Consider the following 142,730-nt stretch of genomic DNA (forward strand, 5'->3'; position numbering starts at 1 on the left):
ATTGTTGTTTTTATGATAAAGGGAAAAAGCTAAGGTGAAAATCTTGGAGAGAAGATTATGAGATGATGATGAATTTACAGAATACATGTATGAAGAAGCTTTATTGAAAATTTGATTAAAACATTGGATTTAAAATTCTGGATTTTATTGATGAATGTATGAAGAAGATCAAGAAGATTGAGAAGTAGGAGATGAAGAAATGATTTTTTTTTTTTGTCATTTTGGTCCCTGGCCATATCATCAGGCCACTTGTCCAACTAAGGTCTACTCAGCGTGCCACGTGTCCTCGAAAAAATGCCACATCAATTTTTTTGTAAAGTTAATGGTCATTTTTAACACCAGGAACCAAAGTGACTAACGGATTGTAGAGTCAGGGACTATTTTGTAGTTTTTCTTCAGTCAGGGACCAGAATGACAGCGGATTGCACATTCAGGGACTAAAATGACTATTTCCCCTTAAAATTATGTGTAATAATTGATAAGCACCATCGATTTTCATAGGAAAGATTTCATACAAAAATTAAACACCATCAAATTACATTGCACAGTTTAAACAATTAAAAACCGATAATTAGAAATCTAGCAAATCATCAAATCATATGTTTTCTTAGTGTTTTATTTTTCGAAAAAAAATTACATTTTTTTTATCCTAATTCAATATTTTTTACTAATTAACTAAACATGTAAACCATTTTCTTAATGTTTTTTTTTTACGGAAAGAAAAAAATCATTGGACTTAAAAGTTTTTTTTTTTAACTAAACATGCTAAGAAAAATATATTATTTTTTATGTCTTTCTGAACTTAAAAGTTTGTTCATGTTGATGAGTATGGTTGATCGTATTACTGCAAATATATATCAAGGTGATATTTATGCAAACAGTAGTTGACTCCAGGTATATATCAACGTGACTATATTATTAATTTCCAAAAAAAATCACTGATTCACATTTGTTTCTTTTGCTAAAAATGTATCATAACCTTTCCGAATCAAAGAAGATTGTTTTCTGAATGGGTTTTGGGTGTTGGCGATGGAAAAATTGAAGATGACAACGACGATGATTTAGAACTTGACATTCCATCAGATTTATTGATTCCAAATTCAGGTGATCCTCTTGCTTCTATCGTTGAAAGCACATATCTCCAACTTTTACAAAACATGAACGATATAACGTGTTTCCAAAATAGAGATATATTAGCTCCTAAACATTCAATGACACAATAAATGATTATATGTTGGATTTAATTCCTGGTGAAGAAAAAACATATTTGAGTTATCATACTCCACTTGCACATAATGTAGATGGTCAAACAGTGGATGATGTTCATACTCCCGAATTTTCGAACACGATTTTTACGTCGGGACTCCCAAATCACAAGTTGAGACTTAAAGTTGGAGTTCCTATTATGCTATTAAGGAATTTGAATAAAAAATTAGGATTATGCAATGGAACAAGACTTATTATTACAAGATTGAAAAAACGTGCTCTTAAAGGAAAAATTATTTCATGAAATAATATTGGTGATCATGTTTTCATACCTAGATTTTCTCTGACACCATCTGACGTAAGAATTCCTTTTAAATTTCAACGGAGACAATTTCCTTTGATGATTTCTTTTGCGATGACTATTAATAAGAATCCGGGAAAATCTTTAAAGCATATTGGGATATATCTTCCGTCGCCAGTGTTTTCACATGATCAGTTGTATGTTGCGATTTCAAGAGTTACTTCTAGAGAATGATTAAAAGTATTGATCATCGATGATGACGGCGAAGATACGACTAAGACTTCAAATGTGGTCTATAAGGAAGTCTTCCGTAATATACCTTCCTTTGTATGAATATTTATCTAAAATTATTGTTGAACGATCGTTAAATGCTACTAAATTTTTTTCATATACCTTATATTATTGCAATTATCATATCGTAATTTATAATTACATATCTTACGGCTAATTAGACCCGTGCACCGCATGAGTCGATGTTCTAGTATAGTGAAACATTTTACCAACATAAGTAAATGGGGACATATATCTTTGCTACACGTACTCATTTCATTTTAGATAAAGTTCAACCTATAAAATGTATTTCCTTCAACAACAAAAAAAAAACTATAAAATGTACAAACATGACTAATTAAATTAATTTTTTTATAGAGACTAATTAAATTAATTTTTTTATAGAGACTAATTAAATTAACATTGTTTTTATGCAAAAAAAAAAAACAATGTTGTGTAATAAAACAAAATTTTGTATGAATTTCACATTTGATAAACTACTCATAAATATTTGTAAAGCAAGTAATATTTATTATTTCATTTAAACTAGACACTTACTCGTGCGATGCACGGGTCTTATGCGCTATTTTATACTATAACGTCAAAAAAATATTTGTATAAGTAGTAAATTTAAAATTAAAACAATAGGAGCAAAGATATTAATTGGAAACTTATTGCAGTCTTCATTATCCCTTATCAAAAAATTACTGCATTATCGAATTTGACATTTATATTAATTTGAAACTTATTGGAACAAAGATAAACCAACTTAACTCATACTCAAATATCGAATATGATAAAAATCATACAGGGCATAACAACCATTAGTAAATTTTATTTTATCTAATTTTTTTTACTAACATTAAAAAAGTAGTCCTGACAATCGACCAACTCTTTATATTTACAAAGATTGGACAAAAGATTGTTAACAAAAACATTAACTATTTTGAAAAAAAAAACAATAAAATACACAAAATAATAAAATGAACACAAAAAATTAAAATGAATAATAACCCAAAACAATAATAATAATAATAATAATAATAATAATAATAATAATAATAATAATAATTACAATTAGTACCCTACATTAAATTAATATAAGTGGATGATGTGGCTAAATGAAAGGTTTTCATTGGTTTGTGGATTAGGGTTTAGATAGGCAATTCCATAACTATCTAGGATTTATATATACAGATACAACTCAATTGATAGCTAGAATTACAAAGATGTTAATATGCAGAGTCTAGCTTTAAACATAATTTTTTTTCGCATTTAAGATATACGAGTTTAATTTTTAAACTATCTGAGAAAAGAAAACTACCTGAAAAAAGACATATTTATTTATTTATTTATATTTGCTAAGTTAAGATAATAGCGAATATATCAATGAATTTTTAGAAGTGTGGGCACTTCCAAAGATCCTCATTGTCTACCATAATCTCATAATAATAATATATAATAAAAGGAAAAAAAAATTACAAAGAGATATAATTGCGGGACATAGAACCTGACCCAATAAAACCTCACAAAAGTACAAGGTGACACAAACAGGTGATATAAATATAAAATCAGCACAAATAAAGTCCACCCGATTAATCCTAACAAACTATCATGGTCTTCAAGCACCAACCCAAGTCTGAAAAATAGTGAATGAAATGACCGTCAACACGGACCACATCACATACCGACAATCCCTTGCGATAAATCGCAACATGCATTCAAGACTCTTTTGAGCCAAACAGCCCCAGGTCAAATCGAGAATGTGACGGGGATATTAATAAGCATTACTTGGATCATCAACTCCCTTCAACAAATGCGCCAGGAAGCAATATCTAACTTTTTCAAGCCAATTAGTTTGAAAGCACTCCCAAGACTGAATAATAACGGCGAATCTAGTCCCTTCAATCTTGAGACAAATCCAAATTTTGAAACAAAAAACAACGTAACCAGATTTTGAGAATGGCGAATGGACTCGTCCGCCAACACGGAACAGTTCCACGAACTGACAACTCACTACGCAACTGACAACAAGCAACTACGCCCATTTCTAGCCAAACAAACCGAAGTCAACCATAATCCATCAGCGAAGTGACGAAACCGACAACCGAAACTGCAAAAAAGAAAAACGAACCGGCACACCGACGGATTAAAGAACGACACTCAATCAATCAACCTACTAGTGACCGTCAACGCCCATTTTCGGCGAACCATATCTGAAAACGCACGAACATGCAAGTCACAACCAAGCCACAAGCACCCAAATCTAAAAATAACAACCTCCATCATACACCGGAGATAGATGAGGCGGAGCAAACCCAAACAAAGTGAAACCAAACCAACTGACCGATATGCTGGAAGAACCAAAAATGGGTTTAGAAGAACCAACTCCCTTTATGAAATTCGACCTAGCCGTGAAAAACAAATCACGGATAAAGAAGGTAGAGAACCACCATGACGACGCGTCGTCAGACGTCAGTTACCCTGAAGGGTTTACGATCCCTGAAGGGGTTGAAAGATGAAACGCAGGGTGAAGATAAGCAAATTCTACGAGACTCACATTGATAGCAAATTCTCCCAAAAATTTAACATTGTTGCATTTGCAAATGTTGGTTCAAATCTAAAATTTGAGTTTTTTTTTTTTTAAGCAAAGTTCAAATCTAAAATTTGAGTTAACCTACAAGAGATTTATTATCTCATCTAAACTATTAAATTAAACTGTTGAGAAATTTAAATATTTAATTATTTATTAGGTACTAATAGGATGATAAGATTACTAATCTAGTTATAAGCTGCAAATATTAAATTAAATCTTAAGAAAATTATGAGAGTAGAAGGGTTAGATGTATTCATATCATTCATGAAAGGTGCATTTTACATTGAACACAAAGTGACTTTTTATACTAGTAAAGCCATGAATAAAAACAAATTAAATTTACTATTCTAAGTTGACAAAGATAGATAATAATCTATATTACTATTTTAAGTTGACATTATTCATGAATATTTCAACATTAATAGTGAAACATCTCTTTCACCTTAATTTGATGATTTATTTAATTACTTATAACACTCCCCCTTTGAAATATTCATCATAGTGCTCCATTTAATTTTGTTGAGAAGAATGTGATGGGAACATACGTTGCCTCGTTAAAAACCTTATTAGGAAAAACCCATTGGGATAAAAACCTCAATAAGGGAAAAAGAGTACAACATTATGCTCCCCCTTAACCAAGCCTAGGTAATTCTTCTTCAAATGTCTCGAAGGTGACGCATTCCAATACTTCGTACGTGTTTCTTGAAGACTGATGTGGAAAGTGCCTTTGTAAAGAGATCGGCCACATTTTCACTCGAACGAATGTATTGAATATCAACCTCTTTGTTTCTTTCTAGCTCTTGTGTGAATGAGAAGAATTTTGGAGGGATGTGTTTGGTTCTATCACTTTTGACGTAACCTTCTTTCATCTGAGTAACACATGCAGCATTGTCTTCATACAAAATTGTTGGATTCTTATCAGTTGGTAAACCAGACGTTCCTTGGATATGTTGAGTTACTGATCTCAACCATCTACATTCTTTGCTAGCTTCATGGAGGGCAATTACTTCAGCATGATTTGAAGAAGTTGCTACAAGTGTTTGCTTTTGAGATCTCCATGATATTGCGGTGTCACCATATGTAAACACATATCCAGTCTGTGATTTAGCATTATGTGGATCTGACAAATATCCTGCATCTGCATAACCAAGTAAAACTGGTTTTGTATTGTTAGAATAAAACAAACCAAAATCAGAAGTACCTCGGAGATATCGAAAAATATGTTTTATTCCTTTCCAATGTCTCTTTGTAGGACATGAACTGAATCTTGCTAGTAAATTCACTGCAAAGGCTATATCAGGCCTTGTACAGTTGGCAAGGTACATGAGTGCCCCAATGGCACTGAGGTATGGTACTTCAGAGCCAAGATCTGTTTCATTTTCTTCCTTAGGTCTAAACGGATCCTTTTCAACATTTAATGTTCTGCCCATCATTGGGGTACTCAAAGGGTTGGCTTTGTCCATGTTGAATCTTTTCAATACCCTTTCTGTATAGTTTGATTGATGTACCAATATACCATTTTTAGTATATTCAATTTGCAAACCAAGGCAGAATTTGGTTTTCCCCAAATCTTTCATTTCAAATTCTTTCTTTAAGTAATCTCTTGCTTCTTTAATTTCTTTATTGGTACCAATGATATTTAAATCATCAACATAGACAGCGATTATTACAAAACCAGATATTGTTTTTCTTATAAAGACACAAGGGCAAATAGGATTATTTACATAGCCTTCTTTAAATAAATATTCACTCAGTCTGTTATACCACATGCGTCCTGACTGCTTTAACCCGTATAATGACCTCTGCAACTTTATTGCATACGTCTCTCTGGGTTTTGAGTTTTCAGGCATCTTAAATCCTTCCGGGATTTTCATATATATGTTACTATCAAGTGATCCATACAAGTAAGCAGTAACAACATCCATGAGATACATGTCCAATTTGTTAAACACTGATAAACCAATTAAATAACGAAAAGTAATGGCATCCATAACAGGAGAATATGTTACCTCATAATCAATTCCTGGCCTTTGGGAAAAACCTTGTGCAACAAGACGAGCCTTGTATCTTACAATCTCATTTTTCTCATTTCGTTTTCTTACAAAGACCCACTTATACCCAACAGGTTTCACACCTTCAGGTATATCCACAATGGGTCCAAATACTTTTCGATTTTTAAGAGAGTTTAACTCAGTATTTATCGCATCTTTCCAATTTTTCCAATCATGTCTATTTTGACATTCATTCACAGTTTTGGGTTCAGGATCATCATTTTCGTTTATGATTTCACATGCAATTGAGAACGAAAATATTTCATCAATGTTCATACCTTTTCGGCTCCACAGATTTCCTGTATTAACATAATTTATTGAAATCTCGAGATCATTCTTGTTATCAGCTTCATTATTAATGATCTCATTGTCATCATTTTGTGCTTCTTCGAGAGCACAATTTTCAATCATGGATTTGTTGTTATCTAGTGTCTTTTCAGGATCACTTTCAATCATATTCACCTTTTCTGTTTCTTTTCTTTTTCGGGGATTTTTGTCTTTGGATCCCATAGGTCGGCCACGCTTCAAGCGTGCCTTGGATGTACTTGCTACATCATTTGTTTTTGAAATATCAATTCTAGCTGGGACATTTATAGCTGGTACATGTGACTTTGTCACTCTTTTCAAATCAGTGAATGAATCTGGCAGTTGGTTTGCTAAATCTTGTAAGTGTACTATTTTCTTTACATTTTCTTCCCATGATTTATTATATGGGTCCAAATGTAATAAAGATGGTACATACCATGTTATTTCATTTTCTATGTGTTTATTTTCTCCCCCTAGTGTTGGAAATTTTGTTTCATCAAAATGACAATCAGCAAATCTTGCCTGAAAAACATCACCTGTTAAAGGTTCAAGATATCTAATAATAGACGGTGATTCATACCCTACATATATTCCCAATCTCCTTTGAGGTCCCATTTTTGTTCTTTGTGGTGGAGCTATTGGGACATATACTGCACAACCAAAAATTTTTAAATGGGAAATATTTGGTTCCTTACCAATTGCAAGCTGATAAGGGGTGTGTTTATGATCAGCACTCGGCCTTAGACGGATGAGTGCTGCAGCATGTAAAATTGCATGACCCCAAACAGTAACTGGTAGCTTAGTTCTCATTATTAATGGTCTAGCTATATATTGAAGACGTTTTATTAATGACTCAGCTAAGCCATTTTGTGTATGCACATGAGGAACAGGGTGTTCAACAGTGATTCCTACTGACATGCAATAATTATTGAATGATTCTGATGTAAATTCACCAGCATTGTCAAGTCTAATTTTCTTTATAGTATAATCAGGAAATTGTGCTCTTAATTTAATTATTTGTGCAAGAAATTTTGCAAATGCCATATCACGACTTGACAATAAACAAACATACGACCATCTACTAGATGCATCAATTAATACCATAAAATATCTGAATGGTCCAGACGGTGGATGGATAGGTCCACATATATCACCTTGAATCCTTTCAAGAAATGCAGGTGATTCTGTATGAATTTTGCCTGGTGAATGTTTTGTTATTAGTTTTCCAAGAGAACAGGCTTCACATGGTTTATCCTCTTTTGTAAACTTTAAACCTTTCAAAGGATGACCATGAGTACTTTCAATTATTTTTCGCATCATTGTTGAGCCAGGGTGACCTAAACGGTCATGCCATAAAATCATAGTTTTGGGGTCTTCTTTTACTACCAAATTACATTCAATTTTATGTATATATGTATAATGTAATCCCGAAGGCAATTTTGGTAGCTTTTCTAAGGTTTTCTTCTTTCCAGAAACATTAGTAGTAATATTAATATATTTCATATTGCCTTCAGTTACAGTTTCAGTGTCAAACCCTTGACGATATATGTCATTAAAACTCAACAAATTTCTCTTTGATTTAGGAGAATATAAAGCATCATTAATGACAAATTTTGTTCCATTTGGTAACATGAACATAGCATTACCTGTCCCTTCTATTAAATCAGCAGGTCCTGAGATAGTATTTATCACACCTTTAGTAGAATTTAAATCATTGAAATATTTCTTACTTTTGAGGATCGTGTGGGTAGTTCCACTGTCCGGGATGCAAATGTCTTTGACATGTTCCATGTCTGACCTTCTTAAAATAAAATCAAGATTAAAGATAGGAAAACAATAAATCAATATAATACATTCAACATTATTATTCAATAACCAAATATTACACAATGCCCACCACATAAGTCATACATATTATTAAGTAATTCAAGCACACCACACAAGTCACACATATTATTAAGTAATAAAAGCACACCACACAAGTCACACATATTATTAAGTAATACAAGCACACCACACATTATTCAAATACTTAATTAATTAGTTACTTAATTCATATTCATTTCATTTTCTTCTTCAACAAAATCAGCAGCCTCAAGGTAGGTAGTATCATTATTGGGTTCAACTTCATTAAAATTTACTTCCTTTCCCTTTTCTTCAACAGATGCCCTGTATTTTTTACACAGGTGTTCTGGTGTCCTACACGTCTTAGACCAATGTCCATTCTTTCCGCATCTAAAACAGATATCATCACGGTTCCTTGAGGGACCTTCTTGGATATATTTACCTTTACCTTGATGATTCTTATTATTTTGGTCATATTTAGGAGGCCTATAATTATTCACATATCCTCGTCCACGACCTCTACCACGAAAGTGGTTTCGACCGTGATTTCTGCCTCGACCATCAAAATGAGCTTTACCCCCTCGTCCTTTATGACGATTATGGCCACCACGCCCACGATTAAATGTTGTTGCATTTATTTCGGGGTATGCTATTGTTCCTGTGGGACGTGTCTGGTGGTTTTTTATCAAGAGCTCATTGTTTTGTTCTGCCACCAAAAGAGCTGCGACCAAATCAGAGTACTCAGTAAATCCCCTCATTCTATATTGTTGTTGCAACAATACTTGGGATGCATGGAAAGTTGAAAATGTTTTTTCCAATTTCTGTTCTTCAGTTATAGCCACACCGCAAAATTCTAATTGTGCAATAATTTGGTGCATGGCAGAGTTATATGCAACAACACTTTTATAATCTTGGAACCTTAATTTGTTCCACTGATCCATTAATGAAGGTAACAGGACTTTCCTCTGATGTCCAAATCTTGCCTTAAGTTTGTCCCATAGTATTTTGGGATCCTTGGCATTTGAATATTCTGTTTGTAATCCATCATCAAGGTGGTGTTTAATTATCCGATTTACTTTCGATTTTTTCATTGCTAATTCCTGTGAGTCAGCTGTTTGCACCTCTGCATTATCTCCTTCTAGAATTTTATCGAGCCCCTCACATGCAAGGTACTCAGTTAAGTTGTTGTTCCATGTTATGTAATTATCTCCGGTTATGTTTAGAATTTTGAAATGATGCTTAACGTTTGACATGTTTATATCTAAAATACAAAAGAACAGAATCAATTTTTAATGTATAAACTATGACAAAAAATAAATTATTTTATTCAATAGCTATGATTACAAAAACCATGATTCTATCAGCTAATAAACCAGGCTAATACTAGTAATGGTAAAACAACAAATATTGTTACTATTATAAAAGGTTCTCCTAATTCTTCATATTTGGTGATCCAGAAGATGAAAAACATAAAGACAAGTAGAGTGATAAGCATAAGAAAAAATTTAAACATTTTGGAAATATGAGTAAAAGTTTGAGAATGGTATGAAAACTTATGAGTGAAGGTGAAGTATTTATAGGTGAATTTTATGAAGTGTCCGTTACGTTACCGTTGGGTTTGTGGCCGTTGGGAGATAGTGGAAAAAATGTAAGCTTTTACTGTTCATGGCCGTTATGTGGCCGTTAGGGGATATGAGAAAAGTGTTAAATTTTATTGTTTGTTACCGTTGGGAATGAGTAAAAATATTCTAAGTGTGTTAAAAATCATCTAGCTCTTAAGATGCACAAATGGAGAGAACAACATGTAAAGTTATATGATAATAACTTTAAATAATATCAAATTTCAAAATCTTAATTATGAGTCTCTCGTGAAATAATATTATTGACTGAGATTTTAGTCTTCCATTAAGAATTAAAGTTAGCAATATTATAGATGTGGATTTTAGTCTTCCATTTAATATGAAGATTAGTATTATAGATGGGGTTTTTGGACACCTCCATTAAGTATAAAAGTTAGTCATACATATGGGGTTTTAATCCTCCATTAAGTATGAAAGTTAGTAATATAGATGGGGTTTTGAATACCTCCATTAAGTATAAAGGTTAGTCATAGGTATGGGGTTTTAATCCTCCATTAAGTATGAAAGTTAGTAATATAGATGGGGTTTTGAATACCTCCATTTAGTATAAAAGTTAGTCATAAATATGGGGTTTTAATCCTCCATTAAGTATGAAAGTTAGTAATATAGATGGGGTTTTGAACACCTCCATGGAAATTAGTATTATTAATCAAAAATTATCTTTTGTGATATTATGGGGATTTTAGACCTCCACACAAAACTTAAATAATATTCACACTTATTATAAAGTTCTTGACAAGTTGTGAGTTTTCTATAATAAGTGGGTAAAGTAGTAGTAATAAAAATAATAATAATAATAATAATAATAATAATAATAATAATAATAATAATAATAGCCACTCTAGTTATAAATCACTTGACAAATTGCCAGTTCTCTATAACGGGGCGAATAATAATTATAATTATCATAAGATTAAAGTAATAAGGATAGATGATATATACCTAGTGGTGGTAAATCACTTCCGATAGAAACGATCGTGCTGATAACGTGTTGAGAAATTTAAATATTTAATTATTTATTAGGTACTAATAGGATGATAAGATTACTAATCTAGTTATAAGCTGCAAATATTAAATTAAATCTTAAGAAAATTATGAGAGTAGAAGGGTTAGATGTATTCATATCATTCATGAAAGGTGCATTTTACATTGAACACAAAGTGGCTTTTTATACTAGTAAAGCAATGAATAAAAACAAATTAAATTTACTATTCTAAGTTGACAAAGATAGATAATAATCTATATTACTATTTTAAGTTGACATTATCCATAAATATTTCAACATTAATAGTGAAACATCTCTTTCACCTTAATTTGATGATTTATTTAATTACTTATAACATAAACAATATTCTAAAGTCATTTGTTAGAATTTTTCTTAGATAAAGAATATCACCAATCACAGAATTTGTTGGAATTTTACTAATTAAGTATATTTCTTTTGACAAACTAGATCCGAACATAAAATTCTTAGAGTGGTTGTTTGTTTCTTTCTGTGGGAGCATATGCTAGTGTCGTAGCTAGCTAGCTAGCTAGCAATAGCATAATGATATATGGTACCAAAATTTTCTTCCTTTTTTTGTTAGTGCACAATGAAATCAATGACATTTAAACTTAAAAATTCGAAAATACTTTTAAATCTTTCAGTACTAAACCTATCTCAATGACTTGTAAATTTTTCTTCCTTTACTTACAAGTAATTATTCAAGTTATGAATTTTCTACATTTTGAGAAGGTTTTAGTTTGGTCTCCTTTCTCTCTCTCTCTTTTTTTTTTTTTTTATCTATTTTATCTTTAATACATTTTTGGAGCCAGCACTTTAGTTGCTACTCTCTTTGGCTAAAAAAAAAATTAGTCAAATTCAAATTTAAGTATAGCACAATAAAATATCAATTAATTTAATCTTCAAATATATCAAGCTTATATATATATATATATATATATATTTGGACGTATATTCTTATAGTTATTAAATGTGTTTTCTGTTAATTAGTTTTATTCTTGAAATATATTTTGTGTTAATTAATTTAATTCACAAAATTACTAATAAATATACACATGTAGAAATGTGTTTGTAATTTTAATATATTAAAAAATTATAGTATTAGACTATCTCACAAATTTAAGAATAAAAATAACTATATAGTCATTAATTTAATTGGCCCATAATTTCTCAAACATATGGGCTTTTGTTTAATAGCAAATGTTAACATGTAAAGCACATGATAAATAATTTAATATAAAAACATTTTTTTAAAAATTTGTATATTTAATTTTAAAAAATCAAATTATTGTATTTTTTAATAAAATAACTCTAAGTTTTACTACATCCATATCACAATATATGTTAATTTAGCCAAATTACAAAAATTAAGAAATATAATTAATGTTGCGTGGAAAAGGAAAATTATGAGTTAGTTTACAAAATTGTCCTTCGTTAATGGTATAGAAAACATAAATTGAATGATTGAAAGAAGAGAAAGTACTAAATAGTTAATGATATAATAGAAAAAATAACATTAAATATTTTATCGATAATGTAAAATAATTTATAATTTGATATTCCATTTTTTTCTTAAAATAACATATAAATTGATACGGAGAGGATATTTATTTTACGTTTATCCTTATGACACACATGACACATTAATAAGATATGTATTTAATCAATGTCAATCTCTTTCAGTATCTCAATCTCTAAGAAGAGAGAGATAGAATAATTAGAAGATGAGTGAGCAATCACTAGTATGAGTTTAGTTATAGATTTGGGTTAGTGCAAGATTAGTCAAATCCAACATAATAGTGGTGGCATTGGAGGATATAGATTCAGAAGCAAGAATGAAGTGAAAAGATTAATGTTAAGTTATGGATAATCAATAATCAAAGTTGTAATAATCCACTTGATTACACAAACCCACTTTGCAACAAAGGCAGAGGCTATGTTATCAAAAAGTCAACGACTGGGCCCTTGCTTTCACTTCCATGTCAGTGAGTTGCCAATCGAACGGTGTTCCCGTTGTGCACGATAGCAACAATGCGTATGGTAAGAGTAGTCAAGTGAGTGAAACACTATCTTGGGATGCGCGTCGTTACTTTTACACCTGCCTGCTTATGTCTTGTTGATGTAAATGAATTAGTTTAGCTTGAGTACGAATACACCATTTGATTTAAAACGAATTAGAGTGTATTTGGTTTAAGAGAAATAAATAGGGAAGAAAGAAAAATACGGATATTAATGAATGAATTTGGACTAGAGTTGGTCTAAATTCATTCATTGATATCGGTGTTTTTCTCTCTTTCCTATTTCTTTCTCTCATACCAAACACGCGTTGAGTACGAATCGACGATTTGATTTAAAACAAGTAAAATGTCGAATACTCTCTAAAATTTATTAAATATCCATGAAATTTATAAATAGGTAAATACTATCTGAAATTGTAAAACGTCAATTAAATTGTCTCAGTTTTGTTTATTCCGTCTATTTTGATGACATGTTTATTAACTGCATATGCGGCACCTGTCAACGTGGTGTCACGTCACAAGAGTAATTGATTAGAATACACGTCACAAGGGTAATTGACTAAAATTTGCAAAATCAGGTGGTTAATTGCTCTAATTTTAGTCAAGTATCCCCCTGATTTTGCAACTTTTAGTCAATTACCCTCTTATTACGTGTATCATGATCAATTACCCCCCTCATGTGACGTGACACATATGCACTTAACAGTCACGTCATCAAAATAGATGAGTAAACGGAACAAGGGACAATTTTATTGGCGCTTTACAATTTCAGGTGGGTATTTGCCTATTTGCAATTTTATGGGGTATTTGACGAATTTTGAAATTTCAGGAGGGTATTTGGCATTTCACTCGATTTAAAACTGAGATATCAAATAACACATAGAAGGACCTGGATTCCACGAATTCATCTTTTTTGTGCAATCGTACGGTCGGTCGTTTATAGTCATCCGATCAAGATCGGATGATCATGATTTAAAATTGTAATTTTTTTACTGCATTTGTTTAAACCGTTCGATTGTGATCGGATGACTATAAAACAACTGCACGGAAAAATCAATTTCACCTAATCAATTTCCCATATAGAAGAATTCAGTTGGGTGTTGGTCGGGTCAATGGTTGTGAAAAAATGATTATGAAAGTCTACAACTTATCAGTCATCTTTTGTTTTATCTTATTTTCTCTTTTTACATGCGATTTTTCAATCTTCTTCTTCAAGGTATGCGATTTTTTAAATTAAAAGTGTTGTAAATGTCATTGCCAAATTGGAATTAAAAATACTCATAGGAATTTATGTAAGCATAATTATTAGGGAGTTTACATCTTGAAATGCTTTTATGAATTGTTTTGTATGAATATTTAGATATTAAATAAAAAAAACTAAATATTTTTGGGAATTCAAATTTTCTAGAATACTTAATAGTTATGGCTCAAATTGTGGATTCACCCTTAGGCCACCAAAATCTCATAAACGACACTGCATATGCACGAGGGTCCCTAAAAATTTATATATGGATAATCAAAATTGACTGAACAATAATTAAGATGCAAATTTTTTTTTTATCTTCTATGTTGAGTGCCTCTCTCTCTCTCTCTCTCTCTCTCTCTCTCTCTCTCTCTCACTATTCGCTTTTTTGTTTTTATCCATCTTTGATGTATGAGATAAATGTTATATTTTACAACTTTATACATATGTATATATATATATATATATATATATATATATATATATATATATATATATATATATATATATATATATATATATATATATATATATATATATATATATATATATATATATATATATATATTGAAGAAGGAGATGTAAAATATACTCTAATATTCTAGTTCTATTTTAATTTTTATTTTCCATCTAGTTGATTTAATACTTACTTTGGATTTACATATTTAAAACAAAGTAATTGCATCTCACCCTCTTTGTTGTTCAGTTAGTTTTTCTATATTTTGTTGTTGAATGCAGTATGGCAAGTGGATCAGTCTATCGTCGAATAATAATTCACACTTCAAAGTGGAATGAGTTCGTATCCACAGGAATCGTGTCAAAGCTAATAGTTTCGGTTAGGAATTTAAACAGTAAAAGTAAATAAAAGTAAAAGACTTTGCATTCGCTTTGGGTTTTGAAAGGGTTTTTGATAATTAAAAGTAAATAGCAAATTAGAGTAAAAAAGGCGAGTTTTAGATGAGAATGAGTGGTTAAGTACTTTCGAATCTCTCCTCTATTCCTGCTTGGTAACTGACGTTATACCGCTTACTATTCCTTTATTATTTGGCGGATTAATTCCTAAGCGATAAGTTCAGATTTCGTATTCCTTATCATATTGCAATTGAAGACGCTATTGTCAACCGCTGGTAAGGTAACCCTTGTTTGTCACATTTTCTACATTTAACAAGCTATCACATTAACCTACCTTGATTGAATAACCGTAAACATGCAGAATCTAACTAAGTCAAATTCTTAATCCTAATAACCCCTAACCTCAGGTACAGAATTTAATGGTCCCAAATCTTGGTTAGTTATATTATCTTTTAATTTTCGGGTCTCAGTGATGTTAAGAGATCTACTTCAACCCTAAGAGTTCATTCACGAATATGGCTGGTATTATGAATAAAGCAGTAAAATAAGATAATAATAGATAATAACTGAATATTAATTTAATATAAACTTGGAAACAACCAAATTACATGATCTCAAGCATTCATAGGGAAATTCATCTACTCGACCTAACCTAAAGGTATTTAGCTACTATTTAGCATATAAGAACAAAAAGTAAAAATATGCATAAAGAATAATCTTATGCCTTGAGAGTTCCTTAGCCCTCCTTGCCTCCTCCTTAGAGTTGTCCTAACTCTTGGTATTGTTAAGTTTCTCTAAATATGAATAATTGTGAAGATGAAGGCTCTATTTATAGTTTTCTTATCAGGCTTGGACTTTTCATCGCGCCTCATCGTATCCATCGTGGGCACGATGGATCTCATCGTGGCATGATAGCTGAATTTGTTTTATAAAAATATCAGATTTCTTTGAAAATAAAAACAAACCCATCGTGCTGCGTTGGATTCTCATCGTGGGCACGATGTGATGCGAAATTCTTCCTTTTTTGCCATTTTTAGTGCATTTTTTACTTTTCTTTCTTCTTGGTCAAGTAATTTCATATATTTAGGTTTTTGCTTGCATTTGGTCTTCAATAACTATTAAAACTATTAACAATAACCCAAAATAATACTAAAAACATCATATAAATTCATGTCATCAGTTGTCTTGTTTACGAGCTGTTAAATTATTTGAATAATAGAAAATTATGGATCAATGAAATTTTAGATGTAGCAACAAAATTTTAATTTAACCCGTTAAAATCGACCCATTATACCTGTCACCCATATGACCAGACACAGGAATAAACCAAAGATGTAAACGACCAAACACACCGATGCACAATCCTAGATTCCCTCACGCAAATGCAGAAGTTGATTGTTCGACCAAAATCAATGAATTAGATTTTTTTAAATGTTGAAATTAATTGTATAATCGGAATCATCCAATCACAAAATTAAAATGTAAGAGTTATTAATGTGTGTAACTGTAATTGCATCACTTATTGATTGTATGGTAAGTAACATTGGATGAGAAACAAATGAGAAACTCGCATTTTACTTTATTTTCAATTAATTCAATATTTTCTCCGGACACAAATATAACAAAAAATATCCGTTTACACAGTGTTTAAGAAATCTAGTTAAATGTAGTTAATTTTCTTGATTTAATGCAAAACATGGGTTAAGTTTACTATATTACCCTTTGAAAAATGATTTATGCCTTGGAAATCACGTAAACTTTTAAAAAGTGAAATGATTAAATAAGGGTATATGAGGAATAGTATGATTAATTGGTTTAAAAGTAGTTGATTTTTACTTATATTTGTGTTCAAAATTTGAATTGTTTTTTTTCTTATATTTGTGTTCGGAGGGAGTAATATTTAACATTATTAGCACAATCACTCTATCATTATTAACATTATTTTCCTTTATCAAATTAATAACACAATTTTTAAGAAGAAAATTAATAACACTATTTAAAAAACAAATAATAAAAAAAAGAACAACCACTAATTACCTATGAAGCACAGACACCTCTATGATCAGGTGTATCGTGGTGTCCGACATGTGTCGGTGTTCGACACTCGTATGACATTCGTACGATACATGTTGGATATCTCAGACTGGTGTCCAAAATAAAACTCAATTTTTCATTTACTCAGACACTCTCCTTTCATCAGTGTCTGACACCTGTAAGACAGTCGTACGACACGTGTCGGACAAATGTCCCAAAAAAACTATTTTTTATTTGCTTATATTTTCCTTAAGCACATATCAAATATATCTACAAAATTTAGATTGTCGAAACATTAATATTGATCAATGAGAGCTTTTTCGATAATAGATGGATAAATAAAAGTAAAATACTATCGTATCTTAATTTTAAAACCTTTTTCAAGAAATAACTTAGATATTCATCCATGTTTGATTCTCAATTTATATCTTTCACACAAACGATGAAATAAAAAAAAATCAACTAGTAAAAAGTTTGAGAGTGTAAACATATGTGTTTGGTTTGATGCAAAGCAAAAGTATATAAAAATACATGAGTTGCATTGTAGTCAGGTAAAAACAACTCTACATATGTGTTTCACTAAAAAAAATTGGAGTAATATGGCGTAAAATTAAAGTTGCCAGAATTTTTGATCAACAATTAGTGCATTGCAGCAGAATGGCAACAGACATTTGCTGCAGCTGAGGACTCGGGTCGTGTTAAAATCATTGACACAAATATTGTAAGAAAAATGATATTGTAACACAATGTCATACAACAAATATCTACATTGTATATATTGTTCATCATAGCCCACCAAAAATAATAATATTCTCCATATTTATATGTTGAACAATATTTTTTATTTTATTTTTACAAAAAAAAAAAAAAAATTAATATAGAATAGAACTTTTATAACACAAAAGTTGAGTTGTGTCATTAACTAATTTAACTACTTCATTAATGATAAAAATGTATGTTGTTAACTACTTTTTTAATATGTATTTTATCGTTCACGGATGTAAGCACGAGGTTAATACAAAAGATGAGCTACCCTTTAGAGTTTTAGAACACTCTAGAAAATGACAACTATAATACACACTATTTTTACCCTAGAATGGATTTCCCATTTTTCTCCTAAGTGTCTCTTTTTGTAGTCCACTATTCTTTGACCTAATGGACTTTCCTCATATTTGGGTGTCAAGCCCAATAAAATATGGCTCTGATTCCATATGCAGATCGTCCATACAAGATACATGGAGCTGACACGCGTACCTCACATGCGGATCACGCGAAGCTAAAGCATGTGTAGCTCACATCATTTGTTCATGCAGATCACGTGAAGTTGAGGCACACGTAACTTACGTCACTAACGGGTTTATTATAAAATTCACACTTTAACGGGTTTAGTTCAATCTTACAAATTTCAAAATTTACATTTATTATATGGTGATATATGTGACGGGTTTGAAGCACGTGGGTTCAACGTCACAAATTTTTAATCTCATTCTCTCACCGAAAACTATGTAACGATTTAAAAAAGGAAACTCATAATAAGATCACTTAATAAATTATACCCTTAGTTGTAATTCTACGACCTTAGTTGTACTCATATAAGATCAAACTCTATCAACCTGTTTATGAATATATTTCAAAGAATTTAAGTGGGCAATTAATTCAATGCACAAAATATGAAATTTACACTCATTATATGGTGGTGTATGTAAGAGGATTGTCTCCCGCGAGAAAATTAATGGAGGGTCTCTCTAGTGTCGATACCCACCTTTAAAATATATTTTTTGAGTGGCCATGATTACAAATAAGAGAAAATTAACGGGAGACAATCTTCTCTTGGTGGTGTATGCAACACACTTATCAGGTTTAGTTCAACGTACTTCACAAATTTCAAAACTCACATTTATTATATGGTGACGTATGTAACGGGTTTTAAGCGTAACATCACAAATTTTTAATCTCATTCATCTCACCGAAAACTATGTAACGATTTAAAAAATGAAACTCATCAAATAATCGAACAAAAATTACTTAATAAATTATACCCTCAGTTATAATCTTACAACCTTAGCTTTAATCCAATAAGATCAAACCCTATCAACCGGTGTAAGAATAAATTTCAAAGAATTTAAGTGGACAATTAATTCAATGCACAAAATTTTGAATTTACGCTCATTATATGGTGGTGTATGGAAGAGGATTGTCTTCCATGAGAAAATTAATGGAACGTCTCTAGTGTCAATATATCCACCTTTAATTATTATTATTTTTTGAGTGACCATGATTATTTTTTTTTATAAAAAGAGGAGTAATCTCACACTTATCAGGTTTAGTTCAGAGAAAATTAACGGAAGATAATCTCCTCCCGGTGGTATGTGTAACACACTTATCATGTTCAATTCAACGTCACAAATTTTGAAACTCACATTTTTGTTGACATATGTAACAGGTTTTAAGCGCAACGTCTCAATTTTTTTTATCTAATCTCACTAAAAACTATGTAACAATTTAAAAAGGATAATCATCTTTTGATTCAAAAAAAGAAAAGGAAACTCATCAAATAACTAAACAAAAATACTTAATAAATTACACCCTTAGTTGTAATCCTACAACCTTAGCTGTAATCCTATAACATCAGACACTATCAACCTATTTATGAATAAATTTCAAAGAGTTTAAGTGGACAATGAATTCAATGTCACAATTTTTTTAAATTTTAACTGTGTATATGATGGTGTATGTTTGATTTTATGATGGTGTATGTAAAACACTTTAAGCAGGTTTAGTTCAACGACATAAATTTCGAAACTCACATTTATTATACAATGATGTATGTAACGCGTTTTGAGCGCATGGATTCAACGTCACAAAATTTTGATCCCATTATCTCACTGAAAACTATGTAACAGTTCTAAATGTTTCTACAAACGTATAATACATGGAAAATAATTAAATATTTAGTTCTTAAAATATTACAATAGAAAAGTTTATATAACGATTCATACTCTCTTCTAATGTAAAATGTATTTGTTATAACAATCGAACCAAATACATTTGACGTCTTGTTTATATTTAAAATTGATGAGTAAAGTAGGGTATTGTTAATAAGTGCTTACATAACATTTTTTAAATATTTATTTAAGAAACTAAACGTTTCAATTTGCAATGCATTGACTCCACACATTTTTATAAAAATTTACTACTATTTAAAATTCGTAAAGAGTGTAATTAGGACACTCATTAGAATTTTTCTTTAATATAAAGGGAAATTTAAGATCCGTAAAGAGTGTCCTTAGAGTCTTACGCGATAAGTTAAGAGAAGTGTGTGATTTTTTAAAAAAACAGTGAAAAACAAGAGAAATAAAATAAACACAAACTAAAATAAATTATACTTACCGATCGTTAGTTGATTCAGTGTTGATTGACGTTGAACTTGGTAGGGAGAACCTGCGGTTCGATCTCCGCAACTACGATCGGGAGGGGGCTGAAATCACTTTATATCAGAACTGACCCCCGAACCAGATTAAACTGGTGGTGAAAAATAAAAAAAAAATAAAAAATTATACTTAAACACACTCATAATTGTTTTTTTTAAAAAAAAGCTTAAAATAATAATTAAATTACGTGGCCATTTTATCCTTGTACTTATGTAATAACTTCTCAAATAGTAAAATTATACTTATAAGTTATACTTATGAACAAGGAAAGAAAGCATGATAAGGTAAATCCATAACTTTTGATCGAAGAAAAAAAAGGTAAATCCATAACTTAAAATCAAAAATAAAAATCAGAAACACACAGTAATAAATTGAATGAATAAATAAAAGTAGTAAAAAAGTGAAGCTGAAATTGGTAGGTCTAAGAAAATATTAATTAAAGCTGAAATAAGGCAAGAAAAAGAATAACAAAGGTCTTGATGTGGGTCCCTCCTTCAAATCTGTGACAGAGACAGCAGTTTCATTTCTCACAACAAGCTCTTACTCATGCCTCTCTCTTCTCTTGTGTATTTTTCTTATTTAAACTCTAACTCATCTTTTTTTTCTTCTCTCTCTCTCTAGAGTAGCTACAAATATAAAATGTTTTTTTTTTTCCTTGTTGCTTAGGACTTTAATTTATAAATTTTTAGTCTAAAGTTGGAACCTTTGTATTCTTGTGTCTGTGTGTGTGTGAGAGATGGTTGTGTGAATTCTCAAGGAAACACCAAAGTCCTCTCTTTCACACCTTCAATCTCAAACTCATGGAAACATCAACAACAACAAGAATCTAGGGTTTGACAACATCAACTTCATCAAGGTTTGTACTTTGATGTTTTTTTGTTTTTTTTTTTTTTTTTTGTCACATGAAAATTGGGTCTATTTTTCTATTTTAATATCTTTGGTCTTTTTTATGTAATGTTGAAAGACACTATTAGTTGATTCTGATTCATGGGTCTTTTTTGTTTCCAAAAATTAAACCTTTATTTACTCATGAACTAAAATTTTGAAACTTTAGCTTAAAGATAAAAATCCTATTTTTGCGGTTCATTGTCTATAGTGAAAAATGGGATTTTTATCATCTGGGTATTTTTATATGTTACATAAGAATCAATGTCTGATATATTTGTGGATAAATGAGATGCTTTCTTTGTGTTCTGGTTTGTGCTTTTTTTGATTTAGAGACTTATTTTTGTTTTTTCATTTTTTATTTATTTTCTGAATTTTTTGATAGATAGAGTGAGAGAGGTTGAAAATGGAAGAGGTTGAACAAGCTAACAAAACAGCTGTTGAAAGCTGTCATAGAGTTCTGAGTATGTTGTGTCAACCAAGGGATCAAGTTCATCATAGGAATCTAATGGTGGAAACTGGTGAAGCTGTGAATAGGTTCAAGAAAGTTGTGTCTTTGCTTCATAAAAGTTTGGGTCATGCCAGAGTTAGGAAGAGTAAAACTCATCAACAAGTCCCTTTTCCTCAAAATGTTTTCTTAGATAATCCAAATTGCCAAAAAACCATTAACCATCAAACCAAAAATCTTCACTTTACTCAAACTAGCCACCCTGAAAATTCAGTTCAGGAACTTGGTTTAACCATAAGAAATCCACTCTCTCTTGGAAACCCTTCTTTGGAATTGAGCTCGAACGGGAAAAGTCCTCTTCATCTTGCTCAACCGGCTGCTGCGTCATCTCACTATCACTTCATTCAGCAGCAACAACAGCAGCAGCAACAAAGGTTTTTGCTGCATCAGCATCAACAGCAGCAACAGCAGCAGCAGCAACAAATGAAGCATCAAGCTGAAATGATGTTCCGAAGGAACACTAGCGGCATAAACCTTAATTTTGACAACACCACTAGCGGCACACCAACAATGTCGTCTACTAGATCTTTCATTTCGTCGTTGAGCATAGACGGAAGTGTAGCTAACATGGACGGAAGTTCATTTCATTTGATAGGAGCTCCAATCTCTTCGGATCAGAACTCACAACAGCACAAGAGAAAATGTTCTGCTAGAGGCGATGAGGGAAGTCTGAAATGTGGTAGCAGTTCTAAATGCCATTGCTCAAAGAAGAGGTAATTTCAATGGTTGCTACATTAATCGTTAATTTCTGTTACTTTGAAGGTTTTAGAAGCCGTTCTAATATGAAATTAATAATTTTGTTACAGGAAACATAGAGTGAAGAGATCGATTAAGGTGCCTGCAATCAGCAACAAGCTTGCAGATATCCCTCCTGATGATTACTCATGGAGGAAGTATGGGCAGAAGCCGATCAAGGGCTCTCCTCACCCTAGGTATGTTCAACCGTTCCTTTTAGAGATTTGATTTGATTGATTCAAGGAGCAAATAAATATATGATTGTGCTGTGATAAACTAATAGGTTTATTTTACTTCTGAACTATTTGTTATGTATGACTATTAAGCTATTCGGTGCGCATTTTATGATTTTATCTTCTGCTTTGGTCCATTAAAGTATGTTGAAATGACCATCATGTACTACCGTTTGGATTTTAATCATTTTTTGGTGTGTGGATATGCAATGTGTTGATGGGAATTGCTTTCTGTTCATGTTTGTAACTTTTTCTTAGTTGGTATTCTGGTTGATGAGAACATTGTATAGAGTTTGAGTCATTGAGATGGTCCTGAAGTTTTCTTACGCTGTCAACTAATATCTCCTCATTTTCTGTACAAATCTTTTATCGAAATTTATATCTGGTTCAATAGCCCTTATGTAACTTGAAAACATGTTTGAGAAATTAATTTGGCATTTTGAATAGTCTTAGTGTGTAAACTCAGTCTTAACCTTAGTAGCCGTAAAATACATGCTCTATGTTTTGCACATTATTGCCAATCAGATTAAGGGTGAAGGTGAAATGTGAACCGCAAGTTTTATGTATGATGAAACTAATTGTAATGTCTTTATTCAGGGGATATTACAAGTGCAGCAGCATGAGAGGCTGCCCTGCTAGGAAGCATGTTGAGAGGTGCTTGGAAGAGCCTACTATGCTGATTGTTACCTATGAAGGTGATCATAACCACCCCAAGGTACCGACACAATCTGCAAATGCATGAACTGTATGGAGAGGCCCGTCATTTAATTTGTCAAGACCGCTATGTGATTGATTGGCTTGAGATGTTTCTGTACATATTTCAAGTGATGCAAGCAGGGCTGCAGATTTTGGCTTTTGGCTTTTGGATAGCTTGGTTGATGAGTCGTTTATTTAGAGGTGGTGTTAATCAAAGTTGCTGGTTAAGTGCAGGAATATGTAAAATTGGTAGTTTCAATTCGTAAGAACTATTTTATTTTTCTTAAGTATGTTATAAACATTTCTGGGTTCTTAAAATTATTGGAAATTGTCTTTGGAAAATGATTTAGCTATTTCAATTTCATTTTTTGAATTGAGGGTCTAGTAAATTGATTGTTGTGGTATACCATATATCATATGAATTGATTATATTGACTATTGTTAGTATAATCTAATTGTCATATACATGCATGGTTAGCTTTGGATGCTATAACAACTTAACCTAATTTTAGGGTTTGGAAAACACTTTCCGTAGTGTTGCTGCACTTTCGAAGTGAAGCTTCATTTTGTGGAGGTGTGTGTAACCGCACATTCGAAACTTTGACTATGCAGTCTTTGGAAATTAGTGAAGTGTGACTATGCGTGTGAAGGTTTGTAACCGCACATTTGACTATGCGTGTGTTTGGAATATCTTTTTTTTTTTTTTGCGGTGGCAACATGCCTCTAGTGTGAAACTACACTTGGTAATGGAACTTACCAAGCGATATACACGGTGGCAATGTATCTCTAGTGCGAAGCTACGCTTGGTAACGGTAACTTACCGTGTGATATACGAGATGTTGTCGTGATACCAAACGCGCTACGACAATATCAACCCCTCTGGCGCCAGTAGTGATTATGGAGTGCCAACGAGTATGATAACTCCAATTATTCCTTGGTGTGAATCTAAAATTCTTTGTATACCAAGATAATAATAAAGAATCTTAAAATAATTGTAAGTTATTTTAATTTTATTTCAAGTTTTTAGTTTGACTGTGTAACATACACTGCATTTAATTGTAACCAAAGAAATACACTGCATTTAATTATATTCTTCAAAGAGCAAACACTGCATTTATACAATTATTTCAATTTGACAAACTAGCATCTTCTGAATCAAAGACAAAAAGAAATAACTTAATGTAGGACCTTTTTTGATTTGCCTTAGCTACATTGCAAAGCTTCCCTCTGCAATTGTAAGGTACTAATAGAAGTGTTCTATTGGCTTATGAACAGAACATGTGAGTTGTAAGGGGACCAATATGGGCATTCATGCTTGATTATATAGTTTTATTGGGTCCAATATCAATATTGTTGGAGAATAAATTCTATCTTTTGACCCCCCAAATGCTTGTAAATTATTGAAGTTTTGTAGTCACTTGCTTCATTCAACAATTTTTTAGAATAAAATTCTAGTGATGGGAAATATTATACTTGGACTATTGACTATGCTATTTAAGATAGCGATTTTTTTTTCTAAAACAAATAAAAAATTATACGTTGGACGATTTTGTTAACATGCGCAAGATTATTGCACACACGAAGTCTCATTTACAAATAAAAAATTAGTCAGACTTTTCTTATTTCAAGGAAGAGTTCTATATTACGGGTTACCTTCCATAAGAATCAAACTGTTAATGTCCAAAAAAAAAAATCATAATTAATGAGGTTCATTGCATATAAGAAAAATCGTTAAGATTATGATGACAATCAAATAGTAAACTCTTAAATAATGAATAATGATTGCAAGTATTACATTCTAGACTATAATGCCAAAATATTTAAGATATTTATTTTGATATAAAAGACTTAGTCGACATTATCCACGTGTCTTCAACTAGCACACGCGTTAGTGCAATTTTGGATATGCTGACCTGCCAAATTTTGGATATGTTTAATAAAATATCAAGGCTACATTCATAATCCATAATGGTTTAATTCTAATATAGAATCATTGAGGGAAGACTTTTTGTTTCAACATATTGATAATGATGATTTTGGCAAAGTTTATAACCTTAGATGGAACAAATACTACGTATGGCTCCACTATCATTATTAGTGGTAAACTAAACGAGAATAATAAATTGGTCAAATTAGGAACCAACACTCAAACACGCACTAAGGACATTCATTACATATATAATATATTGATGCAAGGTACAACCAATTAGTGATTGTTTCTTGGCCACTTGGCTTTCTAAATCTTTTAGTGAGCAATGATTCTATTTATACTTTAAATGGTGCTTTTTCTCTTGCAATTCGACCAAACTCCATGGAGGATTCTAAGCAATACAGGGGGGGGGGGGGGTAAAGAAGAGCAATTACCTGAAAAATTATCAAAAGGAAATATAAAATTGTTCCTCATTTTTAACTGTACAAATTGTACCCACATAATTAGCCAATATTGCAACCAAGTTATTCCGTCAATATAAGAGGCATTAGCTATAAGAAGTGGAATCGAGAAAAGCAAAAGGAAAACACTACGCACAATACAGCCACTCCACCTTAAAAACAATATGTTATGATCTTTGAACACCACTTGCACCCATCTTTAAACACCATTTAAACACATATGTTGCTAAAATCACAACCAACCATACTCAAAGGTATGTGAGATATGCTCAGAGACTCAAAATGTATGTGTTATATGATCAAGAATACAGTTGAAAGGATGAAAACAATGAGGTAGGTTTTCAATGTTGTGGTGCAATAGGAAATTAGGATTGGCAATACAGTTGAAAGGATGAAAACAACGAGGTAGGTTTTCAATGTTGTGGTGGAACAGGAAATTAGGATTGGCCACTAGGAGCTGAAATTAATATAGCATGGAGGCAAGGATGGCTACTTACTACTACTAGAGTGGTTAATGATAAATATAACAGCGGCAAAAGATATATCTAACCTTAATAGTACAAGGGCACTATATTAATGAGATTTTATGTGATGAGGTTACCTTTAAATGGAGAAAGTCTCCAGAAAATAGTACAGTTGATAAAAGCATAAGAAAATATAACATTCTTTTAGACAGCTTAGCTGCTTCTCATGCCCATTATTGTAAAACAGTTGTTCAAAAAGCAAGCAGTTGGTTGTGACTATAGGCACAAGTATGAGAATCAACTACCATTCAGTATCAGTATCCAACGGGTCTACTGAACTCGCCCATAGTGTATTAAAAAAGTTACCTGGTCCTTTATAATTTTTCCATGCTTTTTTAGTTAATATCCCACAATCTTTAAGCCATATATAATCCATATGAAAAAACTTCAAAAAGCTCATTTAGACATAATATAAATCCAAAACTTCAGTTCACTGATATCCTAAATGTCAAAACAATATCATGCAGAAATCAAATATTTAAATAGTTGCAGTAAAACATGGAAAAGTTTCCATCGAGGGGCTCTGATGATGATCTTCACTTGAGAGGAATAAACCTTGAGGAGTGAGTAGCACCAATACCAGGTCTACCATGCTTAACAGGCTTGTAAGAGATTGAGAATTCAGCCAAATAGTGACCAATCATTTCAGGCTTAATTTCAACCTGATTGAAGGTCTTTCCGTTGTAGACACCAATGATGCTACCAATCATCTTAGGCACGATGATCATGTTACGGAGGTGAGTCCTCACAGGTTCCGGCTTCTCACCAGCTGGTGCCTCACGTTTCTGTGACAATATATAGAATGTGATTAAAATGAAACAGAACATTGCCTTGCAAACAAGTTTAATTTAATACCAGTGAAAGAATGCATAAGTTTAATGAGATATTTATGATCAAATATCTGTTAAGTTCTAGTGTTCACCCTCAAGTTTAAAATATTTAATTATCAACAATTAATTAAAAAAATGATTTAGAGGAAGAAAAAGGGTGCTCAGAAAGTAATGAATGGATATGAAAATTATCCTCATATTAAATCAGATTAACGAGATTATTTCACTTAATCATCACAGCACCAAGAAGTTGTAAAGGCAACAACAGACTAAAAAACATTTATAACAAAGCTTTGATCACTGTGAATCAACCACACTTCAAACATTACTCTTCCTTCTAAATATCCTACATGAATTAACAAATTAACAGAATAGATACGCAAGTAAATAGAAAACTCACTGCCTTGCGGAGCTTCTTGATGAGTGCCATAGGCTTACGGGTCAAACCACGTTGAAACCTGAAATAAAGAGATTGTTAGATGTAAATGTGAAAATGATGCCCATAACACAATGAACATTGAGTACTAATTTCAAATGATGCCCTTAATATAATAGTAGCAAAACAAAATACATAACAAAACAAATCTTCATGTTCATTTTATTCAGATTTATTCAAATATAAATATAAATAGATCTAATGCCAATTTGTCAATTGATTCCAGAGATAAAAAAAATAAAAAACCTAAAACCAAGCAACCTAAAATTATCAATATTTTGATCTGCAAAGTAACCTAAAACATGTTATGAAGAATGGTGCTCAGAAAATAAGAATGGATATGAAAATTATCCTCATAATAAATCAGATTAACGAGATTATTTCAACTAATCATCACAGCACCATCTTCCTCCATAACAATTCGAATCAAAACACAACGAAAAAACAAACAGAAATAAAATAAGATTGAGTACAATACCTTCTGCGGGCACGAGCAGAGAAAAGCTTGACGAGTTCATCAGTCTTCATATCCAAGAGAGAATCGAGATCAACTCCACGGAAACTGAACTTCTTGAATGTACGCTTCTTTGGCACTCCTTGTGCTGCTACCTCAGGTTCAACATCGGCCTGAAAAATCAAACAAATTAACCATTAAACAATACAAATTCATAAAAAGTAGAGAAGAAGAATAGAGAAGAGATAGGGTTTTCACCATGATTGCGATAACACTGGCTTGGATCTTCTTCCTTGCTAGGGTTCACTTCTCACGGATGGGATGGGTATCGCTGCTAGGGTTTCTCTCCATTTCACTCTGACGGCTTCGTGTTTATACCATTAGCGCCAGTTGGGTGATTGGGTTTGGACTTACGGCCCAATAGACTGTCATACCTCCACAACCCATCTCATAAAATTGGCTTTTTAGGCCGACTAGTTGCTCTTAAACCCCCCAAAATACCAAAATGCCCCTAATTTTTTTATACTAATTTAGTTTGGTTCCTACAATACGAAACTCCATATTTTTTGTATTCTAGCTTCCGAACACGCTATGTTTTGTTTCATAAGTACCGAAGTTGTGTTTTAAGCAAAGAACACCTTTTCGAATTCGGCAAAAACAAAGAAATATTGTCGTTTCATAACTCACATTTCGAATACGCGTTGTTTCGTAAGTTTCGGTCCAAAAACACTAGGATTCGTAGAATACGTACCGAACTGGTATATTATAGCCCATAAACCCATAAACATAATCAATTGGACGAACTAGCTTTCCATCGAGGGGCTCTGATGATGATCTTCACTTGAGAGGAATAAACCTTGAGGAGTGAGTAGCACCAATACCAGGTCTACCATGCTTAACAGGCTTGTAAGAGATTGAGAATTCAGCCAAATAGTGACCAATCATTTCAGGCTTAATTTCAACCTGATTGAAGGTCTTTCCGTTGTAGACACCAATGATGCTACCAATCATCTTAGGCACGATGATCATGTTACGGAGGTGAGTCCTCACAGGTTCCGGCTTCTCACCAGCTGGTGCCTCACGTTTCTGTGACAATATATAGAATGTGATTAAAATGAAACAGAACATTGCCTTGCAAACAAGTTTAATTTAATACCAGTGAAAGAATGCATAAGTTTAATGAGATATTTATGATCAAATATCTGTTAAGTTCTAGTGTTCACCCTCAAGTTTAAAATATTTAATTATCAACAATTAATTAAAAAAATGATTTAGAGGAAGAAAAAGGGTGCTCAGAAAGTAATGAATGGATATGAAAATTATCCTCATATTAAATCAGATTAACGAGATTATTTCACTTAATCATCACAGCACCAAGAAGTTGTAAAGGCAACAACAGACTAAAAAACATTTATAACAAAGCTTTGATCACTGTGAATCAACCACACTTCAAACATTACTCTTCCTTCTAAATATCCTACATGAATTAACAAATTAACAGAATAGATACGCAAGTAAATAGAAAACTCACTGCCTTGCGGAGCTTCTTGATGAGTGCCATAGGCTTACGGGTCAAACCACGTTGAAACCTGAAATAAAGAGATTGTTAGATGTAAATGTGAAAATGATGCCCATAACACAATGAACATTGAGTACTAATTTCAAATGATGCCCTTAATATAATAGTAGCAAAACAAAATACATAACAAAACAAATCTTCATGTTCATTTTATTCAGATTTATTCAAATATAAATATAAATAGATCTAATGCCAATTTGTCAATTGATTCCAGAGATAAAAAAAATAAAAAACCTAAAACCAAGCAACCTAAAATTATCAATATTTTGATCTGCAAAGTAACCTAAAACATGTTATGAAGAATGGTGCTCAGAAAATAAGAATGGATATGAAAATTATCCTCATAATAAATCAGATTAACGAGATTATTTCAACTAATCATCACAGCACCATCTTCCTCCATAACGATTCGAATCAAAACACAACGAAAAAACAAACAGAAATAAAATAAGATTGAGTACAATACCTTCTGCGGGCACGAGCAGAGAAAAGCTTGACGAGTTCATCAGTCTTCATATCCAAGAGAGAATCGAGATCAACTCCACGGAAACTGAACTTCTTGAATGTACGCTTCTTTGGCACTCCTTGTGCTGCTACCTCAGGTTCAACATCGGCCTGAAAAATCAAACAAATTAACCATTAAACAATACAAATTCATAAAAAGTAGAGAAGAAGAATAGAGAAGAGATAGGGTTTTCACCATGATTGCGATAACACTGGCTTGGATCTTCTTCCTTGCTAGGGTTCACTTCTCACGGATGGGATGGGTATCGCTGCTAGGGTTTCTCTCCATTTCACTCTGACGGCTTCGTGTTTATACCATTAGCGCCAGTTGGGTGATTGGGTTTGGACTTACGGCCCAATAGACTGTCATACCTCCACAACCCATCTCATAAAATTGGCTTTTTAGGCCGACTAGTTGCTCTTAAACCCCCCAAAATACCAAAATGCCCCTAATTTTTTTATACTAATTTAGTTTGGTTCCTACAATACGAAACTCCATATTTTTTGTATTCTAGCTTCCGAACACGCTATGTTTTGTTTCATAAGTACCAAAGTTGTGTTTTAAGCAAAGAACACCTTTTCGAATTCGGCAAAAACAAAGAAATATTGTCGTTTCATAACTCACATTTCGAATACGCGTTGTTTCGTAAGTTTCGGTCCAAAAACACTAGGATTCGTAGAATACGTACCGAACTGGTATATTATAGCCCATAAACCCATAAACATAATCAATTGGACGAACTAGCTTTCCATCGAGGGGCTCTGATGATGATCTTCACTTGAGAGGAATAAACCTTGAGGAGTGAGTAGCACCAATACCAGGTCTACCATGCTTAACAGGCTTGTAAGAGATTGAGAATTCAGCCAAATAGTGACCAATCATTTCAGGCTTAATTTCAACCTGATTGAAGGTCTTTCCGTTGTAGACACCAATGATGCTACCAATCATCTCAGGCACGATGATCATGTTACGGAGGTGAGTCCTCACAGGTTCCGGCTTCTCACCAGCTGGTGCCTCACGTTTCTGTGACAATATATAGAATGTGATTAAAATGAAACAGAACATTGCCTTGCAAACAAGTTTAATTTAATACCAGTGAAAGAATGCATAAGTTTAATGAGATATTTATGATCAAATATCTGTTAAGTTCTAGTGTTCACCCTCAAGTTTAAAATATTTAATTATCAACAATTAATTAAAAAAATGATTTAGAGGAAGAAAAAGGGTGCTCAGAAAGTAATGAATGGATATGAAAATTATCCTCATATTAAATCAGATTAACGAGATTATTTCACTTAATCATCACAGCACCAAGAAGTTGTAAAGGCAACAACAGACTAAAAAACATTTATAACAAAGCTTTGATCACTGTGAATCAACCACACTTCAAACATTACTCTTCCTTCTAAATATCCTACATGAATTAACAAATTAACAGAATAGATACGCAAGTAAATAGAAAACTCACTGCCTTGCGGAGCTTCTTGACGAGTGCCATAGGCTTACGGGTCAAACCACGTTGAAACCTGAAATAAAGAGATTGTTAGATGTAAATGTGAAAATGATGCCCATAACACAATGAACATTGAGTACTAATTTCAAATGATGCCCTTAATATAATAGTAGCAAAACAAAATACATAACAAAACAAATCTTCATGTTCATTTTATTCAGATTTATTCAAATATAAATATAAATAGATCTAATGCCAATTTGTCAATTGATTCCAGAGATAAAAAAAATAAAAAACCTAAAACCAAGCAACCTAAAATTATCAATATTTTGATCTGCAAAGTAACCTAAAACATGTTATGAAGAATGGTGCTCAGAAAATAAGAATGGATATGAAAATTATCCTCATAATAAATCAGATTAACGAGATTATTTCAACTAATCATCACAGCACCATCTTCCTCCATAACGATTCGAATCAAAACACAACGAAAAAACAAACAGAAATAAAATAAGATTGAGTACAATACCTTCTGCGGGCACGAGCAGAGAAAAGCTTGACGAGTTCATCAGTCTTCATATCCAAGAGAGAATCGAGATCAACTCCACGGAAACTGAACTTCTTGAATGTACGCTTCTTTGGCACTCCTTGTGCTGCTACCTCAGGTTCAACATCGGCCTGAAAAATCAAACAAATTAACCATTAAACAATACAAATTCATAAAAAGTAGAGAAGAAGAATAGAGAAGAGATAGGGTTTTCACCATGATTGCGATAACACTGGCTTGGATCTTCTTCCTTGCTAGGGTTCACTTCTCACGGATGGGATGGGTATCGCTGCTAGGGTTTCTCTCCATTTCACTCTGACGGCTTCGTGTTTATACCATTAGCGCCAGTTGGGTGATTGGGTTTGGACTTACGGCCCAATAGACTGTCATACCTCCACAACCCATCTCATAAAATTGGCTTTTTAGGCCGACTAGTTGCTCTTAAACCCCCCAAAATACCAAAATGCCCCTAATTTTTTTATACTAATTTAGTTTGGTTCCTACAATACGAAACTCCATATTTTTTGTATTCTAGCTTCCGAACACGCTATGTTTTGTTTCATAAGTACCAAAGTTGTGTTTTAAGCAAAGAACACCTTTTCGAATTCGGCAAAAACAAAGAAATATTGTCGTTTCATAACTCACATTTCGAATACGCGTTGTTTCGTAAGTTTCGGTCCAAAAACACTAGGATTCGTAGAATACGTACCGAACTGGTATATTATAGCCCATAAACCCATAAACATAATCAATTGGACGAACTAGCTTTCCATCGAGGGGCTCTGATGATGATCTTCACTTGAGAGGAATAAACCTTGAGGAGTGAGTAGCACCAATACCAGGTCTACCATGCTTAACAGGCTTGTAAGAGATTGAGAATTCAGCCAAATAGTGACCAATCATTTCAGGCTTAATTTCAACCTGATTGAAGGTCTTTCCGTTGTAGACACCAATGATGCTACCAATCATCTCAGGCACGATGATCATGTTACGGAGGTGAGTCCTCACAGGTTCCGGCTTCTCACCAGCTGGTGCCTCACGTTTCTGTGACAATATATAGAATGTGATTAAAATGAAACAGAACATTGCCTTGCAAACAAGTTTAATTTAATACCAGTGAAAGAATGCATAAGTTTAATGAGATATTTATGATCAAATATCTGTTAAGTTCTAGTGTTCACCCTCAAGTTTAAAATATTTAATTATCAACAATTAATTAAAAAAATGATTTAGAGGAAGAAAAAGGGTGCTCAGAAAGTAATGAATGGATATGAAAATTATCCTCATATTAAATCAGATTAACGAGATTATTTCACTTAATCATCACAGCACCAAGAAGTTGTAAAGGCAACAACAGACTAAAAAACATTTATAACAAAGCTTTGATCACTGTGAATCAACCACACTTCAAACATTACTCTTCCTTCTAAATATCCTACATGAATTAACAAATTAACAGAATAGATACGCAAGTAAATAGAAAACTCACTGCCTTGCGGAGCTTCTTGACGAGTGCCATAGGCTTACGGGTCAAACCACGTTGAAACCTGAAATAAAGAGATTGTTAGATGTAAATGTGAAAATGATGCCCATAACACAATGAACATTGAGTACTAATTTCAAATGATGCCCTTAATATAATAGTAGCAAAACAAAATACATAACAAAACAAATCTTCATGTTCATTTTATTCAGATTTATTCAAATATAAATATAAATAGATCTAATGCCAATTTGTCAATTGATTCCAGAGATAAAAAAAATAAAAAACCTAAAACCAAGCAACCTAAAATTATCAATATTTTGATCTGCAAAGTAACCTAAAACATGTTATGAAGAATGGTGCTCAGAAAATAAGAATGGATATGAAAATTATCCTCATAATAAATCAGATTAACGAGATTATTTCAACTAATCATCACAGCACCATCTTCCTCCATAACGATTCGAATCAAAACACAACGAAAAAACAAACAGAAATAAAATAAGATTGAGTACAATACCTTCTGCGGGCACGAGCAGAGAAAAGCTTGACGAGTTCATCAGTCTTCATATCCAAGAGAGAATCGAGATCAACTCCACGGAAACTGAACTTCTTGAATGTACGCTTCTTTGGCACTCCTTGTGCTGCTACCTCAGGTTCAACATCGGCCTGAAAAATCAAACAAATTAACCATTAAACAATACAAATTCATAAAAAGTAGAGAAGAAGAATAGAGAAGAGATAGGGTTTTCACCATGATTGCGATAACACTGGCTTGGATCTTCTTCCTTGCTAGGGTTCACTTCTCACGGATGGGATGGGTATCGCTGCTAGGGTTTCTCTCCATTTCACTCTGACGGCTTCGTGTTTATACCATTAGCGCCAGTTGGGTGATTGGGTTTGGACTTACGGCCCAATAGACTGTCATACCTCCACAACCCATCTCATAAAATTGGCTTTTTAGGCCGACTAGTTGCTCTTAAACCCCCCAAAATACCAAAATGCCCCTAATTTTTTTATACTAATTTAGTTTGGTTCCTACAATACGAAACTCCATATTTTTTGTATTCTAGCTTCCGAACACGCTATGTTTTGTTTCATAAGTACCAAAGTTGTGTTTTAAGCAAAGAACACCTTTTCGAATTCGGCAAAAACAAAGAAATATTGTCGTTTCATAACTCACATTTCGAATACGCGTTGTTTCGTAAGTTTCGGTCCAAAAACACTAGGATTCGTAGAATACGTACCGAACTGGTATATTATAGCCCATAAACCCATAAACATAATCAATTGGACGAACTAGCTTTCCATCGAGGGGCTCTGATGATGATCTTCACTTGAGAGGAATAAACCTTGAGGAGTGAGTAGCACCAATACCAGGTCTACCATGCTTAACAGGCTTGTAAGAGATTGAGAATTCAGCCAAATAGTGACCAATCATTTCAGGCTTAATTTCAACCTGATTGAAGGTCTTTCCGTTGTAGACACCAATGATGCTACCAATCATCTCAGGCACGATGATCATGTTACGGAGGTGAGTCCTCACAGGTTCCGGCTTCTCACCAGCTGGTGCCTCACGTTTCTGTGACAATATATAGAATGTGATTAAAATGAAACAGAACATTGCCTTGCAAACAAGTTTAATTTAATACCAGTGAAAGAATGCATAAGTTTAATGAGATATTTATGATCAAATATCTGTTAAGTTCTAGTGTTCACCCTCAAGTTTAAAATATTTAATTATCAACAATTAATTAAAAAAATGATTTAGAGGAAGAAAAAGGGTGCTCAGAAAGTAATGAATGGATATGAAAATTATCCTCATATTAAATCAGATTAACGAGATTATTTCACTTAATCATCACAGCACCAAGAAGTTGTAAAGGCAACAACAGACTAAAAAACATTTATAACAAAGCTTTGATCACTGTGAATCAACCACACTTCAAACATTACTCTTCCTTCTAAATATCCTACATGAATTAACAAATTAACAGAATAGATACGCAAGTAAATAGAAAACTCACTGCCTTGCGGAGCTTCTTGACGAGTGCCATAGGCTTACGGGTCAAACCACGTTGAAACCTGAAATAAAGAGATTGTTAGATGTAAATGTGAAAATGATGCCCATAACACAATGAACATTGAGTACTAATTTCAAATGATGCCCTTAATATAATAGTAGCAAAACAAAATACATAACAAAACAAATCTTCATGTTCATTTTATTCAGATTTATTCAAATATAAATATAAATAGATCTAATGCCAATTTGTCAATTGATTCCAGAGATAAAAAAAATAAAAAACCTAAAACCAAGCAACCTAAAATTATCAATATTTTGATCTGCAAAGTAACCTAAAACATGTTATGAAGAATGGTGCTCAGAAAATAAGAATGGATATGAAAATTATCCTCATAATAAATCAGATTAACGAGATTATTTCAACTAATCATCACAGCACCATCTTCCTCCATAACGATTCGAATCAAAACACAACGAAAAAACAAACAGAAATAAAATAAGATTGAGTACAATACCTTCTGCGGGCACGAGCAGAGAAAAGCTTGACGAGTTCATCAGTCTTCATATCCAAGAGAGAATCGAGATCAACTCCACGGAAACTGAACTTCTTGAATGTACGCTTCTTTGGCACTCCTTGTGCTGCTACCTCAGGTTCAACATCGGCCTGAAAAATCAAACAAATTAACCATTAAACAATACAAATTCATAAAAAGTAGAGAAGAAGAATAGAGAAGAGATAGGGTTTTCACCATGATTGCGATAACACTGGCTTGGATCTTCTTCCTTGCTAGGGTTCACTTCTCACGGATGGGATGGGTATCGCTGCTAGGGTTTCTCTCCATTTCACTCTGACGGCTTCGTGTTTATACCATTAGCGCCAGTTGGGTGATTGGGTTTGGACTTACGGCCCAATAGACTGTCATACCTCCACAACCCATCTCATAAAATTGGCTTTTTAGGCCGACTAGTTGCTCTTAAACCCCCCAAAATACCAAAATGCCCCTAATTTTTTTATACTAATTTAGTTTGGTTCCTACAATACGAAACTCCATATTTTTTGTATTCTAGCTTCCGAACACGCTATGTTTTGTTTCATAAGTACCAAAGTTGTGTTTTAAGCAAAGAACACCTTTTCGAATTCGGCAAAAACAAAGAAATATTGTCGTTTCATAACTCACATTTCGAATACGCGTTGTTTCGTAAGTTTCGGTCCAAAAACACTAGGATTCGTAGAATACGTACCGAACTGGTATATTATAGCCCATAAACCCATAAACATAATCAATTGGACGAACTAGCTTTCCATCGAGGGGCTCTGATGATGATCTTCACTTGAGAGGAATAAACCTTGAGGAGTGAGTAGCACCAATACCAGGTCTACCATGCTTAACAGGCTTGTAAGAGATTGAGAATTCAGCCAAATAGTGACCAATCATTTCAGGCTTAATTTCAACCTGATTGAAGGTCTTTCCGTTGTAGACACCAATGATGCTACCAATCATCTCAGGCACGATGATCATGTTACGGAGGTGAGTCCTCACAGGTTCCGGCTTCTCACCAGCTGGTGCCTCACGTTTCTGTGACAATATATAGAATGTGATTAAAATGAAACAGAACATTGCCTTGCAAACAAGTTTAATTTAATACCAGTGAAAGAATGCATAAGTTTAATGAGATATTTATGATCAAATATCTGTTAAGTTCTAGTGTTCACCCTCAAGTTTAAAATATTTAATTATCAACAATTAATTAAAAAAATGATTTAGAGGAAGAAAAAGGGTGCTCAGAAAGTAATGAATGGATATGAAAATTATCCTCATATTAAATCAGATTAACGAGATTATTTCACTTAATCATCACAGCACCAAGAAGTTGTAAAGGCAACAACAGACTAAAAAACATTTATAACAAAGCTTTGATCACTGTGAATCAACCACACTTCAAACATTACTCTTCCTTCTAAATATCCTACATGAATTAACAAATTAACAGAATAGATACGCAAGTAAATAGAAAACTCACTGCCTTGCGGAGCTTCTTGACGAGTGCCATAGGCTTACGGGTCAAACCACGTTGAAACCTGAAATAAAGAGATTGTTAGATGTAAATGTGAAAATGATGCCCATAACACAATGAACATTGAGTACTAATTTCAAATGATGCCCTTAATATAATAGTAGCAAAACAAAATACATAACAAAACAAATCTTCATGTTCATTTTATTCAGATTTATTCAAATATAAATATAAATAGATCTAATGCCAATTTGTCAATTGATTCCAGAGATAAAAAAAATAAAAAACCTAAAACCAAGCAACCTAAAATTATCAATATTTTGATCTGCAAAGTAACCTAAAACATGTTATGAAGAATGGTGCTCAGAAAATAAGAATGGATATGAAAATTATCCTCATAATAAATCAGATTAACGAGATTATTTCAACTAATCATCACAGCACCATCTTCCTCCATAACGATTCGAATCAAAACACAACGAAAAAACAAACAGAAATAAAATAAGATTGAGTACAATACCTTCTGCGGGCACGAGCAGAGAAAAGCTTGACGAGTTCATCAGTCTTCATATCCAAGAGAGAATCGAGATCAACTCCACGGAAACTGAACTTCTTGAATGTACGCTTCTTTGGCACTCCTTGTGCTGCTACCTCAGGTTCAACATCGGCCTGAAAATCAAACAAATTAACCATTAAACAATACAAATTCATAAAAAGTAGAGAAGAAGAATAGAGAAGAGATAGGGTTTTCACCATGATTGCGATAACACTGGCTTGGATCTTCTTCCTTGCTAGGGTTCACTTCTCACGGATGGGATGGGTATCGCTGCTAGGGTTTCTCTCCATTTCACTCTGACGGCTTCGTGTTTATACCATTAGCGCCAGTTGGGTGATTGGGTTTGGACTTACGGCCCAATAGACTGTCATACCTCCACAACCCATCTCATAAAATTGGCTTTTTAGGCCGACTAGTTGCTCTTAAACCCCCCAAAATACCAAAATGCCCCTAATTTTTTTATACTAATTTAGTTTGGTTCCTACAATACGAAACTCCATATTTTTTGTATTCTAGCTTCCGAACACGCTATGTTTTGTTTCATAAGTACCAAAGTTGTGTTTTAAGCAAAGAACACCTTTTCGAATTCGGCAAAAACAAAGAAATATTGTCGTTTCATAACTCACATTTCGAATACGCGTTGTTTCGTAAGTTTCGGTCCAAAAACACTAGGATTCGTAGAATACGTACCGAACTGGTATATTATAGCCCATAAACCCATAAACATAATCAATTGGACGAACTAGCTTTCCATCGAGGGGCTCTGATGATGATCTTCACTTGAGAGGAATAAACCTTGAGGAGTGAGTAGCACCAATACCAGGTCTACCATGCTTAACAGGCTTGTAAGAGATTGAGAATTCAGCCAAATAGTGACCAATCATTTCAGGCTTAATTTCAACCTGATTGAAGGTCTTTCCGTTGTAGACACCAATGATGCTACCAATCATCTCAGGCACGATGATCATGTTACGGAGGTGAGTCCTCACAGGTTCCGGCTTCTCACCAGCTGGTGCCTCACGTTTCTGTGACAATATATAGAATGTGATTAAAATGAAACAGAACATTGCCTTGCAAACAAGTTTAATTTAATACCAGTGAAAGAATGCATAAGTTTAATGAGATATTTATGATCAAATATCTGTTAAGTTCTAGTGTTCACCCTCAAGTTTAAAATATTTAATTATCAACAATTAATTAAAAAAATGATTTAGAGGAAGAAAAAGGGTGCTCAGAAAGTAATGAATGGATATGAAAATTATCCTCATATTAAATCAGATTAACGAGATTATTTCACTTAATCATCACAGCACCAAGAAGTTGTAAAGGCAACAACAGACTAAAAAACATTTATAACAAAGCTTTGATCACTGTGAATCAACCACACTTCAAACATTACTCTTCCTTCTAAATATCCTACATGAATTAACAAATTAACAGAATAGATACGCAAGTAAATAGAAAACTCACTGCCTTGCGGAGCTTCTTGATGAGTGCCATAGGCTTACGGGTCAAACCACGTTGAAACCTGAAATAAAGAGATTGTTAGATGTAAATGTGAAAATGATGCCCATAACACAATGAACATTGAGTACTAATTTCAAATGATGCCCTTAATATAATAGTAGCAAAACAAAATACATAACAAAACAAATCTTCATGTTCATTTTATTCAGATTTATTCAAATATAAATATAAATAGATCTAATGCCAATTTGTCAATTGATTCCAGAGATAAAAAAAATAAAAAACCTAAAACCAAGCAACCTAAAATTATCAATATTTTGATCTGCAAAGTAACCTAAAACATGTTATGAAGAATGGTGCTCAGAAAATAAGAATGGATATGAAAATTATCCTCATAATAAATCAGATTAACGAGATTATTTCAACTAATCATCACAGCACCATCTTCCTCCATAACGATTCGAATCAAAACACAACGAAAAAACAAACAGAAATAAAATAAGATTGAGTACAATACCTTCTGCGGGCACGAGCAGAGAAAAGCTTGACGAGTTCATCAGTCTTCATATCCAAGAGAGAATCGAGATCAACTCCACGGAAACTGAACTTCTTGAATGTACGCTTCTTTGGCACTCCTTGTGCTGCTACCTCAGGTTCAACATCGGCCTGAAAAATCAAACAAATTAACCATTAAACAATACAAATTCATAAAAAGTAGAGAAGAAGAATAGAGAAGAGATAGGGTTTTCACCATGATTGCGATAACACTGGCTTGGATCTTCTTCCTTGCTAGGGTTCACTTCTCACGGATGGGATGGGTATCGCTGCTAGGGTTTCTCTCCATTTCACTCTGACGGCTTCGTGTTTATACCATTAGCGCCAGTTGGGTGATTGGGTTTGGACTTACGGCCCAATAGACTGTCATACCTCCACAACCCATCTCATAAAATTGGCTTTTTAGGCCGACTAGTTGCTCTTAAACCCCCCAAAATACCAAAATGCCCCTAATTTTTTTATACTAATTTAGTTTGGTTCCTACAATACGAAACTCCATATTTTTTGTATTCTAGCTTCCGAACACGCTATGTTTTGTTTCATAAGTACCAAAGTTGTGTTTTAAGCAAAGAACACCTTTTCGAATTCGGCAAAAACAAAGAAATATTGTCGTTTCATAACTCACATTTCGAATACGCGTTGTTTCGTAAGTTTCGGTCCAAAAACACTAGGATTCGTAGAATACGTACCGAACTGGTATATTATAGCCCATAAACCCATAAACATAATCAATTGGACGAACTAGCTTTCCATCGAGGGGCTCTGATGATGATCTTCACTTGAGAGGAATAAACCTTGAGGAGTGAGTAGCACCAATACCAGGTCTACCATGCTTAACAGGCTTGTAAGAGATTGAGAATTCAGCCAAATAGTGACCAATCATTTCAGGCTTAATTTCAACCTGATTGAAGGTCTTTCCGTTGTAGACACCAATGATGCTACCAATCATCTCAGGCACGATGATCATGTTACGGAGGTGAGTCCTCACAGGTTCCGGCTTCTCACCAGCTGGTGCCTCACGTTTCTGTGACAATATATAGAATGTGATTAAAATGAAACAGAACATTGCCTTGCAAACAAGTTTAATTTAATACCAGTGAAAGAATGCATAAGTTTAATGAGATATTTATGATCAAATATCTGTTAAGTTCTAGTGTTCACCCTCAAGTTTAAAATATTTAATTATCAACAATTAATTAAAAAAATGATTTAGAGGAAGAAAAAGGGTGCTCAGAAAGTAATGAATGGATATGAAAATTATCCTCATATTAAATCAGATTAACGAGATTATTTCACTTAATCATCACAGCACCAAGAAGTTGTAAAGGCAACAACAGACTAAAAAACATTTATAACAAAGCTTTGATCACTGTGAATCAACCACACTTCAAACATTACTCTTCCTTCTAAATATCCTACATGAATTAACAAATTAACAGAATAGATACGCAAGTAAATAGAAAACTCACTGCCTTGCGGAGCTTCTTGATGAGTGCCATAGGCTTACGGGTCAAACCACGTTGAAACCTGAAATAAAGAGATTGTTAGATGTAAATGTGAAAATGATGCCCATAACACAATGAACATTGAGTACTAATTTCAAATGATGCCCTTAATATAATAGTAGCAAAACAAAATACATAACAAAACAAATCTTCATGTTCATTTTATTCAGATTTATTCAAATATAAATATAAATAGATCTAATGCCAATTTGTCAATTGATTCCAGAGATAAAAAAAATAAAAAACCTAAAACCAAGCAACCTAAAATTATCAATATTTTGATCTGCAAAGTAACCTAAAACATGTTATGAAGAATGGTGCTCAGAAAATAAGAATGGATATGAAAATTATCCTCATAATAAATCAGATTAACGAGATTATTTCAACTAATCATCACAGCACCATCTTCCTCCATAACGATTCGAATCAAAACACAACGAAAAAACAAACAGAAATAAAATAAGATTGAGTACAATACCTTCTGCGGGCACGAGAAGAGAAAAGCTTGACGAGTTCATCAGTCTTCATATCCAAGAGAGAATCGAGATCAACTCCACGGAAACTGAACTTCTTGAATGTACGCTTCTTTGGCACTCCTTGTGCTGCTACCTCAGGTTCAACATCGGCCTGAAAAATCAAACAAATTAACCATTAAACAATACAAATTCATAAAAAGTAGAGAAGAAGAATAGAGAAGAGATAGGGTTTTCACCATGATTGCGATAACACTGGCTTGGATCTTCTTCCTTGCTAGGGTTCACTTCTCACGGATGGGATGGGTATCGCTGCTAGGGTTTCTCTCCATTTCACTCTGACGGCTTCGTGTTTATACCATTAGCGCCAGTTGGGTGATTGGGTTTGGACTTACGGCCCAATAGACTGTCATACCTCCACAACCCATCTCATAAAATTGGCTTTTTAGGCCGACTAGTTGCTCTTAAACCCCCCAAAATACCAAAATGCCCCTAATTTTTTTATACTAATTTAGTTTGGTTCCTACAATACGAAACTCCATATTTTTTGTATTCTAGCTTCCGAACACGCTATGTTTTGTTTCATAAGTACCAAAGTTGTGTTTTAAGCAAAGAACACCTTTTCGAATTCGGCAAAAACAAAGAAATATTGTCGTTTCATAACTCACATTTCGAATACGCGTTGTTTCGTAAGTTTCGGTCCAAAAACACTAGGATTCGTAGAATACGTACCGAACTGGTATATTATAGCCCATAAACCCATAAACATAATCAATTGGACGAACTAGCTTTCCATCGAGGGGCTCTGATGATGATCTTCACTTGAGAGGAATAAACCTTGAGGAGTGAGTAGCACCAATACCAGGTCTACCATGCTTAACAGGCTTGTAAGAGATTGAGAATTCAGCCAAATAGTGACCAATCATTTCAGGCTTAATTTCAACCTGATTGAAGGTCTTTCCGTTGTAGACACCAATGATGCTACCAATCATCTCAGGCACGATGATCATGTTACGGAGGTGAGTCCTCACAGGTTCCGGCTTCTCACCAGCTGGTGCCTCACGTTTCTGTGACAATATATAGAATGTGATTAAAATGAAACAGAACATTGCCTTGCAAACAAGTTTAATTTAATACCAATGAAAGAATGCATAAGTTTAATGAGATATTTATGATCAAATATCTGTTAAGTTCTAGTGTTCACCCTCAAGTTTAAAATATTTAATTATCAACAATTAATTAAAAAAATGATTTAGAGGAAGAAAAAGGGTGCTCAGAAAGTAATGAATGGATATGAAAATTATCCTCATATTAAATCAGATTAACGAGATTATTTCACTTAATCATCACAGCACCAAGAAGTTGTAAAGGCAACAACAGACTAAAAAACATTTATAACAAAGCTTTGATCACTGTGAATCAACCACACTTCAAACATTACTCTTCCTTCTAAATATCCTACATGAATTAACAAATTAACAGAATAGATACGCAAGTAAATAGAAAACTCACTGCCTTGCGGAGCTTCTTGATGAGTGCCATAGGCTTACGGGTCAAACCACGTTGAAACCTGAAATAAAGAGATTGTTAGATGTAAATGTGAAAATGATGCCCATAACACAATGAACATTGAGTACTAATTTCAAATGATGCCCTTAATATAATAGTAGCAAAACAAAATACATAACAAAACAAATCTTCATGTTCATTTTATTCAGATTTATTCAAATATAAATATAAATAGATCTAATGCCAATTTGTCAATTGATTCCAGAGATAAAAAAAATAAAAAACCTAAAACCAAGCAACCTAAAATTATCAATATTTTGATCTGCAAAGTAACCTAAAACATGTTATGAAGAATGGTGCTCAGAAAATAAGAATGGATATGAAAATTATCCTCATAATAAATCAGATTAACGAGATTATTTCAACTAATCATCACAGCACCATCTTCCTCCATAACAATTCGAATCAAAACACAACGAAAAAACAAACAGAAATAAAATAAGATTGAGTACAATACCTTCTGCGGGCACGAGCAGAGAAAAGCTTGACGAGTTCATCAGTCTTCATATCCAAGAGAGAATCGAGATCAACTCCACGGAAACTGAACTTCTTGAATGTACGCTTCTTTGGCACTCCTTGTGCTGCTACCTCAGGTTCAACATCGGCCTGAAAAATCAAACAAATTAACCATTAAACAATACAAATTCATAAAAAGTAGAGAAGAAGAATAGAGAAGAGATAGGGTTTTCACCATGATTGCGATAACACTGGCTTGGATCTTCTTCCTTGCTAGGGTTCACTTCTCACGGATGGGATGGGTATCGCTGCTAGGGTTTCTCTCCATTTCACTCTGACGGCTTCGTGTTTATACCATTAGCGCCAGTTGGGTGACTGGGTTTGGACTTACGGCCCAATAGACTGTCATACCTCCACAACCCATCTCATAAAATTGGCTTTTTAGGCCGACTAGTTGCTCTTAAACCCCCCAAAATACCAAAATGCCCCTAATTTTTTTATACTAATTTAGTTTGGTTCCTACAATACGAAACTCCATATTTTTTGTATTCTAGCTTCCGAACACGCTATGTTTTGTTTCATAAGTACCGAAGTTGTGTTTTAAGCAAAGAACACCTTTTCGAATTCGGCAAAAACAAAGAAATATTGTCGTTTCATAACTCACATTTCGAATACGCGTTGTTTCGTAAGTTTCGGTCCAAAAACACTAGGATTCGTAGAATACGTACCGAACTGGTATATTATAGCCCATAAACCCATAAACATAATCAATTGGACGAACTAGCTTTCCATCGAGGGGCTCTGATGATGATCTTCACTTGAGAGGAATAAACCTTGAGGAGTGAGTAGCACCAATACCAGGTCTACCATGCTTAACAGGCTTGTAAGAGATTGAGAATTCAGCCAAATAGTGACCAATCATTTCAGGCTTAATTTCAACCTGATTGAAGGTCTTTCCGTTGTAGACACCAATGATGCTACCAATCATCTCAGGCACGATGATCATGTTACGGAGGTGAGTCCTCACAGGTTCCGGCTTCTCACCAGCTGGTGCCTCACGTTTCTGTGACAATATATAGAATGTGATTAAAATGAAACAGAACATTGCCTTGCAAACAAGTTTAATTTAATACCAGTGAAAGAATGCATAAGTTTAATGAGATATTTATGATCAAATATCTGTTAAGTTCTAGTGTTCACCCTCAAGTTTAAAATATTTAATTATCAACAATTAATTAAAAAAATGATTTAGGGAAGAAAAAGGGTGCTCAGAAAGTAATGAATGGATATGAAAATTATCCTCATATTAAATCAGATTAACGAGATTATTTCACTTAATCATCACAGCACCAAGAAGTTGTAAAGGCAACAACAGACTAAAAAACATTTATAACAAAGCTTTGATCACTGTGAATCAACCACACTTCAAACATTACTCTTCCTTCTAAATATCCTACATGAATTAACAAATTAACAGAATAGATACGCAAGTAAATAGAAAACTCACTGCCTTGCGGAGCTTCTTGATGAGTGCCATAGGCTTACGGGTCAAACCACGTTGAAACCTGAAATCACATCCTCAAACCTGCAAAACCAAAAGAAAACAACACAAATAGAGAGAAAAAAAAAAGAAAAGAAAATAGCAACACAGCAACATCAGCGTTGCACTTCCTCTTCCACCACCAACCTTTTTTTTTTTTTTCAAATCATCAAGACTAGACGAAAACAAGAACGCAGGAACAGAAAGAAGAAGAAGGAGAAAGACTTCGGAAACTGCCTTCTCCGATCTACTTGTGGGTGAGGTTTCTGAACTTTTCATGTTTATATTCGTGTTCTAGGGGTAGAATAAGGGGGGGTTTAGTTTAAGAGTTTTTTATTTTTGAGGTGGTTTTGGGTTCCGGCACGGCGGCGCCGCCGTCTGGCCCGACGGCCGCCGCGCCGGCAATGGGCTGGGACGAAACCCTAGCAGAGCTAGGGAAGGGTTGAAGAAGAAAAGAAAAACTGAGGAAAAATAATGTTTTCTGTCTCTGTTTGCTATTTATAGCAGTTTTTTGTTTTAAAAAAAAAACCTGTTTTAAGTTAGTTTAAGTATTATTTAGTGAGGCTTTAATCACAACAGTTCCCACAGCCCAGTTGGCTGGAGCGGGCGCCCATGGAAAGAGAGGGGACGGGTTCGACCCCCCCCCTGTTGTTTTTTATTTGTTTTTCCTATTTCGCTTTTTTTTGTTTTTTTTGGTTGATCTGCTGGTTGGGCGTTGGGCCTTAAGCCCAGAACCTATTTTTCTGCTATTGCACACCCCCTGTGCAGCCCAGATCTGCTATTTACACCCCCTGACCTAAAAATGTGTTTTTTTAATCCTTTTTTAGTGTTTTATTTTTCGTATTTTTATTTCTTTTTGTGTAAAAAGGTGGAAATATGTTAGATTGTTTTTTTTAGGGTTTAGTATGCTAGAATAGTTTATCCTTTTTTTGTTAAGTTATTTGTATGAAATATGTTAGAATAGTTTATCTCTTTTGTTAAGTTATTTGTGTGAAATATGATTGTTGTCTTTTTTTTAATAAAAAAATAGAATGAAAAAAAGGATCGGTTTGTCATGTGGCTCTCCGGTTCTCTGGTTATTCGTATTCTTGGTGATTACCTCGAAATGTGGATAACCGGCATTCTTTTAATTATTTCTTTTCAAAAAGTAATAAAAACTATAAAATGAACGCAACGCATTAAACTGAGTCTTTTTTGTGAAAAATGTTTAACTGAGTCTTATGTGTTTAAAAAATGTATTAGAGTGTTTCATGTGTTTAAGAAATGTTTTAAGGAGTCTTATGTGTTTAAGAGGTTTTTTCCATGTGTTTAAAAAAGAGTCCCATGTATTTAAAAAAGTATTTTGTGTAGTTAAGAGTATATTATATGTTTAAAAAGAGAAAGTGTTTGTGTAAAAGAGTCCTTTTGTGAATTAAAATCAACCAACAAACACTTATTTTCTACCCGAGAACTGCGTGTAGCTTTGAATTTCCCATTGCAGCTGGGAATACGTAGGAGCGGGATGGTGTATCTCGTCAAGCACATTAATAAAAACCCCTTTTTCGTGTCAAAAAAAATGTTAAGAGTCTTTAGTGTCTTTTAATGTCTTTTCTTTGTTTAAATAGTATAGCACAAATAATAAAGCATCATTACACAAGCGCGAGAACTAATTTTAATCCTAGATCTAAAGAGAAGGTTCCCGTTGAGTACAACGGATGCGAGGGGTGCTAATACCTTCCCTTCGCATAACCGACTCCCGAACCCGGAATTTTGGTTGCGATGACCACCCTTTCCACTTAAAGGTTTTATCGATATTTTCCTTTTCCGCGTGGCCGCGTGGAATAAATAAAGTTCGGTGGCGACTTTACTGTTTTAGCGAGCGTTTATCGCTTCGCGCAGTTTTTGTATTAGCTAGTTGAGTAGATTAGCAGTTCATCCTTAGAATTAGTCTTAATTTTTAGGGAGGGCGCTACAGCTGGCGACTTCACTGGGGACTAGTTAATTAAGAGAGTCGAGCCTACTCTCTTTAGATTTAGGTTTTTGGGTTTTTGCGCTTGTTTGTGTTTATTGTGTATTATTTTTTATGCTTTATTCAGTCATGTGCTTTATTTGCCGTAATATTTGCATGTGTTGTATTTGTTTATTACTTGCATAAATATACCTGTTATATATATATATATGGGGTTGTGATGTTGGGTTACATGTGGATAAAGCTCTACACCCGAGCTTCGAGAGAAACTAAGTTAAGTTAGGGGTTTAGTATTGGCCTGCTTGGCGCGTGCCTCGAGAGGACCAATACGAAAACTCCGCCTAGAGTAGATTCCTTCGAAGGATGTGTTACCTTGCGAAATTTCGTAATGGGAACAAGTATCTTTCTAGGGATCCGTGACTCTAGGGACCTTTTAAAGTAGAACCTAAACGCGTTAGAAGGCCTCTACTAGTACATAATGAGGGGTACGCAATGTTGACTTTCTTGGCGTTTGTCTTGTAAAGTCAACGCGTAAACCTCACCTAAAGGAGACCTTATTTGGAAATATTATTGTCTTGCGAGTTTTTGCAATGTTAATATTTTCAAATAAGGGTTTACGATCTTAGGAACCTTAAAAAACTCTAGAACCACATGTGAGATGGGATGGGACATATATACAAACACATGATTTACTATCTCTACCCTAAACATCACTTCCACATACCATGATATTCAAAAACTGATTTTCTTGCATATTCATTGTTGCTTATAGGAAGGAAAAGACATTGATTTGAGAAAATGGCACCCGACAAAAGATTACCTATTGGTTTCAAGGTTAAGATTCCAAATGTAGAGGAACTTCAAAAGTTGAGTGGCCGTATGTCTACACTTGCCGAAGGAAACTTTCGATACCACTATGGGCGCTTATTGGATCTTCTCCAAGTAAGGGTTAATGAGAATGCCCTTACTACTTTGGCCCAGTTTTATGATCCACCCCTCCGGTGCTTCACTTTCCAAGATTTCCAGTTAGCTCCGACTCTTGAGGAGTTCGCCAAGATTTTGGGTTTTGATCTAAGGGAAAGTAAGCCATACTTAAACTTAGGAGAAGAACCAACCATGGATGAGCTTGCTAAGGCCCTAGATCTTGGAGTTGAAGAGGTTACATCTTGGTTGGTGAAAACCAAGGATAATGGCATGGTGATTCCAAGAAAGGTGTTGGAAGCTAAGGCCTCAGACCTATTAGCCAAGAAGGAGTGGGGGTCATTTAATGCGATCTTAGCATTATTGGTGTATGGGTTGGTGCTATTTCCAAAGGTGAATGACTCTATTGATATGCCCGCCATAGGGGTATTCTTGGTAGGAAGTCCTGTGCATGCTCTATTGGCCGACTTCCACCTCTCTCTTTGTTCTAGGCATGAAAAGAGGAGAGGGGGTACTATCGTTTGTTGCACACCTCTGATGCAGCTATGGCTATACTCCCATTTGCCTAAAAAGGGATTCTTCGTGGAAAATCAAGATCAGTTTTCGTGGCCTAACAGAATGGTCGCACTCACTGAAAAGGACATTGCTTGGTATTCACGAGAATATGATGGTACTAAGATTATTCTCCGATGTGGTGGCTTTCCTAATGTACCCCTCATAGGACCAAGAGGGTGCATTAACTACAATCCTGTTTTGTCCCTCCGACAATTAGGATATTCGATGGATGATAAGCCCGAGGACCGTCATGTGGAGGAGTTTATTCTCAAAGAAGGGGAAAGGGATGCTGCTTTGGTGAATAGAATCAAGAAGGCTTGGGGGCAAGTGTATGAGAAAGAGAAAAAGAATTGCATTGCAAAGCCCCCGTATACTCAGTGGGTAAAAGAAAGGGTTGCCATGTTCAGATTAAGGTATCCTGTGGTAGCACGTGAGGAGCTTTCCTCACCACCACCGGTTATTACTATCACGATGGAGGAAGCAACAGAGCTGAAGAATAAGGTTGTTGAGTTGGAAGGAAAAAATGAGGAATTGGAAAACAAGTATTTGCAAGTAGCGGGTGAGTTGGCAAGAATGAAGAGGGAGCAAGAGAAAAAGGAAGAAAATCTTCTAAAAGGGAAAAAGAGGTTGAAGGAGTCCGAAGAAAAAATAGAAAAGATGGAGGGTGGTTTATGTTGGAACAAAATTGATTTAAAATGTTAGCCCCTAAATCTATAAAGGTTTTGATGATAACAAAGTATTAATAAACAATTGGAAGGACTAAAAATTTATTTTAAGTGTGCAGATATAAGCATCAAATAAGCTCTGAGTGAAGCTCAGAGGATGTGAATTCAGAAGTTCACAAGCGCTCAGAAGATGTTGGACTTCAGAAGTTACAACCTTCAGAGGATGAAGTCTTCAGAACTTCTTGAGTGACTAAAGCCTCATCAACCTCTGAAGATCTTTTTGATATCTGTGAAGATTCCCTTTGCAAGTCAACTCTTCTACCAATGAAGAAAAGGACCCTTCAAGCCTGATCAGTTCAGCTACCCTTAGTTTGTCTGTACTCTCTTGAGAACGTGGGTTTTCAGTTTTGTTAGCTGGATAAGGAAAGTCCACTCTGCAGTAGTCAAAGTGTCTGAAACTCTTACTCAGTTTTAGATACAAACAAACTGCATCAAGACAGATTGCTTGAAGACAAAAGATTATCAACTCCAACGGTTCTTTTTGCAACGACTCTTTTCTGGTGATATATATACTAGAAGGATCAACTGCAATAAATATATACAATCATCAAGAATTGAACGTGCGCTGAACAAACTCTGAATTCTGTGTATACAAGCTCTGAACCTCTTATCAAGTGTTTTTGCACTTTAGTCAAATACTCTGTATTCTTTGTATTTGCTCTCTTTAGGTTCATCTAAGAGCATTTGTATATTTTTATATACTTTACTATTACTTGAGGAAACTTAAGCTTGTGTGCTTAAGTGTGAAGTCTTAAGCTTGTGTGCTTGAGCATTGTTGAGAAGTCTCTTGCTTGTGTGCTTGAGCAGGTGTAATCTTGTGTGATTATAGTGAAATCCCTTGGAAGTGCAAGGGGACTGGACTACTCTCGTTTTGTGAGAGGAACCAGTATAAATTGCCTGTGTGTGATCTCTCTCTCTCTTATCTTGTTTATTGTGTTATTTATCCGCTGCCGTTATAGTTTTGTTAAGAACTTGAAAAAGTTTTAAACTTGACTAAAACACAATTCAACCCCCCCTTCTTGTGTTTTCACACCTTCAATTGGTATCAGAGCTCTGGTCTGTTACTTTCACTTAACAGTGAGACAGTAAAGATCTTGTGAGAACACTATGTCTGGAGGAGACGATAGTAGCACTAGAACAACCGGTGAAGCCGGTGAGGCCAGTGGTGCTGGTGGTGGTCCTAGAAATGCTTTTGGTTTTGACTACTTAAGTAATGAATCACATGAACATAGTGGCAATAGGAAAGCCCCTATATTCAATGGTGATGCATCATTGTTTGAGTGGTGGAAGGAAAGACTGTATAGCAATATTACTGCTATTGATCATGAGTTGTGGGATTTGGTTGAGCTGGGAGTAACTTTTGAAAACTTAAATGAACATGGAAGGTTGTCCATTGAGCATAGAAAGTTACTCACACCAGCTAACTTAAAAACCTACACTAAGCATCATAGAGTAAAGGACATTGTTGTTGGTGCTATTAGACATGAAGACTATGTCAGAATAGAAAACAAGTCTACTGCTAAATCTATTTTTGATTCTATGTGTGCTACCTATGATGGTAATGAAAAGGTTCAAGAGGCTAAAGCTAGTCTTTTGATAAGGCAATATGAACTATTCACTATGCAACAAGATGAAAACATTGAGACTATGTTTACAAGGTTTCAAATCCTTGTATCTGGTCTTAAAGCTCTTAAGAGAAGTTATTCCACCTATGACCATGTTCAGAAGATTCTGAGAAGTCTTCCTATTGCTTGGAGACCCAAGGTCACTACAATAGAGGAAGCTCAAAATCTCAAGACTCTGAGTCTTGAAGCTCTGATAAGCAATCTCAGAAGCCATGAGATGGTTCTGGATGCTGACTCAGAAACTAAGAAGAAGTCCAAGTCAGTGGCTTTACAGTCAACTAGGACTACTTCTAAGGCTCTTAAGACTCAGCTTCTTGATATTGAAGAAGAATCTTCTGCTGATGGTCAAGAGGATGAGATGAATGAGGATGAGTTTGCTTTATTCACCAAGTTTCAGCAATGGAACAGATTTAACAAAAGAAATTTCAGAGGTAACAGCTCCAGAAATTTTGTCAGCAAAAAGGATGATCAGAAGAACTGCTTCAACTGTAAGAAGCCAGGACACTTTATTGCTGATTGTCCAGATATGTCTGCTAAAGACAAAAGCAAAAGATACAGCTCAAAGAAGCAACAATTCAAGAGTAAATTGAGGAAGAGTCTGATGGCTACCTTTGAAGAGCTATCATCTGATGAAGAAGTTGAGGAAGAAGAAGAGGCAAATCTAGCCCTGATGGCTTCAACTGACTCAGATGCAGACTCAGACGATGAATCAGAATCAGATTCAGAAGTAACTGATGAGGTATTTTCTGACTGCTCTAAATCTCAACTTATAACTGCACTTAACAAGGTCATTGAGAAACATCTCAGAGTGTTAAGTAAACAAAAAGTTTTACAAGAAAAGCTTAACACTCTGACTGAACAAGCAGAACATTTTCAAGGTCTATATCAAGAAACTCTGAATAGAGTAAATGACTTTGAAAAGGGTTGTGCTGTTTGTCACAAACCTATTGATGAGCAGGAAATAGCTCTTCAACAGTTTGTGCATCTCAACCTTGGGAAGAGCAAAGCTGCTAATAGAATTTATAATGTTTTGAGACATAGAGGAGAAGGACTTGGCTATGAATATGGTAGAACATATTCAAAGCTGAAGACCTTTGCCAAAAAAGTTGGAAAATCTTGGGTTTATTATGTTGTTCCACCAAGTGAAGAGGGAAAGAATCCTGGTATTGTTGAAAATGACAATGATGATCTGAGTGATTTAGAAGCTGACAGCTCAGAGGAACCTAGTTCCTCAGGATCTGGAAAGAAAAGTTCAGAAGATAGAAGTTGTTCAGAACCTGAGAACATTAGTTCAGAAGTTCTGAAAGCTTCAACATCTGAGACTTCAAATTCTGGATCCAAAGGAATTTCAGTACCTGAAGCTAGTCAATCTAAAAGATCAAAAGTTTTTAAAGAAAAAAATTCAAACTCCAAATCTCAGATGAAGTACAAGACTCAGATTATTTATGATTCTAGAGTCAGTAGATATAATCAATCAGAACATGGGATTGATGATAAATACAAACCCTGGAATCATAAACAATCCAAATCTTGGAACAATAACAGATTTCAAACAAAGAAAAGATTTCAAACAAAGAAAAGATTTCAAAAAGGTTATTATTCCAAACCAAGATCTTTCTCTAACACTAGACAACATAGTAAGCATGTGTGGACTAACAAGCGTGGACCCAGAAGATGGGTACCAAAAGCTGAAATAATGTATCATTCAGATCTACCAACTAAGAAAGGATATGTCCTACCTAAAGTATGGAAACAAGTCCTATGCAAAGGAAGAAGGGCTTATGTCCTAGACACATGGTTGACAAGTTCTCAAGTTAACAATCAGAACTTGAAAAATGAAGAGGAAGAATACTGGGATGACTTTATCATTAACCTTGATGAAGAGTTCTATCGCAATGATTAAAGTTGTTTCTCATACAGCCTGCCACTCAAAGAAGTATCATGAATCATTCATGGTATCTGGATAGTGGATGTTCAAGGCATATGACTGGTGACAAACAACTATTTTCTAAGCTGACTATGAAAGAAGGAGGATCTGTTGGCTTTGGAGGTAATCAAAAAGGAAAGATAATAGGTACAGGTACAGTAGGTAATTCTTCCCTATCTATTAATGATGTTTGGTTAGTTGATGGACTTAAGCATAATCTATTGAGCATAAGTCAATTTTGCGACAATGGTTATGTAGTCATTTTTAATAAGGAATCATGTACTGTAACCACACAATCTGATAATTCCATTATATTCAAAGGTCTTAGAAAGAACAATGTTTATAAAATTAATCTTTCTGATTTGAATGAACAAAAAGTGATGTGTCTTTTGACTTTGAGTGAAGAAAAATGGGTCTGGCATAAAAGGTTAGGCCATGCTAACTGGAGATTAATCTCTAAGCTTAGCAAGCTTGACCTTGTCAGAGGTTTACCAAAAATCAAATATCACTCAAACACACTTTGTTGTTCTTGTCAAAAAGGAAAAATTACAAAATCTTCTTTTAAACCTAAAAACATTGTTTCTACCTCAAGACCATTGGAACTTCTTCACATTGATCTTTTTGGGCCAGTTCACACTGCCTCTATCAATGGAAAGAAATATGGATTAGTAATTGTTGATGATTACAGTAGATGGACTTGGGTAAAATTCTTAAGAACAAAAGATGAAGCTTATGATGAGTTTAGCATCTTCTGCAAACAAATTCAAAATGAAAAAGGCTACACTATTTTAAAAGTTAGAAGTGATCATGGTGGAGAATTTGAAAATGAACCTTTTGAAAACTTTTGTGAAAAATATGGCATCTTGCATGAATTCTCTTCTCCTAGAACTCCTCAACAAAATGGGGTTGTTGAAAGGAAGAATAGAACTCTGCAAGAAATGGCCAGAACCATGATGCATGAAACTAATGTAGCAAAGTTTTTATGGGCAGAAGCTGTAAACACAGCATGTTATGTTCAAAATAGAATCTATATCAGATCTAAATTGAACAAAACTGCTTATGAATTGTTCAAAGGAAGAAAACCTGACATTTCTTATTTTCATCAGTTTGGATGTACATGTTATATCTTAAACAACAAAGTCCATCTAAAGAAATTTGATGCTAGAGGTTATAAGGGTATCTTTATAGGATACTCTGAACGCTCAAAAGCATACAGACTGTATATTTCTGAAACACACACTGTGGAAGAAAGTATGCATGTCAAATTTGATGACAAAGAGCCTGACCAAGTGTCAGAGCTTGTGGAAGGTTTGTCTAGATTTCAGGTATCAGAGGATCAATATTCAGATATTCCAAACTACTCAGAACATCCATTCTCTGAAGAACCTCTGAACATAACAGTTCCTACAGACTCTGAACAACAAAGAGCTGAAGCAACTGCTGAACCTGATGTTGATGAGTCTGAAGATGATGAGCCCCCAAGAAATACCTTCAAATACAAATCATCACATCCAGAGGAACTGATCTTAGGCAACAAGGATAGTCCAAGAAAGACAAGATCTCAACTGAGAAATGAGGAATCTTTAGTTGGTCTTATCTCAATGATGGAACCTTCAAAGATTGATGAAGCTCTGAAGGATGATGCTTGGATTGTAGCAATGCAAGAAGAGCTGAATCAATTTCAAAGGAATGATGTATGGACTCTAGTGCCCAAACCCTCACACAAGAACATTATTGGAACAAAATGGGTATTTAGAAACAAGCTGAATGAACAAGGTGAAGTGGTAAGAAACAAGGCTAGATTGGTTGCACAAGGTTATAGTCAACAAGAGGGGATTGACTACACTGAAACCTTTGCACCAGTTGCTAGACTTGAAGCAATCAGGTTACTTCTATCATATGCTGTTAATCATGGAATAACCTTGTATCAGATGGATGTTAAAAGTGCCTTCTTAAATGGTTTTATTTCTGAGGAAGTGTATGTTAAGCAACCTCCTGGTTTTGAAGATGTCTCAAACCCAGAACATGTTTTTAAATTGAAGAAATCACTGTATGGTCTGAAACAAGCTCCAAGAGCTTGGTATGATAGACTCAGTAATTTTCTTCTTGAAAAGGGTTTTGAAAAAGGAAAGGTTGACTGCACACTCTTTAGAAAAACAACCAAAGAAGACATTTTAATCATTCAAATTTATGTTGATGATATTATTTTTGGTTCAACTAATGCTTCCTTGTGCAAGAATTTTTCTAAGATAATGCAGGATGAATTTGAAATGAGCATGATGGGAGAATTGAAATTCTTTCTTGGAATTCAAATCAATCAGAAGAAGGAAGGAACTTTTGTTCATCAATCAAAATATACCAAGGAACTTCTGAAGAAGTTCAATCTAGATGACTGCAAGATAATGAACACTCCTATGCATTCAACTACCAACATGAGCAAGTCAGATGATGAAGGAAAAGTAGATCAAAAGGTCTACAGAGGTATGATTGGTTCCTTACTCTATCTGACAGCCTCTAGACCAGATATTTTATTCAGTGTATGCTTATGTGCAAGATTCCAGTCAGATCCTAGAGAGTCTCATCTTACTGCTGTAAAGAGAATCTTTAGGTATCTGAAAGGAACAACTAATCTTGGACTTCTCTATAAGAAATCCAATGATTATGTGCTAAATGGATTCTGTGATGCTGACTATGCTGGAGATAAAATTGAAAGAAAATCCACAAGTGGCAATTGTCAATTTGTTGGTGAAAACCTTATCTCCTGGGCTAGTAAGAGACAAACTACTATAGCTTTGTCTACAGCAGAAGCAGAATACATTTCAGCAGCTAAGTGTTGTACACAACTACTCTGGTTAAAATATCAGTTAGAAGATTATCAGGTAAGCAGTAACAATATTCCTTTATATTGTGACAATACTGCAGCCATTCATTTATCTAAAAATCCTATCCTACACTCTAGAGCCAAACATATTGAAATTAAACACCATTTTATCAGAGATTATGTTCAGAGAGGCATTATAGATATTAAGTTTGTTGATACTGAAAATCAATGGGCTGACATATTTACTAAAGCCTTACCTGTTGAAAGATTTGATTTTATAAAGAAACATCTGAACATGTTTTCAATCTCTGAATAAAATTTTTTTTTGGTTTTTAAAGTGTAAGAGGTTATGTATATCAGAACTTATGATTCAGATCATCTGAAACACAAGCTCTGAAATACCTAACTCTGATAGAGAATTTTAAATAACTCAGAGGCTCTGAACTATTTAAGTGGGAAACGCTTAGTATTCACTGCTGAACAGTTGTCCATTAAAATAGCAGTTACCGAGTAAATTTCTGCATGTGGTCTACGTGTGTCAGGTAGTGGGTGGTTAATGATGACTTTTGATATTCAACTTTCTGTCAATTAGCGTAACTTCCCAAATTTGCTATTTTCGTGTTAACTGTGTGCATTTAAATAAAACTTACACAATACACTTGCACACTTCTCACTCTCACAACCTACACTTTCTTTTTCTCTCTAAACCTCCAACAAACTTTCTTTCTCTCTCGTTAGTTACCAAACCCTACCCTAATCTCCAACAATGGCTGGTGCTTCGTCTTCCTCGTCAACAAAGATTCCACCGTTTATGTTCAAAAATCTCCAAATCGTTGGGAACGAAATGGAGTTTCCAGAATCTGAGCTCATATTTCTTTCTGAAAAGATGATCGACTTTGACAGTCTAAAGGCAAATGGGTTTGATGTGAAACATTACTTCTCCGCTCAAGGTTGGGATAAGTACTTCAGCATGCTAAATGGTCCTATTTACCCAGATCTCTTGAAGAAATTCTGGATGAAAGCTAAGGTCTTTGACAAGCATGAAGCTAAGAAGGAAGAACTTGCTGCTATTGAGAGAAATCCTAGTTTAAAAGGTAAATCTAGGAAAGAAATGGGTTTATTGGAATTCACTGGAAAACAAATTAGGTCTAACATCTGTGGTATGAACCTAGCTTTCTCACCTATTCATTTTAATGCGTTGCTTGGTTTGGATAACTCTGGGATAGAGTTGGATGTTTTTGAGAAGGACACAAGGTACAGAGATGATCTTCTGGCTCTGATGTGTACAGATTTGAAACTGAAGGGTAAAGTCAAGGGTTTGACTGACGTCTGCAGAGTGCTGTTCAAGATCATACTAGCTGCTATCAGTCCAAGAGTTGGTGGTACTGATACAATTTCCTGGACTCATCGTCATCTGATCTACTTTCTTCTGAAAGAAATGAAGGTGAATCTGGGAGAATACTTTTTTGAGAGGATCTGTGAGGCAATCTTCTTAAGCAAATCTCAGAGGAAGACAGCTATAGCCTATCCAAGATTACTCTCAGACCTTCTATATCAAGGTCATGTTGTTGAAAATCTGAAGAAGTTTCATCCAGAACTTGTCGAAAAGAAATTCACTCCTGAGATTCTGAATGCCAGCTTTCTTACCAAGATGCGTCTCATCTCATCCAAAGTGGTTCCACCTCCACAAGAGTTTACAGCTAGTCTTGAAGATCGTCTGTATGTGGATGGATATCCAGTAATTTCTGAAATGGATGCTGAGCACATCATCCAAGACTATCTGGAAGTTCTGAGAAAAGAAGGATATACTGTTGATAGGAGTATGGTCCCTCCAGCTCCTGTAAACATGTATAATCCTAAGAGGAAACCAAAGAGGAAAGCTGAACAAGAAAAACCAGATCTTCTGGCTCAGAAGAAGGTTAAGGTAGAAGAAGCTGCTGCTGAGCAAAGAACAAAGAGGAAACATGAAGCTTTGACTGGAAAAGCTGCTGCAACATCATCAAAGGAGCCTATTATTGTTGATGATGAAGAGGAAAGTGAAGAAAGTGAATCCTCTGAATCAGAAACTGAGTCTGATGAAGAAACTCTAAATTCTAGGCTGCGTCAGAAACATGTTCCTGATCCTAAAGGTAAGTCTCCTAAGTACATCTTTAATGAAGCTGAAATTGGAATAGGTTATACAAAACCACTTAGGACTATACTTCCTGAACCCACAATTATTCCAACCTCTGATAACCCTCTTTCTGAACTAGAAAAACATCTGAGCCCTGACCCTCTCAATAATCAACCTCTTTCTCATGAAACCCACAAATCTAGCTCACCTCCTAAACCAAAATCACCTCTACCTCAACCTCAACCACAACAACTATCACCTGACATTCCACCATCTGAACCTCAACCAGATATTCCAAATGCTGAACCAACCTCTCCCATCAAACAACCCTCTCCACATATATCTCCTGAACCAACCCCTGAACATAAATCTCCTGAACCATCTCCTGAACACCTTTATCCTGAATCAACCTCTGATATCTCATCATCTGAATCAACTCCTGAACCCAATCCTAATCCAAGTACTAAGCATACCTCTCCTGCACCCACTCATTCTTGTGCTCCTAACCCTTCAGAAGCAGACGTTGTTATCATTGACAACCCTGCTAATACCTTTCCCAACATCTCACCTTCATCCTCTGACCCTTTAGGTAACCTTTCCAATCAGCTGTATGATGATCTACTTAGGTTATCCCATATTCAGGACAAGTTTCTGGTGTGTCCCTCTGATGTGGATTTGGAGGTGTCACTAATCAAGGCTAGGATCTGCAAAGCTCTGGATGCAATGGGTGATGAGATCAAGACTGTGATTGGTCAACGGGATTTGAATTTAGTGTATCTTCTGAAGGACAGCTTAGCAAGAGCTGATGTGAAGAGATTGACTTGTTATAATCATGAAGAGCATGAGCGTGCTAAGCTTGCCGCTATATCTGCTGCTGTGAGGCGTCTGTCTGTCTTCAAGGAGTGCTGGGTTGACTCTACGCTTTTGCAAAGTCTTGAGGATCAACGAATTGAGAATGAACGTCTAGCTGAAGCTGCTGCAAGGCTTGCTGAAGAAATTCCTGAGATGCACCAAGAGGATGCTCCAGATGATGATGTTCTGATGATCGATTATCCAGAGGAAGGTGAACCCTCTGATAAAGGCAAGGCACCGTTGGTTGAAGAACAAGCACCTTTGGTTCAAGATCAAGCTCCTGTTGTTGGTGATCAGCTGCAGATCTTTCAAGAAGCTCTGAGGGAGCAACAAGAAGGTTTGGAAAGGCAAAGGACAGCTCACCTCAATTTGGAATCCAAAGTGGATGGTCTCGTTTCCAACGTGGGGTCTCTGAATGACAAATTTGACCAGCTCTTAGCCTTTCTTAAGAAACCCTAGGATTCTATGCACTTGTTTTAAGCTTTCTTTTTATTTTTCTTGCTCATCTTCTGAACAATTTTATCTTCAGCTATTCTGTTTTTCTTGATTATGTGGTTTATTATATTTTTGTTTGTTTTGTTTGTGTTAATTTTTTTTATATAAGCACATAAGAACACAAGATGCTTTTAAACGAAATTTTTTTATTAATGATCTAACAATGTTGAGTACATTGGTAAAAAGACAAAGAAAAAGACAACCTAATCCTAATCAGATGGATAAAACTCAGAAGAAATCTCTGATTTCTCCTCAGCATCATCTGATGAAATTTCTATGGGATCTGGGTTTTGCTCTTCTTCTTCTTCTTCTTCTTGTTCTTCTTCTGGAACATAGCCAGCCAAGAACTCAACATAGTCAGCATCATCTTCATTCTCTTCAGCTTCAGACTCTGATGAGATAATTATAATCTCAGCATCTTGTGGTTTCTTGTTGTCTTCTTTATTTTTCTCATCGTTTTCGCGTTTCTCTTCGTCTTTCTTTCTCTTAAACTCTGCGATGCGTAAACTAAATCTTTTCATTATTCCTAGTCTCTCTTGATTTACTCGTTTATTCTTGTTTTTACGTGAAGCAGGCATGTTAACTCGTTCACCTTTTATAAACCTTTGAGCGCGTTGATTTTTGTTTTTGAAATTAATTCACCTTTGTAACAACCACTCTTCTTCTTTGACTGTCTTGGTTATATAAATTTTTTTTACTTTTTGATAATGACAAAAGGGGGAGTAGTTACGCATTAATTGATAAGTGATAAGTTCAAAACTGAAACCACACTTTTATCTCGCTTTTATCCGTTATGTTAAAAGTTGTTACTTTTAAGTTGTTTTACGTATTTCTATGCGGAGACTAAGTTAGTTGAAACTAAAATAAATTTCATAAATAAGGATAAGTTAAGAGTGCAATTTTAACTTAGCCTTATGAGACTTAGGGGGAGAGCTTGCAAACCTCTCACTCTGAAGAAAGATATGAAACTTGTTTTATTTCAAATTATCTTAACCTTATACTAAATTAAAATATCATGGATATAACCTAAAGTTTTGGCTTTAAGGAATATCAATCTTAGGGGGAGCTTGCAAACCTCATAAACCTAAGAGAAACATGATAAGTTAATTTAACAACAATTGTCAATTAATACTTATGTTTGTCATCATCAAAAAGGGGGAGATTGTTGGAACAAAATTGATTTAAAATGTTAGCCCCTAAATCTATAAAGGTTTTGATGATAACAAAGTATTAATAAACAATTGGAAGGACTAAAAATTTATTTTAAGTGTGCAGATATAAGCATCAAATAAGCTCTGAGTGAAGCTCAGAGGATGTGAATTCAGAAGTTCACAAGCGCTCAGAAGATGTTGGACTTCAGAAGTTACAACCTTCAGAGGATGAAGTCTTCAGAACTTCTTGAGTGACTAAAGCCTCATCAACCTCTGAAGATCTTTTTGATATCTGTGAAGATTCCCTTTGCAAGTCAACTCTTCTACCAATGAAGAAAAGGACCCTTCAAGCCTGATCAGTTCAGCTACCCTCAGTTTGTCTGTACTCTCTTGAGAACGTGGGTTTTCAGTTTTGTTAGCTGAATAAGGAAAGTCCACTCTGCAGTAGTCAAAGTGTCTGAAACTCTTACTCAGTGTTAGATACAAACAAACTGCATCAAGACAGATTGCTTGAAGACAAAAGATTATCAACTCCAACGGTTCTTTTTGCAACGACTCTTTTCTGGTGATATATATACTAGAAGGATCAACTGCAATAAATATATACAATCATCAAGAATTGAACGTGCGCTGAACAAACTCTGAATTCTGTGTATACAAGCTCTGAACCTCTTATCAAGTGTTTTTGCACTTTAGTCAAATACTCTGTATTCTTTGTATTTGCTCTCTTTAGGTTCATCTAAGAGCATTTGTATATTTTTATATACTTTACTATTACTTGAGGAAACTTAAGCTTGTGTGCTTAAGTGTGAAGTCTTAAGCTTGTGTGCTTGAGCATTGTTGAGAAGTCTCTTGCTTGTGTGCTTGAGCAGGTGTAATCTTGTGTGATTATAGTGAAATCCCTTGGAAGTGCAAGGGGACTGAACTACTCTCGTTTTGTGAGAGGAACCAGTATAAATTGCCTGTGTGTGATCTCTCTCTCTCTCTTATCTTGTTTATTGTGTTATTTATCCGCTGCCGTTATAGTTTTGTTAAGAACTTGAAAAAGTTTTAAACTTGACTAAAACACAATTCAACCCCCCCTTCTTGTGTTTTCACACCTTCAGTTTACTTAGCGCGACGGATAATCTCCGGGCGTATAAGGATAAGATTAAGGAGCTAGAGCATTCTTATGGAGAGGTGGATAAGTTTTGGAATCAGGCCGTCAAAGAAAAGAAAGAGTGGAGAACGGCACATGAGGAACAAGTAGCGAAGACTTTGGAGGTTGAGAAACAATGGCGTGCGGAGATTCACCGAGTAAGGGAATTTGAGAATCTCTACCTTCTAGAAAAGACAAAGCTTGAACATCTCCAAAATAATGTTCAAAACCTTTTGTCTGGGCATGTAGAGGCACATGTGAGTCGTATCACCTCATTGAAGGAAGAGATTGATAACTTGAAGTTGGAGCTTGATTATCGTGGAAGGGTACTAAAGCATGTGTGGGCGGATGCAACCGAGCTTTCAAAGAGTAATGCCAAGTTGAGCAAAGATTTTGTGGAGTTAACCGCTTTCTCAAAGGCGGCACTTGACGACATTCCGGATAAGTTGGAGGATGCTGAAGTGGATATGATGTGGCATAGGCCTCCCAAGGGGATCCAAGCACTTATTGAGTATTGTAGGTTTCTCCTAAACACCTACAAGAAAGCTAGGGAGACCGCAAGGCAACAAACGGCCATTTGAGTGTACTATGAGACTTTGATGTTCAATGTATTTGAATTAATGAATTTGTTTTGTAAGCTTGAACCAAGAGGAATGAAATGAGGTCTTTGGTGTTTTACATTTATTCTCAAATCTATGTCATAAAAGGCCTATAAACAAAAATGATAATAAAAATGTTTTTTGTTTTTTTTGCATCGCATTCCCACATTCATGCATTACCCTTTTTTTTCAATAATAATAAAACGAAAAAACACACTCATACCTTCTCGAAACTTCAGGAGACTTGCCCTTCACCATAGCGAGGAAATCGAAGAAGAAATCGGCTCAAGAGCCCCTTCCCCCACATTCATACCCTACGCGTGCAAACATCCACAGACTCATGGATCAAGAAGGACAGGATCAAGCGGCCTTAAGAGAGGACGTTGACGCAATGAAAGTCAAGATGGACAAGATGCTCGAGCTTGTCCAAGCTTTGGTAAACAACCATCAGCCTGCTGCGACCGCTCCGAATGCGAACTGGCCTGAATATGGTCTTCCCGCTGGCTACACTCCACCCGAAGAAGATGGTGGCGTACCTCCCCCTCCAGAGCCTGTTGTCATCCCTGTTTCGAATGAAGTACCATCCGCTCAAGGAGCTCGCGCCAGCACCGAGCCGAATACCTCGGAGATTGTTCAGCCTACTCAGACCCCACCAACGCTTGAGGCTGATCAAGGAGATAAGTATAAGGCCTTAGAAGAAAGGTTGAAGGCTATTGAAGGTGTTAGTGCCTTCGGGTTTGATGCTTCAAACATGTGCTTAGTTCCAGATGTGGTGGTCCCACCAAAGTTCAAAGCCCCGGATTTTGATAAGTACAAGGGCACTGGCTGTCCAAAAATCCACATCAAGAGGTTCTATACCAAGATGGCTGCTCATGCTTCGAATGAGAAACTGCTCATTCACATCTTCCAAGACAGTTTAAGTGGAGCTTCACTTGATTGGTACATGCAATTGGAAAGGGCTCAGATCAAAACTTGGAAAGATCTTGTGGATGCTTTCCTTACTCAATACAGTTACAATCTGAATATCGCTCCCAACCGCATGCAACTACAAAACCTGTCTCAAAGGAGTAATGAAGCATTCAAGGAATATGCCCAGCGTTGGAGGGAGTTGGCCGCTCAAGTCCAACCTCCCTTGATGGATCGCGAATTGGTAGACACTTTCATGAGCACTCTGCAAGGACCCTACTATGAAAAAATGATAGGGAGTATTTCATCCAATTTCGCAGATTTGGTCATCATAGGAGAGCGTGTGGAGGCAGGAATTAAGAGTGGAAAGATTCAGAAGTTCACTAAGGATCAGACTAGTGGAAGGAGGTCCTTCAATTCGAATCCAAGGAAGAAGGAGGAGGAAACTAATGCCATCACCACAAGTGCACCAGCTCAAATACCATACTCGGTAATTGTTCCTCCACAACCACAACAAAGGAACCAATCTAATGGCCGAAACAACTTTGAAAAGAGGGTTGTGCAATTGGACCGTGTGCCTGTGCCATACGGTCAAATCCTCCCTTATCTGCTACAAAAAGGGATGATAGAGCTAAAGCAGCTTCCACCGGTAGTACCTCCTTACCCAGCTCATTTTAAGAGTGATGTCAAGTGCGATTACCACTCTGGGGCACTTGGGCATACTATTGAAAATTGCAAAGCTTTTAAGTACAAGGTACAAGAGTTGATTGATCAGAAGTTGTTAACCTTTAAGGAGGAGGGACCCAATGTGAAGACCAATCCACTGCCTGGCCATGCTGGCCCATCTGTGAATGCTGTGGAGGATGATGGAGGAATTCAATTGATAAATGAAGTTTCTAAGATCCGAACTCCATTAGCCGTAGTTAGAGAAAAGCTAATTGGTTATGAAGAATTCGAGATGATGCACTCTGACTGTGAAGAGTGTGCAAGGAAGCCTGAGAATTGTAAGAAGATGAGGATGTGTTTACAACAGTTGATGGATCAAGGCTTGGTCCAGATTGGCTACTCAGTAGTAAACCCCGTCATTGCGGCATTAGAGGACTTCACGCCAATTGAGATCCCATTCAAAAGGGCCCCTATACCAAATAAGGAGGTCCACCCACTAGTCTTCAGGGTGCCTAAGTCTTTTCCATTCGAGAGCACTCAAAAGGTACCATGGAATTATCAACCTACTGTTTCCATGGGCCAAGAGCAAGTAACACTTGAAAATCCCGCCGTTGACAGCATTGTAGGGATAGGAGGGATGACAAGAAGTGGGAGGATCTTTTCTCATGATCAGTCAAGCAAGGTTATTGAGAAGCCCCTGTTGGATCTAGCTAAAGGGAAGCATGTAGAAGAGATGGGTAAAGAGCAGCCCCATAAGGTGGCACCTAAAGGGGATGCCGAAGAATTTTTAAAGATCATTCGCAAGAGTGATTATCAAGTGGTTGATCAGTTAGGGCAAACTCCGTCTAAAATCTCTATGCTATCATTATTGCTATCCTCAGAAATCCATAGGAATGCCTTAATGAAAGTGTTGGGAGAAGCCCATGTTGAGAAAGACGTCACCGTGAATCAATTTGACGGGATAATAGCCAACATCGCTTCAAGCAGATATCTCGGGTTTAATGATGAAGAATTACCAGCCAAAGGTTGTGACCACAACAAGGCATTGTATATATCTGTCAAGTGTTTGGGCAACATCTTGTCCAAAGTATTGATAGATAATGGTTCGTCCCTGAATGTCATGCCCAAGAGGACCTTCGATAAGTTAAACAGCGAAGGGGCAGTAATGAGGCCTAGCACACTTGTTGTCAAAGCCTTCGATGGCTCAGAAAGGACGGTCATGGGAGAGATAGACCTTCCAGTTTTGGTTGGTCCCCAGCTCTTCACAATCACTTTCCAAGTCATGGATATTAATCCTGCTTATAGTTGCCTCCTTGGAAGACCATGGATTCATTCGGCTGGCGTTGTCACATCCACCCTACATCAAAAGCTCAAGTTCATGTCCAACGGCAAGATCATCATAGTATCCAGTCAAGAGGATATTATGGTGAGTCATTTGTCCGCCTTTCAGTACATTGAGGAAGATGAGCAAGCAGTGGAAATTCCGTTTCAGGCTCTGGAGGTCGCAACTGTCACCATGAAGCGAAAGAAGAAAGCTAAACTTGCCTTCACTTCATGGCAAGCAATGAAGGAAGCATTGAACGAAGCAAGTCTAGAGGGTTGGGGGAAGGTGCCTGTGGTTCAAGAAAAGAAGGATCGCTTTGGGCTAGGATATCGACCATCAACAAAGGGGTCGACCAGTTCTAACTACAAGGGTGGTCGTTCCCTCCAAGAAATGTTTCGCAGTGCGGGGTTCAACAACAAAGAGCAAGTGAACATGATTGGGGATAATGAGAAAGATGCACCTAACCTAGTGCGCAGCTGTGCTAATGAAGAGCCCCTCAACAATTGGAAGGCCGAGGAGATTTCTGAAGTTTCTTTTAAGTAATATGCCTGTTCTTCTTAAGAAAATGAAAATACATTTGCTCTGCCCAAGGCAAATGAATATCTTTTAAAGGGCCCCTCTTGTTTTAAAAGTTTATCATGAATAAAAGTGCATTTTATGTTGAATAAGAACTTTTTGTTTTTCGCTCCATGTTTTTCAAAATGGCAACTCTTTTCTAAAAAAAAAAAGAAGACTTTTACAGTTTAAGCTTTTGTTCAGTTTGCATTGTTTCCTAAAAAATGAAAACATCCTCATGCAGAACCATAGAAATACCCGTTGAAACCTACCCCGCTAGTTTCCCTTTTGACTTCGAACATCCGGTAAACCAAGCCGAAGGAGTTGACGAGGATGATTGTGAACTTCCTGAAGGACTAGCTCGCCTGTTGAAACAAGAAGAAAAGGCCATTCAGCCGCATCAAGAGCAAGTTGAGACAATCAACTTGGGGAGCGAGTCAGATGTAAAAGAGGTCAAAGTAGGGGCATCATTGCAAGAAGATGTAAAGAAGGATCTGGTCAGTTTGTTGCAAGAATACGTCGATGTGTTTGCTTGGTCTTATCAAGATATGCCAGGATTGGATACCGACATAGTTGTGCACAAGCTCCCACTCAAGCCTGAATGTGCACCTGTAAAACAGAAGATGAGAAGAACAAGACCTGATATGGCTCTCAAGATCAGAGAAGAAGTGAAGAAGCAATTTGATGCAGGATTTCTAGCTGTGGCCAAGTACCCGCAATGGGTTGCTAACATTGTACCAGTCCCAAAGAAAGATGGCAAGGTACGAATGTGTGTGGATTACCGAGACTTGAACCGAGCAAGTCCAAAGGATGACTTCCCGTTGCCCCACATAGATGTGTTGGTGGATAATACCGCTCAGTCCTCAGTGTTTTCTTTCATGGATGGTTTCTCCGGATATAATCAGATCAAGATGCATCCTGAAGATATGGAAAAAACTACTTTCATTACTCCGTGGGGGACTTTCTGCTACAAAGTCATGCCTTTTGGTTTGAAGAATGCTGGAGCAACATATCAAAGAGCGATGGTGACCCTCTTTCATGATATGATTCACAAGGAGATAGAGGTGTACGTGGATGATATGATTGCCAAGTCTCAAGGAGAAGAAGAGCACCTGGTCCACCTGCGTAAGTTGTTCGCACGTTTAAGGAAGTTCAGATTGCGACTGAATCCTAACAAATGTACATTCGGGGTCAGATCAGGAAAACTATTAGGGTTCATAGTCAGCCAAAGAGGAATTGAGGTAGACCCAGATAAGGTTAGGGCTATACAAGAAATGCCTGCGCCCAAATCTGAAAAGGAGGTGCGTGGTTTCTTGGGAAGACTGAATTACATCGCCCGCTTCATCTCGCATCTCACATCTACCTGTGAACCAATCTTCAAGTTATTAAGGAAGGATCAAGCTGTTGAATGGAATGACGACTGTCAAAAGGCATTTGATAAGATCAAGGAATATCTGCAAGAGCCGCCCATCCTGATTCCACCTGTGCCCGGTAGGCCACTCCTAATGTACATGACCGTGCTTGAAGATTCAATGGGTTGTGTGTTGGGTCAACAAGATGAAACCGGTAAAAAGGAGCATGCCATCTATTTCCTAAGCAAGAAGTTCACAGATTGTGAATCAAGGTACACTGCCCTTGAGAAGACCTGTTGCGCGCTAGCATGGGCTGCTCGACGTCTAAGGCAGTACATGCTAACTCACACTACGCATTTGATTTCCAAGATGGATCCTATCAAGTACATCTTTGAAAAACCTGCCGTTACCGGAAAGATTGCGCGCTGGCAGATGTTGCTGTCTGAGTACGATATCCAGTATGTCGCTCAAAAGGCAATCAAAGGAAGTGTGTTGTCGGAGTATCTTGCTCACAAACCTCTAGAAGAGCATCAGCCGGTTCCATCCGATTTTCCTGATGAAGATGTCATGATCTTAGAGAAAGTTATAGGAGATGAAGAAGGGCCCGAACCAGGCGCTCGTTGGAAACTAGTCTTCGATGGAGCTTCCAATGCTATGGGGCACGGAGTCGGGGCAGTGTTGATATCACCAAGAGGTGGGTATAGACCTCTTGCAGCCAGATTGTGCTTTGAGTGTACAAACAACATAGCAGAATATGAAGCCTGTATCATGGGTCTCGAGGCAGCCATCGATCTAAGGATCAAAATCTTAGAAGTATATGGAGACTCAGCATTAGTCATCTGTCAAGTAAAAGGAGAATGGGAAGCACGGCACCCAAAGATAATCCCATATTGCACTCAAGTCAAGAAGCTAGCAGAGTACTTTGATGAGATCACTTTCCATCACATTCCAAGGGAAGAGAATCAGGTGGCCGATGCTTTAGCTACGTTATCTTCAATGTACAAAGTAAGGTTCCACAACGAAGCGCCTCTCATAGTATTGGAACGTAAGGATGAACCGGCTGTGTGCACAGTGGCTTCAAAGGAATATGATGACAAACCATGGTTCCATGATATCAAGCGATATTTGGAGAAACAAGAGTATCCCGAAGGTGCGTCAATCAGTGACAGAAAGACATTGAGAAGGTTGGCCACACAGTTCTTCTTAGATGGGGAAGTACTCTACAAAAGAAACTATGACATGGTGTTGCTTAGATGTGTAGACCGACAAGAAGCGGATCATCTTCTGGCAGAAATCCATGAAGGAACTTTCGGGACTCACGCCAATGGGCATGCAATGGCGAGGAAGATCTTGAGGGCAGGGTATTATTGGCTGACCATGGAAGCAGACTGCTACCGTTATGTCAAAACATGTCATAAGTGCCAAATATATGCCGACAAGGTGCATGTGCCACCAAACCCGTTGAATGTATTAACGACACCTTGGCCGTTCTCTATGTGGGGCATTGATGTAATTGGAATGATTGAGCCGAAAGCTTCTAACGGACACAGGTTCATCTTGGTCGCTATTGATTACTTCACCAAATGGGTTGAAGTAGCTTCATATGCGAATGTGACACAACAAGTAGTAGCCCGATTCATCAAGAAAGAAATAATTTGTCGTTACGGGATTCCTAACAAAATTATCACAGATAATGGGTCAAACCTAAACAACAAGTTAGTGAAAGAATTATGCGATGGTTTCAAGATTGAGCACCATAACTCTTCGCCGTATCGACCACAGATGAACGGCGCCGTGGAAGCAGCCAACAAGAATATCAAGAGGATTATTCAGAAGATGGTCAAGACGTATAAAGATTGGCATGAGATGCTCCCGTATGCATTGCATGGATATAGGACGACCATCCGTACCTCAACCGGGGCAACCCCTTTTTCTCTAGTATACGGCATGGAGGCAGTACTCCCCGTCGAGGTGGAAATCCCTTCATTGAGAGTGTTGATGGAGACCAAACTAGAAGAGGCTGAGTGGGCCCAAACAAGGTTTGACCAGTTGAACCTCATAGAGGAAAAGCGCTTAACGGCACTCTGCCATGATCAGCTGTATCAACAACGACGCAAGAAGGCCTTTGACAAGAAAGTGCGCCCCCGTGAGTTTCGAGAAGGCGAGCTAGTATTGAAGAAGATCTTGCCCATCCACAAAGATTCCCGAGGCAAATGGACCCCTAACTATGAGGGACCATACGTGGTGAAGAAAGCATTTTCAGGAGGAGCCTTAATCCTCGCCACTATGGATGAAGAAGAATTTCCACTCCCAGTGAATGCTGACGCGGTCAAGAAGTATTATGCCTAAGAAAAAAAAAGAGAAATAAAAAATAAAGGCTCGCTAGATTGAAAACCCGAAAGGGCAATCTAGGCAATAGAGAGCGTCCCGGTAGACTGAAAACCTGAAAGGGCAGTCTAGGCAAAAATTAGGGACACCAAAAAAGGAAATGTAATCCCGGTGGATTGAAAACCCGAAAGGGCGATCCAGGCAAAAGTTAGGGATATGTAAAAAAAAAAGAGGAAAATAGAAGGCAAAAGACCCGAGGCGTCAGCATTGTAGTAGAAGGCTCAAGTGGAAGTGATCGGTCTAATTGTCAGCTTCGAGGTTAAAGTTTGTGTGTGTTGGAAGTCACGAGGGAAACGGTGGATGAGGTGTTGTTGACCTTTTGTTTTTGTTGCCATTCCCAAAATTAGTAATCTCCTCTTATAGGAATTGCTTTCCTATGTATTGACACCCATTCGAGGGTCAATATTTCATCAATAAAATCCCTTTTGTCTATTTGTTTTATGTTTTGTTTCTCATAAAATGCATTCTTTTCTTCTTGATAGTGCATAAAAAAAAAAGTGAGGGCTCATAAAAGGATATAGTTAAGACTTTTCCGAGAAAAATGGCATTTGTTTAAAGGAAAAGATGATCCTCGGTTTTTAACCTTGCACCCGCAGTGCAAACTCGTAGCAAGCAAAGAGATCGTGTTCCTTGAAAGAAAAATAAGTATTGTGTGAGAGGAGATAATAGGGGCATTACCTGTGGAGAGACGAGAAGGATGACGTGTATTAATGTTTTAATTCATACACCTCAAAAGAAATCTTGCATTTTGCTTAAAAAGTTTTTCTGCATAAATAAACATGCTCGCATATAGAATTCATGGTATGTGGAAACCCGATGGCTTAGAAGTTGTTTAACCCTCTCCCCCAGTTAGCTTGAGGTAACGAGATGATATTTCTCGAATGTGTGTCTGCCTGCCTCGCAGGACGTCGATAGTGGTTTACCCAGATGGCTAGTGTATGTAGGTATGAGTGCATATCGAGTCCTATGTGAAGTGAATGTTATTTCGAGTCCTATGTGAAGTGAATGTTATTTCGAGTCCTATGTGAAGTGAATGTTATTGAGCCCTACGTATAATTATGGATCGAGACTTATGTGAAGCGAATGTTTTGAGCCCTGTGCGAAGTAAGTGAGTCTTATCTGTATGAGTGGAAATTGAGTCTTATGTGAAGTGTAGAATGAGTCTTATGTGAAGTAAACCTTGAGTCTTATGTGAATTGAGCCCTATCTATATGAATGTAATAGAGTCTTACCTGTGTGGATGTTGAGTTTGTGATGAGTCTTACTTGTGTAAATTGAGTCCTACCTTGTGGATGTTGAGGTTTTTAATGAGTCTTACCTGTGTGAATGAGCGTTTGAGTCTTACCCGAGTCTTATCTGAATGAGTATTTGAGTCCTGCCAGAGTTATTAGAATCCCAGAGGATTGTTGTTGGTTGAGTTTTAAACGATTTTTGTCGGTATAGATGAGTCTTGCCTGAGTCTTGTTTGCGTGATTGAAAGTTGAGTCTTACTGGTGGAGATGTTAAGAGAGGTATTATCTGAGTCTTGCGGGATTGTTGGTTATAGAGTCTTACCAGTGCGAGTATAGAGTTTCAAATGAGTCTCATCTGGGTCATAGTGCAAACAGAGTCTCATGTAATTGAAGTAATCGTAGAGGTTCGTTCTTGCTGTCTAGTCAAAATTCGAGTCCTTAAGTATTTAATCGTCTTCCACCATGAGTATGCAAAGATGTAGTCAATGCACTCTCGGGTGAAAGTCAATTAAATAGGGGCAGCTGTTGTACCCTAAATTTTGACTACGATGTTTCTCGTCTATTTTATTTTTCTGTCGTCTTTTTTTAATCAGTCGCGACGTTCTGACGAAATTTCGGCAGAGAGGTATTTTAAAATACCTCATTTGTTTGTTCAAGTACTTTTTTTTATTTATTTTATTATTTATTCTTTTTTTATTATTATTAATGTTATTATTATTTTTATTATTTATTAATATTATTATTATTATTTATCTTTATTTTATTATTTTTTTTTTAAAAAAAAGGGCCTTTCTCTTCCTTTTCTTTTTTACGTGTTTTTTTTTCCCTTTTTTATTTATTTCCTTTTTATTTTTATTCATTTTTTTTATTAAAAAAAAATAAAAAAAAGTCAAAGTGTCCAAAGCAGCAAGGTCAGGGACGCATCTTTTTCCAACCCAGAAATTTTTTTTCCTTTCTTCTCTTTCTTTTGCTGCAGCACAACAGAACAAGATGAACAAGTTAAAACCTGCAACCTGCATCAACACCTCATGTCACAATCTCTCTAACTCTCAATTTTGTCTTTCCATCAGCAACAAACCCTAATTTTTGGGTATACAGCACAACAGGAACCAGAAAAAGGACGGAGGAAAAATTCAGAAAGAGAACCACAGCCGCAAAACCAAAAACAACCACAAAAACTCTAAAATTTTCAATCACATCCTCAAACCTGCAAAACCAAAAGAAAACAACACAAATAGAGAGAAAAAAAAAAAAGAAAAGAAAATAGCAACACAGCAACATCAGCGTTGCACTTCCTCTTCCACCACCAACTTTTTTTTTTCTTTTCAAATCATCAAGACTAGACGAAAACAAGAACGCAGGAACAGAAAGAAGAAGAAGGAGAAAGACTTCGGAAACGGCCTTCTCCGATCTACTTATGGGTGAGGTTTCTGAACTTTTCATGTTTATATTCGTGTTCTAGGGGTAGAATAAGGGGGGGTTTAGTTTAAGAGTTTTTTATTTTTGAGGTGGTTTTGGATTCCGGCACGGCGGCGCCGCCGTCTGGCCCGACGGGCGGCGCGCCGGCAATGGGCTGGGACGAAACCCTAGCAGAGCTAGGGAAGGGTTGAAGAAGAAAAGAAAAACTGAGGAAAAATAATGTTTTCTGTCTCAGTTTGCTATTTATAGCAGTTTTTTGTTTTAAAAAAAAAACCTGTTTTAAGTTAGTTTAAGTATTAGTTAGTGAGGCTTTAACCACAACAGCTCCCACAGCCCAGTTGGCTGGAGCGCGCGCCCATGGAAAGAGAGGGGACGGGTTCGACCCCCCCCCTGTTGTTTTTTATTTGTTTTTCCTATTTCGCTTTTTTTTGTTTTTTTTGGTTGATCTGCTGGTTGGGCGTTGGGCCTTAAGCCCAGAACCTATTTTTCTGCTATTCCACACCCCCTGTGCAGCCCAGATCTGCTATTTACACCCCCTGACCTAAAAATGTGTTTTTTTAATCTTTTTTTAGTGTTTTATTTTTCGTATTTTTATTTCTTTTAGTGTAAAAAGGTGGAAATATGTTAGATTGTTTTTTTTAGGGTTTAGTATGCTAGAATAGTTTATCCTTTTTTTGTTAAGTTATTTGTATGAAATATGTTAGAATAGTTTATCTCTTTTGTTAAGTTATTTGTGTGAAATATGATTGTTGTCTTTTTTTTTAATAAAAAAATAGAATGAAAAAAAGGATCGGTTTGTCATGTGGCTCTCCGGTTCTCTGGTTATTCGTATTCTTGGTGATTACCTCGAAATGTGGATAACCGGCGTTCTTTTAATTATTTCTTTTCAAAAAGTAATAAAAACTATAAAATGAATGCAACGCACTAAACTGAGTCTTTTTTGTGAAAAATGTTTAACTGAGTCTTATGTGTTTAAAAAATGTATTAGAGTGTTTCATGTGTTTAAGAAATGTTTTAAGGAGTCTTATGTGTTTAAGAGGTTTTTTCCATGTGTTTAAAAAAGAGTCCCATGTATTTAAAAAAGTATTTTGTGTAGTTAAGAGTATATTATATGTTTAAAAAGAGAAAGTGTTTGTGTAAAAGAGTCCTTTTGTGAATTAAAATCAACCAACAAACACTTATTTTCTACCCGAGAACTGCGTGTAGCTTTGAATTTCCCATTGCAGCTGGGAATACGTAGGAGCGGGATGGTGTATCTCGTCAAGCACATTAATAAAAACCCCTTTTTCGTGTCAAAAAAAATGTTAAGAGTCTTTAGTGTCTTTTAATGTCTTTTCTTTGTTTAAATAGTATAGCACAAATAATAAAGCATCATTACACAAGCGCGAGAACTAATTTTAATCCTAGATCTAAAGAGAAGGTTCCCGTTGAGTACAACGGATGCGAGGGGTGCTAATACCTTCCCTTCGCATAACCGACTCCCGAACCCGGAATTTTGGTTGCGATGACTACCCTTTCCACTTAAAGGTTTTATCGATATTTTCCTTTTCCGCGTGGCCGCGTGGAATAAATAAAGTTCGGTGGCGACTTTACTGTTTTAGCGAGCGTTTATCGCTTCGCGCAGTTTTTGTATTAGCTAGTTGAGTAGATTAGCAGTTCATCCTTAGAATTAGTCTTAATTTTTAGGGAGGGCGCTACAACCAATACCAGGTCTACCATGCTTAACAGGCTTATAAGAGATTGAGAATTCAGCCAAATAGTGACCAATCATTTCAGGCTTAATTTCAACCTGATTGAAGGTCTTTCCGTTGTAGACACCAATGATGCTACCAATCATCTCAGGCACGATGATCATGTTACGGAGGTGAGTCCTCACAGGTTCCGGCTTCTCACCAGCTGGTGCCTCACGTTTCTGTGACAATATATAGAATGTGATTAAAATGAAACAGAACATTGCCTTGCAAACAAGTTTAATTTAATACCAGTGAAAGAATGCATAAGTTTAATGAGATATTTATGATCAAATATCTGTTAAGTTCTAGTGTTCACCCTCAAGTTTAAAATATTTAATTATCAACAATTAATTAAAAAAATGATTTAGAGGAAGAAAAAGGGTGCTCAGAAAGTAATGAATGGATATGAAAATTATCCTCATATTAAATCAGATTAACGAGATTATTTCACTTAATCATCACAGCACCAAGAAGTTGTAAAGGCAACAACAGACTAAAAAACATTTATAACAAAGCTTTGATCACTGTGAATCAACCACACTTCAAACATTACTCTTCCTTCTAAATATCCTACATGAATTAACAAATTAACAGAATAGATACGCAAGTAAATAGAAAACTCACTGCCTTGCGGAGCTTCTTGATGAGTGCCATAGGCTTACGGGTCAAACCACGTTGAAACCTGAAATAAAGAGATTGTTAGATGTAAATGTGAAAATGATGCCCATAACACAATGAACATTGAGTACTAATTTCAAATGATGCCCTTAATATAATAGTAGCAAAACAAAATACATAACAAAACAAATCTTCATGTTCATTTTATTCAGATTTATTCAAATATAAATATAAATAGATCTAATGCCAATTTGTCAATTGATTCCAGAGATAAAAAAATAAAAAACCTAAAACCAAGCAACCTAAAATTATCAATATTTTGATCTGCAAAGTAACCTAAAACATGTTATGAAGAATGGTGCTCAGAAAATAAGAATGGATATGAAAATTATCCTCATAATAAATCAGATTAACGAGATTATTTCAACTAATCATCACAGCACCATCTTCCTCCATAACAATTCGAATCAAAACACAACGAAAAAACAAACAGAAATAAAATAAGATTGAGTACAATACCTTCTGCGGGCACGAGCAGAGAAAAGCTTGACGAGTTCATCAGTCTTCATATCCAAGAGAGAATCGAGATCAACTCCACGGAAACTGAACTTCTTGAATGTACGCTTCTTTGGCACTCCTTGTGCTGCTACCTCAGGTTCAACATCGGCCTGAAAAATCAAACAAATTAACCATTAAACAATACAAATTCATAAAAAGTAGAGAAGAAGAATAGAGAAGAGATAGGGTTTTCACCATGATTGCGATAACACTGGCTTGGATCTTCTTCCTTGCTAGGGTTCACTTCTCACGGATGGGATGGGTATCGCTGCTAGGGTTTCTATCCATTTCACTCTGACGGCTTCGTGTTTATACCATTAGCGCCAGTTGGGTGATTGGGTTTGGACTTACGGCCCAATAGACTGTCATACCTCCACAACCCATCTCATAAAATTGGCTTTTTAGGCCGACTAGTTGCTCTTAAACCCCCCAAAATACCAAAATGCCCCTAATTTTTTTATACTAATTTAGTTTGGTTCCTACAATACGAAACTCCATATTTTTTGTATTCTAGCTTCCGAACACGCTATGTTTTGTTTCATAAGTACCGAAGTTGTGTTTTAAGCAAAGAACACCTTTTCGAATTCGGCAAAAACAAAGAAATATTGTCGTTTCATAACTCACATTTCGAATACGCGTTGTTTCGTAAGTTTCGGTCCAAAAACACTAGGATTCGTAGAATACGTACCGAACTGGTATATTATAGCCCATAAACCCATAAACATAATCAATTGGACGAACTAGCTTTTGTCTAGGGCGATTTTGAGGGTTTCAATTGCAAACGAAAAAGGGCGAAAAAGAAGAACAAGGATTTCAATTCATTCAATCCCTTCTATTCCTCGCACTAAAACGCTACAAGAACAAGGGTTTGGGTTGGAAAATACATAATCTTTCACTCCTACAAGTAAGATTTCAAACTAATAAATCCAATCTCTCATTTTCTTGCTTTGGATTATTTCCGTGATTATGTTTTGAACAACGGTTTTGAATGAGTTTTGAATTCCAAGAATTTTGGATGTTAATTTAATTTAGGGTATATGGTTTGAATTTTTAGTTTGGTTTATGTGCACCATATGTTTGTCAAAATGTTTGAATAAACTGAATGTTAATTTAATTTATGTTAATTCATTTACTTGGTCATTGTTTAGTTGACAAGTGAAAGTTGAACCGAATGTTGATAATTTTTATTTTTATTGTTTGAGACAAAGTTATGCTATGTTACAGACAAATGTTATGTATTTTGTTTTAGGCATGACAGATGAAGTTGGGAGACAAAGAGGCGGAAGAGAAAGCAAAACACACAACTCTACACATAGAGAGGGTGCGAATGTAAATAGAATCCCGAGACAGTCTAAGGGGAAAGGAGTTGCTGCATCAACCACAAAGGGTGAAGCTCAACATGAGCCTCCAGATGAACGTGAGCCTAGACAGTCTAGGAGTTGTATGTAAAATGCGCATATGTTGCTCATTACTTGTTAATAGCTATGAATACAATCATGTGATGTTATGTTGTTATCCATATGTAACTGTGATCGATTAAGTGTGATCGATTAAGTGTGATCTATGAGTAATCCATTAAGTGACCATAAAATGAGAAATATAAACATTATTATTGTGTTTTGTGATTTACAAAGCAAATTAATTTAATGTTTGCAACATCTATATATTATATTAACTATTAAATGAATTGTATGTAAAATGCGCATATGTTAATTACCTGAAAAATTAACATATGCGCATTTTAAAGAAGAGCAATTACCTGAAAAATTACACTGAAAAATTATCAAAAGGAAATATAAAATTGTTCCTCATTTTTAACTGTACAAATTGTACCCACATAATTAGCCAATATTGCAACCAAGTTATTCCGTCAATGTATCATTCAATCGCTAACAAATTTTGTTATTATGGCATGGTGTGATATTTCTACATGATTAATGTACACATTATAGCTCAACAACAAAAACCTCGGACAGAAGCCCATAACCCTCAATATAAGAGGCATTAGCTATAAGAGGTGGAATCGAGAAAAGCAAAAGGAAAACACTACGCACAATACAGCCACTCCACCTTAAAAACAATATGTTATGATCTTTGAACACCACTTGCACCCATCTTTAAACACCATTTAAACACATATGTTGCTAAAATCACAACCAACCATACTCAAAGGTATGTGAGATATGCTCAGAGACTCAAAATGTATGTGTTATATGATCAAGAATACAGTTGAAAGGATGAAAACAATGAGGTATGTTTTCAATGTTGTGGTGCAATAGGAAATTAGGATTGGCAATACAGTTGAAAGGATGAAAACAACGAGGTAGGTTTTCAATGTTGTGGTGGAACAGGAAATTAGGATTGGCCACTAGGAGCTGAAATTAATATAGCATGGAGGCAAGGATGGCTACTTACTACTACTAGCATGGAGGCAAGGCATATAACATTAAAACGGATACTGAGAAATAATGTTTTATCAGATGTTCCAACATTCAATTTAAAGAGAATGTCATATTTAATGTTGGAACATCTTACGAAACATAATAAAATCAACAAGTAAATAAGCTGCACAGGAAATTGTTAACCCAGTTCAGCCAACCTGCCTACTCTAGGGGATACCAATCCAGGAAGGAAATCCACTAATAGATCTAGTCACTAAGACCTCCAGCAAACCCTTTGAATTTACGTTTTACACTAAGACCTCCAGCAAACCCTCGGTTTACGTCTTACACTAAGACCTCCAGCAAATCCTAGGTTTACGCCTTATGACCTTGACACTACTCATGCAACTTCTGCCTAGGAACTCCTAGACATGAGATCCCATCTCACTTCCACACAGCCAACACAACCTGTGTTGTTCATATAATGTTGAATAAAATGTGGTGACAATCACCGTGACATATTTTACTCTTGCTTAAAAGCTTTGAGTAAATCACACACAGTTACCTCCGTACTTCAAAGCTTAGGAGTAACCTTAAAACATTACAACTCAATAAAACACCGTCCTACTCAAGTATTAAACCAATACGTGAGAGGCTCACAAACACTATCTCCTTGCTTAAAAGCTTTAGAGATATTACAAAACTCTACTCATTACCTAAAGGTTTCTGAGTGAGGACATAGTGACCATCTCACAACCCGAGTGGTTCACTTACACCAACTCTCCTAGAGAGTGGCTTAAAGACACGAAACCCTAAAGACTACATCTTTGATAAACAATGGTTTCGGTTCATAAAATCTTGGTCTTGAGTCTTCTTTATATAGACAGAACTAGCACACTCCTGATCTTCCAAGATGAGCTTCAGAACACAGCTGGTCTTTGAGTCACGTCCAGCTAAGCAAATCAGACCTTAATAAAAACTTTCCTAAAATAGTTTATCCTCTTTAGGAAATAAACAATGTGTTGAATCATTCCATTAAGTCTTGATAAGAACATATCTGCACTAATAACGTCTTGATCAGATCAAATCTTGATATACACGTTTGTAGAGTGGATTTCCATATATAGCAGATACGTGTAATAAATGCGCGAGATTTGTGCAATCTGACTGTCGTACCCAAACATGTTACAACATTTGGTCCAACATCTTTTGTACCTAACATGTTGAAACATTTGGTCCAACATCTTGCTTGTATATTTGTTTTAGCAAAATGAGGCCAACACACAAATATCCAACAATCTCCCCCTTTGGCAATTTTTGGCTAAAACAACTTCAGCCCATTAATTAGCACAGAGAGATTTAAAAACCATACAATCCTTCAAGTCAACGTGAGCACACAAATATGAAGAAAGGTAGAACATCTTCTATGTTACTTCCAAAAGATTTCCTCAAATGAAAATAACGCACAGGGTAAAGAAATAAACTTTACCATAAACCATCAGAGGCATACACAGCAGCGGAATCATAACCAACTTAGCTTCATCCTTCAGTAGAGAGAAATAAACTCTCACAAGCACACTTGGGAAAAATAAATTCCCACATCAGCATCAAGATGTTTCAACATTTTGTAGCGCATCATAACATCCATACATTAAGCACACATAGGCAGAGAAATTGATATTGCATTACTCTCCCCCTTAATATCAGATCAGAGAAAAAATATACTTTTGCTCCCCCTGAATACATCAGCTCATGCATCTCATCAGGCCATCAGAAAAAACTAGTTCTTACTCCCCCTGAATTTATGCATGTCACAACACACACTACTACTTCTTCATAGACAGGCTAGACTAGCATGTCACAACATCAGATACAACATCGTAAAGTAGCAGACAAACACAAACAAACATACTACTCCCCCTTTTTAGCCACAAAATATGCCAAACAAAAACTTCATGCATTAAGAGCAATAGTAATGAACATCACAGAAATCCATAGTGCAGAATATCAGAGCATAACAGATCCATATATTAGTATCTAGCAATCCATAATCTTGAAATAGCAGAAGCATTACATCACGTACCAACAGAAAAGACAAATGTCCTCAACATTATGCTCCACATCATATAATCATCAGATACCATACATCACATACTGCTACCGCACACAAAACACATCACAGATCACAACTCCTTAAGCAAACCACAAAATAGCAGTTGGGAAGAGTAAATTCCCACATAGCTGAGAAAAATAAGTTCTCATGCATCCAGGATGTTCCAACATATGGCAGGACATCATCCAGAGCAAACAAATAGAGCTTTGCACAACAGAATAGTAACTACTTACTGCATTATGCTTCTTCCCCTCAAAATCAGAATCAGAGCAAAAATTAATTTAACTCCCTCGAAATACATTGACACATGCTTATCAGAATGATCATCAGAAAACAATTCTTACTCCCCCTCAATTTTATCATCCATATCAGCACATAAGCATACAGCAGCACAAATTCAATACTATACCACTCAGATTAGCAGATGTCTAAGCATCAGACACCACATCATATAGTAGAACACATCCAATCAATAAAAGAGCATGCATATGTTTCAACATCAGGTAGCACAACAGACATTAGCAGCAAAATATATCATGCCTACCAACTACTAAACTACTTCCCTTTTTAGTCAGAAGTTTAGACAAAATAGGGTCTTCATGCATTAATCAAAGAGTACAATAGTAGAGATATCCAGGAACATAGTGCACAGAGCTACTACAAACGAAGACAACACCATGAGATACATACCTCATCCGATATAAATCAGCAGTGGAGTCATCATCAAATAGCCTAAAACAGATCACACTTCATCAGCCCAAAATTTTCAACATGATGACCAAGATGTTTCACCATCTAGTAGCACATCAGATAGCACGGGTTCCTACGGTATGGTATTAGAGCATTGACAGCACATATGTTTCAACACATGATAGCACAACATATAACACATGTTAGCAAAGATGTTTCAACATGTTTATCTAGCGTGGTATCAGAGCGAATAGGAGCAATCACAAAATACGTCACATGTTAGCAAAGATGTTGCAACATATGGTAGCACAGCTTCTAACACAGGTTCTTTCAGCATAGTATCAAAGCACGTGGTCTTCCAATCAGGGCATTGAGCATTCATCTAGCAAAAACTCCTCCTGTAAACATGATCCCATCTTTGTGCAAAGGAAGCACGATGAAAGGAAATATTGTCACAGGGAGCAACAGACACATTATGAGGGATCTTTTTCCCACCAGACTTTTTCTTTGAGGCAGAGGGTGTGATGTCTGGTACATCCTCCTCAACATTATACTTAGAGTTACTTGAAGGTGCTTCCTTTCTTTTCAGACTCTATCTCTTCTTACTAGCAGGCACAATAACCTCATACATATTCTTTTCAGAATCAACCACTTCTTCATTAAGTGGCACAATTTGATGACTTTCTTTAGACTGAGAGACCCTTCTTCAACCTCAGTAGAATTCTCTTCATCAGATGAGTCAGATGGGTCAACAGATGTCCCAACATCTTTCACCACAATAGTTTCTTGAACAGGTTTTTGGACAATAGTAACATCAGCCTTAGGTTGGTCCACAGATGTGTCAACGTCTAGCACAACATCCTTTTTAGGAACAGTTTGTTTTGGTTTATCAACAACGGAACCAATAACATCTTTTGTCTGAGATACACCAGCAACAAGAACATCTACAATTATGTTTGTGGAATCAGCAACATCCACCCCAGCAGAGATAATAATGTCAGGAACTAGCAATACTTCTCATAGCTTCTTTCTCCTTTAAAGCACAAAGGGAGAAATAAACTCTCATATACAGAGGAAAATAAATTCTCAAAAATCAGATCAGGATGTGTAGACAACATGAGTGACATCATAGCATAACATATCTCATGAGAACATAAAGCTAGAGGTTTCAGAAGCAGATCTGAAACTGTCACATAATCACATTTAAGTATCACATATCTGAGCATTATCACATCTGATCACAACACATCTGAACACGTATAGTACTTCTCAGCAGAATGCACATCCACACAAACAGTCATAGCATGACCAGTTCTCTTTCAATCATACTTTGAGCAATAGCTTGGTCACGTGGAAGATCATCAAGATCAGTTTCTTCCACCACATTCTAATCTTCAATACTCCAAATCACAATCATGTTTGTGACTCTCAGAACCATATTAGCATCAGCTTGGGAATTGTAGAACAGGTTTCAACAACACGAACAGGTTGGTCCAAGATGTTTCAACATCTGATGTGACATCAGACTCAGGTGAGGTTTCTTTGGGGGACACAACCACAACTTTAGTGGGGAATAACAAAGCGACAGAATCAACAACTTTGAAAGATGACACATGAAAAAATTTCAAAAAAAAAATGTCATCAACAACCACAACATTCATACTAGACTGACCTATGGTTTTAAGAGATCTTGGTTTATCTAGAATTACAATTTCAGAGACAGATCTCACAGATGTTTCAACACTACCCACAACATTTGAACTGACAAAAAAAACTTTAACAGATGTAACAACATTTGACTCAACATTATGGGTGACAACTGAATCAATGAGGTTATCAAAACGAGTTTGGTAGGTTTATTAACATCATCAACAAACATAGATAGACTTTTCTAGGATCTTTTGAGAGATAAGATTAACCTGGATAATGGATTTAGAAATAGGTTTCCTAGATGATGCACATTTTGTTCACCAAGCAAAATAGAAGTAGTTTCAGATGGATTCAAAGTACTCACAGACCTTTTATGCATTCCCTTCTGACACGTGGTTGATCACACTGTCCATTTCACTTCCTTGTTGATCTTACAGGAAACATGTCTCGAATAATGTTCTAACATTCAGTCAGACATTGTCTTCTTTTACTTGCATTGATCAACACATCTTCAAACATACTGTCTTCCACTTGATTTGAAGTGTTCTCCTTTCACTTAGACTTAGTGACACATACCAAGACATCTGAATATCACATTTGTGACATCTCTCAATAATGAAGACTCTTGGAAAGTCCTTCCAAAAAGTCTGTAGAGAAAAATAAATTCTCCCAGACTCAACCATTTAACCACTCGAGAGATATGTGGATAACTGATATAATTATTCAGCTTTACATGATTAGAATCAACCATGTCTTGTTAATAATTTCATAATGTCACAACATGTTGTCTGACATCATATTCTCATATGAGGCATAAGATCTCTACAAGCTTGTACAACAATCTAGACAATATATATGTACCAATGCAATCCACAGATAAACACGTGACTCTTCCTGTCATAGATAATCAGGGCTCCAATTGAAGATGAAAACTCGAGCACTAAATGAAAACATGTGAAAGATTTCATGCTTTCATGTTGAAGGGCAACAACAACTCCCTCAGTAGAGTTGATTCTGAGTCAGATATTCTCACTTCTTGAGAATACATCCAAGCATTCTGACCTCTTCACTTAACAAGGACACATCTGATCAATGTCCTAGCAGAACCACACTATGTATCATGACCTTTTGAATAGGCAGGATGTCATGCATACAAGGTGTAAAGTCACTCACAAAATCCAAAACATCTTAGTTTGCTTAAAAGCTTTACTAAGGTCCTGATTATCAACCTTTTTTTTAGAGTGACTTGCAATAGAAGAAAACCAAAGACAATTATCAAACCTCAGTATTTGACAATATTCTTCTGCCCTTACATTCACTAGTAGTTGTTGATACTAGTGGAATAAATAGTCATGCATTGTCAGAGCATACTATTAAAACAAAATCAGAACCTCCACATTCTGATTTACATAATCAGAAACACGTCTTCTGACTATACAACTTGAGTACTCCCATGCACAATCTCAAGCACCTTCCACAGAACAACCATCAGTAAATATGATGTTACAACATCATTTGGGACATCAACTTCTGATTTTGGAACTCAATTACATTGGTTCATAAATCATCATTCAAAAGAACTCATTGTGCATAGACATCCTTCAATAAGCTCCCAATAGAGTACCATCAATGCAGATCATCCAGGTTTTTCAAAAACACCTGAATACCATGAAGAGAAATAGACTCTCATATACTCTCTGAACCATAAAGTTCAGACTGCATAATTGCACAACTCTTCAGACAAATACATCAGTTTTATGCATAACTTCAACATAGGATATACAGATATTTAGCTCCCATTAAAGTATTTATCATTTGTCAGATAGGATTACCTTCTCACACAAGGTAGGACATTAGATCTGACATCATTCTTCTGCTCATATATGGCACCAACAGATGACATCCACTCATGACAGCTATTCTTACAAAAAATCATTCCAGATTAGGTCAGTTGCTTGACCTTGTACTCCACCCTGAGTAGAACTTGCTTCCTTGTCTGAAGAAGAAGATGTTGGAGAAGATGTTTCAACATTAATTCCGACATCAATCTCAATCCCATCAGTTTCATCCTGAACTATGGTCTAGAGATACCATAGTAGTCCATAACTCTTGCAAGGGGACACAGGAGAATCAACCATCAATAGTTGATCAACCTTCAATATCAAATCATCCACACATGCATGGACGTGCATATTTTACATCTCAAAAACTTCTTCTAATGTTCAAACCTCTTTTCTTATTTGAGATGTTTGATGTCATTCTTCTGAACCTATAGAGGAGATTCCCTCTAACAGGTATCTGGAACATTTTGATTCAACACAATATCAAGTACCACAGATGTGACAGTACTTAGCACAACATCAGTCTTAGGTGCCAAAGATGTGCCAACATTCGACACAACATCATTCTCAGAGACAGATCCTTTGAGAGACTCATCAACAAACTCACTTGTGACCTTAGTGGAAGCATTAACTACATCAGATGGATTTCCCTTGATTAACGTGCACCAGACAATGGAGAGAGGGATGTAACATATACTTCCTTTCACTTCAACACAAACACACATCTTGAAGGGAAGTAAAAACTTCGTCAATCTTAATTCAAAGGATATCTTTAACGCACAAGGTAAAGAATTAACTTCACCAAAAATACCAGAGAACCATAATCCTTTGGTCCCAAAAATAATAAATTCTCCTTGCTTAATCATGCATTCATACAACTAGATATTATCACAAGAATATAACATGCATGGTTAAAACATCAGATAACACATCAACACTGCACACAACTTCAACTACCACTTACTTGGATCAGACATGAACTAACCCAAGAGGTCAACCATATGTTGATCGTGTCCTAACCAACAAACTTATCTAAGACATGTTTCTAGCATAGAAACCATCTCAGACACAAATGCCTCCTCTTCCAGGTCAGGAGAAGGTTCCAAACATATGTAACCAACACACACTTGTTTAGCACCCAAGCATCTGCCATGCCCTATTGTCATCCAACAAGATTCTGCAGAATCTGCTCGTCAGATGTTCCAACATCTGGTAAGACATCAGTTCCCTTTTAACGGAACACACCAAGAAATCCTTTATCAAAGGCAATGGAGGTTAGCTTTTTAGAGTTGGAAGCAAAAATAAATTGCTCATAACTTTCTTCAGATCCCTTTTCAACAAACTCATACATGAGTGCCTTTATGAGTGGACTTAAGATCACCCCCAAGTATCTTTGTCATCTCTAACAAGTTAATTAAACAAACTCTCCTCGAGCATCACCACACCAGGGCTTACATCATAGAACAAAGTGATGCATCCTCAACAAACAAAACCACCAGGAGTTTTCCATCAGATATATATGCAGCGGAATTCAAACCACAAAACTCCTCAACAAACTTCAGGCACACTACAATAACATATGTTTATTTATTTGGTGACGTGGCTTTTAAGTAAGATAGTAACTTTAAGTTATTTATCGAGAGATTTAGTTAACGCGCGAGTTAGTGAGAGTTAACGCGAGTTGAGCCGAGCAATTGGGCTTTTGGCCCAATGGGCCTTGACACAAAGGAGGGGGGCGCTATTTAGCCTTGTTAGAGAGAGAAGTTGCTCATTTTTCTTTGTTCTTGAGAAAGTAGAGAGAAGGGAGAGAAGAGGAGAGCTAGGGCAAGAGCTTCAAGGAGAGATCCAAGAGCAAAGCTCGTGAGTTCGTTGATCTAAGGTAAGAGAGTAGATTTCATATTCGTGGGTGACTCGAGGAAGGGGAGAATGTCGATTTCTCCTCACCCGAACTTCCTCCACCCCATTTTTCATTTTAGTTTGAATGAATTTTCTTAATGGAAATCGATTCTAAGGTTCATAACATGTTTAACATGCTTTTATCATGATGTATGAACGAATTTATTGGATAAAAATGAAGTTTATGGATGATTAAACTCAAGAACTTTGTGTTCTTGAGTGTTTTGAGTAAAAGTGGTAAATCTTTACTTTTTCGTAGTAAAAATGGTAGATCGGTGAAATGAACCGTCCTTTTGTGTTTAGATATGTTTGTTCTACTTGAATACAAACTCACTTGAGATTTAGAACATGAAAAATGGGATTTATGAGTAGATTTTGAGTTTTTGAAAAAAATGAGTCTTGAATCATAAAATAAGTGATTATAGATGGTAACAAGTTGTTCTTAAGTGTTTTTGATCATATATAAATGTGGTAAATGATGTATGTGTGTTTTTGGGTCATAATAAGTGCTTATATGTGAAAATAAGTGATTATTTGGTCTTTGCTCAGGAAAACTCGAAATTACTCTGCGTCCTGCGCCTGGCTCAGCTTTTTCCGAGCCTGACGCAGCTTTTCTGGGTAGCTTGCAGGTCCCTGCGCCTGGCTCAGCTTTTTCTGAGCCTGGCGTAGCTTTTCTGGGGAGCTTGCTGGTCCTTGCGCCTGGCTCTGTTTCTTTCCGAGCCTGGCTCAGCTCAGTCAATTTCTGCGTTGACCTTTGGTTGACCGTTGACTTTTGACTTTTGATGGTTTATGTACCCGAAACCCATTTTACTCGATTTTTCGCGTAGATTCCGATTCCGGAGTTTGTTTTGTGAGATAGTGCATGATTAATACAATTAGCTTATATTTTTGGTATTGTGTTAAAATGCAAGTGAATACATTGTATGTAATAAACGATGTATGTTGATGGTATGATTAATTGTGTTCTTATGCAATTATTTGTTGATGTTGTGTGATGATTATTGATGATGTTTGTTTAAATGTCAAAGAAGTATATTAAGGTGTTAATCAACTTAATAAAGAAGGATATTAGGATTTTGTTATTCTAATAAAGAAGGATATTAAGGTATAGTGTTATCTTAATAAAGAAGTAATGTTGGATAGTGTTCCACATTAGTAAATGAAGAGCTTAATGCTATTTATTGTGAGTGAATTCATGAAATACATACATGCATTCATGAATATATGTGATATTGGATATTCCAATAAAGAAGGATATCGGATTATATTTATCCGATAAAGAAGGATATTAGAGGTGAGATACTCTAATAAAGAAGATGGTACCACATGCATTAGATATGTCTAGGGGACATAGCATGAAGATTGTGGCATTAGATTGCATTAGGATATGTGTACATTATTTGATATTTGATATGTGACACATATGTTTGGAATTTGTGATAATTGTCTATGTGTGTTAGACTTGATGTATGTGTTGATTGTCCGATGATTTTAAATGTAATTGGCTTCAATATCTTATGAATTATGATTGATATTTGGTTATAACCTTTCGTAGCTTATAATTGAATGAGGTTAATGATGTATGCTGATAAATGAAGTATATGCATGATATATGAATATGCATGAATGATGGTGATGTATATGTATAATGTATGATTATGCATGTTTTATGAAGAAGTGTTTAAGTACCGTTTTACTTACACTTATATTTTGAGTATGTTATCTAACTCTCTTTTATGTGTTATGTGCTGGACCGTTGGGGGTCCAGATTAACAGGTTTTGTGGTTATCGATGTCGAGTCTTTGGTGAAGCTCCGCTCTGATTGTGACACGGGAAAAGGGTGTACTTAGGGTATAGAGTCTTTATGACATTCTTGTATTTATTTGAAAAATTGTATCTTCCGATAAAGGGGATTATTTTGTATAAACAAACATTTTTACTAATTAACTACATTAGTATTATTATGATTGAAGAGTGTAATGCTCGAACCATGACTTTCATAATAATAAACTTTGATTTTTCCGCCGCGTATTTTGAAAAGATTTATAATGGTAGAATTTTATTAAATAAATGGGTTTGGGTGTTACATGTTCCAACATTCAATTTAAAGAGAATGTCATATTTAATGTTGGAACATCTTACGAAACATAATAAAATCAACAAGTAAATAAACTGCATAGGAAATTGTTAACCCAGTTCAGCCAACCTGCCTACTCTGGGGGATACCAATCCAGGAAGGAAATCCACTAATAGATCTAGTCACTAAGACCTCCAGCAAACCCTTTGAATTTACGTCTTACACTAAGACCTCCAGCAAACCCTCGGTTTACGTCTTACACTAAGACCTCCAGCAAATCCTAGGTTTACGCCTTATGACCTTGACACTACTCATGCAACTTCTGCCTAGGAACTCCTAGACATGAGATCCCATCTCACTTCCACACAGCCAACACAACCTGTGTTGTTCATATAATGTTGAATAAAATGTGGTGACAATCACCGTGACATATTTTACTCTTGCTTAAAAGCTTTGAGTAAATCACACACAGTTACCTCCGTACTTCAAAGCTTAGGAGTAACCTTAAAACATTACAACTCAATAAAACACCGTCCTACTCAAGTATTAAACCAATACGTGAGAGGCTCACAAACACTATCTCCTTGCTTAAAAGCTTTAGAGATATTACAAAACTCTACTCATTACCTAAAGGTTTCTGAGTGAGGACATAGTGACCATCTCACAACCCGAGTGGTTCACTTACACCAACTCTCCTAGAGAGTGGCTTAAAGACACGAAACCCTAAAGACTACATCTTTGATAAACAATGGTTTCGGTTCATAAAATCTTGGTCTTGAGTCTTCTTTATATAGACAGAACTAGCACACTCCTGATCTTCCAAGATGAGCTTCAGAACACAGCTGGTCTTTGAGTCACGTCCAGCTAAGCAAATCAGACCTTAATAAAAACTTTCCTAAAATAGTTTATCCTCTTTAGGAAATAAACAATGTGTTGAATCATTCCATTAAGTCTTGATAAGAACATATCTGCACTAATAACGTCTTGATCAGATCAAATCTTGATATACACGTTTGTAGAGTGGATTTCCATATATAGCAGATACGTGTAATAAATGCGCGAGATTTGTGCAATCTGACTGTCGTACCCAAACATGTTACAACATTTGGTCCAACATCTTTTGTACCTAACATGTTGAAACATTTGGTCCAACATCTTGCTTGTATATTTGTTTTAGCAAAATGAGGCCAACACACAAATATCCAACAATCTATATATTATATTAACTATTAAATGAATTGTATGTAAAATGCGCATATGTTGCTAGTTACTCATTACTTGTTAATAGCTACAAATACATCCATGTGATGTTATGTTGTGATCCATAATGAAATGTATTTCATAACTATGATTGTGTGCTTATGAACTATGTAATTGCGATCTATGATTTGTGTTTGTGATGCCCTTTTCTACTCTGGCGTGCACCTAGGATAAAACAATGAGTTAAGCAAAGTATATAAGGGATTGAACGAGCCCTTCTCAATGAGAGCATAAACCACATTCCTCACCCAGTGTTTGAAATAGTGTTATAAAATGAGTCAAAGTTGTCTTATGTGTAAATAATCAAGTGTTACATTGTGAGGAATAAAAAGTACATATATGTTGGGAAAATGTCAAGGAAAAAGAGAAACATATAAGTGATTAAATGTGGGCGGATTCTAGCGTGGGTAAGCCTAGTAGGTCTCCCACCGTGGGAGAGTTGCCAGAACCGTTGGATCGAAGTTGTTATGATGCACCATCAGTACCATATAATTTTTGTTCTCTCTCTTTCCACTCCATCATCTCTTTCGCTGCATCATAATCTTCTTTCATCTTTCCATTCATTTTTTCTTATAACCAAAATTTAGTTTTTTATCATCAAAATTAAATCACACTTTGAACAAAACTTCAACAAACTCAGTTTAATAAAAAAGAATGAAAGTTTGAAACTCATATCATATTAGATTCATCTTTTTCCTCCACCTAATTAGCTATAAATCTAATGAAAATAATTGTTAACCCAGAAAAAATTTATAAAATGGAAATAATGATCTCATGTTCAGTTTATAGGGCTCATTCACTTTTTCATACTATTATTTCTTCTTTTTCTTTTTGAAAAAAATCATATAATTGTTTAAGTTTATTGATTGATTATTGAAACCGACTTTTGAAGTGAAGAAAGACTACATGTAGACAAATTTGTCATATCATGAATTCAAGTTTTTGTGATGAACTCAATTAATCTAGAAGACATACAAATCGGGTGACAAATTCTTCAAAAACTACCAACCAATTGACACAATTTCAACAGGATGTTTTTGTTATATTAGATTGGGTTTGAGTATTTGAATTTTAAGAAAAATTAATTGGAGATTTGGAATTTCTAGATTTGGATTGTGTAGTTTTCAATTGAGGGAAATGGAGATTGGTGTTGTGAGGTGGTGGAGGAGGTCAGATTGGGTGTTGGCGGTGATGCAGTCTGTCTGGGCATAGAGACAACAAGAGAGAGAGAGAGAGAGACGACATGTATAAGGTACCGGTGGTACATCATAACAACCTTGGAATTTTACCATCTAACGGTAAATAATACTCCCCCATGGTGGGAGACCTATCAAGCTTACCCACGCTAGAATGAGCCTTAAATGTGTCAATGTGAAAAGTGTATCATGCATTATAATATAATATGCATAAGAGATCATAAATAAACCCTTGAAATGAGTTGTGTGTGAATTACTAATGTCTATATGTTATTAACTAGATGTGTATTTATACTCAAACTCTTGTATTTAATATGTTTTTCGGATTAAAATTTGGGGTGTCATGATAAAAATCCGTTTTAAAAGTTATTGATATTAGAGTCGTTACAAATTTACATGTATTTTGAAGGACTAATATTCAACACATAATAATTTTTTTTGTAAATATTTATTTTTAGGACTTAATGTATTGATTCCTCACAATATTAAATTTATGCAAATAATGAAGAACAACTCACCAATATGGGTTACAATCTTTTTGTGCTACATATAAAATTTGGCAATACATGTTCTATGGTTTAATTTGTTCTACCTCAATGACTTTCTAGATCATTGTTCTATATTCAAATCTCATCCGATTTTCATGATTCTTGTTGCAATTGAATCACATGCTAACCTATTACCACATGGAGTGGATTGATCTCCTCTCCAATCAAAGCATTCCCATCTGAAATTCTGGTACACAGTAGACAAGTGTTGTCCACGATGTTCAGACACTTGTCGTAACACTTGTCTTAACAGAGAGAACAATAAAGCAGAGCATTAAAAACAGATACTGAAAAACATAAATAGCACACATAATTGTTAACCCAGTTCAGCCTAACAGCCTAATCTGGGGGATACCAATCCAGAAGGAAATTCACTATCAGTAGTATTAATTCAGAGCTAAACTCCCCCGTTTACAACTCCTCACTTAATCCCTACCTAATGACACTTCTACCTAGGAACTCCTAGATATGAGACCCCGTCTCACTCCCCTCAACCTTACAACCAGTAAGGATTTCAATAACAACAGAATGGAGACACTCTCCTTGACAAAGATGAAGACACACTTCAATGACATTAACACCTAGCCAATGACTAAGTTCACAATTTGGAGTTGCTTAAAAGCTTCCTCCAAATACAATACTCAACTCATTACCTATAGGTTTCTGAGTGAGGACATAGTGACCATCTCACAACCCGAGTGGTTCACTTTACACCTACTCTCCTAGAGAGTGGCTTAAAGACACGAAACCCTTAAAAGACTACATCTTTGATATTCTATTTTAGCTTTAAGTTTCGGTAAATAAAACAGGGTTAGCAACACCCTTTAAATAGCAGAGCCTCGTGGGCTTTTCACAATGATCCAGCTCCAAGAAATCTTCTACATGCAAAATATATATTTTTACCAAATCTTTCTTTGCATCAAATATTCCTCCCATAAATATATTTGTTGTAAATATATTTTAAAATTAAATCTTCTAATCTTCTTGAACCACAAAGATTTATTTGAAATAAATCTTTTATATTTTCTGCAGCAATCTTCACAAGATATATTTTTGAAACAAATATTATATTTTCTAAAAGTTATTTTATTCCTTTAGAAAATAGAACTAGGGTTCAGCTGTCTTCTGAAACACATTGATCACGTGCGCCTTGTTGAGTAACAAACCACGAAACAATTCTTCAATCAAATCTTCGAAAGATTGAGTAGAAAATAAAAACACTAGCTGACGCGAACAATCAGACATACAAGTGTTGTTACATCTGTCTCAACACTTGGTGTACGCACATATGTCTCAACACTTGGCTAAAAGATGTTTTTGCAAAATGTAGCCAACATACAAAAACCCAACACCATCAATTATAGAAAAAACCTTGATAACATCATGGAAAGCACTAGTCATGACCACTGTGCATTAAAAATAAATTTTCTCCCAAACCACAAAACCATTCAACACGCAGATGCACTCATTAGAAAGCTCACAAAAAATCCTAAAATATGAAAGAAATCTAATCCATATCCATAAATCACAGCTCAAGTTACAAGCAATTAAATCAAGCTTAAAAGCACACCCAAAACAACTTAAAAACATCTCCAATCCAAGTCATAACATTAGTCTCTCTCAATCACTCTACCAACCGTCAATAAAGTTCCCATCCAAAGGTTCACATTCAATCTAGAATAATTTATCAATCCATGTGAAGAGCCTCTCAACCAATGAGAATTAAGTAATTTGATATTATCACAAACATTTTGACTATTTAAACTATCAAATCTCGTAATCTTCTCTCACACACACCAAAATTTCAACTTCTTTATCTCATATACTTCCAATTAATTTTAATAATCTAAAGTTAATTAAATTACTTTCCCAAACTTTTCCAAACCCTAAACATTTCAATGGCTCCAAAATCTTCCACCGCTTCACATCCTACTTACGAAGAGGTTCGATTCACTAATTTCTTTAATTTTTTCTTTCATTAATTCTAGTTTTAATTAGATCTAATAATTGATTATAATGTTTTTAATTACAGATGATTAAGGAAGCAATTGTGACACTGAAGAAGAAAACAGGTTCAAGTCAATTTGCGATTGCGAAATTCATCGAAGAGAAACACAAAAATCTTTCTCCAAATTTCAAGAAACTATTGCTTCAAGCTTTGAAGAAAAACATTGCTTCTGGAAAACTTGTTAAGGTTAAAGGTTCATTCAAACTTTCTCCGGCGGCTAAAGCTTCTGAGCCGAAGACAAAGCCCGCCATTGCGAAGCCGAAAACAAAGCCAGCTGCTAAAGTAACGTCGATGAAGGCCAAGCCAGCCGCTAAGCCAAAGACGAAAGCTGCTGCTGCCAAGCCCAAAGCTGTTGTTGCTAAGCCCAAAGCTGCTGCTGTAAAGCCCAAGGCAGGTGTGAAACCTAAGACTGCGGAGAAACCTGTCAAGGCTGCAAGGACTTCAACGAGGACGACGCCGGGGAAGAAAGTTGTGGCTTCGAAGGCAGTAGTGAAGAAAGCTGTGGCTGCTAAGAAAGCTCCGGTGAAGAGAAAAAGTGTGAAGTCTCCGACGAAGAAAGTTTCGACGAAGAGAGGAGGAAGAAAATGAGAGTTAGAGGATAGTTTATTTTATAGTTTTAGTGATGTAAAGTTCTTTATTGCTTAATGTAGTGGTTTAAATGTTTAACAAGTTTTTTTCACCAAAAGGATAATATCTAATAGGTCGAAATTATTTTTAGTTGTTTGTTTAATGCGTATGTTGATTCAATCATTCAAATTTCAGAGTTGTTCTTTGCTTGAGAATATTTAGTAAACAATTGTTGGGTTTTTGTATGTTGGCTACATTTTGCAAAAACATCTTTTAGCCAAGTGTTGAGACAAATGTGCTTACGCCAAGTGTTGCGACAGATGTAACAACACTTGTATGTCTGATTGTTCGCGCCAGCTAGCGTTTTTATTTTCTACTCAATCTTTCGAAGATTTGATTGAAGAATTGTTTCGTGGTTTCTTACTCAACAAGGCGCACGTGATCAATGTGTTTCAGAAGGCAGCTGAACCCTAGTTCTATTTTCTAAAGGAATAAAATAACTTTTAGAAAATATAATATTTGTTTCAAAAATATATCTTGTGAAGATTGCTGCAGAAAATATAAAAGATTTATTTCAAATAAATCTTTGTGCTTTAAGAAGATTAGAAGATTTAATTTTAAAATATATTTACAACAAATATATTTATGGGAGGAATATTTGATGCAAAGAAAGATTTGGTAAAAATATATATTTTGCATCTAGAAGATTTCTTGGAGCTGGATCATTGTGAAAAGCCCACGAGGCTTTGCTATTTAAAGGGTGCTGCTAACCCTATTTTATGAACCGAAACTTGATGCTAAAATAGAATATCAAAGATGTAGTCTTTAAGGGTTTCGTGTCTTTAAGCCACTCTCTAGGAGAGTTGGTGTAAAGTGAACCACTCGGGTTGTGAGATGGTCACTATGTCCTCACTCAGAAACCTATAGGTAATGAGTTGAGTATTGTAATTGGAGGAAGCTTTTAAGCAACTCCAAATTGTGAACTTAGTCGTTGGCTAGGTGGTGATGTTATTGAAGTGTGTCTTCATCTTTGTCAAGGAGAGTGTCTCCATTCTGTTGTTATTGAAATCCTTACTGGTTGTAAGGTTGAGGGGAGTGAGACAGGGTCTCATATCTAGGAGTTCCTAGGTAGAAGTTGCATTGGGTAAGGATTAAGTGAGGAGTTGTAAACGGGGGAGTTTAGCTCTGAATTAATACTGTTGATAGTGAATTTCCTCCTGGATTGGTATCCCCCAGATTAGGCTGTTAGGCTGAACTGGGTTAACAATTATGTGTGTCGTTTATGCTTTTCAGTATATGTTTTTAATGCTCTGTTTTATTGTTCTTACTGCTAAGACAAGTGTTACGACAAGTGTCTGCACATCGTGGAGAACACTTGTCTACTGTGTACCAGAATTTCAATTGGTATCAGAGCAGGCATCCTGTTCTGTATCTGGGTGAGATCCTAGGGAAGATACTTTCTGGTTATGAACAAGTAAGGAATACTGAAAAGTTGTTTGGACTTGAAGAAGTTCATATTTGTTTGAATGGTCCCTAGAAGTGGGGGATGGACTAGTCATGGCAAGGTGTGTAGCTTTGGTGTTGAGCTGCTGTATGGTTTGATTTATTTTCAAACCTATGTTAACCTGTTGAACCTGAAGTGTGGAGTTTGTGCAAAGGTCATTATGGTGTGCCTGAAGTTTGTTGAGGAGTTTTCTGGTTTGAATTCCGCTGCATACATATATGATGGGAAAACTCCTGGTGGTTTTGAGTGTGCTACACTCTGTTCTCCTCTGGTGAGGTTCAACTAACTTGTTGGAGATGCCAACGATACTTGAGGGTGATCTCAAGTCCACTCATAAAGGCACTCATACATGAGTTTGTTGAAGAGAGATCTGAAGGTAGTTATGAGCAATTTATTTTTGCTTCCAATCCTACAAGCCAACCTCCAGTGGCTTTGATAAAGGATCTCTTATTATGGTACCTGAGAAGGGGACTGATGTGCTCCCAGATGTTGGTACATCTGACCTGCAGATTATGCAGAATCGTGTTGGATGACAGTTGGGCATGTAAGGTGCTTGGAATTATGCATAAGAGTGCTCAAGTTGTATGGTCAGAAAAAGCTTATCTGCCTATGTGAATCAGAATGTGGAGGTTCTGATCTTTCTTTAATAGTATGCTCTAGCAATGCATGACTATTGATTCCACTAGTAGTGGATGTAAGGGCAGCAAAATATTGTCAGATACTGAGGTCTGATAATTGTCTTTGGTTATCTACTGCAAGTCACTCGAGAAAAGGGCTGATAATCAGAATCTTAGTCAAGCTTTTAAGCAAACTAAGAAGTTTTGGAGTTTGTGAGTGACTTCACACCTATTAAGCATGACATCTTGCCTATTCAAAAGGTCATGATACAGAGTGTGGTTCTGCAAGGACAGTGATCAAGATGTGTCCTTGTTAAGTAAAAGGGTTAGAGTGTTGTTCAAACATGTGTGGATGATCTGGTATTGAAGGTTAATCAACTACTGATGGTTGATCCTCTTGTGTCCCCCAGCTGTTGTTAATTGTGACTTTGGTGCTTCTACTAAGGCCACAAGTGATTGTGTTGGTGAAACTCTCAAGGAAACTATCCCTGAGACAAATGTTGTACCAAGTGTAGGTACATTTGTGGCACCTGCAACTGCCACATATTTTGATACATCTGCAGCACCTGAAACTATAATAGATCATAATGTTTCAGATATTTCTTACCAGATGAATACTACTGAGAAAGAGAATACTACAAAAGTAATTATGACTGGTAATAATTCTGCTGATCACTGTGTTGTGAACTCTCAATCTGATGAGAGTATGAAGATTGTGTCTAAAAATCTTGAGGATAGTTAGCCTGTTGGTGATCTTGCAGCTCATGCTCTGATTAGTAGAGTGCTAGTCTTTGTCGTGATGTTTGTGGATGTGTTATGCTATGAATCTAGTCATCCCGATCTAATATGTTCTTTTGTGAGAATTTATATCTGTCTGTCAATGTGCTATGTGGGCTCGGTGAACCCAATTACGCTGCTGCATGCCTCTAGTGTGTGTTTTTGTTGAAGTGAAAGAAGGTATGTCTTGTATCTCTCACTCCATTGTCTGGTGCACGCTAATTAAGGGAAATATGATTTAAATTCTTCAGCAAATATTAATTCTGCTGTTGATGCTTCTACTAAGGTCAATAGTTACTGTATTGATGAGTATATCAAGGAAACTGTTCTTGAGACTAATGTTGTGCCAGATGTTTATACATTTGTGGCACCTGATACTGGTGTAGGCAAGAATGATCAAGATAATCCTGACCAGGTGGATACTACTGAGCAAGAAAGAATTCCAGTAGTAGTAAGGACTGATAATAACTCTGGTAATAATGTTATGGGTTATTCTAAATATGATGAGAGTATTAGGTCTTTGTTTGCTGATAAAGAACCTTCTGTTGACAAAAGTGTGGGTGATGATCCTGATGTTGTCATTGTGAATGACATAGTGGCTGGTAACAAGTCACTAGATAAGACACCTAGTGCTAATGTTGTAGGAAGAATCAGAAGTAGGGCTGGTAAAAATGTGACAACTATCAATACACTTGTCCAGAAATCTAAATCATGAAAGGTGACAAGATTTGTTGGGAAGAAACCTTTTTATGGTCCACCAAGGACAAAGAGTAATAATGTATCTGTTACTGGGGAGAAGAAAAAGAGTCTGAAAAGAAAGAACCCCCTTCTAGTAAATCAGACTTTGAAAGGGAGACAAGTGTAGCTACATTTGGTGACACATTCAGAAGAAGTGTGAAAGGAATGAAGGTCTGATGAGAACAGTGTCTGATCTAGGTGACTGTTTTGATAAGCTGGTAAGGGGATTTGTAGTGAATGTTGGTGACAATTGTGATGATCCTAAAAACCCTGAGTATAGGCAGGTTTGTATGAGAGGCAAGTGTATTCATCTCTCTCCCTCCATAATTAACAAATTTTTGGGAAGAAGTGATGAGGAAGTAGCTGAGTTGGAGGTCACAGATAATGAAATTTATAGAACAATTTGCTGCTGTTAATTGGGTTCCTACCACTCATTCCAGTAATGTAGCCAAAGAATTGGCTAGGTTCATTTATGTTGTTGGAACTAAGGCCAGGTTTGATTATGGTGCTTATGTCTTTTATGCCACTTTGGAACATGCTAAATCTTTTGCTCTACAACTACCCATAGCATTTCCTACTTTACTGTGTGGTATTATTCTTGATCAGCATCCAAATATTTTGATCAACTCTGATGTTGTCTGTAAGAGGGAATCTCCTCTCACATTGCACTATAGACTAGTTGAAGGGACAAATGTCCCACATAATGTTGCAACATCTGGCAAGAAAATTCTGGCTTCATGACAAGAAAAGAGATGATTGCTGATTTGATGAACCTATGCAAGTTGACAACCTTGGTCGAAAGAAGTATGTCTTTGTAGTTGTTGATGATTCCTCCAGATTTACTTGGGTAAATTTTATTTTAATGTCTTCAAAGACCTTTGTCAATGCCTCCAAAGAATGAGGGTGTAATTGTCAGGATCAGAAGTGACCATCGGAAGGAATTTGAAAATGCTAAATTCTCTAACTTCTGCTCCTCTGAAGGAATTAGTCACGAGTTCTCATCTACCCTCTCTGAGCTTTGGAAGGGGAGAAAACCAAATGTTAATTATTTCTATGTGTTTGGGAGTAAATGCTACATCTTGGCTAATAGAGAACAAAGACGAAAAGATGAATCTCAAAAGTGATGGTAGGAATGGTGATCCTTTTGTTGTTGTCAATAAATCTCATACTATGACATGTTTGTTTGTATCTTGAACCTATCAAAACCCCTAATGTCGAATCAAATGTTGTTACCCATGTTAAAGGTTTTGTCAGTTCAAATGTTGTGGGTAGTGTTGGAACATCTGTCATATGTACCTCTCAAACTGTCAATCTAGTATGAATGTTGTTGTTGTTGATGACATTGTTGTTGAAATTGTGCATGTGTCATCTTCCAAGGTTGTTGGTTCTGACACTTTGTCATCCCTCACTAAAGTTGTGGTTGAGTCCCCCAAAGGAACCTAACATAAGTCTAATGTCATATCGGATGTTGAAACATCCTGGACCAACCCGTTAGTGTTGTTGAAACCTGTTCTGCAATCCCCCAAACTGATGCTGATATGGTTCTGAGAGTCCTCAATCTAATGAGGTTGAAGATCAACTAATGGTGGTTTGGAGTATTGAGGTTTTGAATTTGGTAGAAGAAACTGATCTTGAAGATCTTCCACTTGACCAAAGATGTTGCTGAAAGTGTGACTAAAAGAGAACTAGCATGGTACGATTGTTTGGATGTGCATTCTGCTGAGAAGTATTATATGTGTTCAGATGTGTTATGATCAGATGCGATAATGCTCAGATATGTGATGATCAAAGGTGATTACTACTATGGTAAGTGACTGTTTCAGACCTGTTTCTGAAACCTCTAGTTTGATGTTCTTATGTGATGACAATATATCTGTTGTTGAAGATGCTTTTGGTATATGTCTCTTGAGATTGAAACTGAATAATACTCATCTGTGTTGAATAACTTGTTTGTTCTGGTACGAGATGTTGTAACATCTGTCTCAACATCGTGTTATCTCAAGTGTTCCAACATTGTGTACAACATCTGTCACCAAAATGCCAGAATGTGGTTGACTATGAGCCAAATATTGAGGATGATGTTCTGGGCATCATGTCACTTGACAGGAAGAAAGTTGACATCTCTTCTGTCCTCTTAGAGAATGTTTTATTCATTTTGAAGAAAATGTCTAGAAATAGAAACTTGTGTTTTAAAAGAGATAATGCTATGAGAAGCTGGATTTTTGGTAAGTATATTTTTAACTATGAAGCAAGCTACAACGTTTATGGTGAAGCTACCAATAACCTTTATGGGTGTAATCTCTAAGAGTATTATGAGACAACTCTTTGAGATTGAAAGATCAGAAGCACTCCAAAGCCAAAAAGGGAGTGTCTTTGACTTCTGACTATAGATTTCTTTTGTCGGACCACATGTTCCTAACATTGTTTTCTCTGCCGGTTGGTACATGTTGTTTCCAAGAACAATGTTTTCTCATGCTCTTGTCATGTTGTGGAAACAAGGGGAAAATGTCTATTTTATGAGTGTTAACTATGGAGGTTGATGTGATGAAGATGGTATAAGTTTATGCCTTATGACTTATGATCTTCATGTTATACTGTTGGAGTTTGGTTATGGTATTGTGGATAAAGGCTTGCATGTTCTCCGTATATTGTGTGGGCCAGGCCCTGGATTTCTAGCACCTGTGTGTGCTTTATGGTCTGTAATAATTGCACACTGATATTCTCTTGTCTGCTACTCTATGTTTTTCTATGCATAGTGTTTGTCAAAATTGTGGCTAAAAAGGGGGAGTAATGTTGTGTGTGTGACAAGTGTGTGGACAGATGTTCTCACATCTGGTGACTGTTTCTGTGCTAGTGTTCGTATGCTCGTATTGAGGGGGAGTGTGAGTTATATGCATGTGTTGAGAGGGAGTAGTGAATATTCTTTCTCTATCTGATGTGTGTGAGTAATATGCATGTGTTGACGGGGAGTAGTGAATATTCTTTCTCTATCTGATGTTTGTATGCATGACTTCAGGGGGAGTGTGAGTGATATTATCTCTTGATCGCCTGAATACGTTTGATGACAAGTGTTGTGCCAAGTGTTATGGCACCTGACTATTGAGTCCACTATCCACTATGGCTGGGAATTTATTTTTCATAGTTCTATGTTTGTGGGAATTTATTTTTCCCTGGTGATCTTTTGTTGAATGGATGTACTCTGATTATAGGAGTTTATTTCTCCTATCTTTGAATCCACTATGAGAGTTTATTTCTCTCTATCTGCTCTGTGAGGCTATATGTGTTTATTCCTGCTATTGCATGCCTCTGATGCTACTTACCTCTCTTGGAAGTAGTCTTACTATGTGTTACTTTCTTTCCTAGTTGTGTGATCATGTTGACTCGAAGGAAAGGTAATACTGTATCTCTATATATACTGGTCTAATATTGTTTTAGCCAAAATTTGCCAAAGGGGGAGATTGTTGGGTTTTTGTATGTTGGCTACATTTTGCAAAAACATCTTTTAGCCAAGTGTTGAGACAAATGTGCTTACGCCAAGTGTTGCGACAGATGTAACAACACTTGTATGTCTGATTGTTCGCGCCAGCTAGCGTTTTTATTTTCTACTCAATCTTTCGAAGATTTGATTGAAGAATTGTTTCGTGGTTTCTTACTCAACAAGGCGCACGTGATCAATGTGTTTCAGAAGGCAGCTGAACCCTAGTTCTATTTTCTAAAGGAATAAAATAACTTTTAGAAAATATAATATTTGTTTCAAAAATATATCTTGTGAAGATTGCTGCAGAAAATATAAAAGATTTATTTCAAATAAATCTTTGTGCTTCAAGAAGATTAGAAGATTTAATTTTAAAATATATTTACAACAAATATATTTATGGGAGGAATATTTGATGCAAAGAAAGATTTGGTAAAAATATATATTTTGCATCTAGAAGATTTCTTGGAGCTGGATCATTGTGAAAAGCCCATGAGGCTTTGCTATTTAAAGGGTGCTGCTAACCCTATTTTATGAACCGAAACTTGATGCTAAAATAGAATATCAAAGATGTAGTCTTTTAAGGGTTTCGTGTCTTTAAGCCACTCTCTAGGAGAGTTGGTGTAAAGTGAACCACTCGGGTTGTGAGATGGTCACTATGTCCTCACTCAGAAACCTATAGGTAATGAGTTGAGTATTGTAATTGGAGGAAGCTTTTAAGCAACTCCAAATTGTGAACTTAGTCGTTGGCTAGGTGGTGATGTTATTGAAGTGTGTCTTCATCTTTGTTAAGGAGAGTGTCTCCATTCTGTTGTTATTGAAATCCTTACTGGTTGTAAGGTTGAGGGGAGTGAGACGGGGTCTCATATCTAGGAGTTCCTAGGTAGAAGTTGCATTGGGTAGGGATTAAGTGAGGAGTTGTAAACGGGGGAGTTTAGCTCTGAATTAATACTGCTGATAGTGAATTTCCTCCTGGATTGGTATCCCCCAAATTAGGCTGTTAGGCTGAACTGGGTTAACAATTATGTGTGTCGTTTATGCTTTTCAGTATATGTTTTTAATGCTCTGTTTTATTGTTCTTACTGCTAAGACAAGTGTTACGACAAGTGTCTGCACATCGTGGACAACACTTGTCTACTGTGTACCAGAATTCAACAGTGAATTTTTTTATAGTAATCATATTTGAACTTTTGATTCACTACTATTATGTTATGTGAATTTAGTCCTTTGTTGTATATCCAACTCTTGATGGTAACAATGAAATTATTTTGTCCTTTGTTTTTAAGTGGTTGAGCTTCGAAATTTGGCTTGGCTTATTAATACTACTAAGGTAGAGCATGAAGGTCTATACATATTCTGCATATCTTTTGAGAAGCATGACCAGGGCAGCATGCTTGAAAGTTGAAACTACATTTACCATTCAGTGTGTTGACCCAATGCAGTGAATTTGCCAAAGGTAGCTAAGGTTCAACTTGAGAATCCTAAGGACTGTGGTGATGGAGCAAAGTATTGGTTACAGAAGACCACATTATGACAAGGAATTATGAGCAATTAAAGTTATTTGGGAAGTAATGTGCAGTTCGATACTTTGGTTAGATCAACATACAACATTCTGAAGGAGGAAGAGATAACAACAATCAACCTGAAGCTTCTTCAATGAGAGGAAAGGAGAGTTATGGAAGTCTATATCGTTAGTTTAAGCACCTAATTGTATTTGTAATTTCTCATGGATACTAAGCTAAATTCATATTACAAACGCAAAGAAGATTGGAAATGAAAGGAACGAAGGTAGATCCTTAATGCCCTCTCTGTTGTGCAGCAAAAGAAAGACACGAACAATTGTTGATGCATTGCCAATCGACTCAACTCCTCTAGATTTGGAAGGGGGTGAATGAGCTGGTTTTCAACAAGATAAATGTATCTTTGGAAGCGTGAGAACTGCCAAGTCCCTCCATGACTAAAATCAACATTGATGCATTTTACCGATGGCACAATTGAATGGGTTATAGTTGTCAGCACCCATGAGGGCATGGTGAGCCTTGCTGCAACAAAACTAGATATGGTGAGGTCGAAACCTGTAGTGGCTGAAGCGCTGGGGCTGAGATAGTATCTTCAAAGGGCAAAGGATACATTTTTTGAAAGATTGGTAATCAAAACCGATTCTAAAATAGTAGCTAGATGCATTAGGCGAGCCATCTATTATTCTTGAATGCTTGGGTATGTTGTATGGTATAGAAAGTTCTGTTGTAACTCTGTTGTTCACTACTTAATAGGTATGGAGGGACTTGGCGTTCTCCAACATAATCAATCGACAAATATTGAATCTCAAAATGATTATGCGATTGTATTATTTAAATTTATGTCATCGTTTAGTTGTTGCCGTGTTGGATGACTTTTGGTTACTTTGGGATTTATTTAGAATCGACTTTGGTTATAATGACATTTGGGGTTTATATTTTTATTTTTGAAGATGATGACTAAAAGGAATGATCACAATTTGCAATGATCCTTCTATTGATGGTCAATTAGCAATAATTTTACCTTCCCAAGTCCCCAACTTAGCCTTTTTTCTGGTTTTTGTTTGTGTGCTTCAACTTGAACTAAATTGTAATTCTTGGCACACAGTGGACAGGTGTTGATCCAGATGTATCAACACTTGTCTGTTGTAGACAGATGTTGTTACCGGTGCGCCAACACTTGTCTATAAACAGAGCAAATAACATAAAACAATACAAACAGTAAAGTAAATAAGACACGAGAGTTGTTAACCCAGTTCAGCCAAAAGCCTACTCTGGGGGATACCAATCCAGGAATGAAGTCCACTATCAGCAGTATTACTTCGAAGCTAAACTCACCCGTTTACAACTTCTCACTTAATCACTACCCAATGACACTTCTACCTAGGAACTCCTAGATATGAGACCCCGTCCCAATTCCCACCTTAGCAACACAGACAGCGCTGCTATTCAATTCCACAATCACAACAGGTGGAGACACACTCCTAAGAAACTAGGATTCACTCTTGCTTAAAAGCTTGCGAGTAAACCACACAACACAATAGAACAATCTCCGTACTTCAAAGCTTAGGAGAAGTTCACACTTACAACTCAATAACACTCAGGTCCTAAGCTTGCATCAATGAGACACAAGAAAGGCTCACAATTAACACTCTAAAATCCCTAAACACACGCTTTTTAAGAACACAATTTTAGATGCTTGAAACCATATGCTTGCCTTCGTATTTATAGTAGTAGAATGACTTGGGCTTCAAGACAAAATTAGGGCTTCTAGAATTGCGGCAGCAGTGATATATTTTTGAAAACAATAGTTATATTTTTGAACCGCAAAAATATATTTTCCAAAAATATAATTCCTTTGGAAAATAAAACTAGGGTTTTGCTGCCTCATGAAACACATTAAACACGTGCGCCTTCCTCTGTACGAAACCTTGAAATAATTCTTCAAACAGATCTTCAAAAGATTGAGTAGAAAATAATAACATCCAGCTGGCGCGCGCAGAACAGAGTCAGGTGTTGTTCCAAAGTGTAACAACATTTGTCACAACACTTGGGGTTAGCACACTTGTCTCAATACTTGGCTAAAATATGTTTTTGCAAAATGTAGCCAATCATACAAAAACCCAACAATCTCCCCCTTTGGCAAATTTTGGCTAAAACAATATTAGACCAGTATATAGAGAGATACAGTATTACCTTTCCTTCGAGTCAACATGATCACACAACTAGGAAAGAAAGTAACACATAATAGAACTACTTCAAAGAGATTTAAGTAGCATCAGAGGCAATGCAACAGCGGAATAACAACACGACTAGCCTCATGGAACAACACAAGGGAGAAATAAACTCCCATAGTAGATGCTAAGAAGTAGGAGAAATAAACTCCTAATAGTTTAACGCGCATCCATACATCATAAGAACAACAGGGAAAAATAAATTCCCATAAAACATCTGAGAAAAATAAATTCTCAGTCATAAGAGATAGTGGACTCAATAGTCAGGTGCCATAACACTTGGCACAACATTCGTCATCAAATACATTCAGGCGATCAAGAGATAATATCACTCACACTCCCCCTGAATTCATGCATACGTACACCAGATAAAGAAAGAATATTCACTACTCCCCCTTAGTACATGCATATTTCTCACACTCCCCCTCAATACGAGCATACGATCAATTCATGCAAACGCAGTCAACAGATGTGAGAACATCTGTCCACACACTTGTCACACACACACACTACTCCCCCTTTTTAGCCACAATTTAGACAAACATCATGGATAGGAAATAGAAGTGTCAGGGTGCAAATATTACAGACCATAGAGCACACACAGGTGCTAGAAATCCAGGGCCTTGCCCATAAAAGGAACAACAAAGAAACACCAAAAGTACATCAGGAAAATCATAAGAAAAACATCAGAACTATATTGAAGAACTTTCATCAGAGTCCTCCATCACATCCTCAGAGCCATCCTCAGAGTCACTAGTTCCTTCTCCTTCTTGTTCATTAGGCTCACCCTCAACAGTCTCAGCAGCCTCCTCAGCCTTCAGTGCCTCAATCACACGATCAATTTTCAATTTTCTTGCCTCAAGGGCTCTGCTAGTCTCAGTGAGATCAGCAATCATCTGCTTCCTTGAAAATACACCAGCCTGGACAGATGTGCCAACACCTGCTGCAACATTTGTCCCATCCAGCAATCTCTGCTCAATAACTAACACCCCTTTCCTTTTACAAGGAACATCTGTACTTCTCAAAATATCTGGGTGTTGCTCAAGTATTATATTGCATAGCAGAGTGGGGAGAGCAACTGGCTTCTCAACAGCATATGTCAGAGCATGGCTTAAGGTTTCTTGAAAGAAATAGGACCCATAATCAAATTTTGCTTTTGTACCCACAACATATATGAACTTTCCCAATCCTCTAGCTACATCACCTGAATGGGTTGTAGGCACCCAATTGTGTGCAGCTATCCTATTCAAAACAACATAAAATGGAGAGAGAGAAGTTGCAGCCAATTTTGCCTTGCTTGGCCATACCTTGATCTTGCCACCTGTGAGGACCTTGCAGACCTCATTGTCTGTGACTTTTAGAGGAGCCACTTCATCAGAATCCCTTTGCAAATATTGGTTGATCACAGTTGGAGAGAATTGAACACACTTCCCACGAACAAATACCTGCCTGTATTCAGGACTTGCTGGATCATTACAGTTTGCAGCCACATTAATAAAAAATTCTTTGACAAGCCTGTCATAGCACTTGTCCAAACCAACCACTGTTTTCATTAATCCTGCATACTCAAGAGCTTCAACAATACTTGGACATTCAAGAATATCATTTTTCAAATTCCTTTCCAGAGCTAACCTCCTGTGATACACATACTTCCATCTTGCAGACCCATTCTCTAGATGGAATGAGACATTATCCAGAGGAGCATAGGGAACAGTTTGAGGAACCTTCTTCCTTCCTATACTCTTCCTAGATGTGCTGCCAGATGCAGCAACATCTGTCTCTGGCTCAAACTCAGAATCACTTGTTGGTGGAGCTTTCCTTTTCCTAGTCTCAGTTCTAGGAACCACCTTACTTACAGGTTTTGGAGGTCCATATAGGGGCTTTTTACCAGTAACTTTTTCAGCCCTAGATGGTTTGGGTGTTTGGACAGGTGTGTTAGTAGCCTCTACAACTTTACCAGCCCTACTTCTAGTCCTCCTAGCCACACTAGCCTCAGAATTTGTAGGAACAACCTTATCACAAACAGTGGTTTCATTTACAATTACAACATCAGGATCTTCATTGACAACCTTGTCAGGAACAGTCTCTTTATCAGCATCCTTAGGTTGGGGACTTTCATCAGACTCAGAATAGTCCACCAGATTTTCTTGTGCCAAAGATGTGGGAACATCTGGCACCACATTTGGCGCAGCGCCATGTGTTGCAACACTTGGCGCAACATGAGTCTCAGGAGCAGTTTTCTTAATGGACTCATCAGCAACATCATTATTGGTCTTAGTAGAAGCACCAATATTATCATCAACAGCAACAAGGGAGTTAGGAACACTTTTCCCTAAATTTCCAGACATCTCAGGGGTCTCTACACCTAGGGTTTCACCAGGATTTGGAACATCAAGGTTTTGATTAAGAGAATTCTTACCAGATGCGTCGACATTAACCTCTGCAGTTTTTACGACAGGAGTAGCAACACCACACGATGGAAGTGGATCAACATGCAGTTCAGACATTGTAAAACTTCTTCTTGATTCAGACTTCGATTTCTTGCTCTTACGCTTTGAAACTTTAATCGAAGCGGAGGGAGATGAAGGATTTGTACTTGTTCGAGATGATTTATCCTTCTTTGCAACAAATTTTCTCCTTATCGTTGGACTTGTGGCAGGTATGGTGTTGAGAGGAATAGCATTTATCGCCACTTGTGGTGACGGAACATCTTCATTCTTCGTTGGTGAGGATTTTCCAGAATCAGACATGATTATTGAGTAAGATTTTCTGAGAAATGTAAAGATTAGAAAGATGTTGATGAGGAAGATAGAGAGTTTTTGAGCGTGAGAGAGAGAATAGATGAAAAGTAATGATTGTGGTTGATGGAGGTTGTGGGAAGTTGAATGAGAACTTCCTTGATTAGCGTGTAACTTTAAGTGATGAGAGGTAGTTACACGCATTGCATGCTGTAACTGCTATTTGTCTTCAAAAAGACAAATTCCAAGTTTGCCTCTCAAATTTTCAAATTGATTCGCATCTAAAGCCTTTGTAAAAATATCTGCCAACTGTTCTTCAGATGCAATGTGCTCAAGTGTAACAATTTTTTCTTCTACAAGCTCTCTTATAAAATGATGACGTATATCAATATGCTTTGTTCTACTATGTTGAATAGGATTTTTAGAAATGTTTATAGCACTCAGATTGTCACAGTAAAGTGTCATGACATCTTGCTCAACACTATACTCCTTCAACATTTGTCTCATCCATAACAATTGAGAGCAACTACTCCCAGCTGCTATATATTCTGCCTCAGCTGTTGATAGAGACACACTATTCTGCTTCTTACTAAACCAAGATACTAGATTGTTTCCCAAGAAGAAACATGCACCTGAGGTGCTCTTTCTATCATCTGCACTTCCTGCCCAATCTGCATCACAATAGTCAACTAATGTAGAATCATTGCCATGTGAGTATAGAATTCCATAGCCACATGTTCCATTGACATATTTGAAAATCCTTTTTACTTGAGTCAGATGACTCATCTTGGGTTCAGATTGATATCTTGCACAAACACCAACTGCAAACATGATGTCAGGCCTGCTAGCTGTGAGATAAAGCAAGCTCCCAATCATACTTCTATAGATACTTTGATCCACATCAATCCCTTTCTCATCTTTGGTAAGCTTCAAGTGTGTAGGTGCAGGTGTCCTTTTGTGACTACCACCTTCCATTCCAAATTTCTTCACAATGTTTCTTGCATATTTTTCTTGAGAGATAAATATGGTGTCTTCCATTTGTTTGACCTGAAGACCTAAAAAATAAGTTAGCTCACCTACAAGACTCATTTCAAATTCAGATTGCATCTGATGCACAAAATGTTCCACCATTTGTCGCGACATTCCACCAAATACAATATCATCTACATATATCTGAGCTATCATTAGCTTTCCTTTCTCTTCTCTCACAAACAGGGTTTTATCATTACCACCTTTCTTGTATCCATGGCTGACAAGGAATTCAGTCAGTCTTTCATACCATGCTCTAGGGGCTTGTTTCAATCCATAGAGTGCTTTCTTTAGTTTGTAAACATGGTTAGGAAAGCTTGGATCTACAAACCCTTTTGGTTGTTCAACATAAACCTCTTCATTTAGATAGCCATTTAGGAATGCACTTTTTACATCCATTTGGTATAGCTTGAATTTTAGGATGCATGCCACAGCCAAGAGTAATCTTATGGACTCCAAGCGAGCAACTGGAGCAAAAGTTTCATCAAAGTCTACTCCTTCTATCTGGGTGTATCCTTGTGCTACAAGTCTGGCTTTATTTCTAGTAATGTCACCATTTTCATCAGTTTTGTTCTTGTACACCCACTTTGTACCAATAACATTTACACCATCTGGTCTAGGTACTAGATCCCATACCTCACTTCTTTTGAACTGAATTAGTTCATCCTGCATAGCATTGATCCAGTATTCATCAGTCAAGGCTTCTTTGACATTCTTTGGTTCAATCTTGGATATGAAACATGAATTGGAGATTGCTTCTTTTGATCTTCTTGTTGCAATTCCTTGATTTGGATTTCCAATGACAAGTTCCAGAGGATGATTCTTCTGTATTCTAGTAGATGGTCCTTTGTTTGATCTAGGAGCCTCTGTAGCAGATTCAGAATGTTGATCAGGTTCAGGTTCAGTTTGATCATCATCAGGTGTTGGGACAGGTGTTATGACATCTGTCTCTTCTGCTGGATCTGCACTTGTTGTATCACTATCATCAACAACAACATTAATTGATTCCATCATAGTTCTTGTTCTGGAGTTAAAAACCCTGTAGGCTCTGCTGTTGGTTGAGTAACCTAAAAATATCCCCTCATCACTTTTGGGGTCCAATTTTCTCCTAGGTTCTCTATCTGCCAAAATATAACATTTTGACCCAAACACATGGAAGTATTTTACAGTAGGCTTCCTATTCTTCCATAGTTCATACAATGTTGTAGCAGTACCTTTTCTTAATGTTACTCTATTGTGAATGTAACATGCTGTATTCACGGCTTCAGCCCAGAATTTGTAAGGAACATTTTTGGCATGCAACATCACTCTAGCAGATTCTTGTAAGGTTCTGTTCTTTCTCTCAACCACACCATTTTGTTGAGGTGTAATTGGTGAAGAAAATTCATGAGTTATTCCTTCAGCAGCACAAAAGTCAGCAAATTTAGAGTTCTCAAACTCCTTACCATGGTCACTTCTAATTCTTACAATACCACAATCTTTCTCCTTTTGAAGTTGTAAGCAAAGATTTTTGAATTCTTCAAAAGTCTCAGATTTTTCCCTAATGAAATTGACCCAAGTATATCTAGAGAAGTCATCAACAACAACAAGAACATATTTCTTACCTCCAAGACTCTCAACTTGTATGGGCCCCATCAGATCCATGTGTAGTAACTCAAGAACTTTAGAGGTGGACAAGTGTTGCAACTTCTGGTGCGACACTTTGGTTTGCTTCCCAATCTGACATTCACCACAGATATTGCCTTCTTGTATCTGTAAACTTGGTAGTCCTCTGACAGCTTCTTCTGATATGACTCTCTTCATGCTCTTCAGGTTAAGGTGTCCTAATTTTTGATGCCACAGCTTAACCTCTTCATTTTTAGTTAAGAGACATGTAGATACATTAGCTTCTTCAAGAGGGATCCACAAGTAGCAGTTGTCTTTTGATCTAACACCCCTCATAAGGATGTCTCCTTCATTATTGCTGACCAGACATTCATTTTTTGTAAAGTTGACTTTCATGCCTTGATCACATAGTTGGCTTATACTGATTAGATTGGCAGTTAGTCCTTTTACTAGGAGAACATTTTCAAGTTTTGGTAGACCATGGTCAATCAGTCTTCCAATACCTTTGATTTCCCCCTTTGCTCCATCTCCAAATGTCACAAAACTTGTGGCATAGGATTTTGCCTCTTTCAAATACTTTTCAACACCAGTCATGTGTCTGGAACAACCACTATCAAAGTACCAATCTTCTTTTGATGAGGCTCTGAGTGACGTATGGGCAATCAGACTTTTCCCACTGCTTTCAGCTGTATACTCCTTGGTATTGGTTGTATCATCTTTTTGCTTCCATTCTGTTCTGGACTGGGCCAAGAGCTGGCCCAATCACTTATGCCCGACATTTGGGGCATGGCCCAATAAGGGGACACGTCCCCGACACGTCAGCCAATGACGTGTCCTGCTCGACATAACAGATTAGCTCCACGCTAATCACGTGCTCGGCTATCCGTGCACGACGACTCATTCAGCCTTAGCTTAACAGCTAAGCAGCACGTTTAACACGTGCTCCATTGACCAACCATATCCGTCACGGAGTCATCCATTACCCGCCAATAGCGGAACGACTCCAAACCAGGATAGAGGCAAATAACTACCTTCCCCTACGATACAGGGGCTATCCTGGCAGTTGGGCCTATTGGGCCGGTTATCCAGGCCCAATAGACCAACCTTTGGCCCAGCGCTGGGGGCACTATATAAGCTCTCCTATACAGGAGAGCCAGGTATTCTGAATCATTAGCATTCATACTTTCTCTCTCTTCACTTGTATCTCTCTCATTCTCGTGCTGACTTAAGCATCGGAGTGCCTGCAGGTACAAACCCCCCCTTCGGTGTGGACGCTCGCTCAACGAACTGGCCATCAATCTATTCTGATCACCAGGTACGATCAGTGGCGCCGACTGTGGGGAGAGCTTATATAGACACACGCTTTTTAAGAACACAATTTTAGATGCTTGAAACCATATGCTTGCCTTCGTATTTATAGTAGTAGAATGACTTGGGCTTCAAGACAAAATTAGGGCTTCTAGAATTGCGGCAGCAGTGATATATTTTTGAAAACAATAGTTATATTTTTGAACCGCAAAAATATATTTTCCAAAAATATAATTCCTTTGGAAAATAAAACTAGGGTTTTGCTGCCTCATGAAACACATTAAACACGTGCGCCTTCCTCTGTACGAAACCTTGAAATAATTCTTCAAACAGATCTTCAAAAGATTGAGTAGAAAATAATAACATCCAGCTGGCGCGCGCAGAACAGAGTCAGGTGTTGTTCCAAAGTGTAACAACATTTGTCACAACACTTGGGGTTAGCACACTTGTCTCAACACTTGGCTAAAATATGTTTTTGCAAAATGTAGCCAATCATACAAAAACCCAACATAAATATAATGCACTTGACATATCAACAGAAAAGTTACAATGAGAGGTTCTCAAACATGTGAAAACTGAGTTGAAATCTGCATAAGTTAACAATGAAAGTCTACTGGACAACATGGGACAACTGTGATTCCTACCACAGGAGTTTCCATGTAACTAAGAAAAATCAACCATTGTAAGGTTAGAGTGATCATAACAAGAAAAACCAATCTCAATCAATTTTGATCATAACATAAAACAAGAGATATCATATCAACTCATCTCCATTCCTCCATGAAATTGAGCAACATGACTAAATCATACTAACATAAAACCTTAATACAGACCGAAGTTAGAGACCGACTTCATGGAACAACACCTCCTAAAGATCACCATATTATGTGCATATAAGTTTTACCTTTATGAGATAAACATTTTTGTATGGACTGAAACTAAATTATAAAAACAGCTTGTGATGTGCTCATTAGTTGTTTGTAACTTAATTTTATTTTTGTAGCTCTCAGCTAAGCTTCATGCCATTTACGATGGTCTTTGCTTAGTAATGGACCAAGGTTTCAACAATGTTTTATTGAATCAAATTCTACGATTGCATGTGGTTTGGTGGAAAATGATACCTCTCCTCTCCATCCTTATGCTCCTCTCATCATCAAGAAAATTTGACAATTCCAAACCATGGATTGAACTATTACTTTCCACCATACTCTTAGAGAAGACAACGAGTGTGCATATTGGCTTACCAACAAGGGCGTTACCTCAGATGTCTCTTTGAAGATTTGACATTGTTGTCCTCCTTGGCTTAGTCATGTTTTGATAGCTGATGTTTTAGGCGTTGCTCGCCCTCGAGCTTTGCTTCTTTTTTTTTCTTTTAATTTTTGATGTATAAAAAAATAGTATAAACTTGTGGAAAACTTATTGATGGACTATTCGCAAGTGTACGAATTCGCCACGTAGTAATAAAAAGAGTTGTCGATCCACAGGGATTGTGCGACTAAACAAGTATAATAGTGTCTATAAACATAAATTGGGGGTTTGGTTGACTAATTTGACGGTAAGAAAAACGTGCTAATTCAATAAGTGGAAAAGCGAGGTAGAATCATCGGAATCACCTAATCTATAACTTAATCACATGCAATCTACCATACAATATGAATTCACTTAAGTATTCACAACTGGATCAACAATATGGTGAACCACAATCTCTTGTCAAAATCCACCCTATTCGTTGTCGATACTCCTCCGATCTCTCGGATGTAAGCTACCTACAACGAATGATTTGAAAATGCGTTGATCGTTCGCTACACTCTATGTTTCAATCTCTCGACCGGAAACACTCAAGTACTTAATGCAATTCAGTTCAGAAATTAAATCAATATTCTCATACGTGACTTAAATCTAGATCCATTACAACGCTAATGAAGAATCGTAAGGCATTAAATTCAGATTTGCATTAAATGAATACTATTACAAGAGTAAGTTCATACACATACAGCAGATTACAATTAATCAATCTACATCCTAAGCTATCCTAGATCCTACCTCCACAAGAAGCTTAGCTCCTCATGTTACTTCGTTCGCCTCCTAGCTTCAACTTCATGGCTTGAGAATCCATGCTGCTGAGGTGCTCGAAGCTATCCAATGAAGTTCCGGATCCAACAGGATGAATGCTCCAAAAATCAGAATGTAGATGAACAGTAGCAGAATTTTCGACCCCCTGCACCAGAAAATGAGATTTCTATATATAATAAACGCAACCACGCCGCGCGCCAGATCTACCACGCCGCGCGTGGTTGCAAATCTCTTGACTACACCGCGCGTGTAACGGTTTCACGCGGCGCGTGATCGAAACTGAGGTCTCTGGTTGGCAACTCTGCATCTTTTACGCCGCGCGTGATAGCTCCACGCCCCCGGCGTAGTTACCTTTCCTTTCATCACGCCGCGCGTGATTGGTGCTACGCCGCGCGTGATACTAGTCAGAGAGCAATCCTATTTTGATCAAAGCTTCACGCCGCGCGTGATAGGCATCACGCCGCGCGTAATCAAAGTGAAAAACTTGGCTCTCTGAGACCTCCATCACGCAGCGCGTGATGGGCTACGCCCCCAGCGTAGTTAAATTGATATTTTCCTGCATCTTTTCCTGCTTTCTTGCAGAACAAGTAATCCTGCTTCCGAGTAGATTTCTCTTGAATTTATTGCTTAAAACCTACTAAAATGCATCTAATGTTACTCAAATAGGCATGGATTAGAGAGTGTGACGATACGTCATCACAACCCCAAACTTAAACCTTTCCTTGTCCTCAAGGAAACAACTTTTACCTCAAGCTTTTGTGTCAAGACTTTGGTATTTTCCTTAGGTTCACTCGAATCATACATACGTGAGAATCACCTGATGATCAATGATCCACCTGCAAACAATGCTCAATTGCACAATCGTTCCCGCAAGGCATTTTCAAGTAATTCACACTTTTCAACCAAGGCTCTATGATTTCATCACAATACTCACATACACTCTTAATTTATGGTAATTCACTCAAATCAACACATCAATGCAAGTCAACAATAATTTTGCAAGTAGTCTAAGAATTCATTCGGTTCACTTTGTGCACACACTTTAGAGGTCTTTTAGGGTTATAACGTGGCTTGGCTAGGGTGGATGGTGACTTTTTAGGATAAGTAGTAGAAAAACTTGGAGTTAGATCCCCCTAAGGTCAAAAAATTTTCATAAACCAAAACCCTATTCTTTTGAAATATAGTGGACTAGAGAACTCTTCAACACACAAAATTTTTCAATTGTTTTTGTCATTCAAGGCTATCACTTCTTTTGTATTTCTTTTCTCTTTTCTTCTCATTCATTTCTACTTTTTTTTTCTCAATCTTTTCTTCTTTCCTTTCACATGTCTAAAGCCTTGCAACTTTTGAAATTTTTTCAATTTTTCAAATCAAAACTTTTTGTAAATTCTCTAGTACCCTCACCCCAAACTTTATTGTTTGCTAATTCCAAAGAGCAACCCCAAACTTAGTGGTGAGCAATGCGCATCAACCACTAATTAGGTGCCTAACCTCCAAGAAAGTTATTCCTTTTTTCATCAAAAATTTCTTAAGGTTTTGCAAAATAACATTTTCTTTTTCAGCTCAAATTGGGTAAGCAAAGGATATATATATGTAAGGGTGGATAGAAAAGCTCAAAGGTACCAAGGAACATGCCTCGTGTGTGCTACAAAAGTACCAATCAAATAAAAAGACGACAAGCAAAATCGAGAGACAATACATGAGTGGATATTACACATAGAAGAATGAGAAGTGTTTGGCTCAATACCTCACGGTTGGGTCGAATCAAAGAGCCGGTCAAAAAGTGTGCATTTCCTTCCTTTGCTTCTTGATCACATGAGTGCAATAAGCTATTGCACTGCAAGTTTCACAAATCACACACGAAGAAAATCATGCAATTGATACTCAAGTAACTAGAAGGAACATGCCAAAATATTGAAACAAATTCTAAAAGTAAAAATCATTCCACAATCAAACAAAATAAGATTCAAGTTCAAAGTTAAAATAGTACAACCAGCCAAATCCAAGCAACATTAAACACTTATTTCCAAAGTAATGAGTACGAAACCAGTTCAGCAGAAACTTAGAGAGCAAAGAAACCCTTCCTTCACAGTTTTGAAACTTCTTACCAATGAAAGTGCCGAGTCTTTGAATGAAGAAAAGAAGGTTAATAGTAGTCACGTGCATTGATTTTAGGACTCACATCGTACTTGAGATGCTGAGACAGATAGATAGATCTGAGGCCTAAAACCAAACACCGGACTGTATACCTTTATACCTGCGAAACCCTTATGGGATTGAGTAATGAAGAGAAGGTTGACTGAATTCACTTGCACTGATTTTAGGCTTCACATCACACTTAAGAACTTAGTGAAATTGATAGATCTGGAGCCTAAAACCAAGCAGATGAATCTGAACCTTGATGAATTGTGAGTCTTCAGATAGAGAGTGGAGAGTTTATAACAAAGTAGAACAGAGGACTTTAGACCACGCCGCGCGTAAACACACCCACGCCGCGCGTGAACTTTAATTTCAAACGGTCATGTTGACTAAATTCAAACGGTCAGATTGACTTCGACGACGCAGCGCGTAGACCTACCCACGCCGTGCGTGAAGACTTCAGCAAAAATATTTTCCTCTCTGACTTGTACACGCCGCGCGTGATCGGTGCTACGCCGCGCGTAATCATTAGTCAGAGAGCTACCTTATCCATTCCAAGCTTCATGCCGCGCGTTGGAAGCCCTCACGCCGCGCGTAATTGACATACAGTGGCACCCTATTCTTCAATTTACACTACGCCGCGCGCGAAGGTTATTGCGCCCCCAGCGTAGTTCAATTCGACTGTCCTCTGTTTTTGCTCTGTTTACTGCTGAATGCTGCGCCTCGCATCATCACTATAAAAGTACCCTACACATTGGGTTGCCTCCCAACAAGCGCTTGTTTAACGTCCCGATGCTTGACGTTCCATACCCCTAAGGGTCTTGGAAGAAAAGAGCCACATTGTGGCGAACGAGCTCTCCACCACGATAAACTTTCAACCTCTGACCATTCACCTTAAAACTCTGATTCTCCTCCCCCGATTTAAAGATTTCCACAGCCCCATGTGGAAAAACTTCTTTGACCACAAATGGACCGGACCATTTAGACTTTAGTTTACCGGGAAACAACTTGAATCGAGAGTTAAATAGCAGCACCAATTGTCCTTTATGAAACTCTTTGGGAACCAATTTCGCGTCATGATAGCGTTTAGTCCTCGCTTTGTACAGCACTGCATTCTCATACGCCCTTCGCGCCATTCTTCCAACTCATTAAGTTTCAACAACCGAGCTCTACCGGCAAGCGTGGCATCCATGTTCAGTTGCTTGACAGCCCAATAAGCCTTGTGCTCAAGCTCAACCGGTAAGTGACAAGCTTTCCCATAAACCAACTGATAAGGAGAGAATCCGAGGTGAGTTTTGAATGCAGTCCGGTATGCCCATAATGCATCATCTAGTTTGAGTGACCAATCCTTTCTAGATGAAGAAACTATTTTCTCAAGAATCTGTTTCAATTGTCTATTGGACACTTCCACCTGTCCGGATGTTTGAGGATGATAAGGGGTCGCCACCTTATGCTTGACATTATACTTCCGCAACAGGTTTTCAAGATGATTATTGATGAAGTGTTTGCCCCCATCACTGATCAGAATCTGTGGCACACCGAATCTTGTGAAGATATTCTTTTTAAGGAACCGCACCACTGTGGCTGAATCATTGGCCTGGCAAGCTGTAGCTTCAACCCACTTTGTGACATAATCGACACAAACCAAAATGTGCACATTAGATTGAGAAGAAGGAAACGGTCCCATGAAATCAATTCCCATACATCGAATAGTTCAACTTCAGTCAAGCCTTGCTGCGACATCTCATCTCTTTTAGAAATGCTATCCGATCGTTGACATGCATCGCAAGCTCTCACAAATTCCATACAATCTTGAAAGATCGTAGGCCAAAAGAATCCACTTTGTAAGACCTTAGCAGCTGTTCTTGGGCCACTATGATGCCCTCCACAAGGTGAGTTATGACAATGCCACATAATACCTCAAATTTCATTGTCGGCTACACACCGCCGAATTATACCATCATTGCTCATCTTGAATAGGAATGGGTCATCCCAGAAATAATGGCGCGAGTCCGCGAAAAGCTTCTTCTTTTGCTGTGCTGTCATCTCCTCCGGAATGAATCTGCTTGCTTTGAGATTAGCGATGTCACCAAACCATGGAAACTCCGAAACCGCAAGCAGCTTTTCATCGGGGAATTCACACTTAATTGCTTCTTCTTTATTGGTAACATCTGGATTGCTTAGCCTTGAGAGGTGATCAGCCACCACATTCTCTACTCCTTTCTTGTCTCTAATCTCCAGATCAAACTCTTGCAAGAGCAACATCCACTGCAACAATCGCGGCTTGGAATCACCCTTTGTCAACAAATACTTCAAAGCTGAATGATCTGTAAACACAACCACTTGTGAACCAATTAGATAAGAACGAAACTTTTCCAAAGCGAACACTACCGCTAGCAATTCCTTCTCAGTTGTGGTGTAATTAATTTGGTTCTCATTGAGGACCTTGCTAGAGTAGTATATCACATGGAAAAGTTTGTTATGGTGCTGGCCTAGGACTGCTCCTACCGCGTAATCACTTGCATCACACATTAATTCAAAAGGGAGATCCCATTGTGGTGCAACGATCACGGGAGCAGTGACCAACTTAGCTTTAAGACAATTAAATGCAGCCACACAAGCATCATCAAAATGAAATACCGTATCCTTGACTAATAAAGACGATAAGGGTTTTGAAATCTTTGAAAAATCTTTGATGAACCTCCGGTAGAAACCGACATGGCCTAAAAAACTCCTTACCCCTTTTACATTCAAAGGTGGAGGTAACTCTTTAATTACTTTTGCTTGGTCCACTTCAATCCCCTTTGAGGAGATTTTGTGACCGAGGACAGTCCCTTCTCTCACCATAAAGTGACATTTTTCCCAATTCAAAACTAGATTGGTACTTATACATCTTTTCAGCACATCATTTAAATTTGAAAGGCAAAAATCGAAGGACTTACCGAAAACCGAAAAGTCATCCATAAATACCTCCATGGTATCCTCCATCATATCGGAGAAGATGGCGAGCATACACCGCTGAAACGTTGCTGGGGCGTTACACAATCCAAATGGCATTCTCCGATACGCGAACACCCCGAAAGGACAAGTAAACGCGGTTTTCTCTTGGTCTTCCGGATCAACGGTGATCTGGTTGTAACCGGAGTAACCATCAAGGAAACAATAAAACTCCTGTCCAGCTAACCTTTCTAACATCTGATCCATGAATGGTAAACGAAAGTGGTCTTTTCTTGTAGCGGTGTTGAGCCGACGATAGTCAATGCACATTCGCCATCCCGTAACAGTCCGGGATGGGATGAGTTCGTTCTTGTCGTTCCTAACCACCGTCATACCCCCTTTTTTTGGCACCACATGGACCAGAGATACCCAAACACTATCGGAAATGGGGTATATCATGCCGGCCTCCAAGAGCTTCAACACCTCTTTCTTCACAACTTCTTTCATGGTAGGATTTAGCCTTCGTTGAGGTTGCACAACCGGTTTAAACTCTGCTTCCAACTTGATCTTATGCATACAAAAAGTGGGACTTATACCCTTCAAATCGGAGATAGTCCAACCCATTGCTGCTTTGTTGGACCTTAGAACCCTCAACAGTTTTTCCTCTTCGATTTCATTGAGCGTGCTACTAATAATGGCTGGAAATGAAGCATCTTCACTCAAGAATACGTACTTCAGATGCGAAGGGAGCTACTTCAGTTCGAGAACTTTCCTTTCCTCTTCCTTTTTATCTTTAGCATTCACTTCCAAGAGGTTTTCGAACTTGGGACTTTCATCTACCCGATTGGCATTCAAATTGCTAAGGCATAGCTCAATTTCCCTCTCCCATTCATCTTCCAAATTATCCATGGAGTTTACTAACACTTTTTCAAGAGGGGAAGAGGAGTGTTGAACTTTGAAAGCGTCCTCGATTACCTCATCAACAAGCTCGATTCTGAAACATTGAGGGTCATCATCGTGTTGTTTCATAGCTTCAAACACATTAAAGAGGATCTGTTCACCGTCGGTTCGCAGCATTAATTCTCCCAACTCCACATCGATAAGGGCTCGTCCGGTAGCTAAAAATGGTCGACCTAACAGCAGAGGTTCCCAATTCTTATCCTCTTCTATGTCTAGTACCACAAAGTCAGCTGGGAACACAAAACCACCGACTCGTACCAGCACATCATGTAGAATACCTTCTGGATGCACAATGGATCTATCCGCCAAAGAGAGACTCATCTTCGTCGGCTTTGCTACCGCTCCCGGTATCTTCTTCATCATAGACAATGGCATCAGATTTACATTAGCACCCAAATCACACAAAGCTTTCCCAATAGTAAGATTTCCAATGGAACATGGAATTGTAAAACTCCCCGGATCTTTCTTTTTCTGCGGTAGCTTCCGTTGGATAAGGGCGCCGCACTCTTCAGTCATGCTTACCATTTCATCATCTAACGGTTTCCTTTTCTTTGTAAGCAGCTCCTTTAAAAACTTTGCATAACTTGGCATTTTTTCCAATGCCTCAACCAATGGTATAGCCATTTCAAGCTTGTTCAACACCTTCATAAACTTCTTGAACTCCTTTTCTCGCTCAAGAATTTTTACTTTCTTCTTCCTAGGATAAGGCATCCTAGCATATGACGATTCATCAACACTCTTACCTTTTTCAACCTTCTTTCTCTCTTTTTCTTTTATCTCCCTCTGTTTTTCAACTTCTTCTTCCTCATCCTCATTAATCTCCACTTCTTTAGACAGATTTTCATTTTCGACTTCTCCCTCATGTCTCTCTTTTTCAACTACAACCTCTTGCTTATTTGCAACCTCTCCCTCAATGACTTTCTTTTTCAAAGGCTTCTCAACAGCTGGCCTTTCCGGAACCTCTCTACTCCTCAAGGTGATTCCGTTGCAAGTTTCATTTTTAGGATTGTCATGAGTGTTTCCACCGAAACCTCCTTGATTTTGCAACATTGAAAACTGCCTTGAAAGTTGACCCATTTGTACCTCAAGATTCTTGATGGATGCTTCATGGTTCTTATTTGAAGTTTCTTGACTTGACTTCATTGCTTCGAAGTTGCTTTGAGTCATTAACATGAATTGATTTAGAGTCTCCTCCATTCTTGAGGGAGGTCTTTGCTGTTGTTGAGCTGAACCTTGAGATTGCATATTGTTTCCCCATCCGGAACCGTTATTGTTGTTGGTGTACGGTTTCCGGAAATTAGCTAAGTATCTAGCTTCCTCTGAACCTTCCGGGAAACAACCGCCATTGGGATGGTCCTGCAAACAGAAATTACAACGCACATTATCAATTTTACCTTGATCACGGTCGTTTCGTGATCAAAATAATTCTAAAATAAAAGTAGTACAAGGCAGTTAACCTTGGTCGTCTCCTGAAGACTCACAATCGGTTTAATTATATTAGAATAGAAACAATTCAAAAGCTGTAAATTATGGGGGGTTTGTTTGTTAACAGAACGTAAGAAAAATGTGAAATTTGATTGATTTAAAACGATCAATTCATTGGCTTTAGGAACTCGTTCTTGATTCTATCATATGGTTCACAAAGAATAAATTCGTTATATGCTTATGTTCTGATTGATTTATAAAACCGAAATAAACAAGCGTTACCAGTTTTACATGGATTCCATTCAAATAAGCATCAAATGCGTTCAACTAATCATAGGCAATAGTAAACAAGCGTTACTAATGACAGAATAATATCCTTACTGAATTCAATCAATCCTTTTTGCTAAGCGCTTAAAGTTTATGTCAATTCCTATTCAATATAATCTATACAAGCGATAAACTAATTGAATAACACGGCGCGAATCGAATTAGAGTGATTAAGCATCATTATAATTCAACTTCATACTGAAATAAAGAACATGAAATTGACATAACAGAACATGAATATAAAACGGAATTTGCTATTAAAACAGACCTCAAGAATCTAAAACGAGTTCCTTGCACCAACGAATTGAAAGAAGGATTTAGTTCTCCATGTAAATGGTAGCTGCTCTAGGGTTTTCTAATTTCCGTGAACAGTGAATAAATCTCTGACCTAGGTCAGGTTTTCGTTTTAATACAGCAAGCAAAATGGGCCATAAAACAATTGGGCCGAAAAAACATAAAGTTGTGCTGAAATTAAATTCGTCTGGAACAAAGATGCAGTTATTTGACACACTTGCGCTCCGAACTGGGTTTTGGCCTCAACATGAAAGTTGTAGCTCTTGATCTCATCTTTCCAACGCATCTTCCCGCGCCTCAATCCAATATTTGTAACTCCATTTATGACCTGCGGACCGGAAGGGTGTCAAAGTGCTATTTATTCATAAATTAAGTGCGAAAATAAAATTTAGTCAAAAAAAAAAAAAGTGCGAAAATAAAATAGAGTTAGAAATAAACTTAAATATAAAAACACCTTAAAATAGTGAAAATAGTAAATTAAACCATAGGAATACACTGTAACACCCAAACCCATTATTTCAATATTTCTACCTTTAGTAAAATCTTTTTCAAAATACGCAACGGAAAGTAATGTTCGATATTATAAAAGTTGTGGTTCGAGTATTACATTCTTCAATCAAAATAATACTAATTTAGTTAATTAGTAAAAATACTTGTTTATACAAATCTTAAATCAAATAATATATTTATTGATTATACAAAACAACCTAGATAAGGAGACTCTATATACAATATAAAACCCCTGTTCCCGTGTCACAATCAGAGCGGAGCTTCACCGACGACTCGACATCGAATACCACAAAATCCTGTAAAATCTGGACCCCCAACGGTCCAGCACATAACACATAAAAGAGAGTTAGATAACATACTCAAAATATAAGTGTAAGTAAAACGGTACTTAAACACTTCTTCATACTCATGCATAATCATACATTATACATATGCATCACCATCATTCATGCATATTCATATATCATGCATATACTTCATTTATCACCTAATCAATCATCCACAAAATACACCAAACATATAGTTTCACGTCGTCTCGAACAATACCAAAACATCAACAAATACATTGTTCAGATTATGGTCATGACGGGCCCTGCGTTGTTCATTTTATAGTCATGACGGACTCTGCTCCTCACATACGAATTAACAATCAACATTTACCAAGTATGTGTCAAACATCATTTATTATAAAATGCACACATAATCCCTAATGCAATCTAATGCTTCACATTCATGTTATGTCCTCTAGACACCTCTAATGCATGTGGTACCATCGTCTTTATCAGAGTATTTCACCTCCGATATCCGTCTTTATCAAACAAATATAGTTCGATATCCTTCTTTATTGGACAAGCCAATATCCCTAAATATTCATGATGCATGCACTCAAAACTCATGAATATATTCATCAACAATTTTGGCATATAGCCCGTCAACAATAACGTGGAACACTATCCAACGTCCGTCTTTATTAAGATAATCAATACCTTAATATCCGTCTTTATTAGAATAACATAATTCTAATATCCTTCTTTATTAAGTTGATTAACACCTTAATATTCTTCATTTATACTTCATACATGATTAACAATCGTTATAAGCATCAACAATCATCAACAATCATCAACAATCATGTAAGAATAAGACACTGATTGAAAATACATGCAAAGGAAGATAGCAGATGAAAAATTGGTGAAATCTGCAGTATTTCCGCCTGGGGCGGAAATATTTACGTTTGGGGCGGAAGTTTACGCCTGAGGCGGAAAAATTTACGTTTGAGGCGCAGAAACATCTGAAAGGTTGGCTGCTCACTGCTCTTCCGTTTCAGGCGGAAATTATTGCGCCTGAGGCGGAAAAACATGCGTTTTCTACACAAAAACGCCCAAAAATCCCATTTTTCATGTTATAAATCCCAAAAGAGTTTGTATTCAAGCATAACAAACATAGACAGACACAAAAGGACAGTCCATTTCTCAGATCTACATCATAAACATCGAAAAAGTAAAGATTGAACACTTTTTCATCAAAACTCTCCAAGAACACAAAGTTCTTGAGTTTAATCCATTAGAAAACTCGTTTTAACCATTATTTCCGTTCATTAACCATGTTACAAGCATGTTAAACATATCAAGAACCTTAGGAACGATTTCCATCAAGAAAATCCATTCCAAGCTAAAACGAAAATGGGGTGGAGGAAGTTCGGGTGAGGAGAAATCGACATTCTCCCCTTCCTTGAGTCACCCACGAAAATGAAATCTACTCTCTTACCTGGATTCGAAGAAAACACGACGAAGCTCTCGAATCCCTAGCTCTCCCTTTGCCCTAGCTCCTCAAGCTCTCTCTTCTCCTCTCAAGAACACAAGAACCATGAGAAATGAAATGTTTCTCCCTTCCTTCATGGCCATATGGCGCCCCCTCACACACACAAGGCCCATTGGGCCTCAAGCCCAATTGGCTTGGCCCAATAACACGTTAACTCTCCCTACTCGCTTAATAACTAAAGTACTCGATAAATAACTCAAGTTATTAACTTAATTAAAATGCCACGTTAAATAAAATATTTTAACACATAAAAATAATAATATGAAAATTGGGTCGTTACAACTCTCCCCCACTTAAAAGATTTTCGCCCTCGAAAATTACGCAACTAAAGCAACTCCGGATAACTCCTGTATCCGACCCTCCAACAAAACGCTCAAAACGCTACACATTACCAAGTTTGACAAAATTAGTTTATCCCATCCAACACAATTTTTGTCCATTTATCAACAAGAGATCAAGGACGGCCAGTTCCTCAATTTGTCGATAAATATTCAACAATCATGATATCGGCACAAACCATTCTAATCAAACCGCCAAAACATCCACTTCGTACGAAACATCCATAGACTCACATTCTACGGCCTCACAACGTTACCCTAAAACAACCAGTTGAACACACTCCGAAAAAATACTTCCACAACTCCATAACTCCACAAATCCTATAAGTCTCTGATTCCCTCATGGATCACTTAACCGTGTTACATCACCTATTCATATCCGGATCTTATTCCAAACACATCACTTGATAGTTCAATTCCAACAATCACTTGATGACCAACATTCTCAAACTTCATTGACACATGCTAAAAACTACCGTCTCTAACCGTCAACTTCCTTTTCTCACATATCTCCAATCATTGAGTCGAATCTCGTTACGACTATTCTATTCCCAAGTAATCTCTTAACCAACCTTTGCATTCCTTAACACAAACAATTTCCAATACCACTTCTTAATCTTTTAGTAATTCGCTACTTCCAAATTAGACCACTGCCTAAAATTGGTTCTCCAAACAATCATAACTTTTATCTCGTTGATTCCAAACGACATCTTCAATTCGCCCATAATCCATCTATCGATGTTCCTCATCATCTTGCATTGCAACAAGCATACTCTTCTCTGTTTATTCACCCATCGGTTTCTTATTCACCAAATCACTACCGTCTCATCATCCATGATGAAACAATTTAAAATCCTTTACTTCATTGTCACCGATCACGATCATACTACATCAACATCCACGATGCATCTAACAAAACTAGTCTCTACCGACTCTTCCATTCCACAAATCCAAATTCCTTAGCAAATACTTACTCACTCTTATCTTGTGGGCACTACCAAATGCTCTCTGACACTTACCTTAGGCATCACCTTCAACTCCTTACTATATGTGCTCAAACACAACATCTACTCACATGTGCGGTAATCCTTTTTCGCAAACTCCCACCTAACACAAGTCACTTCCAACATGACCTCATATTACTTATTCTCTGAACGTTCTCCAACGGCTAACTTTCTTATTTCAAATCATTCTAAGACGTTACTACTCACTTAGCTTCATCTCAACCTCCAAGACTCTACGTTCTCATTCAACTTCGACACAAATTGCCCTGTCATTATCCAAATCCAATTACCCTTTCTTCGGCAAGCCTCTCACAAAATCTTTCGAATTGTTATCCTACTTCCATCTTCGAATAAACTCGACTACTCATACAATCCTCACTTCCAACGATTCAACAAACATACCAAACCTATTATGATATTTCTCAATTCCATTCTCATTTACTTTAAAACCTACTTCCCTTCATCGATTAATTAACACCAACGGTTCACTAATCTTCACATCTCTTTCTCTAAGCTTCTCAAACCTCTTCTAGAAATCACCTCGCATACTAGACTTAGAACTCCGACTTGTTCAACCAATTCAACCTACTACCATATGCACGACTCACATAAAGCTTCTTACTCAAGAATCCGGTACAACATCCGATCCACTTGGATGACAACTGACTTCAAAATCATCACCTCCTCAAAATCTTAATCACTCCCTCTTCTTCATATTCGACTCATTTCGATCAAACAGATACTTCAACCTTGGTCCACAAAAACACGCCTCCATACTTTTAGTGCAACACACGATCTCCAACCGTTCCGAATACTCTTCATCTCACTTAACCAATCTCACCAACTCCCTACAGCGAAACACTTAGTCTGACAACTTCTCTTCTAGTAGTTTCTCACAATTTGTTGCTCCCATTCATTCCACTTCGAACAACGTCACCACTTCCTGAATATTCCGCTTCAAGAGCATCTCTACTCATCTCATCTTCTCACGTTCGAAACATCTCGGAGGGATATAACCTTCTCCCCCACTTATCTCAAACCCACCTACACTCTTCCACTATAACTTCTGGTGCTCACACCTAACGGTTCTATCGTCTCTAAACATATTCTTCCTAAGAAGAAACTAGTATCGACATCGTTTACACGCATGTCGCATACAGGGGACAAAACCTAACCCACGATACCTAACCACTAACACAAATTCATGCAAGCATTCAAGCAACCTATACTTCCCTCACTTTTCAAAGTTAGGAAATCAAAACAACACAAGAAAAATGAACATTGCATAGCAACAATTCATATTCACATTCAATCAACCCAGAACAAGACGTCAACAAAATAAATTTCTTGTCTGACTCCCTCGCTTAGCAAAAGCTAGCGAGCTCCCGGCGAGACAAGTCAAAAACATTCACAGGATTTAGCAAGACTTAGCGAGACTCAGCGAGGTTCATTCTTCGCCTAGCGAGCACATCCAAAAATCTGGGTGCTCTGCTACGGTTTTGAACTTACGCTCACTAAACTCTCGTTTTCTCGACTCACTAATCCACAAAATCCAAAACATCAAGCATATAACATCATTATATACTTGAAAGTACAAATTAGAATCATGCATCACAATTACAACATAGAATTATGAGATCTTCATGTTTTTACTCATAAAACGCATAGCAATTCAAATGCCTAGTAATCATCTAGCACATGTTATAAACAAACATATAACAAACACATACCAGGACACATTAATATCCTCCTCTTCTCACCATTTTGAAAATTAATTTCCACTTACCCAAAAGAAAATAACTCTATATTTTCACCAAAATCTTCAAGAAATAATATTAGTTTTTAAAATTATTTCAAATCATTACCACATGCAGTTTTATATCATGCCGGATCGTCACATGCAGTTTTATATCATGCCGGATCATCAACAATTAGCAAATAAGCATCAATCAATCAAGTTTAAACTACACAAAGGTTAAACTCTAAGCATATACAACTATTATAAACATAGAAGTATAGCACTCACACCACTACTCAACAAAAGAATGGATCGATTAATCCAATTCACACCACTCATAGTTCCTAAATGAACAACATAAGTGATTTCACAAAACAAACACAACAAAATTGTTAGACAAACACGACTGACACACAATACTCACTTGGTCTGACTGCACAGACCTGCTCTGATCGACACATAACCCACACAGTCCGAAGACAACGGGGCTCTGATACCAATTGTAACACCCAAACCCATTATTTCAATATTTCTACCTTTAGTAAATTTTTTTTCAAAATACGCAACGGAAAGTAATGTTCGATATTATAAAAGTTGTGGTTCGAGTATTACATTCTTCAATCAAAATAATACTAATTTAGTTAATTAGTAAAAATACTTGTTTATACAAATCTTAAATCAAATAATATATTTATTGATTATACAAAACAACCTAGATAAGGAGACTCTATATACAATATAAAACCCCTGTTCCCGTGTCACAATCAGAGCGGAGCTTCACCGACGACTCGACATCGAATACCACAAAATCCTGTAAAATCTGGACCCCCAACGGTCCAGCACATAACACATAAAAGAGAGTTAGATAACATACTCAAAATATAAGTGTAAGTAAAACGGTACTTAAACACTTCTTCATACTCATGCATAATCATACATTATACATATGCATCACCATCATTCATGCATATTCATATATCATGCATATACTTCATTTATCACCTAATCAATCATCCACAAAATACACCAAACATATAGTTTCACGTCGTCTCGGACAATACCAAAACATCAACAAATACATTGTTCAGATTATGGTCATGACGGACCCTGCGTTGTTCATTTTATAGTCATGACGGACTCTGCTCCTCACATACGGATTAACAATCAACATTTACCAAGTATGTGTCAAACATCATTTATTATAAAATGCACACATAATCCCTAATGCAATCTAATGCTTCACATTCATGTTATGTCCTCTAGACACCTCTAATGCATGTGGTACCATCGTCTTTATCAGAGTATTTCACCTCCGATATCCGTCTTTATCAAACAAATATAGTTCGATATCCTTCTTTATTGGACAAGCCAATATCCCTAAATATTCATGATGCATGCACTCAAAACTCATGAATATATTCATCAACAATTTTGGCATATAGCCCGTCAACAATAACGTGGAACACTATCCAACGTCCGTCTTTATTAAGATAATCAATACCTTAATATCCGTCTTTATTAGAATAACATAATTCTAATATTCTTCTTTATTAAGTTGATTAACACCTTAATATTCTTCATTTATACTTCATACATGATTAACAATCGTTATAAGCATCAACAAGCATCAACAATCATCAACAATCATCAACAATCATGTAAGAATAAGACACTAATTGAAAATACATGCAAAGGAAGATAGCAGATGAAAAATTGGTGAAATCTGCAGTATTTCCGCCTGGGGCGGAAATATTTACGTTTGGGGCGGAAGTTTACGCCTGAGGCGGAAAAATTTACGTTTGAGGCGCAGAAACATCTGAAAGGTTGGCTGCTCACTGCTCTTCCATTTCAGGCGGAAATTATTGCGCCTGAGGCGGAAAAACATGCGTTTTCTACACAAAAACGCCCAAAAATCCCATTTTTCATGTTATAAATCCCAAAAGAGTTTGTATTCAAGCATAACAAACATAGACAGACACAAAAGGACAGTCCATTTCTCAGATCTACATCATAAACATCGAAAAAGTAAAGATTGAACACTTTTTCATCAAAACTCTCCAAGAACACAAAGTTCTTGAGTTTAATCCATTAGAAAACTCGTTTTAACCATTATTTCCGTTCATTAACCATGTTACAAGCATGTTAAACATATCAAGAACCTTAGGAACGATTTCCATCAAGAAAATCCATTCCAAGCTAAAACGAAAATGGGGTGGAGGAAGTTCGGGTGAGGAGAAATCGACATTCTCCCCTTCCTCGAGTCACCCACGAATATGAAATCTACTCTCTTACCTGGATTCGAAGAAAACACGACGAAGCTCTCGAATCCCTAGCTCTCCCTTTGCCCTAGCTCCTCAAGCTCTCTCTTCTCCTTTCAAGAACACAAGAACCATGAGAAATGAAATGTTTCTCCCTTCCTTCATGGCCATATGGCGCCCCCTCACACACACAAGGCCCATTGGGCCTCAAGCCCAATTGGCTTGGCCCAATAACACGTTAACTCTCTCTACTCGCTTAATAACTAAAGTACTCGATAAATAACTCAAGTTATTAACTTAATTAAAATGCCACGTTAAATAAAATATTTTAACACATAAAAATAATAATATGAAAATTGGGTCGTTACATACACTAGTACAATAGTAGAAGAATGTGCATTAAAATGCACTGATCAAATTCCCCCACACTTGAACTTTTGCACTCCGAGCAAAACTCAAATGAAAAACTTAAAAACAAATCACAAGCAGTCAACATATTCCAGGTTTCAAGCTTCAAACCTTGGGTCAAAATTCAAAGATTGGCACAATTCTTATCTATCAACTTTCAATAATAATCTTGCGTGTGTGTGTGTACTGTCTCCCACTGTCAACCAAAGTAATGTCAAGATCCCTCTCTGAAACTACCATTCTAGATGCTAAGCTGTCATTCTTTTCCTATAATTTTGGATTTAACCAGAATTTCAGACTAGGGGGGCTATTTCTTTTCAAGAGATCCAAAGCTTTTCAACATCAACTCAGGGGCAACTACCTTCAAGCTTTATTATTGTTTATTATTATTTATTGTTTTTAAGCTTTAGGTACTACTCCACCTTTTCACCTGACGGGATCTTACTTGTAATAAGTCCAACCTGTTACTCAGAGTAGAGCATCCTACACAGCACTTGTTCCTCCAGTTTCCGGCACAGGAACTCATTATATTCATTATTTTTAGCTCTTAAGCAGTTTCCCTTTTTCTCAATTAATAGCAATGATCGGTCTATCTGTTACTCTAGCCTTTCCCCCACACTTAGTTCTAATCATACCCTCCATTATATTCAAATTAGAGAACTTATACACTAGTAGAAATATGACATATTACATAAACATTTTACATCTGCTGAACATATGTCAGATGTGAAAAGCTATATGTAGTAGTATTTTCATCTGGTTTCAATATCCACAGAAGTGAAAAATATATAGACAAGACTTTTTACATCTGGTTTTAATGTACCAGAAGCATAACTGAACGCGGTGGCAATCTTGTAATTATGATGAAAATTATCTAAAATATATATATATATCTGGCCATATTTAGCCACAGATGTAAAAAGTCAGGTTGAATAAAAAAAAAAAATTAATATTTTTGGAACCAATAAGTGAATGAGGTAGATAGACTAAAAAAAACGCAATCTGAATACAAAAAAATAAAACAAAACGCAATATTTCTCTCTCGACCCAAATCAACTCGCGATGAACAAACCCTCAGCGCCGTCCTCTACCGCCGACAACGATTGAACCCTCAGCAACCTAAAATCAATTCACCACTACCGCCTTATCTCAGTTGTCCTCTCTCTCTCTCTGTCACTCGTCAAATCGAAGCTTCTCACTTGAACCCTAACTCCAAATCGAAGCTATAAGGGAAACAAATTGAAAATTCTCTCCGCTCTCACTATTGTCCTTCTTTTTCCGGCCTCTACTCTCACGAATCGAAGCTTGTCTTTCTCTTTCACTATTGTCAAACCTTCTTCGATTCAGGTACTCTTCTTTCTTTTTTATTCTTTTTTAAATTATTTTTTTCTGTATATTCATTAATTCTGGAATACTTGTAGAACTATTTCTAGTAATGTTGCTCTTTTACGGGATTCCTTTTTTTTCCCTACTTGTTTCTACTGTTTCTACTTGATTCCAGTTAATGTAGAATTCAGTTAATTTACAAGTATGTGGAATTCAGTCCTGTCCTTCTAACTTTTGTAATTTTCTTTTTAGTTTATTAGTTTAGTAGCAATCTATATGAACTGTAATTGATGATGAGATATAGGAATGCTAGAGTGGATGAGATGGTTGCAAATTTCCACCAAGAAAAACATGAGAAGATTTCACAAAAGATAAACTAAATTGCATTTTAGGTCTCTCAAATGTTCTAAGCAGTAAAATTTTCAGTTTTAGTTGAAAATTATGTCTTTGTATTTTGTTGTTCAGTTTACTCACAAATGTTTATGACCTGGCAAACGGTTTATATACATAGCATGAAAATAACACATTTAAATAAATTAAAAACATTAGTGGATCCATGAAGATTATTTTCTTAATTAGTAAAAAAATGTATGTAAATATTGCTGGTCACATCACTAGTTTCTACATGTAAATTGGATGCCAGAACAACATAAGGACCTAAACTTTCGATATAAATTGATCATTTTTCATTACAGGATTTCATTACATGATACACTTACAATTAAGTTACTTAAAAAAGTTGTTTATTATGTTAAGCATAAGATTCACCTATGGGTAGTAGATTCTATATTCATTACAAATTGTGAATGAAAATGAACATAAATGCTCCTGGGTTCTATGTATTTGTTCCTATTTACTCTAGTCTTTAGAACATTGATAGAATAGTAGAATATACTATTTTCTATTCTAACAATTATTGTTTTTGGGGGGTGGGAGTCAGAAGTTCAGCCATGGAGTGGAGTTTGTTCTTTTGTTATCATTTAATGCGGGTGCCTTAGATAACCAAGTGGAACATGCATTGGTGTCTCTAGCAACGGTGATGCCGGAATCTCCTTCCTTGATTGTACAATGTACACAAGGTATGTTTTCAGTTTGACTAACACTTATTCAGATGTTGCCTTGTTAGCCATTTTGTTACTGGATCTTTTAGCATAATCAGTTGTCATATAATTCTAGTTTATATCAGAATAATCAGTTGTCATATTTTCCTAATCCTTTATGTTTGAACTTTTAAGCTTAAGTAAAATGAATTTCTATCCTACCATAATATGTTCAATATCAGAGACCTTTAGGGGGTCTTTCCTCAAGTGGCACGAACCGAGACATGTGATGATATTCTTCAACAGGTCATTTTTCTATTTGGTTATACCGGGTTAGTGTATAACTATTTTGATTTGGTGACTATTTTGATTTATTTCTCATTTAGTTTCATTTGGATTTGTGGGTTTCGTGCAGGTTGATGACCCTCGACTTATTCAAAGAATTTCAATTGCAGCATCAGGCAGGCGGTAGCTACAAAGACTAAGACGCCTCATGATGCATGTGATAGACTGATGTGGTTTTGCTACCTATTCTCTTTATCTCAGTTTTCCTTTTCTTGTTTTTCTTTTGTTTTGCCTGGAATGATTGTGAAAGTTACTGTGGCCTGTGGGTAATGGTTGCCCTTTGAATGTACTCTCTTGTTACTTTAATAATTGGTCAAATTATGTATATGTTGAACTAGTAAATTAAATTAGAAAACTGGTTAGTGGTAGTGGAGATTTTTGGTTCCTTTACTGCATTTCCCTTTATGCATAGTTGCAAATATTAGTATAATCGAGTTACATGAAACACATTTTGTTGGATCTGTTATTTGTTTTTGTACTCAATGACTTGAATTTTTTCTTCGGCTGAAACTATGGATTTGCTTACATTTTGTTGGATCTGTTATTTGTGTTTGTTCCTATTACAGGTACAAGAGAAGCAAAGATTGATTGATTTTGCAGAAGCACTTCGTAGTAATGTAGTATCACTCATAGTTTTCTTATAAGTGGGTACATTTCACTAGAATATTGTAATCTGCATCGTATAATTTAAATATAAGTTATACTCTATAAAGGTAAGTTTTCAGTAATAACAGAAAGATACTGCATTCTGATAAGTAGGTACAATTGGCCATGCATAGAGTAGACTATATTGCCTATTATTCCATTGACAAGTATGCTAATTTATGAAATATAGTATGCATGACTTGAATTGGTTACTTTTTATGTTGTAGATTAGTTGAACGAGGTCCCTTATCACATCTTGGTTTAAGTTTGCTACTTGTATTGAAACTGATTGTTAAAGAAGAACAACACATTGATGATGAATTTGGTTGTTGAAAATTTATGCGTAAGTGGGATTTTTGTTGGATAGAATGTTACATACCTTATTTTATAGATTTAGGCATTTTAAAATGAGTAGCTTAGATGTTATTCATGGTTGCTCTGACATGGTATGTTTATTATATATATGAATAAGTTGATAATGTATATGTAATGGATTTGAGCCATGTATGTATAAGTAATTATATATTTACATATTGTAGGTGTTCAATGATCCCACAACATCAACAGAGGAGGAGCTGTATGATTTGCGAAACCGCTGGGCAACTTGTTTCCTTGACCTATATAATCTTGAGGTAGATTATGATGATGCCGATGAAAAAGCTTAGGAGCTAGCTAGGTTTGTGTGAAGTTACAATGAATTAGTATTAATGATGATGATGTTTTGATTTGTATTTTGGATGGATTAGTATTAATTATGATGATGTTTTGATTTGTATTTTGGATTTCAATGATTGTACTTCAATGACATTATTACTATATATATGTTGAATGTTGAATTTGGCTATGGATGTTGAATTTAAGTATTATGTAGTTATGTTATATTGTTGGCATTGTGGGTTAGATTTTTTTAATAAAAAAAAAGGATTTAAAATATAAAAAAAAAAAACGCAGGTTTTTGAAAAAAAAATTTAAATAAAGTTAAGATATCACATCTGGTGGACTTGGTCAGATGTAAAAGGTCCAATTTAATTTTTAAAAAATAATATTTGATTTTCGCCTTGGTCAGAGGTAAAAAATGTTTTTTTACATCTGACTACGCCAGATGTAAAACGTGTATACTTACTAAGTCTCGTGCGCCTACATCTGACATTTTTCAGATGTAAAAAGTGTTTTTCGCCAGATGTAAAAAAGCTTTTTTCTAAAGAATAAATATTTCAGAGATTTATCTAGACATTACTAAGTTTGACAGTGTTCAGGCAGTTTTGCATTAAGTTGCAAAGACTATCATGTCAAGTATCAAAACAAAAAACTCCAAAAATTTCACTGACCCTACAGCTATCTGCCCTAGCCTTAGAACATGTGACTACTCATGACAATTTATTTTATTTTTTATTTTATTTTATTTTTTTAACACAAAAATGTAAAATGTCCCTCCCCCACACTTAAACCAGACAGTGTCCGCAATGTAATAATAACACAAAGTGAGAGTAAAGGAAGGAACACACCCGAGGGGCTACGGTGTAGCTGCTGGGTAGAACGGCTTCTCCAAGGAGAGCTCTTCAACATGTCCCTCTTCTTCAGGCACCGAGCTTTCATGGAACAGCTTCAGTCGCTGTCCGTTTACTTGAAACACCTTGTTAGTACCTGCACTTTTTATTTCTACTGCACCATGAGGGAAAACATTAGTAACAACAAAAGGGCCAATCCACCGGGATCGAAGTTTCCCATCCATTACTTTTAGGCGGGAGTTAAACAATAAAACCCGTTGGCCCACAGAAAATTCCTTCATAGAAATCATTTTATCATGAAAGTGTTTTGTTTTCTCCTTGTAAATTTTAGAGCTTTCGTAGGCTTCTAGCCTAAGCTCTTCAAGCTGCTCTAATTGAAGTTTTCTTTCCATACCTGCTTTTTGCATTTCCATATTACAGCTCTTCACCGCCCAATAAGCACGGTGTTCGATTTCTACAGGAAGGTGACATGCCTTACCAAACACAAGTCGATAGAGGGACATCCCAATTGGAGTCTTGAAAGCTGTTCTCTGAGCCCAAAGTGCGTCTTCTAGACGGCGGCTCCAGTCCTTCCTATTTGGCTGCACCATTTTCTCTAGAATTTGCTTAATCTCCCGGTTCGAGATTTCAGCTTGTCCATTAGTTTGGGGATGATATGCAGTAGAGACTCTGTGCACAACTCCATACTTCCGGAGCAAAGCTTCCATGGTGCGGTTACAGAAATGCGTGCCTTGGTCACTGATGATAGCTCAGGGTATTCCAAACCTGCAAAAAATATTGAACCTGACAAAATCTGCAACAACTCGAGAATCATTAGTCCTAGTGGGGATGGCCTCCACCCACTTTGAAACATAATCAACAGCAAGTAAAATGTAGAGAAAACCAAATGATACAGGAAAAGGGCCCATAAAGTCAATGCCCCATACATCAAATACCTCACAGAAAAGCATAGGTTGTTGAGGCATTTCACTCTTACGAGTGATAGCTGCACTTGCGATTTGGCACTCCTTACAAGTGTGGTAAGTCTCATAAGCATCCTTGAAAATTGTGGGCCAATAGAAACCTGCGTCTAGGACTTTTCTAGCAGTCCTTTGAGGGCCAAAGTGTCCCCCTACCGGAGAAGCATGAGAAAGATGCAAAATCGATTCAATCTCACAGTCGGGAACACACCTCCTAATCACCTGATCACTACCAAATTTCCAAAGATATGGATCATCCCAAACATAATATTTTGCATCACTCTTGAGTTTGTGAATTTGTGTCCTAGATGCACCTGCAGGAAAAACACCAGCAACAAGATAATTAACAATATCAGCAAACCAAGGAGTCACCCCATGTAAAAGTAACAGCTGCTCATCAGGAAATTCATCCTGAATGGGGAAGATATCTCCATCACGTTCAATCCTGCTCAAGTGGTCAGCCATTAAATTCTCGGCTCCACTTTTATCCTTAATTTCCACATTGAATTCTTGAAGCAACAACATCCACCGAATCAGCCTCGGTTTTGCTTCAGGCTTCTTTAACAAGTACTTTAAAGCTGCATGGTCAGTAAAAATAATAACCTTGGAACCTGGCAGATATGATCTGAATTTATCAAGTGCAAAAACAATAGCTAAAAGTTCCTTTTCAGTGGTGGTGTAATTAGCTTGTGCGGAATCTAAAGTCCTAGAAGCATAATAAATAACATGGGCGGCTTTTTCCACTCTTTGTGCAAGAACTGCTCCCACTGCATAGTTAGATGCATCACACATGATTTCAAAAGGAATGTTCCAGTCAGGGGGCTGAATGATGGGAGCAGAAGTTAGTGCTCTCTTCAAGAAATCAAACGCCTTTTTGCATGCATCATCAAACTCGAAGGTCACATCATTTTTAAGCAGGTTTGACAGCGGGAGGGCAATCTTGCTGAAATCCTTTATGAAACGCCTGTAAAAACCTGCATGACCAAGAAAAGAACGAATCTCGCGAATGCAAGATGGGTAAGGTAGTGTAGAAATCACATCAATTTTTGCAGGGTCAACTGAAATTCCTTTTTCTGAAATTATGTGACCCAAGACAATTCCCTGTTGAACCATTGATCACGGTCGTTTCGTGGTCAAATAATAATTTAAATAAAAAGTAATACAGGGCAGTTAACCTTGGTCGTCTCCTAAGACTCACAATCGGCTTATCGATATTAGAAACAATTCAAAAACTGTAAATTATGGGGGGGGGGGGGGTTGGTTTGTTAACAGAACGTATGAAAAATGTGAAATTTAATTGATTTAAAACGATCAATTCATTGGCTTTAGGTAACTCGTTCTTGATTCTATCATAGGGTTCACAAAGAATAAATTCGTTATATGCTTATGTTCTGGTTGATTCATAAAACCGAATTAAACAAGCGTTACCAATTTTATACGAATTCCATTCAAACAAGCGTCAAATGCGTTCAACTAATCATAGGCAATAGTAAACAAGCGTTACTAATGACAGAATAATATCCTTACTGAATTCGATCAACACTTTTTGCTAAGCGCTCAAAGTTTATGTCAATTCCTATTCAATGTAATCTATGCAAGCGATAAACTAATTGAATAACACGGTGCGAATCGAATTAAAGTGATTAAGCATCATTATAATTCAATTTCATACTGAAAGAAGGAACATGAAATTGACATAACAGAACATAAATATAAAACGGAAATTGCTATTGAAACAGACCTCAAGAATTTAAAACGAGTTCCTTGCACCAACGAATTGAAAGAAAGATTTAGTTCTCCATGTAAGTGGTGGCTGCTCTAGGGTTTTCTAATTTCCATGAACAGTGAATGAATAACCCTAGCTGTCTTTTTTCGGTTTAAATAATACATGGAACGGGCCTTAAAACAATTGGGCCGAAAAATATAAAGTTGTGCTGAAATTAAATTCGTCTGGAACATAAACGCAATTATTTGACACACGTGCGCTCCGAACTTGGTTTTGGCCTCAACATGAAAGTCGTAGCTCTTGATCTCAGCTTTCCAACGCATCTTCCCGCGTCTCAATCCGATATTTGTAACTCCAGTTATGACCTGCGGACCGGAAGGGTGTCAAAGTGCTATTTATTCATAAATTAAGTGCGAAAATAAAATAGAGTTAGAAATAAACTTAAATATAAAAACACCTTAAAATAGTGAAAATAGTAAATTAAACCATAGGAATGCACTAGTACAATAGTAGAAGAATGTGCATTAAAATGCACTGATCAAATTCCCCCACACTTGAACTTTTGCACTCCGAGCAAAACTCAAATGAAAAATTTAAAAACAAATCACAAGCAGTCAACATATTCCAGGTTTCAAGCTTCAAACCTTGGGTCAAAATTCAAAGATTGGCACAATTCTTATCTATCAACTTTCAATAATAATCTTGCCTGTGTGTGTGTACTGTCTACCACTGTCAACCAAAGTAATGTCAAGATCCCTCTCTGAAACTACCATTCTAGATGCTAAGCTGTCATTCTTTTCCTATAATTTTGGATTTAACCAGAATTTCAGACTAGGGGGGGCTATTTCTTTTCAAGAGATCCAAAGCTTTTCAACATCAACTCAGGGGCAACTACCTTCAAGCTTTATTATAGTTTATTATTATTTATTGTTTTTAAGCTTTAGGTACTACTCCACCTTTTCACCTGACGGGATCTTACTTGTAATAAGTCCAACATGTTACTCAGAGTAGAGCATCCTACACAGCACTTGTTCCTCCAGTTTCGGGCACAGGAACTTGTTCCTCCAGTTTCGGGCACAGGAACTTATTATATTCATTAGTTTTTGCTCTTAAACAGTTTCCCTTTTTCTCAATTAATAGCAATGATCGGTCTATCTGTTACTCTAGCCTTTCCCCCACACTTAGTTCTAATCATACCTCCATTATATTCAAATTAGAGAACTTAGTCTAAAGAATAAATATTTCAGAGATTTATCTAGACATTACTAAGTTTGACAGTGTTCAAGCAGTTGTGCATTAAGTTGCAAAGGCTATCATGTCAAGTATCAAAACAAAAAACTCCAAAAATTTCACTGACCCTACAGCTATCTGCCCTAGCCTTAAAACATGTGACTACTCATGATAATTTATTTTATTATTATTATTATTATTATTATTTTATTTTTTTTAACACAAAAATGTAAAATGTCCCTCCCCCACACTTAAACCAGACATTGTCCGCAATGTAATAATAACACAAAGTGAGAGTAAAGGAAGGAACACACCCGAGGGGCTACGGTGTAGCTGCTGGGTAGAACGGCTTCTCCAAGGAGAGCTCTTCAACATGTCCCTCTTCTTCAGACACCGAGCTTTCATGGAACAGCTTCAGTCGCTGTCCGTTTACTTTAAACACCTTGTTAGTACCTGCACTTTTTATTTCTACTGCACCATGAGGGAAAACATTAGTAACAACAAAAGGGCCAATCCACCGGGATCGAAGTTTCCCAGCCATTACTTTTAGGCGGGAGTTAAACAATAAAACCCGTTGGCCCACAGAAAATTCCTTCCAAGAAATCATTTTATCATGAAAGTGTTTTGTTTTCTCCTTATAAATTTTAGAGCTTTCGTAGGCTTCTAGCCTAAGCTCTTCAAGCTGCTGTAATTGAAGTTTTCTTTCCATACCTGCTTTTTGCATTTCCATATTACAGCTCTTCACCGCCCAGTAAGCACGGTGTTCGATTTCTACAGGAAGGTGACATGCCTTACCAAACACAAGTCGATAGGGGGACATCCCAATTGGAGTCTTGAAAGCTGTTCTCTGAGCCCAAAGTGCGTCTTCTAGACGGCGGCTCCAGTCCTTCCTATTTGGCTGCACCATTTTCTCTAGAATTTGCTTAATCTCCCTGTTCGAGATTTCAGCTTGCCCATTAGTTTGGGGATGATATGCGGTAGAAACTCTGTGCACAACTCCATACTTCCGGAGCAAAGCTTCCATGGTGCGGTTACAGAAATGCGTGCCTTGGTCGCTTATGATAGCTCGGGGTATTCCAAACCTGCAAAAAATATTGGACCTGACAAAATCTGCAACAACTCGAGAATCATTAGTCCTAGTGGGGATGGCCTCCACCCACTTTGAAACATAATCAACAGCAAGTAAAATGTAGAGAAAACCAAATGATACAGGAAAAGGGCCCATAAAGTCAATGCCCCATACGTCAAATACCTCACAGAAAAGCATAGGTTGCTGAGGCATTTCACTCTTTCGAGTGATAGATGTGCCTGCTATTTGGCACTCCTTACAAGTGCGGTAAGTCTCATAAGCATCCTTGAAAATTGTGGGCCAATAGAAACCTGCGTCTAGGACTTTTCTAGCAGTTCGTTGAGGGCCAAAGTGTAACACCCCGAACTAACTACCCTTAAAAACGTGATCTTAAAAACTTTTTAAAGATAAGTAGCCGGAGCGCTACGGAAAAACATTTTCAAAACGATCGTGCACACGACACGAAACGTCGCAGCGGAAAACATAACATAAAGGATTTTCAAAGCAATGAACAAAATAGTTCAAAAGATAAATCATTAACATAAAACATAAGTTAAGATGTTCACATCGATATACGACGGAATACAAACGATCCCCGACTCGATGTTACAACATACCAGAGCACTAATATACATCACAACCAAACTAACTTAACAAAACTATACAAAGGTAGCCTACACTAGCTCCTCACCAAAAGTGCTCCACACCAAAACGATCTACAGCTAAAGCTCGATCGAAACCACGACCTGAAAACCTGAACCCCCAAAGGTCCAGCACATAACAAATAGGTAGAGAGTTAGTAAACATAATCACATACATACGAATATAGAAACGCACCTATATTCAACCTATCACATATTACTAACTCACACACATGCCTCCATAAGCAATACACCAGATAACACATACTCACAAATACACAACCAGATAGTTTCACGTCTTTTCGGACAACACAAAGAACTCACATAACACATAACACATAATTGCACATTTACTCAAATGCGACTAATGCCAAACATTCAATGTCATGCCAACCTAGACACGACTAATGCATGTGGTACCATCTTCTTTATCAAGGAACTTACCATTGATATCCTTCTTTATTGGACAAGTCCAATATCCTTCTTTATCAGACAAGTCTGATATCCCTAAATAATGCATGAGTTTATGAATGCCATGCATTTACCAAACATATGATAATCACTTAGCACGAAGCTACCGCTCACTACATGGATAACATAATCCATTAAACTTCTTTATCAGACAAACTGATATTCTTCTTTATCGGACAACCCGATATACAAACATACATATACTTCTTTGACATTTTATATAAATGCCATTACACAACACAATTATTAAACATATAATAATTCCAAACCAAAACGAAACCAAATACATGGATACACACACTTTACAAACATCAGCAAAAATTGCTGTCACTGAGGCCTTCGCTAAGCGAGGGCTTAGCGAGACATAGCGAACCACACCAGTAAGTCACCTACTCATGGCGAGCATTGGCGAGCTTCAGCGAACCTGTTCGCTACAGCGAACTCCTGGTCGCTTAGCGAACTACACCAGAAAAATATCTGTTCTTGAGCTTCAATAAGGCGGTTTAACCTTGAATCCACTCAAAAATACATCTAGACATGTTATAAATTCTTATAAACAGCTATTTCAAACATATATGGTATCAAGGAACATTAATCATCCCTTCCAAACATCCAAATACATCAAACAATCAAAATCATGTCAATTTCTTGCAAAATAAGCAAAGTTGCATAAACATGCAAAACCATCATCAAACATAAACATATTCCCTCCTAGATGTTCATTAAGCATACTAAGATGAAAAGACATGTTTATGATAAAGAAACTTCACCCAAGCCCCAAAGAAATTGGATGAGAGAGTTTAGGAATGGAGGCTAGACACCTCCCCTCTCTTGGATCACCCAAGCTTATGCTTAACCACTCTCACCTTAGATTGAACGATGATTCTTGGCCTCTAAACTCTTCACCTTGCTCGAGTTCTTCTTCTTGCTCTCCTAGGGTTCTTGCTTTGCTTCAAGCTCACAAACTCTAACTTCTCATGAAAAATGAATTGTGATACTATTCATGGTTTGACTTGCTACTTATACTACTCTCCAATTCTCTTGGTTCAAGCCCAATTGCCTAAGCCCACTAAGCTCTATCACACGCCTAAGCCCACTAACACGACAAAGGTTTCGCTCACAAACTTATGTTCGCGATAAATAATTATAGGTCGCGTAAATAAATATTTAACACTAACCCAAAATATATGCAAATATATAAAATATCGATTTACTAAAAATCGGGTCGTTACAACTCTACCCCCCTTAAAAGAATTTCGCCCTCGAAATTACCTAAGAGATAAAACAGAGAACGAACCCTCAACGCGGCATCTTCGGTTTCTTGCATACCGGACTCTTGTGACCTTCCTCGCCACAATTGAAACAAAACACTTTCACCCGACAAGCATCGGCCTTGTGCCCAAACTGTCCACAATTGAAACACTTGTCGCTTTTCCTCGGGCAATCATATGACATATGACCCCGCTCTCCACATTTGTAACAACTTCCACTTCCTTGCTTCTTCTTTCCACTTCCATTGCCCTTGTTCTCATACGGCTTACCACGATCCAAACCTTTTCCTTTCCTATCATTCAAAGCCTTATAGTAGTTGGTCTTGGCTTTGCTATCTTCATCACAAATCCTTGCCTTGGTCATAAGGGTCGGAAAATCCCTGATTTCAGAAAATCCAATCAAAAGCTTGATATCCGGACGAAGTCCACTCTCGAACTTGACACACTTATCCTCTTCGGCTTCCACCGTGTTGTAGTGTGGACTAAACACACACAAAGCTTCAAACTTAGCCGTATACTCGGCGACCGATAAATTTCCTTGCTTGAGCTCCATGAACTCGATCACTTTCTTATTCTTCACATCAGCCGGAAAGTACTTCCTTAAAAATTCCCTTTTGAAAGTTTCCCAAACAATGGCAACACCGTCCACTCCTATCTTG

At 36.4% G+C, this 142,730-nt stretch overlaps 11 protein-coding genes, 1 long non-coding RNA gene and 21 other non-coding genes across 42 annotated transcripts; 4 read left to right on the forward strand and 29 right to left on the reverse strand.

Annotated features, from left to right (window-relative positions):
- Positions 1-8,867: 8,867 nt before the first annotated feature.
- LOC123890181 lies at positions 8,868-9,828 on the reverse strand. Its single transcript, XM_045939734.1, has 2 exons — positions 9,018-9,828; positions 8,868-8,899 (listed from the first exon to the last, which is right to left on the reverse strand). Exons 1-2 carry the CDS (start codon positions 9,826-9,828, stop codon positions 8,868-8,870), a joined length of 843 nt encoding a protein of 280 aa, XP_045795690.1.
- An 11,564-nt stretch (positions 9,829-21,392) lies between these two features.
- On the forward strand, positions 21,393-24,226 carry LOC123924038 (probable WRKY transcription factor 21). Its single transcript, XM_045976804.1, is given in 5 exon segments — positions 21,393-21,652; positions 22,067-22,902; positions 22,996-23,121; positions 23,755-23,875; positions 23,877-24,226. Coding segments are annotated over 4 exon segments (1,305 nt in total). The 5' UTR covers positions 21,393-21,652; positions 22,067-22,087; the 3' UTR covers positions 24,120-24,226.
- Positions 24,227-27,154: 2,928 nt separating this feature from the next.
- LOC123918176 (40S ribosomal protein S15-4-like) lies at positions 27,155-31,114 on the reverse strand. Of its 4 annotated transcripts, none has more exons than XM_045970161.1 (6): positions 30,768-31,114; positions 30,534-30,682; positions 30,034-30,077; positions 28,513-28,657; positions 27,999-28,056; positions 27,155-27,553 (listed from the first exon to the last, which is right to left on the reverse strand). In XM_045970161.1, exons 1-6 carry the CDS (start codon positions 30,768-30,770, stop codon positions 27,305-27,307), a joined length of 648 nt encoding a protein of 215 aa, XP_045826117.1. In that variant the 5' UTR covers positions 30,771-31,114; the 3' UTR covers positions 27,155-27,304. The 4 variants fall into 4 exon arrangements, with proteins under 4 accessions (XP_045826117.1, XP_045826110.1, XP_045826130.1 ...); XM_045970154.1 differs by having other exon boundaries at positions 28,513-28,661; positions 30,020-30,077; XM_045970174.1 differs by lacking the exons at positions 30,034-30,077; positions 30,534-30,682; positions 30,768-31,114 and adding an exon at positions 28,747-29,574 and having other exon boundaries at positions 28,513-28,661.
- On the reverse strand, positions 27,758-27,840 carry LOC123903428. Its single transcript, XR_006808002.1, has one exon. It is a non-coding gene; the product is annotated as a small nucleolar RNA U30 (small nucleolar RNA).
- Positions 28,354-28,435, reverse strand: LOC123903442. The gene has a single exon (XR_006808015.1). It is a non-coding gene; the product is annotated as a small nucleolar RNA U30 (small nucleolar RNA).
- Positions 29,779-29,861, reverse strand: LOC123903430. Its single transcript, XR_006808004.1, has one exon. It is a non-coding gene; the product is annotated as a small nucleolar RNA U30 (small nucleolar RNA).
- Positions 30,375-30,456, reverse strand: LOC123903443. Its single transcript, XR_006808016.1, has one exon. It is a non-coding gene; the product is annotated as a small nucleolar RNA U30 (small nucleolar RNA).
- A 63-nt stretch (positions 31,115-31,177) lies between the features above and the next one.
- Positions 31,178-33,054, reverse strand: LOC123918208 (40S ribosomal protein S15-4-like). Its single transcript, XM_045970197.1, has 4 exons — positions 32,789-33,054; positions 32,555-32,703; positions 32,041-32,098; positions 31,178-31,595 (listed from the first exon to the last, which is right to left on the reverse strand). The coding sequence occupies exons 1-4, from the start codon at positions 32,789-32,791 to the stop codon at positions 31,347-31,349; spliced, it is 459 nt and encodes a 152-aa protein (XP_045826153.1). The 5' UTR covers positions 32,792-33,054; the 3' UTR covers positions 31,178-31,346.
- LOC123903431 lies at positions 31,800-31,882 on the reverse strand. The gene has a single exon (XR_006808005.1). It is a non-coding gene; the product is annotated as a small nucleolar RNA U30 (small nucleolar RNA).
- On the reverse strand, positions 32,396-32,477 carry LOC123903444. The gene has a single exon (XR_006808017.1). It is a non-coding gene; the product is annotated as a small nucleolar RNA U30 (small nucleolar RNA).
- A 144-nt stretch (positions 33,055-33,198) lies between the features above and the next one.
- On the reverse strand, positions 33,199-35,160 carry LOC123918202 (40S ribosomal protein S15-4-like). Its single transcript, XM_045970185.1, has 4 exons — positions 34,810-35,160; positions 34,576-34,724; positions 34,062-34,119; positions 33,199-33,616 (listed from the first exon to the last, which is right to left on the reverse strand). The coding sequence occupies exons 1-4, from the start codon at positions 34,810-34,812 to the stop codon at positions 33,368-33,370; spliced, it is 459 nt and encodes a 152-aa protein (XP_045826141.1). The 5' UTR covers positions 34,813-35,160; the 3' UTR covers positions 33,199-33,367.
- Positions 33,821-33,903, reverse strand: LOC123903432. The gene has a single exon (XR_006808006.1). It is a non-coding gene; the product is annotated as a small nucleolar RNA U30 (small nucleolar RNA).
- On the reverse strand, positions 34,417-34,498 carry LOC123903445. Its single transcript, XR_006808018.1, has one exon. It is a non-coding gene; the product is annotated as a small nucleolar RNA U30 (small nucleolar RNA).
- Positions 35,161-35,219: 59 nt separating the features above from the next.
- LOC123918214 (40S ribosomal protein S15-4-like) lies at positions 35,220-37,096 on the reverse strand. Its single transcript, XM_045970210.1, has 4 exons — positions 36,831-37,096; positions 36,597-36,745; positions 36,083-36,140; positions 35,220-35,637 (listed from the first exon to the last, which is right to left on the reverse strand). Exons 1-4 carry the CDS (start codon positions 36,831-36,833, stop codon positions 35,389-35,391), a joined length of 459 nt encoding a protein of 152 aa, XP_045826166.1. The 5' UTR covers positions 36,834-37,096; the 3' UTR covers positions 35,220-35,388.
- LOC123903433 lies at positions 35,842-35,924 on the reverse strand. The gene has a single exon (XR_006808007.1). It is a non-coding gene; the product is annotated as a small nucleolar RNA U30 (small nucleolar RNA).
- On the reverse strand, positions 36,438-36,519 carry LOC123903446. Its single transcript, XR_006808019.1, has one exon. It is a non-coding gene; the product is annotated as a small nucleolar RNA U30 (small nucleolar RNA).
- Positions 37,097-37,240: 144 nt separating the features above from the next.
- LOC123918140 (40S ribosomal protein S15-4-like) lies at positions 37,241-46,505 on the reverse strand. Of its 6 annotated transcripts, XM_045970113.1 has the most exons (11): positions 46,366-46,505; positions 46,186-46,263; positions 44,680-44,828; positions 44,166-44,223; positions 42,659-42,807; positions 42,145-42,202; positions 40,638-40,786; positions 40,124-40,181; positions 38,618-38,766; positions 38,104-38,161; positions 37,241-37,658 (listed from the first exon to the last, which is right to left on the reverse strand). In XM_045970113.1, exons 2-11 carry the CDS (start codon positions 46,213-46,215, stop codon positions 37,410-37,412), a joined length of 1,107 nt encoding a protein of 368 aa, XP_045826069.1. In that variant the 5' UTR covers positions 46,216-46,263; positions 46,366-46,505; the 3' UTR covers positions 37,241-37,409. The 6 variants fall into 6 exon arrangements, with proteins under 6 accessions (XP_045826069.1, XP_045826078.1, XP_045826083.1 ...); XM_045970122.1 differs by lacking the exons at positions 46,186-46,263; positions 46,366-46,505 and adding an exon at positions 44,914-45,182; XM_045970127.1 differs by lacking the exons at positions 44,166-44,223; positions 44,680-44,828; positions 46,186-46,263; positions 46,366-46,505 and adding an exon at positions 42,893-43,475.
- LOC123903434 lies at positions 37,863-37,945 on the reverse strand. Its single transcript, XR_006808008.1, has one exon. It is a non-coding gene; the product is annotated as a small nucleolar RNA U30 (small nucleolar RNA).
- LOC123903447 lies at positions 38,459-38,540 on the reverse strand. Its single transcript, XR_006808020.1, has one exon. It is a non-coding gene; the product is annotated as a small nucleolar RNA U30 (small nucleolar RNA).
- On the reverse strand, positions 39,883-39,965 carry LOC123903436. Its single transcript, XR_006808009.1, has one exon. It is a non-coding gene; the product is annotated as a small nucleolar RNA U30 (small nucleolar RNA).
- Positions 40,479-40,560, reverse strand: LOC123903448. Its single transcript, XR_006808021.1, has one exon. It is a non-coding gene; the product is annotated as a small nucleolar RNA U30 (small nucleolar RNA).
- On the reverse strand, positions 41,904-41,986 carry LOC123903437. The gene has a single exon (XR_006808010.1). It is a non-coding gene; the product is annotated as a small nucleolar RNA U30 (small nucleolar RNA).
- LOC123903449 lies at positions 42,500-42,581 on the reverse strand. The gene has a single exon (XR_006808022.1). It is a non-coding gene; the product is annotated as a small nucleolar RNA U30 (small nucleolar RNA).
- Positions 43,925-44,007, reverse strand: LOC123903438. Its single transcript, XR_006808011.1, has one exon. It is a non-coding gene; the product is annotated as a small nucleolar RNA U30 (small nucleolar RNA).
- On the reverse strand, positions 44,521-44,602 carry LOC123903450. The gene has a single exon (XR_006808023.1). It is a non-coding gene; the product is annotated as a small nucleolar RNA U30 (small nucleolar RNA).
- On the reverse strand, positions 45,324-46,366 carry LOC123918232 (40S ribosomal protein S15-4). Its single transcript, XM_045970233.1, has 2 exons — positions 46,186-46,366; positions 45,324-45,741 (listed from the first exon to the last, which is right to left on the reverse strand). The coding sequence occupies exons 1-2, from the start codon at positions 46,213-46,215 to the stop codon at positions 45,493-45,495; spliced, it is 279 nt and encodes a 92-aa protein (XP_045826189.1). The 5' UTR covers positions 46,216-46,366; the 3' UTR covers positions 45,324-45,492.
- On the reverse strand, positions 45,945-46,027 carry LOC123903439. Its single transcript, XR_006808012.1, has one exon. It is a non-coding gene; the product is annotated as a small nucleolar RNA U30 (small nucleolar RNA).
- Positions 46,506-63,428: 16,923 nt separating the features above from the next.
- LOC123890189 lies at positions 63,429-70,364 on the forward strand. The gene is made up of 2 exons (XM_045939746.1): positions 63,429-66,523; positions 66,784-70,364. Exons 1-2 carry the CDS (start codon positions 63,429-63,431, stop codon positions 70,238-70,240), a joined length of 6,552 nt encoding a protein of 2,183 aa, XP_045795702.1. The 3' UTR covers positions 70,241-70,364.
- Positions 70,365-74,590: 4,226 nt separating this feature from the next.
- LOC123918222 (40S ribosomal protein S15-4-like) lies at positions 74,591-76,686 on the reverse strand. The gene is made up of 4 exons (XM_045970222.1): positions 76,035-76,686; positions 75,801-75,949; positions 75,288-75,345; positions 74,591-74,842 (listed from the first exon to the last, which is right to left on the reverse strand). The coding sequence occupies exons 1-4, from the start codon at positions 76,035-76,037 to the stop codon at positions 74,606-74,608; spliced, it is 447 nt and encodes a 148-aa protein (XP_045826178.1). The 5' UTR covers positions 76,038-76,686; the 3' UTR covers positions 74,591-74,605.
- On the reverse strand, positions 75,047-75,129 carry LOC123903440. The gene has a single exon (XR_006808013.1). It is a non-coding gene; the product is annotated as a small nucleolar RNA U30 (small nucleolar RNA).
- LOC123903451 lies at positions 75,642-75,723 on the reverse strand. Its single transcript, XR_006808024.1, has one exon. It is a non-coding gene; the product is annotated as a small nucleolar RNA U30 (small nucleolar RNA).
- Positions 76,687-93,257: 16,571 nt separating the features above from the next.
- Positions 93,258-94,264, forward strand: LOC123918251 (histone H1-like). Its single transcript, XM_045970252.1, has 2 exons — positions 93,258-93,434; positions 93,524-94,264. Exons 1-2 carry the CDS (start codon positions 93,390-93,392, stop codon positions 94,085-94,087), a joined length of 609 nt encoding a protein of 202 aa, XP_045826208.1. The 5' UTR covers positions 93,258-93,389; the 3' UTR covers positions 94,088-94,264.
- A 36,738-nt stretch (positions 94,265-131,002) lies between these two features.
- On the forward strand, positions 131,003-133,755 carry LOC123918315. Of its 2 annotated transcripts, none has more exons than XR_006812753.1 (3): positions 131,003-131,187; positions 132,107-133,264; positions 133,736-133,755. It is a non-coding gene; the product is annotated as an uncharacterized LOC123918315 (long non-coding RNA). The 2 variants fall into 2 exon arrangements; XR_006812754.1 differs by lacking the exon at positions 133,736-133,755 and having other exon boundaries at positions 132,107-132,724; positions 133,118-133,494.
- The last annotated feature ends 8,975 nt before the right edge of the window (positions 133,756-142,730 follow it).

The sequence above is a fragment of the Trifolium pratense genome, linkage group LG1, assembly GCF_020283565.1.
Source record: "Trifolium pratense cultivar HEN17-A07 linkage group LG1, ARS_RC_1.1, whole genome shotgun sequence".
Lineage (NCBI taxonomy): Eukaryota > Viridiplantae > Streptophyta > Magnoliopsida > Fabales > Fabaceae > Trifolium > Trifolium pratense.

Coding starts and splice junctions, on each gene's coding strand:
- LOC123890181 (XM_045939734.1), bottom strand. CDS start 9,828: ATGTCAAACGTTAAGCATCATTTCAAAATTCTAAACATAACCGGAGAT. Junction 8,900..9,017: donor TAAGAATCATCAAGGTAAAG/GTAAATATATCC, acceptor TAAAAAATACAG/GGCATCTGTTGAAGAAAAGG.
- LOC123918176 (XM_045970154.1), bottom strand. Junction 28,057..28,512: donor TCTGCTCGTGCCCGCAGAAG/GTATTGTACTCA, acceptor TCTTTATTTCAG/GTTTCAACGTGGTTTGACCC. Junction 27,554..27,998: donor TCAAGAAGCTCCGCAAGGCA/GTGAGTTTTCTA, acceptor ATATTGTCACAG/AAACGTGAGGCACCAGCTGG.
- LOC123918208 (XM_045970197.1), bottom strand. Junction 32,099..32,554: donor TCTGCTCGTGCCCGCAGAAG/GTATTGTACTCA, acceptor TCTTTATTTCAG/GTTTCAACGTGGTTTGACCC. Junction 31,596..32,040: donor TCAAGAAGCTCCGCAAGGCA/GTGAGTTTTCTA, acceptor ATATTGTCACAG/AAACGTGAGGCACCAGCTGG.
- LOC123918202 (XM_045970185.1), bottom strand. Junction 34,120..34,575: donor TCTGCTCGTGCCCGCAGAAG/GTATTGTACTCA, acceptor TCTTTATTTCAG/GTTTCAACGTGGTTTGACCC. Junction 33,617..34,061: donor TCAAGAAGCTCCGCAAGGCA/GTGAGTTTTCTA, acceptor ATATTGTCACAG/AAACGTGAGGCACCAGCTGG.
- LOC123918214 (XM_045970210.1), bottom strand. Junction 36,141..36,596: donor TCTGCTCGTGCCCGCAGAAG/GTATTGTACTCA, acceptor TCTTTATTTCAG/GTTTCAACGTGGTTTGACCC. Junction 35,638..36,082: donor TCAAGAAGCTCCGCAAGGCA/GTGAGTTTTCTA, acceptor ATATTGTCACAG/AAACGTGAGGCACCAGCTGG.
- LOC123918140 (XM_045970113.1), bottom strand. CDS start 46,215: ATGGCACTCATCAAGAAGCTCCGCAAGGCA. Junction 44,224..44,679: donor TCTGCTCGTGCCCGCAGAAG/GTATTGTACTCA, acceptor TCTTTATTTCAG/GTTTCAACGTGGTTTGACCC. Junction 40,787..42,144: donor TCAAGAAGCTCCGCAAGGCA/GTGAGTTTTCTA, acceptor TTGATTTTTCAG/GCCGATGTTGAACCTGAGGT.
- LOC123918232 (XM_045970233.1), bottom strand. CDS start 46,215: ATGGCACTCATCAAGAAGCTCCGCAAGGCA. Junction 45,742..46,185: donor TCAAGAAGCTCCGCAAGGCA/GTGAGTTTTCTA, acceptor ATATTGTCACAG/AAACGTGAGGCACCAGCTGG.
- LOC123890189 (XM_045939746.1), top strand. CDS start 63,429: ATGGATCAAGAAGGACAGGATCAAGCGGCCTTAAGAGAGGACGTTGAC. Junction 66,524..66,783: donor ATTTCTGAAGTTTCTTTTAA/GTAATATGCCTG, acceptor ATCCTCATGCAG/AACCATAGAAATACCCGTTG.
- LOC123918222 (XM_045970222.1), bottom strand. Junction 75,346..75,800: donor TCTGCTCGTGCCCGCAGAAG/GTATTGTACTCA, acceptor TCTTTATTTCAG/GTTTCAACGTGGTTTGACCC. Junction 74,843..75,287: donor TCAAGAAGCTCCGCAAGGCA/GTGAGTTTTCTA, acceptor ATATTGTCACAG/AAACGTGAGGCACCAGCTGG.
- LOC123918251 (XM_045970252.1), top strand. CDS start 93,390: ATGGCTCCAAAATCTTCCACCGCTTCACATCCTACTTACGAAGAG. Junction 93,435..93,523: donor CACATCCTACTTACGAAGAG/GTTCGATTCACT, acceptor TTTTAATTACAG/ATGATTAAGGAAGCAATTGT.